The sequence below is a fragment of the Lontra canadensis genome, unplaced genomic scaffold, assembly GCF_010015895.1.
Source record: "Lontra canadensis isolate GAN:19392208 unplaced genomic scaffold, GSC_riverotter_1.0 scaffold53, whole genome shotgun sequence".
Classification (NCBI taxonomy): Eukaryota; Metazoa; Chordata; class Mammalia; order Carnivora; family Mustelidae; genus Lontra; species Lontra canadensis.
Window position 1 is genome coordinate 1,425,660 of NW_022631047.1, and position 118,787 is coordinate 1,544,446.

Below are 118,787 nucleotides of genomic sequence, written 5' to 3' on the forward strand. Positions count from 1 at the left end.
AAAAAAAAAAAAAAAAAAAAAAAAAAAAAAATTAAAATTGTTCTTTGTAATCTTTAGACAAAATCCTCATACACATAGAAATTCCTAGAATTCACACACATACACGCCCCAATAGGACTTGTTGCTACAGAATAACCAGAAAGAGAATGAGGGAAAGGAAGCAGAACCACAACATTCTCAATGGGTTCACTTATTTTCTAAAAATAAGCAAGTTCTGCTCTGATAATGTAAAAATTGAAATTATTGGCTAAACAGGAATTTTTGTCTTTTTTGAACTTGTTCTGTAAACCTAGAAATTAAAAACACGATTATCGTTATGTTCCAGCACTACTCAAAAACAAACTCAAATGGCAGGAATTGTTTCCAAGCTCTGAAATTCCCAACCCTAAAGAGTAGCAGTTTCAAGTCCCTCCTATAAAAAGTTGCAGCCAACTGCTCATCAGCATTTTTACACAACTGTTAAACTTGACTAGTCATATTTCACTCTGGGATATTGGTATCAGATCCAAAGTAGGTTAACAGTTACGGATGGCAGTTTTCAAAGTCTAAATACCAGCAAATAACCAAGAGTAAAAGTTACTTCTCTAGGCATCTATCAACAGATCAAGACAAAACCAAAAACACCAGAAAACCAGATTTTTACATGCCTCTGAAGACAAGTCTACCCAAACTTCTGCTGGACTAATGAATCATTTATAATGTCAGTATGGTAATATGGCTAACAAACAAGTTATTATGAATACATCACACAATTATTTCTAGCTCATTTTCTTACCAAAATGGTGTTCTCAATGTGGTTAACATATTGGGTCTTTAACTGAAAATATTTGTTAACAGATAATTAAAACCTTAAACAGTTTTGGGGCACCTGGGTGGCTCAGTGGGTTAAAGCCTCTGCCTTCAGCTCAGATCATGATTCTAGGGTCCTGTGAGTGAGCCCTGCATCTGGCCCTCCGCTCAGCAGGGAGTCTTGCTTCCCTTCCTCTTTCTCTGCCTGCCTCTCTGAATGCTTGTGATCTCTGTCAAATAAATAAAATCTTAAAACAAACAAACAAACAAACAAACAAAAAAACCTTTAGTTTTAGCTTCATACATTTTCCAATTGAAGTGACCATATAGTCCTATGTTTAAAAAGTGCTCATAATAACCATCTGAACAATGAATACCAAAATACTATTTCCAACTAAGGGAACCAAGTTTCCTACAAAGAAATGGCTGACCTCAGTCTTGAGGTGGGAAATACAGATAAGGTTGGGACATCTTGTGCAAATGAAGCTATTAAAAACCACGAGGTCAGTCAAAACCACAGGAACAATAAGGGTGTCCCCCTGCTGGCCAATGATAATTCTAGCCCACCCTAAGGTGCTAGGGCGCCAATTCTCTACAAATTAGCAAGTTAAAGAATTACGCATTTTTCCCTCTTTTCATTTAATGAACCTTCATTCATGGTAACTGAAATAGGACCAGTTCATGAAGGAAACTTCTTTACAGAATTGCTTTCAGCTTTGGAGTGGAATAAAATGGAGGATGGGGGGGGTCACCATTTTGCAACCCTTAAATGGATTTGGCAGTGATCAACAATGGATGAAACCATAAAACATGATTAGACCACCAACTGATAAAGAACTTAGGATCCATCTGGGGCGCCTGGGTGGCTCAGTGGGTTAAAGCCTCTGCCTTCGGCTCAGGTCATGATCCCAGGGTCCTGGGATCAAGCCCCTTATCGGGCTCTCGGCTCTGCAGGGAGCCTGCTTCCTCCTCTCTCTCTCTGCCTGCTTGTGATCTCCGTCTGTCAAATAAAAAAATAAAATCTTAAAAAGAAAAAAAAAAAAAAAAAGAACTTAGGATCCATCTTAGAAAAGTGGGACAACCAGACATAAGCCTCCCAATCTGATGCAACATGATACACTCCAGAGTAAACTTAATGCCAGTCTACAAGGAACGGGAGAAAAAGAAACCACTTAAATGATACCACGAGGAAGTGAGAAATCCAGAATACTGTTAAATCAAGGCTATAAAGAGGAGGAGGAACTGCTCTAGATTAAAAGAAACCTGAAGAGAGGTGCCTGGGTGCCACAGTCGGTTAAGTGTCCAACTCTTGGCTTCAGCTCAGGTGGTGATCTCAGGGTTGGGAGATCCAGCCCAAGTTGGGCTCCCCACTCAGAAGGAGTCTGCTTAAGACCCTCTCTCAGTCTCCAACCCCCACCCTGCCCACTCTCTCAAATAAATAAAGCTTAGAAAAAGAAGAAAGAAATTTAAGTTATCAAATATGTACAGCTGGTAAACCTAGGCTATATCTCTATACCAACCTAAACATAATAAAGAGATTATTGAAACTGTGAAGATCTGAATATGGACAGGGTATTAGATAATATGAAAATCATTATTTTGTTAAGCATGAAAGGAATTGTTTTTATGGAAAAAAAAAAGTCCATTCAAGATGAAAACTTAAGTATATGGGGTTTACTTTAAGACTTCAGGGGAGGGATACCTGGGTAGCTCAGCAGGTTAAGTGCCTGCCTTCAGCTCAGGTCATAATCACAGGGTCCAGGGATGAAGCCCCGAACCCGGATCCCTGCTCAGTGGAGAGTCTGCTTCTCCCTCTGCTTGTGCTCTCTCAATGTCAAAGAAATAAAATATTTAAAACAATTAAATAAATGAGGGGCTCCTGGGTGGCTCAATGGGTTAAAGCCTCTGCCTTTAGCTCAGGTCATGATCTCAGGGTCCTGGGACCAAGCCCTGCATCAGCTCTCTGCTCAGCAGGAAGCCTGCTTCCCCCGCCCCCCCCCCCCCCGCCTGCTTGTGATCTGTCTGTCAAATAAATAAAATCTTTAAAAATAATAAAAAAAAATAATAATAAAATAAATGAGATTTGGGGGGGTACACTTGGGTAGCTCACTTGGTTAAGCCTCTTCCTTCAGCTCAGGTCGTGATCACCGGGATCCCAAGACCGAGCCCCGCTTCAGGCACTCTTGCTTCTCCTTCTCCCTCTGCCCCACCCCCACACCATGCTCGCTAATTTAAAAACAAAAAGTCTTGGGCGCCTGGGTGGCTCAGTGGGTTAAGCCTCTGCCTTCAGCTCAGGTCATGATCTCAGGGTCCTGGGATCGAGGCCCGCATCGGGCTCTCTGCTCAGCGGGGAGCCTGCTTTCTCCTCTCTCTATGCCTGCCTCTCTGCATACTTGTGATCTCTCTCTCTCTGTTTCAAATAAATAAATAAAATCTTAAAAAAAAAAAAAAGTCTTTTTAAGTAAATAAATAAATAAATGGCTTCAGCAGGGGGGTACCTGCTTGGCTCAGTCTGTTGAGTGTCTGACTTCAGGTCATGATCTTGGGATCCTGGATTGAGCCCTGTGTCAGGCTCTGCACTTCCTCTATCCTTTCCCCTGCTCGCCCCCCCATAGGTGAACTCTTTTAAATAAATAAATAAAAATAAAAGAATTCAAGAAAGGGAAAAGAGGGTAGACAAAGCAATGTGACAAAGGCCTGCTAAGCACTGAATCCAGATGACATGTAGATGGGGAATTATGTTCACCGTACTTTCTATTTTATTAAGTTTTTTTTTTTTTAAGATTGTATTTATTTATTTGACAGAGAGAGAGAGAGATCTTAACCCACTGAGCCACCCAGGCGTCCTTCACTGTACTTTTTAGAAAAGTTATTACATGATTCTGGCAGGGAATACTTTCTTCCTCTGGTGTAACTCAGTCCAATTTTTTGAAACTGTGTTATACTTGGTTAATGAAAAGATTTTATTCCTAATACATTTTACAAGTGGTATTTCGATAAACTCTGGTAAATGCTTATAGCCAAACTTAACATAATCTGAAGACTATGTTTACCTTGTAAAAGTTGCACATTAGGGGTCTATAGTAACAGAGAAGGAGCACACTAATAGTAACATGGTTATTACAATAGTTATATAAAAAAAAAAACACTAGCGTATTACCTCTTCGGTTTGTTCATATTGAGAACATTGGAACCACAGAATTTTTTCCCCTTTCTTCAAATCACATTATGTTATCTAGAGTCAGATCACTGTTATGGGCTGAACTGTATTCCCCACAAATTCATATTGAACTCCTAAACCTCCCAGACTTCAGAATGAGGCTGTATTTGAAGAGAGGATTTTTTTTTTTTTTTAAGATTTTGTTTATTGGGGGCACCTGTGTGGCTCAGTGGGTTAAGCCTCTGCTTTTGGCTCGGGTCATGATCTCAGGGTCCTGGGATGGAGCCCCACCATCAGGCTCTCTGCTCAGCAGGGAGCCTGCTTCCCTCTCTCTGCCTGTTGCTTGGCCTACTTGTGATTTCTCTCACTCTCGCTCTCTCTCTCTCTGTCAAATAAATAAATAAATAAATAAATAATCTTTTTAGAGAAAGATTTTATTTATTTATCTGACAGAGATCACAAATAGGCAGAGAGGCAGGCAGAGGGGAGAGGGGAAGCAGGCTCTCTGCTGAGCAGAGAGCCCGACGCAGGGCTCTATCCCAGGACCCTGGGATCGTGACCCAAAGCCGAAGTCAGAGGCTGTAACCCACTGAGCCACCCAGTCGCCCCTGAACAGAGGATCTTTAAAATTAAGTCATTTATTTTTTTAAAAAAGATTTTATTTATTTATTTGACAGGGAAAGAGAGAGATCACAAGTAAGCAGAGGCAGGTAGAGAGAGGGGGAAGCAGGCTCCCTGCTGAGGAGATAGCACAATGTGGGGCTCAGTCGTAGGACCCTGAGATCATGACCTGAGCCCAAGGTAGAGGCTTAACCCACTGAGCCACCCAGGCGCCCTAAATTAAAACAAAGTCTTAGGAAATGCCTGGGTGGCTTAGACAGTTAAACGTCTGCCTTTGGCTCAGGTCATGATCCCAGGATCCTGCGATCGGGTTCCACGTCAGGCTCCCTGCTCAGTGCAGAGTCTGCTTCTTCCTCTCTCTCTCTCTCCCCCCCGCTTGTGCTCTCCCTCTCAAATGAATAAATAAAATCTTAAAAAACAAAAAACACTAAGTCTTAGGGTGGGCCATAATTCAACATGACTGGTGTCCTTACAAAAGACTAGGACACGGAAGGAAGACCCTGTGAACACACAGGAGAGCACCACCTACAAGCCAAGGAGAAAGGCCTCAGAAGAAACCAACCCTACTGACAGCTTAATCTCAGAATACACCCTCCAGAATTGTGAGGAAATAAATTTCTACCGTTCAAGTCACCCCATCTCTGGTACTTTGTTATGGCAGCTCTAGCAACTGAATACAACCATTTTCCAAATAACAATATTAAATGATCCAAAACAGGGGTTGGTGGAGGAACCAAAAAATGGTTTTTATATTTTTAAAGAGTTCTAAAGGCAAGCATGTGGGGGCAGAGATATCTCTGACTTGCAAAGCTCAACGTTTATTAGGCAATCCTCATCTAAACCATCAAAAATACAAGAGATGACACTATACTTAACCCTAAACCAGTAATAAACTCATATATTCAGTCCTCTGGAAGACAAGTCAATTGTTTGGAATCCCACTTGTCTTCTATGAGGATCACAACATTTCTTTTTTCAATTAACCAAAAGAGGAGCGGGTTTAGCTTTAACTCTAGCTCTTAAATTTTTTCTTTTTTAATATTTTTGTTTATTTGACAGAGAGAGATCACAAGTAGGCAGAGAAGCAGGCAGAGAGAGAGAGGGAAGCAGGCTCCCCGCTGAGCAGAGCCCCAGTCACCCAGGCGCACCTCTAGCTCTTAATTATATTGGATTTATTTCTAGCCTTATACTAACATTGGCAAAATTCATAACCACTGTGCAAATCAGTTCACATCAACAGTAAATACCTAGAGATGTAAATGAATACTTCTCTTTTACCTCTACACAGGCTATGCCAATAATCCATTACTTAAAACAAGACAAAACAGAAAATCTGCCCCCCCCACCCCCGCAGTGGGACATTCTGTGCTCTTCCAACAAGCGCTTCCAAGCTCAACATTAGGGCCAGGGCAGTTCAAGAAACTGAATTTTGCAGAACCTAAAATTTTCTATAGTTTTGACTAAAACTTCTTAGTTTGTCTTGGGACACCTGGGTAGCTCAGTCGTTGAGCATCTGCCTTCGCCACTCGTCGTAATCCTGGGGTTCTGGGATGAGCTCCACATTGGGCTCCCTGCTTAGCGGGAAGCTTGCTTCTCCCTCTCTCATTCCCCCTGCTTGTGTTCCCTCTCTCGCTGTGTCTCTATCAAATAAATGAATGAACAAACAAATAAGTAGGGGCACCTGGGTGGCTCAATCACTGGGCATCTGCCTTCGGCTCAGGTCATGATCTCGGAGTCCTGGGATCGAGCCCCACATTAGGCTCTCTGCTTGGCGGGAAGCCTGCTTCTCCCTCTCCCACCCCCGCCACTTGTGTTCACTCTCTCACGGTCTATCAAATGAATAAAAAAAATCTTTAAAATAAATAAATAAATAAACTTCTTAGTTGTCTTAAAAAGACAAAATGGAAACCATTATTTGTTCCCAAATACCATTTTTAATAATCTAGAATCTGTCTTTTTTTTTTTTTTTAAGACTTTATTTACTTTAGAGAGACAACAGCAAGAGAGGGAACACCAGCAGGGAGAGCCGGAGAGGGAGAAACAGGCTTCCACCAAGCAGAAAGCCTGATGTGGGGCTTGATCCCAGGATTAGGACCTGAGCCGAAGGCAGACGCTTTATGACAGAGCCACCCAGGCACCCAAATCTGGTGAGTTTTTGGTTTTTGTTTTGTTTTTAATTTATTTGACAGAGATCACAAGTAGGCAGAGAGGCAGGCAGAGAGAGAGGAAGGAAAGCAGGCTCCCCGCTGAGCAGAGAGCCCTATTCGAGGCTCAATCCCAGGACCCTGGGATCATGACCTGAGCTGAAAGCAGAGGCTTTAACCCACTGAGCCACCCAGGGGCCCCAATCTGGTGAGTTTTAATTTCGATATGCAGAAAACTACAAACACCCTTCACTTTTAAAAAATGGATGTACAGGAGAAACCTGGGCGGCTCAGCTAGTTAATCATCTGGCTCAGGTCATGATCCCAGGGTCCTGGGAGCAGGGAGCCTCTCTCTCCCTGCTGCTCCCCCTCCTTGTGCTCTCTGTCAAACAAATAAAATGTCAAAAAAGAAAAGGAAAAAAAAGAAAGAAGAGAAGAAGCTCTTTGACATAGAAAAATGTACTGGAGAAAATAGCAGTAATGGTCATTTAAAAGAAAAATGCCCTACTTCTGTAGAAGTATTAAAGGCATTGAAAAGTGTTGACACATCAATATTAACAATAATCTTTATGATAAAATAGGCAAACATTTAAAAATATGTTTTATCTCTAACTCATGGCCTCATTCAAAAAATAATCAAACAGGAAAAAAGCAAAAGTAAGTGTTAATTTTGACTGAAAAAAACTAACTTCCTTAAAATTTTATAAGTTCTATTATTTTTTAAAAGTAATCTCTACACCGAACGTGGGGCTCAAACTCCTGGACCCTGAGATCAAGAGTCACACCCTTTTCCGACTACATCCCCAATTTCTTATAAGGACAGGATCAGTCTATCTAAAACATAACCAACAAAACTATTCCCAAAATAAAGGACTCACGAACAAGTCAAATGTACTCTGAAGATATATATGGATCTGGCAGTACTTCTTTTTCTGATTTCCCAAAATACAGCAAAACCTCAAATTAACAAAATATAAGATCAGGTTAATTTGTAAGATGGCTTTCATCAACTATCTTTCAACTACTGACCACTGATCTACTTTCTACAGGAGATATAGTAGAATTTGGCTGAAATGTGATACAGCAGAATATGGGACTCATAGTAAAAAACTCCTCTTAGGCCCAATTTTTACTATCAAGCACCTCATGTAGCCAAGCCTAGCAACTAAACATTAGAGTCTGAATGTTATTCAATAAACAGTATTTATTAAACATAGGGCTAGGAATTGTTCTGGGGATAGAGCAGTCAACGAAACAGACAAAGCTTCCATTCCAGTTAGATAAAATTTAGTCCAAAAATCTTCTAGGAAATATGGGGTAAAGGGATCAGATCCATTACTAACTACAGTTTATCTTTCTTAATGTGTAAATCAGTAATACAAACCAAGGTAACATTCTCAAGAGAAAAAACAAAAAAGGTAACATGCTATGGTTATCAGTACAGCTGAACTTTGAACAACATGTGAGTTAGGGGCGCCAACCCCCTACAAAGTTGAAAATCCAAGTGTAATTTATGACTCCCCTGAAACTTTAATAGCCTACTGTTGACCAGAGCCTCATTGATAATGTAAACAGTAGACTAACACACACTTCGTATATTATATGTTATACATTGTATTCTTATAATAAAACAAAAGAGAAGACAATGATACCAGAGTCCTAAGAAAAAAAAATACATTATGGGTTGCCTGGGTGGCTCAGAAAGTTAAGCATTAGACTCTATTTTAGCTCAGATCTTGATCTCAGGGCTCTGAGTTCAAGCCCCACACTGTGCTCCATGATGGACATGGAGCCTACTTAAAATAAAGGGAGGGGGCGGGTGGGTGGCTCAGTTGGTTGTCTGCCTTTGGTTCAGGTCATAATCCCAGGGTGCTGGGATTGAACCCTGCACTGGGCTCCCTGCTCAGCAGGGAGTCTGCTTATCCCACTCCCTCTGCCCTTCCCCTCCTACCTGCTTGTGCGCTCTAAAATAAATAAAATCTTAAGAAAAAATACATATACAGTACTGTATTTACTGGAAAAAATTCTGCCCAAGTGGACCCACACAGTTCAAACCAGTGTTATTCAAGGGTCAACTGTACTTAATGACCGTTTCCTTGTAAGTTTGTTCTTAATATAGCATGATTACTTGTCTGAATTAAAGGATCATTTTGAATTCTAAGATAAAACAATAGAAATGAGAAGACTAGCTTTTTATTAAAGCTTAATAATGGAGTAAATCTATTCTAGGTTTAGGAACAAACACATTTCTATTTAGTAGGAAGCTTCTTAAAGACTAGATTCACTAATCTTTTATACATCTCCCAATACCTTTAAACATCAAGAATGATTATAGAAGAAAACTCATTAAAACCAAGAAAAAATCAGGGCGCCTGGGTGGCTCAGTGGGTTGGGCCTCTGCCTTCCACTCGGGTCGTGGTCTCGGGGTCCTGGGATCGAGCCCCATGTCGGGCTCTCTGCTCAGCAGGGAGTCTGCTTCCCCCTCTTTTGCCGCCTGCCTCTCTCCCTACTTGTGCTCTGTGTCAAATAAATAAAAATCTTTAAAAAAAAAAATAGAAAAAATCAGCAGTAAGAGGCTATAAAATTCCGAATTACTGATTTTTTAGAAGTTTGTCAAATAGTCTATCATTTGTAGAAGAGAATCAAGACACAGGTAAATCTTTTTAAGTTTGTACTAAGTGAGGAATGATATGGAAACATGAAATTCTCGTATAAAAAGGGAAAAAGTAGTTCCACGTTCATAGACTGAGTAGTTTTTCCTTCATCAAAAGCCCGGTCTACAAATGTCTAAAACCACTCTCTTATATACACATATTCTTTCCTCAAACAAATCCCAAGATACGCTTCTCATACTTTCAGATCACTGCAGCTCAGTTGTGCTACCATGTAAAACTTTCTGGAAAGGTGATCTGAATACACATGCTAGTCCAGTGGTTTCCAAATTATGTGCTAAGGTGCATCAGGGAACCACGAGAAACTTAGAGGGTTACTGCAGGTATTTTAGATTTGAGAAAAATTTAGTGGTACTCAACCTCAGTCCAGACACCAGGTGGTGGGGTGCCTGGGTGGCTCAGTTCATTAAGCATTTGCCTTCAGCTCAGGTTATGATCCTAGGGTCCTTGTACTGAGACCTGCAGCATCTGACTCCCTGCTCAGCAGGGAGTCTGCTTTTCCCTCTCACCCTCCCTCCTGCTTGTGCTCTCAAGTAAAAAAAAAAAAATACTAAAAAAAAAAAAAAAAAAAAAAGATTGCAGGTAGTTCAGTTTCAAAGTAGACTATACCACATCCCTCTCCATTTACCTTCATTTTTGTGAGGATAGATTTTTGGTGGCTGTTTTGATTTTTTAAAAAAGTGTGGGGGAGCCATTAAAAAAAAATCAGTGGGGAAGAGAAATTGAGATAGATGTACCCAATCTGAATTAAAGATGTTAGAAGTTACAATGCCCAAAGGGTATACATAGTCCATCAGTAACTGTGGTTATAAAAGAAATGACATTTTTCTTTCAACTTTTGTGAATTAACTTTTCAAAGGCTGAAGGCTGTCTGGACAAATTTAAGTTTTTGGACCCAACTACATAATATACAGAGCTGCTACGTTACTCCTTTTGGCCAACATCACCACAAAAACAAAAACACAACCTACTAAGACCAAAAGGGGCAAGCCAAGAACATTCGTGAACCTGTGTGTCAGTTTCTTTATTTGGTAATTCCTACTCTAAAACATCTAAGTGAAAGCTGTTCTTAAAGATAGTATTCCTCCCAAAACTTAAGAGCCTTTCTTTCAACCTTCCTGTATTCCACCTTTGGCATATATCCTTGTAAATATCTCCAAAACAGATACAGTAACCTTTCTTCATACAAACAAGACTCAAACGAGGTCAATGTCTCACTGCCTCCATTACAAACAAATTTCAGCCTCTGGGCTCCATTACCGTATGTCAAGAAGAGGCACAGATTTTAACAGGAAAAAGCTTGATTAGATAATAAAACAGAACTACAGAAACATATTTATTTCTTTGGAAATAAGAGGATCACCTCAATTATGCTTCCTTTTTGTAAAGTGGAAAAAATAAGCCCTCTGTCAGAAATCCTGAGTTCTAATCCTATAGGACAGTTCCTTATACTAACTAGCGTTGTGTGAAAGAACTAGATCTTGGAACATAAATACATACAAAAAATTTTCAAAACACCTCTCTGTAACTTAGATCCTTCCAGTACACAAAGATAATTAAAATGCTGAGCTGGAAAGGGCCGTGACAAACACTTTTTAGCAATACAGAATGACAACCTGTAAAGATCAACTACTGTACAGAAAATGTACAACAGCACATTATGGCTTTGGAATACAATATACGGAAGGACAAACTGCTGCTCAAGGTTAAAGTAATTGGTATATTCCTAAAAAACCAGAAGTTCAAAGGTGACCTAGGGAAGCAAAGTAGTGAGCCTCAAATTTAAGATCATTGCCAATCTACACAGTAGATAATAAAAAGTTTACTACAACACATACTGTACTTCTGCAGCAAAATACACTAGGTTCAATAATTTCCAATTTAGCAACTCAGATATTTTAAGAATTTAAGAGCTATACTGATTCTAAACAGTCCACATTGCAAGGGTATTTTTTTCCTGAAAAGCGACAATCACTACTACCCAAGACCCCCTTTTGAAACAAAACACAATTAAACATGGGTATATTATTTAACAGTATATACTTGCTTGCACTGAACTGATTTGTCACTTCCAGTTTCAACTGCTTTCTAGTTAAAGCCTAACTAAACACAGAAAAAGAAGAAAATCCAGTTGCCAGGTTACACTGGTTAAGAAAGCAACAATGAACAAAGCCATCAGCAGTTATTCTTCCTTAACCTACAAAAATCAACCATACGCCATATGATCACTATTAGAATTTCCTTTTGGAGACTAAAGACCAATTTTATTTTGGGGACTCAATTCTACAAAACCGAGTGATAGCAAAAAGATTTCAACCACTACTAGAGATAGAGTACGTTTCTGGAGAGTTTATTAACTCAAGTACAACCCAACCCAAAGAATGACTTCAAATAGCTTAAAACTAAATAAAACAGGGGCTCCTGGATGGCTCAGTCAGAAGAGAATGGGACTCTTGATCTCCAGGTCATGAGTTCAAGCCCCACATTGGGTGTAGAGATTACTAAAAACAAAAAGCCAACAGAAACTTAAAAATAAAAGTACAAACAAAAAAGAAAACTTTTCCTTAAAAAACAAAATAGAACTTTTCCGTTTGTATCTATTGTCAATGAGTCTAAATCAGAATCAGAACTAACTACAATAGATTAAAAAAACAATAAACAAACAAGGCAAACTAGCACCCTCCCCCCACAAGGAGAGGTCCTAAAATCCTACCCTTCTCCAAAAAGGGTGAGAGATGGAGTTTTTATGCAAACTATTAGACAAAACTTTAAAAACCTCATTCAAAGAAACATATCTAGAACACCTCTACTGAAGAACATCCAAATGAGAAAAAACACACTGTAAAACCCTTAAAATATCCGAATATGAGTATCTCTCTCCTCCTTAAAATAAGTTTTATGGCAGGCTCAGTTGAAGAGCATGCAACTCTTCATCTCCAGCTTATGAGTCGAAGCCCCATGCTGGGGACAGAGATTACTTAAACATAAATTTAAATTAATAGCATGAGGTGCCTGGGTGGCTCAGTGGGTTAAAGCCTCTGCTTTCGGCTCAGGTCATGATCCCAGAGTTCTGGGATCGAGCCCCGCATCGGGCTCTCTGCTCAGCGGGGAGCCTACTTCCTCCTCTCTCTCTGCCTGCTTCTCTGCCTACTTGTGATCTGTGTCAAATAAATAAATAAAATCTTAAAAAAAAATTAATAGCAAACATCCACAAAATGAACCCTATTTTGCCAGATTCTTCCGGGGACTGGATGACCCACTCAAGATTTTTTTCAATTCAAATAACCGCTTCATAATATTTATCTTGTAAACTTGAATTCAAGTCATTAGTTCAAGAAGATCCCCTAAATAATTTGCAAGATGGCATTTATTTGTAAGAAGGGATTTATCTGGCCTCTTCAAAACACACACACTTCATAGCATTCTTGTAAGTTTAGAATTGATTTTTGGAATATTATTATGCTTTTCATCTGAGTTTTTAATCTATTTATCTAAGGTCTCTTATCTCTTTATTTCATGTGACCTCCCAAAAGTGTTTTTCAAGTCAAGCTTGGTAATTCTTACAGAAAAGATTATTTTGTTTGGCTACATTAGTCTATTAACAGTTGGTAGCTTCTCAGAGAATTTATTTTCTCCTCATGGAGTTTCAAAGTACAAAAGGCATTTTAAAACTGACAATTCTGCTACATTATTTGGAACAGAGATTTCAAAGGGAAAAGAGAAAGCTACCTTATATAAAGTGTTTTGTTAGATACCACGGGGGTGTGGGATCCTTCCAAAATTCTAATATATCCCTTTTATACAGTATTCCTGGGTTCTTGAGGCCTGCTCTCCATCACCAACTAGCTGTATTGTATCCAAAACTTATCCATTTAGACGTCTAACCCAATATACTCACCAACAGTATCATTATTTTATTAAGCGAACCTTTGAGAGTAGGTTACTTTTCAGAGGAATTGAAATTGTTACCCTTCATTTAGTCTCCCTATGTAACTTTGAGGAAGCAGTTAGTATCCAAAAAAACTATAAAACCAACAGTTCTCCTATCTAGAAGAACAGAACTTTTCCTGAGAAGAATATAATGGAGGTGGGAATGCCAGACTTCTATTCGTTTAAAAAAATCACGTTTTTTAGTTTACCATGATCAACTAAAATTGTTAAAACAAACAAAAACCCCAAAAACCTGTCACCTCAGTGTAAACAAATTTAAGCTCTCAAAGACAAGGCAACTACGTACCTATTTCACCCTTCATTAAAAAAGGGTAATGAAACCTCACCTTAAGTTTAATGTAAAGCACAGAAAATGCCCCGAGTATCTTTCGACTCGACACGTGCTACCTGCTCAATACTAACTCCTCGCGGCCAGGGACATGGTTCAGTTTGGGTAACCTTCGCTCCCATCAAAAGATTGGCGTTAGGAGGAGGCCTGGAAAGACCCATACCCAAGAAATCACGACCCCGTAGAGATGGTGACGGTACGACCTCCCTGCAGTTGCCTAGCAGTACCTGTCGCTCACGGCACAAGGCCGCGTGGTCCTCTACGAGGAGAACTACCAGCCTTTGGGAGCACCCACCACAGGTGAATTTGGCCCAGGGCCTGGTCCCAACACCACGGAGGGGTAGAATCAGACCACCCAAAAAGCCAAGTGGCTATCCAAGAGGGTCCACGCCTCCAGGGCGCCCGCTTGGCAAAAAAAAAAAAACAAAAACACAAAAAAACCCAAAAACCTCACAGGAGAGGAAGGCCTAAGGCTAAGTTACGGAGTTGGGAGTAACCCAGTCTGGGAAATGAGGAAAAGTAGGATTTCTGCCTCGGGGAAGCCGAGGGACGGTTCCAAGGTGGGGAAAGAAGACATCTGGAGGAAAAATGTCCTCCACCCGCCAACGGTAACCGGAACAAGGATACTGAACCTCCCACAAGAAAAGAACGACTGCCGCCACCGGAGAGAGAAAGCCGAAGGGGCCGCAAGCGGGGGAGGGGAGAGGGCAGCTTCCCGGCAGCCCCCTGCGCGGCCTCGGCCTCTCTCCGGGACGACCTTCCCTCGGCCGGGTGTCGCACTCACATCGTGAACGGGGCAGGGGGACGGGCGAGCGGGTGGGCGGGCCTCTCCGGCGGCAGCTGCTGGGCTGTCGGCTCTTCTCCGGTGGCGACTCGGCGTTTTCTTCCCGGTCGCGGCCTCTTCTCGCTTCCCTCAGGCGACGGCGGGTTCGACCTGGGTCCCCAGAATGCACTGCGCGGAAAGAGCGGCTCCTCCGGTCGGAGAGAAGAGGAAAGTGTAGGAAAAGGGGCGCGAGGACGGAGAATGAACGTGCGTGCGTGCGAGCGAGCGAGGGGTGGTGAGGCCGGGCGGCGGCTGGTGACGCAGCAAAATGCCCGGGCCCTGCCGCCGCGCGTGCGCACTCTTTGTTTTCGGGCTCCAGCGCGGTTTTCTAGAGATATCTACGGAAAGGGCGGGGCCTCCCAGCTCCTTCGCGATCCTTCCCGGGCGCTAGCCCCGCCCTGCGTCGGCTCCCTCGGGTCTGACTCGTTCCCGCCTCTCCTCCCGCGCTCCCCCCTCGCGTTAGAAAATCGTTGGCCGTCTAACCGTCTGGCCACGCGCGTCGGGCCATCTCCCGGAGAAACGGCTGTGTTGACCCAGGAAGAAGGCTGAGGCAGAGGGACGCAGAGTCGGGAGGCTTGAAAAGTGAAACGGCTTGGTTGCTCTTGAGGGAGTAAACCAGTCTACTGAGGAAACATTCTCCCGCAAAAACATGAGAAAAGCCTGTGCTGGTGATAAGTTTGCGGAAAAAGGCTAACTTCAGAATCAAGGGCCTGGGTGCACCCGGCCATTGTTCTGAAGGTTGGAGACCCTCTCCACAAGCAGCGGAAATTTGAGGTCTTTGGTTGAGGAGGAATGTTTGCCATTTGGGACGGGCGTTTGGTCCTGCTTTGAGATAATTACTGCTGTAGGTGAGACAGGGAGGTTATTTAAGTGGAGAGTCCAGGTTTTTGAGGATGGAGAGACCAGGACACGCATCTGTTGGAGAAGTTTCCTCAGCTGTTTTCAACCATTATCTCTGGAACTGCCGCTTTGTCCCTTGGACTTGGTTGGGCTCTAATGAGGAATAGTAACCAAGAGAATGAAAACAGTACTGACTACCCTAGAAGGCCGCTTAACAGCGGAGGGAGGGACACATACACCAGGGCGCCGCTAGTTGGAACACAAAGGAAGCTGAAGTGTTCTCATTTTGCAAAGTGTTGGCTAAATATTAACATTAAGGACTTAGTGGTCTATGCTGACCAAGGCAGGTATTAGGAACTACAGACACTGGATACTGAGCTCAAATCTTCGTTTGAAAGGGGTGTTAAATCCCACCTTTCAAATACTATGATTTTAAGGAGCCCACTGCCTGTTGGAGAACACAAAATACACAAGTCAAGGTAGAGTGCTATAACGGAAATACAGAAAGCAATAGGAGCATAAAACGAGAGGTCGATATTGACTGGATAAGGACAGGCCCTGTTAAGAAAAATTAAACATGGAAATAAAGCAAGGAGTGGAGGGATGACCTTTCAGTTCATACTGGGACATGGTTTAACCTGCCTCCCCAAGGATTGTTCTTTAGGAAAAGGTACCTATCTTTGACTTTGCTGTTTGTAATATGTTTAGAGCTCAAGATCTCTGAGTGATAAAAAAGCTAACCCCAAAGTCACCGTTTTATTGCTCTGTAGAACGCTAACCAGTTTTGTTAACCTGCAACCTTATCCTAACTTTATTTTTGGTCTCTCTAAATACTTAGATCTTTAAATGCTCCTGAAACCAGCTTTACCATCTTACCAGTTCCATCAGTGAGTTAAATGTTTGGCTCATGTTAATTTTATATTTGTAGGAAAATTACGTTTTAAATTTTTTTTTAAAGATTTTTTTTTATTTGACAGAGAAAGATCACAAGTAGGCAGAGAGGCAGGCAGAGAGAGAGGGGGAAGCAGGCTCCCTCCTGAGCAGAGAGCCTGATGCAGGGCTCGATCCCAGGACCCTGAGATCATGCCCTGAGCTGAAGGCAGCAGCCTAACCCACTGAGCCACCCAGGTGCCCCTGTTTTTAAATTTTTTGAAAACTCTTCTTTGACAGCCTTCTAAAGGTGACAGCAAGAATGTGTGGGAGGACAGGAATCTCAATAGGTGAAAAGATAGAGAATATCTAGGTCAGGGGCTGGCGGACTTTCTGCAAAGAGATAAGTTACAAGGTCTCTGTTGCACCTCTTGAACTGCTATTGTTGCATGAAAGCAACCACAGAAAATATGTAAATAAATGAATGGCTGTGTTAAAAACAAACAAAAAACAAAACAACAACAACAAAAAAAACGGAAACTAAGAATACCGAAATTTGAATTTTTTATATTCACATGACACAAGATACTCTTTTTTCTAACCTTTTGAAAATGTAAAAGTTGAAGCATTTGGGTGGCTCAGTTGGTTAAGTGCCTGATTCTTGATTTTGCCTCAGATCATGATCTCAGGAATCTCTAGCCCTGTCTCAGCTCCAGGCTCAGCAGGGAGTCTGCTTGAGTTTCTCTCTCCCTCTGCCCCTCCCCTAGCTTGTGGACTCCCTCCCTAAATGAATAAAATAATCCTAAAAAAAAAAAAAAAATTAGGGGTGCCTCCTTCTCCTCCTCCTCCCTGCTCATGCTCTCTCTCAAATAAATACAATCTTTAAAAAAAAAAAAAAGAATGGAAAAATCTTTTTTACCCTGAAGGCCATCCAGGAATTGGTAGCCTGCTGGATTTAGTCTGCAGGCTAGAGTTTGCCAACCCCTGGCTTGGGTTAGCCCAGAGTACAGGAAAATAATTTAAGATAAGGTTTAGAAAGTAGGTTACAACCAAAAAATGGTGGTACTGAATATCAGGTTAACTGTTTTCAACATATTTCTCTGACAATGGAAAGGTGTTAGAGTTTTCTTGGAGGTTAATAACACTCTTGTGTTCTAGATAAATTTGGTAACATATAAGATGAAGTGAAAATAGAAGAACTGAAGATAGCATTTAGAAGACCAACCTCTAATAACTGGCAATTTCCCTTATCAAAAGAAGTGCTATGAGAAAAACTGCCTTTCACACAAAAAAATTTTGAAAATTAAGGCACACTGTATCCTACCTAATTCATAGTTTTGTTTTGTTTTTTTACTATCCTCACTGGATATATTTCAAGGGGTTTAATGTTAGTGTAGGTCTGGAAATGGCTTCCTCAACCTTTGTAATAAGGTTTATCCATGCTTTTACATGTTATATCAACTATTAGCTGGTAGTGATCTAATCACTAATTGGCTAATCAACTATTAGCCAAATAGTACCAGGCTTCTTTTTCAAACTCCCTAACAAGTTCTGTTTCTAGTAGGGGGCAAAATCTAGATTCAAATATGTATAATTATACTGTCACGGATTTTGGGAGAGAAATCTGGAACCCAAAATGACAGAAACTAAAAAATACTTTTCAAGTTTAGATCCCATTTCACAGGTTTAATCTTAACAATCCCCTGGAGAAAAGAAAATCCCAGACCAATTTTTAAAAATTAGTAAAAGCAACACGGAAATAATTTGTCAATTTTAATTGTACAATAAATCTTGTCTCTGGCATTTTTTTTTAAGATTTTATTTTTAAGTTATCTCCACACTCAGTGTGGGGCTTAATCTCACAACCCTGAGACAGAGTCAGGTTCTCTACCAACTGAGGCCACCAGGCCCCCATCCCTGATATTTGTCAGAGGACTGAGTTTAAATGTGGGTGCATTGACAGTAATAGCAAAAGAGAACTTTACAGATTGACATGAGCACTTAAAATAATTACAACAGGGACGCCTGGGTGGCTCAGTTGGTTGGACGACTGCCTTCAGCTCAGGTCATGATCCCGGAATCCCGGGATCGAGTCCCACATCGGGCTCCCAGCTCCATGGGGAGTCTGCTTCTCCCTCTGACCTTCTCCTCGCTCATGCTCTCTCTCACTGTCTCGCTCTCAAATAAATAAATAAAATCTTTAAAAAAAAAAAAAATAATTACAACAGGTGAGAACAGTTTTATGAGGGGATTTTTTTTTTTTTTTTTAAAGATTGTAGTTATTTGACTCTTAGAGAGAAAGCACAAGCAGGAGGAGCAGGAGAGGGAGAAGTAGACTCCCTGCTGAGCAGGGAGCCTGACTCGAGGCTCAATCCCTGGACCCTGGCATCATGACCAGAAATGAATGCTGATGCTTAACTGAGTCACCCAGGCACCCCAGGGATTTTTCTAATAAGAACTTAGGTTGTTAACTTTGTATTTGTAAGGCAAATAAAGGGAAGCAGGCAAAGTAGTAATCTGTTCTAGGTATACGGAATAAGAAGTTGAGTCATAAAGTTTAAGAGAGACATCATCACCTAGCTAAATATCACATATAGCAACTTCATTTACTTTATATTCTCTGATGTCATCATCTTCCCACAGTTTGGAATCACCCTATCTGTCTGGTTTGGCAGTAATGGGAAGGGTTAAAAACAACTGTGTCTCATGTTGAGATTTTTCCTATTCTGAGTTTTGCTACCAGTCTAACTGTGGGCTGACAAAAGCATGAACAGCTCTAGGAGAAGGAAGAGGCTTTAAAAAGCTAATCTACATTTTGAAATGAAATGTATTTGAAGGTGCCTGGTTGGTTCAATTGGTGAAGCATGTGACTCTTGATCTCAGGGTCAAAAGTTCAAGCCCCACATTGGTCAAGGAGCCTATTTAATTAAAAATAAGTAAAAAATGGGACACCTGGGTGGCTCGGTTGGACGACTGCCTTTGGCTCAGGTCATGATCCCGGAGTCCTAGGATCGAGTCCCGCATCGGGCTCCCAGCTCCACGGGGAGTCTGCTTCTCTCTCTGACCTTCTCCTCGCTCATGCTCTCTCTCACTGTCTCTCTCTCTCAAATAAATAAATAAAATCTTTAAAAAAAATAAGTAAAAAATAAAGTGAAATATATTTAAATTCTCTAACAATAATATTTTATCCCAAATATCACCTTACAGTATATACATACCTTGAGTTCATCGTATAGAAAATGAGACTATAGGGGCACCTGCGTGGCTCAGTCGGTTAAGGTACTGCCTTTAGATCGAGTGATGATCCTGGAGTTCCGGAATCGAGTCCCACCTCTGGCTCCCTGCTCGGCCGCGAGTCTGCTTCTCCTTTTGACCTTCCCCCTTCTCATGCTCTCTCTTGCAAATAAATAAATATAATCTTTAAAAAAAAGAAAATGAGACTATAAAACAAGTGATATGAGTGATATATACTTATTAATATGTAAATTAACAATATTCTCTGGGATCAGAAGAAATCAGGTAAAGTTTTCTTTTAATTTCATGGTCTTTAGGAAAGGGAAGGGAGTATATATAGTTCTTGGGTAACTCTGTTTTCCACAACACTTCATTGTGCTCTTTCCATTGTATATGGTAGGAAGTGACCAGAAGAAGGTTACATATACGTATACTCCTATATTAGACATTAGATTTGGAGAAATATTAACACCATTTTGTTCAGCATCTTGCAGGAATATGGGATAATGGAGAAATAGGATCAGTTTCAAAATTAATGGGAACTTTTTTCTGATTTTTTAGTTGTTCACCTGAAATTCTTTTAAATGCTCTCTTTTCTAGGAAATAAGGGCTATAAAATACCATTTGGGTGCACCTGGGTGGCACAGTTAGTTAAGCATCTGACTCTTGGTTTCAGCTCCATCGATGCTCTCACGGTCGTGAGATTGAACCCCATGTCAGGCTCCACGTTTAGCGTGGCATCTGCTTAAGACTCTCTCTCTTCCACCCCCCTCCCCCATGCTCTCTCTAAAATAAATTTTAAAATCTTTTTAAAAATACCATTTTGGGGTGCCTGGGTAGCTCAGTTGGTTAAGCCTCTGCCTTTGGGTCAGGTCATGATCTCAGGGCCCTGGGATTGAACCCCTTGTCAGACTCCCTGCTCAGTGGAAAGCCTGCTTGTCCCTCTCCCTCTGCCCCTCCTCCCTGCTTGTGCTCTCTCTGACTCAAAATCTTTACCAAAAAATACCATTTGGGGCACCTGGGTGGCTCAGTCGGTTAAGCGTCTGCCTTCATGATCTTGGCTCCATGCTTATCATGCAGTCTGCTTGAGGTTCTCTCCTTCCTCTTCTGCCTCTGTGCCTAGTTGCACATGCATGCATGCTCTCTCTTAAATAAAATAAATATAAAATATTTTTAAAATTAAAAAAATTAAAATAAATATCTTTTTTTTTTTTAAAGAGCATATTCTTGACAGAAAATATAGTATATTTGAAGTAGGGGCAATGGAATTTGAGAGATCTGTGCAGTTTATTGTGGCTATAGCTTAGGAGAGACTGTAGGTAAAGTAGAATGGTGAGATTTAAGGCTGGTGAGGTAGATTCAGGCCAAATCGGGAAGGGCCCAATATGGCTCTTTAAGGAGTCTGAACCTGATTCCGTTGGCAACAAAGAAATTTTTAATAGTACTGATGCTATACTGTGGGTGCATGAGTTTCATGAGTGTCATATTTGTCTTTTGTGTTTCCCTCTCCTCTGTCCCCGCCCCCCACTTATGTTCTTTCTCACTCTTTCTCTCTCTCAAAATAAATAAAATCTTAAAAGTTTTTACCTCAAAGGACCTCAGATCACTTGAGTTCTGTGTTTCCAGGTTTGTTAGGTACTGCAACATGGAAATAAGCTAATATCTAACTCCCACATAATATCTAACATATATTTTTATATAGGTGACTTTAAGGGCTTTTAAATCCTCAGGAAAATCCTCAAGAAGTCTAAAGAAGTTTTTAAGTCCTCTGTTTAGCATGTATAGCTTATTGCTTGATGTTCATGAAAAAGAAAAGTGATTAAGTATTAACAGAGACAGATGTTTATTAACTTTCATCAATATGAGGAAAGGACAGGGATAAATGTGATAGTTGGTAAATTATTTCTATATCTAGATTTGCTGTCTGTCATAACTTCATACTAGCTATATTCCCATACATGCTTCATCTGTTTGACTTCACACATTTGAGAAATGATCCTGAAGTAATATTTAATTCCCATTTATTTCTTTTTTTTTTTTTTTAAGCACAATAGCTTAAGATGAGCATACAAATACTGCACTGAACTTTAGTTCTCTAGAACAACCCAAAGTTTACAAAATGTGAGGCTGCAGAAAGAAATTTTTGAATGCAGGAATAGTCCAGAGTTACCTTTCTGTTCACTGAAATTGAAGACATTCCTAAGTGCCACTTAAAAATTATGAAAAATAAAAATGAAGTACACACACATACACCCATACACACAGTCTGGAAATGGTATGGAGAGTCTAACATTATCAGGAATTCAGGCTCTTTAAAGTTTTCCCCTCCTCTACCCCTATGACTCTTCTTGTCTTTATTCACTAAGATAGATGTGGAGTTCCAATCATCACATTCATGTCTCAGTCAGCAGGCTGGAGGATTGAAAGAAAAGAGTAAAAGAAGAGATGCCAGCACTCTTTGTTGTTTTGTTGCTTTGTTTTGCCAGCACTCTTAAAACAGTCTGCCAAAAGCTCTATTACAACCTTTCTACTTGTACCTCGTTGACAACTCATGTGGCTACATCCATCTGAAGTCACTCTGGGAGAATGGGAGGGTTTGATCCACGGGATTATGTGCCAGGCTAAAATCAGAGATGGCATGACTTAGGAAGATGAAAAGATGTTGATATAGGTGGCTAATAGTCTCTACCTCAGACATATTTACATATATTTTTTAAAGATTTTATTTATTGACAGAGATCACAAGTAGGCAGAGAGGCAGGCAGAGAGAGAGGGGGAAGCAGGCTCCCCGCTGAGCAGAGTCCTATGCGGGACTCGATCCCAGGATCCCGAGATCATGACCTGAGCCGAAGACAGAGGCCCAACCCACTGAGCCACCCAGGCGCCCCATAGACATTTTACATGTTATACCATTTGTAAAAAGATGGGGAGCAGGTGTCTGGGTGGTCCAGTTGGCTAAGTGTCAGACTCCTGGTTTCAGCTCAGGTCATGGTCTCAATCATGATATCAAGCTCCCCCTCAGGCTCTGCCCTCAGTGCAGAGTCTGCCTGAGATTCCCTCTTCCTCTCCCCGCCTGGTTCAGTCAGTACAGCTTGAGACTCTTGATCTCAGGGTGGTGAGTTCCAGCCCCACATTTGGCACAGAGTTTAACGTTTTAAAAAAAGGTCAATCAGTTGCCATATTCAAAGACTTTTACTAAGTCCCCACTCTGGATCTATTGAAGCATTTGACATAGTCTTACCTGCCATTCCTTTTTCTTGAAATGGTTCTCTTCTAGTTCTTATCACTCTCTATGACTGACTGGTCTTTCTCTGCTCTCTTCTAAATTATAGTGATTTCCCAAGTTCTATTCTTTTTTTTTTTTTTTTTAAAGATTTTATTTATTTATTTGTCAGAGAGAGAGAGAGCGAGCACAGGCAGACAGAATGGCAGGCAGAGGCAGAGGGAGAAGCAGGCTCCCCGCCAAGCAAGGAGCCCGATGTGGGACTCGATCCTGGGACCCTGGGATCATGACCTGAGCCGAAGGCAGCTGCTTAACCAACTGAGCCACCCAGGCGTCCCCCAAGTTCTATTCTTGAAGCTCCCCTTCATCGCTAGTGGTTGCCTAACTTTCTTAATCACAATACCTTATTGGTTTATACACACACACACACACACACACACACAGTGGATTCTCATTATAGTAGTTATGTTCTGTAAAGTCACCATGAACACTGGTTTAGTGAAAACTGAACCATTGCTCCTAGGAGAAATACAGGTTAGGTTTCTAAAAGCTTCTAGTCACATTTTGTCATTGATTCATATATAACCTTGTTTTATATGTATTTCTGCTTAAAGATACCTTATTTAATATATTTTGTTGGTACATTAACATTGAATTCACAGCCAGCAACTGGCTAGCCGATTCACCGGAGCTGTTATCCTCACCCACTCTGGTGGCCACTTCATTCCAGCAGCTGTGGCCCAGCGTCAGGCCTACCTCAAGTCCTTGGACCTGTTTGCAGTGTAAAAGATGAACAAATGACTCTGTCCCTACATTCCCCACCCCCACATGTCCTTGGGATACCCTCTGTATCCCCCCCTCTTATCCCCCGGGAGCTCTGCTGCTATCAGTGTTCCTCATCATCACCAATTAAGAGACAAGTATCAATTCTGAGACTCAGATTATTATAAGCCCAGCTTTACACTTAAGAAAAAAGAGATCAGGGGCACCTGGGTGGCTCAGTGGGTAAAGCCTCTGCCTTCAGCTCAGGTCATGGTCCCAGGGTCCTGGGATTGAGCCCCGCAGTGGGCTCTCTGCTCCACAGGGAGCCTGATTCCTCCCCTCTCTCTCTGCCTGCCTCTCTGCTTACTTGTGATCTCTCTCTCTGTCAAATAAATAAATAAAATCTTAAAAAAAAAAAAAAAGAAAAAAGAGATCAGAAGGCCTTAGCAGAACTTGGCATCTGATACTCAAACATGAAAAAGACCAGTGGACCCCTGGATAAGTGGAAGGTGACATGGGGACTGTCGCTGATGCTGTTATGACTGCTGCATAATAAAGTGCTGGTGGCAGGGGGGGAAAAAGCCTGAACACAGCTTACCTACCACATGTATTTTCTCCATGAGGCATGTCACAACCTTCTTGCACCTAGGAAACCTACACAGCACTTCAGTACACATGAGGGCTACTTTAAACAGTGAAATAAAGAAAATGCAAAAAAATGTGTAACTAGACAATAAAAACATGTTAACAGTTTGAAAGCTGAAAGAAGACAATTGTACCGCAGCTGGATATGTGCCCATCAGGCATCAGGTTTTTCACTGCTCTCTGCATGTCTGTGGATGATCAGGAATTTACAGATGTGGAATCTGTGAATGGGGACTGAGTGTATATGTGTATGTGTATTTACAAGTAAAAAACTTGTACTACCGGGGCACCTGGGTGGCTCAGTGGGTTAAAGCCTTTGCCTTCGGCTCAAGTCATGATCCCAGGGTCCTGGGATCGAGCCCTGCATTGGGCTCTCTGCTCAGCGGGGAGCCTGTTTCCCCCTCTCTCTGTCTCTGCCTTCCTCTCTGCCCACTTGTGTTCTCCGTCTATCAAATAAATCTTAAAAAAACCCAAAAACCTTGTACTACTAGTTAGTAATGTTATTAATGTACTTGTCTTTTATACCTGCCTCCAAACAAAACAAAACAAAAGCCCTTGAATTCCTTGAGGCAGGGATCCAAACTTTCTATCTCCATCATGGCAGCACCCTCTTGAGGTTTGAGGGGGCTCTCATCTATTGCTGTTGTATATAATCCAAAGGTTCCTGAGAAGATGTAACAGCAGGGACCTGCCAGTCAAATAAAAGTACAATATTGTTGAAAGAGTAAATCTTTATTTCCTTTCCTACCCCAGTGAGTTTTCTATATAGAAAACTTTAGTGATCTTTACCTCATTGCTTAAATCCTACAGAAAATCCTAAGGAGTCAGGTCCCTATTCCCTCTTCTCTGGACCCTACCCAGAGTTCTCCATAGTAGCCTGGAAGCCTCCAAGAAACTTGAAGATCCAAACTCCATTGTTAGCCCTACTCTAGTAGTCTTATTTCCTCATAGTTTCTTTTCTTTTCTTTCTTCCTTTTTTTTTTTTTTTTAAAAAGAGAGCTTCAGGTGTGCTATGTTCAGGGTGGGGGGAGAGCAGAGGGAGAGAATCTTAACCAGGCTCCTGGGCTGACTTAATGACCCTGAGATCAGGACCTGAGTCAAAATCAAAAGTTGAACTAGCCCCCCAGACGCCCCTCCTCATAGTTTTTTTTTTTTTTTTTAAAGATTTTGTTTATTTATTTGACAGAAATCACAAGTAGGCAGAGAGGCAGGCCGAGAGGGGTGGGGAAGCAGGCTCCCCACCGAGCAGGAAGCCCAATGTGGGGCTCGATCCCAGGACCCTGGGATCATGACCTGAGCTGAAGGCAGAGGCTTTAACCCACTGAGCCACCCAGGAGGCCCCCCTCTTCATAGTTTTTTAAAGGTAAAATTATTCTCCTCTGTTTGCCTAGGCAAGAGAATATGCTGTGTATGGAAGGGTTAGAGGATGGGAAGTATTGTTTTATGTCCCATTGTAAATTAGATCCTATCAATAGTTTTCTGCATTTCTGTAGTAGGTTTTTTTTTTTAAAGGTTTTATTTTTATTTATTTGTCAGAGAGAGCACACAGGCAGGCAGAGTGGCAGGCAGAGGCAGAGGGAGAAGCAAGGACTCGATCCCAGGAGACTGGGATCATGACCCGAACTGAATGCGGCCACTTAACTGACAGCTGCCCAGGCATCCCTCTGTGGTAGCTTTAATATAGAATATATTGTAATTCTTGGGAGGTTACCATGTCCTTCTCTGAGATGGAAGTTGGGAAAGCTACTTCACAACTTCAAAATTTGTAGTTTTCATTTTCAAGGGGGAAGAGAAAGCATAGCAGAAGAGCTTTGGGGTAATTAGGGGCAGAGGCTTGTGTAAATCCCAGCTACTCCATTTCTAGGTCCTCTTTTTATGGCTTTTTCAAGGTCCCGTATCCTCCTGCAAATACATAGGTACTGTCATAGGACAGTAGGAGGTTTCACGTGTCTGCCTAGGTGTTCCGTATTTGATGTTCTTCACACTTCCTGGGACAAGAGTAGGAGCAAAGAAAGACTTTTTTTTTTTTAATTTACTATTTTACCCATTTAAAAAAATGATTTTGTTTATTTATTTATTTGACAGAGAGAGAGATCACAAGTAGGCAGAGAGGCAGGCAAAGAGAGAGGGGGAAACAGGTTCCCTGCTAAGCAGGGAGCCCAATGCTAGGCTCAATCCCAGCACCCTGAGACCATGACCTGAACCGAAGGCAGAGGCTTAACCCACTGAGCCACCCAGGCGCCCCCCACCTTTTTAAAAAATAAGATAGAGTTAAAAATGACTGCCCAGTCTTAGCATCTGGCTACGGTATCCCCTGGGTAAAGAAACCGAAGTTGTACCCAATTAAAGTAATCCCCATTTTAATGGAACTGTTCATTTCCCAGCATTGTGGTTTCTCCCTGCAATTTTTGTGGAGGCTTTCCTGAGCTATTTGGGCAATATAAAAATAACCAGAAATGCTCAGTGGGGAGGAAGTCAAGAGTTTTTATTGTTAGGTCCCAAGTGACTCTTACTGCTGGAGATGTGAATTGCTCACCACCATCCTTGTCCTTATTTTATTTTATTTTTTAATTTTTTTAAAGATTTTATTTATTTATTTGACAGACTTTGACCTCTTGTCCCAAGAGGTACCTGTGTAGTCCCACCTATTAATCGATCCAGTTCTTAGAAATCATCAAGTCAGATCTTCTCTGCCTTTCCATTTTGGTATAATTTGGCGTTAAAGAGGCAGCCACCGCCTAGATCCAACTGGCGAGCTTGGCTGGGAAAGTGGCAGCTCCTAAATGATACAAATTAAGGATGAAAGTTGCTAACTGCTCTTGGCCAACTGTATGTTGGAGAGTTGAGTCAGGGAGCAAATAAATTTCATATTTTGTTGTTTAAAATAAAGACAAGGGGGCACCTGGGTGGCTCAGTGGGTTAAGGCCTCTGCCTTTGGCCCACGTCGTGATCCCAGAGTCCTGGGATCGAGCCCTGCATGGGGCGTGGGGGAGCGGTCTCTGCTCAGCGGGGAGCCTGCTTTCTCCTCTCTCTCTGCCTGCCTCTCTGCCTACTTGTGATCTCTGTCTGTCAAATAAATAAATAAAATCTTAAAAAAAAAAAAAGAAAAAGAATGTATATGTATACAAAACAATTCTTTTTTTTTAAAGACTATTTTTTTAAAGTTTTTTTTTTTTCCTTTTTAAGATTTTATTTATTTATTTGACAGAGAGAGATCACAAGTAAGCAGAGAGGCAGGCAGAGAGAGAGGAGGAAGCAGGCTCCCTGCTGAGCAGAGAGCCCGATGCGGGACTCGATCCCAGGACCCTGAGATCATGACCTGAGCCGAAGGCAGCGGCTTAACCCACTGAGCCACCCAGGCGCCCTAAAGACTATTTTTTTAAAATATTATTTATTTATTTGACAGAGATCACAAGTAGGCAGAAAGGCAGGCGGGGGCGGGGGGAGCAGGCCCCCCGCTGAGCAGAGAGCCCAACATGGGGCTCCATCCCAGGGCCCTGAGATCATGACCTGAGCCGAAGGCAGAGGCTTTAACCCACTGAGCCACCCAGGTGTCCCTACCAAACAATTCTTACACATGAAGAAATCAAGTAAGTAATCTCACGTTTTCCTATGCCTACTGTAACTCCCTCACAGAAGTGAGAATCCATTTTTTGAAAAGAACCATTTGAATCTACCTACTTCCATCACCATATTTCCTCTTCACATTCTGTCTTTGGAAACAAAGTCGATGCTTCTCCTTTGTATTTAAAGATTAGTATTTAAAGATCACCTTTAGGTTTTTCTTTCCTTCAGCCTCCTTTCCTCTACTTCATGAGAAGCAACTCTCAATTTCTTACATTCCTGGGTAGGGGAGAGGAGAAAGAGAGAAATTTTGTACCTTGATTTTGTCACATTCTAAATCACGAGATAACTCGTAGAGTTGCCACTGTCTACTCAGTGCTTAAATTTTATTGTTGAAACAATTTTATTTTTATTTATTTATTTTTTAAAGATTTTATTTTATTTATTTGACAGAGAGAGAGATCACAAGTAGGCAGAGAGGCAGGCAGAGAGGTGGGGGAAGCAGGTCCCCACTGAGCAGAGAGCTTGATGCGGGGCTCGATCCCAGGACCCTGAGATCATGACCTGAGCCAAAGGCAGAGGCTTTAACCCACTGAGCCACCCAGGTGCCCCTGTTGAGACAATTTTAATTCAATTTTTTTGTTGTTGGCCATGCCTGGGTGGCTCAGTTGGTTAAGCGTCTGATTGTTGGTCTCAGTTCAGGTTTTCATCTGAGGGTCATGAGTTCAGGCCCTGTGTTGGGCTCCACATTGGGGATGGAACTTACTTAAAATAAAGTAAAATAAAATAAAACAACAAACATGTTTGTTTCCCTAATAGTTTAGGGCCTTCTTTCCCTATTGGGCTTGGTGGGGAATGAGATGTCAAATTTATTAACAGGCCATGGGTAAAATATAATGAGAAAAGTGAACCTCAGTATATTCCCAAATAAAATGTTTTCTGCAGATAAGTTTTAAACTATATTTTATTGGCTTTAACTTCCATTACATGGACAGTTGCGAATTGACTACAGTTCTCTGTACAACTCCTAAGAAGCTGATATTTTGGTATATTCTCCATCCTGTCAGTGTAGGCTTCTTTGCACCTTAAAGACAAATTCAAGGAGGAAGATGTTTATGTCAGAGAACCTGTTTTCCTATTTGGCTCAAGTCCAAAACATGTAATAATGGACGAAATGAGACACACTCATGTTTTCTTACTGTGGTCAGAAAAAACAATGAAAGATCTTAGTATCTAGTTTTCTTTAAGCTAGTTGATCTAGAATTGGATAAGACAAACTCAAATCTGCCACATACTTCTGCTTCCAGCTCTTTTGCAGATACCACAAAAACAGTCCTTTCTTTAAGTGAAGACATCTCTGAAGGATATGACTAGCTATTCTATCTAAATGTTTCTGACCCATCATATTGCAAATAAATAGCCTTTGCTGCATAACAAACCACCACAGTGTGGCTTTACAATTTTTTATTATTATTTTGTGTGTTGGCTGGCCACAGATGTGTGGCTTTTCTGCTCCATGTGGTATCAGCTGGGGTCACTCATGTGACTGGCATCTAGAGGCTTGACTAAGTCTGAATGATCCAATATGGCCTCCCACATTGGTCAGTAGGTGTCTGCTGTTGGCTGGCACTTTCCTCTCCACATAATCTCTCCAGCAGGATAGCTGGACTTTGCTACAAAGCTCCAATAAAGTGAAAAGTAAAAACTACCAAGTGTCTTTTGAGTCCCGACTCTCAAATTGTCACAGTTTTGTTTCCACTATATTCTCATGGTTAAAGCAAGTAACAAGGGCAGTCCAGATTCAAGGGGTGGGGAAATAAATGCCACCTCTTGATGAGAAAAGCAGCAGGCATATGTAGGAATGGGAGGAGTTCTGCTGGTCATCATCTTTGCAGATAATCTATTACACGTGAGGAAAGAGAAAACTAAAAAGAGGGAAAAGAATTTGAAGTTGAGAAAAGAGGAGAAACGAGATGAAAGAGGGAAAAAACAGTATAGGTATTCTTCTACAATGCTTTTCTGGTTAATACTCTTGAATTTCCCCTGAAAAGCTAGCTGAATGTATAAATGAATGAATGTGAATATATGTTTGTTTTTAGTAAAGGATGGCAGCATCATGCATTTTGTCCGCCCCCTTGTTCTTAAGCCCAGGATGTGAGGGAAAATTCATATATATGTTGTACAGAATATATAGATATACATATAGATACAGTATTTATATATGAACTGTTCTATTTAGAATATAGGTTAAGAAAAACTGCTCGAGGGGTGCCTGGGTGGCTCAGTCAGTAAAACGTCTGCCTTTGGCTCAGGTCATGATTCCAGGGTCCTGGGATCGAGCACCGCATCAGGTTCCCTGCCCAGCAGAGAGCCTGCTTCCTCCCTCTCTCTCTGCCGGCCTCTCTGCCTACTTGTGAACTCTGTCAAATAAAAAAATAAAATCTTTTAAAAAAATACCTACTTTATTGGGTTATTATTGGGATTAAATAAGATAATATATTTAGCCTGGAATCTAATAAACACTGGATAAATATTATTCTTATTAAATCTAGTAAGTCTGCCCTCATATGATAGAGAATCTTCCACTAGGATACTGTCGGGGAGGGTTATGGCCCCAGTGCCAGTCTAAGGTAATTATTTTGGCCTTCTGGGTTGAGGACCTCATAACTTACTTATTTTGCTTTTCTCCCTGTCTTTGTAGACAAGCAAAGAGATTATCAAAACTGTGATATTTTCAGTAGGTGAACATTAGAGATTACCTAACCTTGCATATCATGAACAAATCCTCAGAGGAACTCAACAGAACCTAACTTATATTTGAGGTGCTATTATCGAATAATAATACCTAAAATTTGTAGACTGTTTCAGAGTTTATATTGCCCTTTCATATCCATTATATAATTCTCACCATTCTGCCAGGTATTATCCCTAATTTACATGTAAGAAACTGAGTTTCAAGGGGATCAAATTAAATTCATACCCAATACCACATAGCTATTAAGTGGCAGAATTGGTATTTGAATCTGGTGTTACAATATCTATAATTTAGTTTAAAATATTTCAGTAGAGAGAGTAAAATATTATGGTTATGTTAGGTTAAAAATTATACTCTAGGTGCAACTAGCATTCTAATTGGGATTCACATGCCAGAGGGATTGCTAGAAGCCCTTCAGTCCTCTTAATTCTAATCACCATTAGATATTTTGCTTATTAAACCAATGAATGACAGAAACTAATTTATTTTTTTAAATTTTTTAAAAAAGATTTTATTTATTTATTTATTTGACAGACAGAGATCACAAGCAGGCAGAGAAGCAGGCAGAAAGAGAGGAGGAAGCAGGCTCCCTGCTGAGCAGAGCGCCCGATGTGGGGCTCGATCCCAGGACTCCGGGATCATGACCCGAGCCGAAGGCAGAGGCTTTAACCCACTGAGCCACCCAGGCGCCCCTGGAAACTAATTTATATTGGAGACATTAATGGATTGTTAATTGGAATAATGGATGTTAGGGATGGGCTCTCATTGCTGAAAATAGTGATGTTGTGGGTGAGCTGAAATAATCAAAATGCTTTTCATGCTTTTAAGAAATGGTAATAGTACATGAAATCATAAAACACAAAAGATTTCCAGTTAAAATCTATCAAGATCTATGGCCTATGTCCTTAGGGATGGAACTTAACACTTCATTTACCTAAAAGCTTCAGTGTCGGGCGCCTGCGTGGCTCAGTTGGTTAAGGTCCTGCCTTCAGCTCGGGTCATGATCCCAAGGTCCTGGGATCAAGTCCTGCATCCCGCTCCCTGTTCAGCAGGAAGCCTGCTTTTCCCTCTCCCTCTGCCACTTCCCCTGCTTGTGCTCAAGCTCTTTCTGTCAAATAAATAAACAAAATCTTTAAAAAGTAGTTTTTAACATCCTGCTTTCAATAATTGATAGAATAAGGAGACTAAAAATTAGTACAGATACAAAAGACTTGAACAACATTACCAGTTGACTTAACCTAATTCACATTTATAGAACACTCCACCTAACCACACCAGAATACACACTCTTTTCAGATACACACCGAACTTTTACCGAGGTAGACCTCGGTATTAAATAAATATTAAATAATAAATATAAATAATAAATATTAAAAAAAATATTTGGGCCCTATTATGGGACATGTATTAGGAATACAAAAACCAATGAACTCCATTTTCACAAGGAGTTCTCACTGGAGTATGGACCCCAATCTTCAGGAGCCAGGCATGCATGTATGTGTGCGTAGCTACCAGGCAAGAAAATATAAAGCCTAAAGCACTCTAGAAAGGCCAAATGTAAAAGCAGTAAAATCCAAATACTATATTTAAATATCTTCATACTAATTAAACATTTTTGTGGGCTGATCGTTTTATCACTCCTGGTATAGATGATTAAGGGCAAAAGTATGCCAGGGACAAGGTATGAGAATATTTTAGGAAAGAACATAGGCGGAGGATTGCAAAATAAAACAGCTTGTTTTATTTATTTATTTTTTTTTTTAAAAGATTTATTTATTTATTTGACAGAGAGAGATCACAAGTAGATGGAGAGGCAGGCAGAGAGAGGGGGGCGGGAAGCAGGCTCCCTGCTGAGCAGGGAGCCCGACGCGGGACTCGATCCCAGGACCCTGAGATCATGACCTGAGCTGAAGGCAGCGGCTTAACCCACCGAGCCACCCAGGCGCCCCTAAAACAGCTTGTTTTAATTAAACAGTTTTATGTATTTGGGAACTGGAACATAAAGTGTAAGTGAGAGGCCAATACCTGTTCCTTTATAATAAATATTTAAAGTTTCAACAATTTGTGTAATATTTGCTTAGTTCTATCACCAGACTGGATGACAGCAGTGGAGGAGGGGTCTTAGAAGTTCACAGCTGATGGGGTGCCTGGGTGGCTCAGTGGGTTAAGGCCTCTGCCTTGGGCTTGGATCGAGCTCTGCATCATGCTCTCTGCTCGGCAGGGAGCCTGCTTTCCTTCCTGTCTCTGCCTGCCTCTCTGCCTACTTGTGGTCTCTGTCAAATAAATAAATAAAATCTTAAAAAAAAAAAAAAGGTTCACAGCTGAGTTGTTTTACCTATAGAAATAGCATGTGAATACTAATTTCATCAGAAGATGTCTTACACTCATGAGCCATTCCTTCCCTAGGCCTGAAAATGGAAGCCATTCTTGGATGATTAAATCAAACAACCCTGATATCTACATGACCAGGACTATACTATGGACAATGCTCAGAAATTATATGTCATATCATAATTGTTTTCAATTGTTCTTGAATTAGTTCCACTAAAATATTTTTTTTAAAGATTGTATTTATCTATTTGAGAGAGAGAGAGAGAGAGAGAGAGACAATGAGAGAGGGAACACAAGCAGTGGGAGTGGGGAAGGGAGAAGCAGGCTTCCCGCAGACTAGGGAGCCCAATGTAGGGCTTGATCCCAGGACCCTGGGATCATGACCTGAGCTGAAGGCAGACACTTAGTGACTGAGCCACCCATGTGCTCCAGTTCCACTAAAATAGATACATTAAAAAGGGTCTGCATCTATATGTAGTGTCATCAAGAAACTATAAAGCATTAATCTTTTTTTTTTTAAAATTCTAGGTAGTTAATGTACAGTGCAATAGTGGTTTCTGGAGTAGAATTCAGTGATTCATTACTTACATATTAACACCCAGTGCTCATCACAAGTGCCCCCCTTAATACTCATTACCCATTTAGCCCACCCCCCCACTTCCCTCCAACAACTCAGTTTGCTCTCCATCATTAAGAGCCTCTTATGCCTTTTGTCCCTCTCTCCTTTTTTCTTTTCCCCCTTCCCATATGTTGATCTGTTTTCTTTCTTAAATTCCACATATAAGTGAGATCATATTGTCTTTTCTGACTTATTTCACTTAACATAATACAGTCTAGCCCCATCCATATTGTCGCAAATGGCAAGATTTCATTCTTTTTGATGGCTGAGTAAAATTCCGTTATATAATATTCACATATATGAATGTGCTGTGTGTGTGTGTGTGTACCACATCTTCTTTATCCATTCAACAGTCGAAGGACATATGGGCTCGCTCCACAGTTTGGTTATTGTTGATAATGCTTCTATAGACATTGGGTGCATGTATTCTTTTGAATCCGTATTTTATGTCCTTTGGGTAAATACCCTGTATGCAATTGATGGACAGTAGAGTAGTTGTATTTTAAACAATCGGAGGAGCCTCCATAGTGTTCTCCAGGGCAGCTGCACCAGTTTGCATTCCAAAAACATTAACCTTTTAAGTTAAAGATTGAGTCTAAATATCCTTCCTTAATGTTATGCTATAACCAGATACATCAACTTGATTTATTACCATATCAATAATTATAGTATTATATTTCAGCTAAAATTCTCAAACCACACTTATCCATGAAACCCTGAAAAGAAATCAACAAAATGAAATAAACAAAAATGCTGAAATACCTTACTCCTTGAGATAAAAAAAATGAATGAAAATCTATAGGCTGCTCCAATGCTGAATAAATACTCCCTAAATGAATAGGTTTAGAGATGTGTAGAGAAATACATGGAGACCAAGTTAAGGAATTTAGAATGTTATTTGCCTTTCCCATCAGACTAATTTCTGGGAGGGCAGATCCATGTCTTATTCTCTGTTGGATTCTTAATGTGTAGCTAATGGTAGGAATTGAAGGATTTATTGAACAAATATGGATTCCCATTTGTTTTCTTTTTTCTTTTTTTTTAAGATTTTATTTATTTGACAGAGATCATAAGTAGGCATAGAGGCAGAGAGGCAGGAAGGGAACCAGGCTCCCCACTGAGCAGAGAACCCGAATGTGGGGCTCGATCTCAGGACCCTGAGATCATGACCTGAGCAGAAGGCAGAGGCTTACCCCACTGAGCCACCGAGGTGCCCCAAGAATTTTAATTAAGACATATTGAACAAAGGATTTCATGACTAAAGTTTTTTTTTTTTTTTTTAAGATTTTATTTATTTATTTGACAGACAGAGATCACAAGTAGACAGAGAGGCAGGCAGAGAGAGAGAGGGAAGCAGGCTCCCTGATGAGCAGAGAGCCTGATGCGGGACTCGATCCCAGGACCCCGAGATCATGACCTGAGCAGAAGGCAGAGGCTTAACCCACTGAGCCACCCAGGCGCCCCATGACCAAAGTTTTAAAGTTGCTGCTTTATTCAACAGAGCTTTAAGTGGGAGAGGATTTTACTTTCTAAGTTTTATTTATTTAGATACTGAGAACGTAAGCAGGGGGAGAGGGAGACAGAGAATCCCAAGCAGACTCCAACTCAGTGTGGAGCCCAACTTGGGACTTGATCCCAGGATTCTGAGATCATGACCCTCCTCAAAATCAAGATTCAGGAGCTTAACTGACTGACTCACCCAGGCACCTTGGGAGAAGCCACTTTATGGAGGCAAGAGGCAAGCGCAAGTGTAGAGGGATTCTTAGTGCAGTGTAGAAGAACAATTAGGGAACTATGCTCAGGTTTTTTTTTTGTTTCTTTCCTTTCTTCCTTCTTTCCTTCCTTTTTCTTCCCCCCTCTCTCCCTCCCTTCCTTAAGATTTACTTATTTATTTGAGAGGGCGAGAGCGAGTGAGCAAGCGGGGGACAGAGAGAGGGAATCTCAATCTCTCCCGCTGCGCAGAGAGCCCAATGCAGGGCTTGATCCCACGACCCTGAGATCATGACCTGAGCTGACATCAAGCTTCGGTCACTTAACTGACCGAACCACCCAGGTGCCCACCCCTCAGGTGGTTTTCTTTTATTTATTTATTTTTAAAGATTTTATTTATTTATTTGACAGACAGAGATCACAAGCAGGCAGAAAGAGAGGAAGGGAAGCAGGCTCCCCACCAAGCAGAGAGCCGGATGTGGGGCTTGATCCCAGGACCCTGGGATCATGACCTGAACCGAAAGCAGAGGCTTTAACCCACTGAGCCACCCAGGCGCCCACCCCTCACGTGGTTTTCGATTAAGGCAGTTGCTTTAGGAATGAAGAGGGGGAATAGACACAGAATATTTAGAAAGTAAAAATTGTAGGAACAGCTGTGAAGGGAGCCTGTGACAGGATTAGTTTGACATGGAGGTTTCTTTTCTTCCCTTAAAATAATTTTTTAAAAATACACTTAACATAGAGGCACCTGGCTGGCCCAGTCAGTAGAGTGTGCGACTCTTGATCTTAGGGTCGTTAAGTTCAATCTCCATGTTGTGTGTACAGATTACCCAAAAATAAAAAAATCTAAAAAAAAAAACCCCAACTAGGCATTTATCATAAATGGTTACCATCTTAACCATTTTTTAAGTCTATAGTTTGGTGAGATTAAGTATATCCACATTGTTGTGTAACCCTCACCATCTATCTTCAGAACTTTTTCATCTTCCCCAACTGAAATTCTGTCCCCATTAAACATTAATTCTTCCTCTCCTTCCTCCGACCCCTCGCAAACACCATTCTATTTCTGTCTCTTATGAATTTGACTCTAATCTAGGTACCTTATATAAGTGGAATCATACAATCCTTATCTTTTTGTGACTGGCTTATTTTTATTTTATTTTATTTATTTATTTATTTATTTATTTTTAAAATTTTATTTATTTATTTGACGGACAGAGACCACAAGTATGCAGAGAGGCAGGCAGAGAGAGAGAGAGCAGGAAGCAGGCTCCCTGCTGAGCAGAGAGCCCGATGCGGGGCTCGATCCCAGGACCCTGAGATCATGACCTGAGCCGAAGGCAGAGGCTTAACCCACTGAGCCACCCAGGTGCCCCCTGGCTTATTTTTATATAGCTTACTTTATATAGCTTAATGTCCTTATTTTGTTGTTGATCTATAGTTTTTTTTTAAGGATTTTATTTATTTGACATAGAAAGAGGGAACACAAGCAAGGGGAGTGTTAAGAGTTGTGGAGAAGCAGGCTCCCCGCTGAGTGGGGAGCCCGATGTGGGGCTGGATCCCAGGACCCCGGGATCACAACCTGAGCCGAAGGCAGACGCTTAACAGCTGAGCCACCCAGGCACCCCTATAGGTTCTTTATATATTCTGGATACTATCCCCTCACCAAGATAGGTCCTTTACAAATATTTCCTCACAATCTGTAGGTTGTCCTTTTCTTTTTTAGTAAGATTTTACTTATTTGTGAAAGAAAGGGAGAGGTCATTTGCCGAGCAAGAAGCACAACGTGGGGCTCAATCCCAGGACTCCCAGGATCATGACCTGAGCCAAAGGCAGACTAAGCTTAACCGACTGAGCCACACTACCTTTTTTTTTTTTTTTTTTTTTTTTTTTTTCAAGTAATCTCTATACATAACATGAGGCTTGAACTTACCACCCTTAGATCAAGAGTCATATGCTCTTCTGACTGAGCTGGCCAGGCACTCCTACATACTTTGTTGCCTATGCTTCTGGTATCACATAAAATCATTGGCAAATCAAAAGCATGAAGCTTTCCTCCTGTTTTCTTCTTAGAGTTTTATGATTTTAGGTCTTACATCTTTTGTAGTTAGTTTCTGTATTTGGTATCAAGAATCCAACTTCATTCTTTTCCATGTGCTTTTCCAACACCATCTGTTGGAAAGACTAGGTTTCTTTTTTATACAACCAAATGGACAACTGTGTCATTCATGAGCTGTGTTAACTGGGAAAACACAAAGGAAAATTTTGACAAGGCAGACAGATAATGGAAGTCATTTTGTGGATCTTGAAAAAAGATCAAACAAATTTATGAGAAACCAAAGGGATGTTAAGGAGACTAAAAGACAAATGTGACTATGCATAAATGCCCACTGGAATTATCAACTAGGTGAACCTGAAAGCCATTTCGTGGAAAGGTACAGATACAAGCCACACTACTGTGGTCTGGAAAGAGAATGAACAGAGCTACCTCTATCATAGATAAATCATGGGAACAAAGTTGAAGTGAAAAGAAATTTGCAGGATGATATATAATGTACAGTTTTGTTTAAAGTTTTAAAAGTCTGTAGATCACTAAATGCTTTGGGTACATAAAAACGTATTGAGAGAATATCAACTTACATACAGAAATTATAAAACACTAGTTCATGACAGTGGTATCTCTGAGGGAGGGAAATCGGTCTGAGGAAGGATATAAAGGGGTCTCTGTACCTATCTGTATGGTTTAATTTCTAAAAAAATAAAACAGCTGAATGACAGGTACACATACAGTTCTTACCTGCATGTCTGAAGTTTATTTCCCAAATAAAAAGAAAATCTGCTAAAGTAGAAACATGGAGAGACAGAGAGGCTAACTAAATTGGCCTACTGTTTTCTTTCCCCTTTAGAAATCAGAATGGTCATTCAGTAAATAACCAGTGCCAGTTTCACAGATTCTTAGCAAAATGCTTCTAACAGTCCTGTATGTTTTGGGGTTATCAGGTGTTTTTTTTTTTTTTTTTTTTTAAGATTTTATTTATTTATTTGATAGATCACAAGTAGGCAGAGAGGCAGGCAGAGAGGGGGAAGCAGGCTCCCTGCTGAGCAGAGAGCTGGATGTGGGGCTTGATCCCAGGACCCTGGGATCACAGCCTGAGCTTAAGGCAGAGGCTTTAGCCCACTGAGCCACCCAGGTGCCCCCCCCTTTTTTGACAGATGAGGTCAGAGGTTACTTAAAATATCATTGTTAAATAGTCTATTTAGGGGTACCTGGGTGGCTCAGTTGGTTTAGCATGTGCCTACGGCTCAGGTCATGATCTTGGGGCTCCTGGGATCAAGGGTCCCTGCTCAGCACCAAGTCTGCTTCTCCCTCTCCCTCTGACCCTACCCTCCACTGGTCCTCTCTTTGCCTCTGCTCTCAAATAAATAAAATCTTTCAAAAAAAAAAAAAAGTCTATTGAGTATTTGAATGAAGACTTAATCATTTTAAGAACGAGGAAAGTAATTAAAAAAATTTGCTCATCCTATACATTCCCTAATTTGAGAACCAAAAATTTTATCATTCTGTGATAGAGAAAGTTAGTTGTACATTCCTTTTAAAAAAAAAAACTTTTAAAGTATTTTGTCAGAGAAATCGAGCGAGCGAGAGAGCATGCACAAGCAGGGGGAGCAGCAGGCAGAGAAGCAAGTTCCCTGCTGAGCAAGGAGCCTGACATGTAAGTTGATCCCACGACCCTGGGATCTTGACCCGTGAAGGCAGATACCTAACCAACCGAGCCACCCAGGAATCCCAGCCTTGAGAAGTTCTGTTCAGCAACTGTACTGTTCTACCCTGGTAAAATGGAAGCAGGTCATCAATCTCAGCCAGATGTCAACTTGTGGTTCTCCAGATAGTCTACCACTTCTTACTAATACAGCCTACCACAATGAAAAGACCCTACTTAGAGAGTAGCTGTCCTTGGAGGAAGTCATTTAACTTTTTTGGTCCTCAACTTTCACTCACATCTGTTAAAACACTATTCAAGGGCACCTGGCTGGCTCAGTCGGAGCAGCGTATCACTGTTGACCTCGGGGTTTTGAGTTTGAGGCTCATGGTGAAGAGATTAAATAAACCTAAAAAAACTCAGGAACAGAAATGGCTAAACTTCTTTAGTCTCCAATGCCTTCTACCATGTTAGTCTGATCCATTCCCATCTTAACATTCCTTGCAGGTGTATTATCACTTATTTAAGATTCTTACCTCTATGTTTACTTTTAGCCTTCCCATTTCCAAATTTTAGTCTTCTGCTTTTCCCCCAAACCATTTTCTAACAACCCAAACTCAGACGCTTTACTCTTCTCCTAGGACTTCTATGGAGTTATGTGTATTTTTCATTCACTGGCTAATCATTGTTTATTAGTTTGCCTCATTTTCCACTTATTGTCCTAGCATAATTATGGCTACCCTAATCATAATTTATTTTGTACATTAAAATGTTTCTATAGTGTATGCCTGACAGCAGAGAGTTTATACTGTATACAACAGTCAAAAACTCCTTTCATGACATACCTCTGCATTTTGTACAAAGTGCAGTCTTTTCATCCATATTAATTATGCACCCTACCCTCTCCAACCCTGTACCAAGCTCCTACATATCAAGATGTAACCATTGTGAACTGCTTTCCAGAGGCCAGATGAGGTCCCATATATATATATTCAAGGACTGTAGGCCAGAAAAGAGGCTGATGATTATTAAATATAGAAGACGATTTGCTAACAGTTAACATGTGGGAAAGAATATGGAAAGGAAAAACCTTACATTTAAGTTTTAAACTCTTAACACAAGGAAGTTCTAACAGACAGCCTAGTATAGTATCTTTAATGAGATGAAAAAATTAAAAAAAAAAAAAAAAAAAAAAGAAATAAAACCTAAACCCCCCCCCCACACACACAGAAATAAAACCTAAACCACACATACACACACAAAAAGAGATGAAAAGACTGACATCTTAAGTGAGGAATCTGCAGCACTAAACCTTCTCAAACTCAAGCTGAGGCCTTAAGGTAAATTACATGTTTTCATTTCTAGAGACTTCAAGTTTGTTTTTCTTTTTTTTTGGGGGGGGCAGGTGGGTGGAAGGAGGGAAAAGAGACCAAGCACCCACTGAGTTCATCCAACAAGAAGCCATAACTTTATTAATGATAGAAACAGTACAAATTTCAAACCAAGCTGCAGTTATTCTTTTGAAACACCAAAAAAAGTCCTCGTTTTCAGACGGTTACATTGTTAATTCCTGTAAGAAAAGAGATCATTAGAAGTAGTTAGAGGCAAATTAGGAATTCAGGCCCCTAAATATGAGGTAATTCGGAATAGGCTTTGGAATGAAGCTTCCTAAACTGGCTGATCTTAAGTACAGAAAATAAAGTCACCCCGAACTGGTCAGGGCTGAAGAAGGAATAAAGGCTTTGACACTTACCATAATAGCATTTACAATGTCATTACTGTTGTTCTTCAGGGCTCGGACTGCCTTTGCTCTTGACACATTTGCTTGTGACATGACCAATTCTATGTCCTTAACCTCTACACCGGTTTCATCAACCTAAGAGAAGGAAGAAAAACACAATAACCCAAAGAAAAATTCTGGTAGTTCTTTGGAGAAAGGAGTCTCTTAAATCTGGTTCTTTAATATAACTCAGAAACTATTTAAGTCAATTGAGTTCGAGAGCCTAGAGCAATGTAGAACGCACCCATCAATACGAGATAATACTGGGTGCCTGGGTGGCTCAGTCGGTTAAGCGTCTGCCTTTGGCTCAGGTCACGATCCTGGGGTCCTAGGACTGAACCCCAAGCAGCCCCAAGCTGCTTCTCCCTCTGCCTCTCTCTCATGGATAAATAACAAATTTGTATTACAAATAATAATATATTACATGTAATATTATAAATAAAATCTTAAACACAAAATACTATCTGGAGAGGATTAAAAGTATAAAAGATTTCCCTATATACCTCTTCCTCTTCACTCTCCTCTTGTACAGTTGGAGTCTGTGTGTTTTCTTGAATGTTTGAGACAGCTTCACCTTGAACTTTGAATTTCTCAGCAGCTGCCAGTTGTGCTTGCTGAGATAAATCCTCGATCTGCAGGGCAGAAAATACAGATGTGACAAGATCAATCTGCAGTAAGTGAAATAAATCATTTATATCTTTTCCAAACTCTTACTTTAAAGCTATTTCAGGTTAACTTACTATATAGCTTTAAATTATTTGCCCTAAGATTATGTTATCATTGTAGAGAGAGAACTAGTTTAGGTCTAAAGCAGTGATTCTCAACTGGGAGGTAATTTTGTCATCCAGGGACATCTACCAAATGTCTGGAGATTTTTTTGGTTATCGCATCTGGGCAGGATGCTGCTAAACATCTCTAACACTCAGGAAGGCCCCTCCCACAACAAGGAATTAACTGACCTCAAATTTCACACCAAAGAATTATCTAACTCTTGAATATCAATAGTGCTGAGGTTGAGAAACCCTGGTCTAGAGTGAGTCCAAGAAAACTTTTACCTTGGCTTCCCCAAAAACTATGTAGGTATCTGAAGCTGGGCTCTTGTAGACATCTGGTTTTGTGATGACAAAGAGGATATTCTTAGATTTCCGGATAGTGACTCTTGTAACCCCTGTTACCTGTCGAAGACCCAGTTTGGACATAGCCTAAGGAATAGAAAAGAACATCAGGTTTTCAACTTCTCCAGAAGCAGCTTCACAGGGGAACCTAGGTGGCTCAGTCGGTTGAATGTCCAACTCTTGATTTCAGCTCTTATCTCAGGGTTGTAAGATCAAGCCCTACACATCAGGCTCTGCACTTAGCAGGGATTCTGCTTCTCCCTTTACCTCTTCCCCTGCTCCTGCACACATTCTCTCACCCCAATAAATAATATCTTAAAAAAAGAAATAGCTTTAGGAGGTAAAGAACATAGTAATAACTATATCCAAAGTAAAGCCTTAACTGAGGGTTGCTGGAATGGAAGGGGGGTAGGGAGACGGGGTAACTGGGTTGACATTAAGGAGGGTACATGATGTAATGAGCACTGGGTATTACAGAAGACTGATGAATTGGGGCGCATGGGTGGCTTAGTCGGTTGGACGTCTGCCTTTGGCTCAGGTTGCGATCCTAGGACAGGATCGGGCCCCATATCGGGCTCCCTGAGTCTGCTTTTCCCTCTCCCTCTGACCCTCCTCCTGGCTTGTGCGGTCTCAAATAGATAAAATAAAATCTTAAAAAAAAAAAAAAACAAAAAAAAAAAACGACGAATCACTGACCTCTACTTCTGACACCAGTAATACATTAAATGTTAATTAAATGAAAAAAGGTAACAAAACAAATGAAAACAAAGCAAAGCCTTTTCCTAGGCTAACTTGATAATACAGAATTGGCTTCCAGGACTCCTGATTTTTTTTTTTGCCATAGTAATTTCTATCACTATAAATATGATTCTACCATTACAGTTCCCCCTCTCTAAAGCTGCTTCATCAGAACCTTTAATCCTTGTTCATAACTTAAAAACTTACCTTCCGTGCCTTCTTTTCACTCCGGCTCTGTTTTGCTTTACTGACTGGTTCTTCGTCAATTTCAGCGGCTGCTGCCAGCTGAAGAAAGAAAACAGCTATGAGTAAACTGGGACATAAGGCCTAGATATCACAATCCCCATGAGGTTTTCCCTTTATGAAGGTTCACCGTTCCAAATACTGAAGTCAGCTTCTCTGATCAACCCTTGTTCTTCAATGCTTCTTTGACTCAAGTACTCTGACCAACAAGTAGGAGAACACCCACCTGGGCTTGCTGTGTGGTTGCCTGTGTGGAATCCTGTTCCTCAAGCTCTGGTACTGATTCATCACTGTCAGATTCTGTTCCAGACCCTGAGATGACAAATTTAACTTTTACTATTTTACAGTAGATTATAAGGAAAAGACACCTCACCACAGCCTATGTGGACTAGAGGTCACTGGCTTATACTAGACCTCACAAAGTTAAATGTAAACCAACCGACTTGTATGAAGTCAGCTTGACAGCCTCCAACTCAGCCATAAACTAGTGTGTACACATCCATTAAAGACCCAGCCCCAGAAATAAGAGGTAATTACTAGTTATAGCCAAGCAATTTATAAAGAGTAACTGTTTCCTTTCTCTTAAGGTCTTCACTTGGCACAGGCCAATACCAAGGACCTATGTAACTCCAAATTCTACCCGATAGCCCAACCATCTCCAAAAGGTTATGGCAGACAAAGTTATCTCCAGATACATTTAAATGAAAAAACAGTAAGATCACACTGTGGAGGCAGACCAGGGAGGACACTTTCCCCTCATCCTTACACTGAGCTGGGGAAGGCCAGAAGCAGTTGTGTACACACATTTAGCCTTGTTTTCAAACCACTTACCCTAGCAATTTGGTTTCATCAACATAGCCTGAAGATTCTCAAAGACTGCCAACCTACAGTTCTAACAGTCACCTCTGTTAGAGCCTGTCCTGTGACCTCTCCCCTTTCTTCCAAATATAATTCACATATTTTAAGTTTATCTCAGTCAAAATGCCAAGCATCAATAAAGAGAGAAATACTGAGAGAAAAAAGCAGACACCTGCACCATTCTCAGGCTAGGAAAAAAGTCTTGAAAAGGGAGTCCCCTGGGCACTGGTCATCACTGAATCTAAATCATGAAAAGAAATTCAAATAGTTCTGTATTTCCCAACATTTTAGCAAATCCCAGGCCCAGGGACAAGGTTAGTTATGTGGTAGAGATTAGAGCAAATTAAAAGGTCTAATAGGTCTTGGTTTTCAATGTCAGATCATTCAGGGAAAAAGATGGCAGATCCAGGGTTAGCTTGGACCATATTATACAAGATGATACAAAACAGACTATCTGAGGTGATGAAAACCAAGATTGATTCACATTCCTAGAGCTTTTGCATTTAAAACTATCGTTCTATGTTCTACGTCCAAACACAAGCAGATACACTGGAGAAAGCGGCGCATCCTAGGGTTAGTACGGTGGGTAGCCCCAGGAGGGGTGTGGGCGACACACCATGCACACAGCAAACCAAGGCAAATACCCTTGTTGTTCTTCAGAACAGGCTGCTTGGCAGAGGGGGTTGGGGCAGGGATCCCAGCAGGTTTGGGGGTGGGCATGTTGACGAGGACCGACTGGAAAGGCAGTCCCCCCGAGATTGGTTCCGGGGGAATCAGAGGCGGCAGCTCATCCTCATCAGCAGGGGCTGAGGGCTTACAGGGTGATTCCAGCACCAGCCCAGGTGAGGACGGCAGAAATTGCTGTTTAGGAAGCAGAGGGGGAACTGGGGAGGGAGCGAGAGGCAGAGAGACTGATGGGGTGGGTGCTGGAGGGATAGATGCTGATCCAGCTTTAGGAAGGACCTTCTCAGAGGAAACTGTTGCTAGAGGAGTAGATGTCACAGACTCAAGAGGAAGAGTCAAAGGGCTCTTTGGGGAATGGGCAGAATCTTTGCTTTTTAATGGAGAAACAGGAAGGGTTTTGGGAGCCTTTGAAGAGGCTTTCTGAGCAGAGACTGTCAGGGGGGCTGGAGCCATTGTAGGAAGGGGTCCTTTAGTACCATTCTTAGCTGAAGGATCTGGGCACACAGGAGGTGAAGTAGCAGAACTCTTCTTGGCCAGTGGAGCTTTCTCAGAGGGAGCTGTGACAGCTGGTATACTTTTTGGAGCTGGGGCAACAAGTCCTGCTTTGAGAGCTGTGGAGCCTTTCTTTACTGGTAGGCCTTTAGAAGCCAGAGGGGCAATGGACCCCAGGGAACATGTGACTGAAACTGGAGAGGTAGGGGCCTCTTTGGGTGAGGGAGGACTCTCAGATGAGGGAGTGGGGGTACCTTTGGATGGGGTAGCTGGGGCTCTCTTGGGGGATGGAGTTCCTCCTGGGATTCTTTTGGAGGATGGAGTTGCTGAGGTCCCTTTCGGGGCTGGGGCTGCCGGAGACTCTCTGGAGGAAGGAGTCACAGCTGGGGGAGTGGATGGCCCCTTGGGAGATGGGATTCCTGGAGCCCCTTTGGGGGTTGGAGTTTCCAGAGACTCTTTAGGGGAAGGAGTCACAGCTGAGGGAGTAAGGGACCCTTTGAGAGATGGGGCACCTGGGGCTTTTTTTGAGGAAGGAGCAACAGCTGGGGGAGTGGAAGTCTCTTTAGGGGAAAGGGTTGCTGGGCCCCCTTTGGGGGAGGGAGGAGCCACAGGTGGAGCAGTGGGGGGCCCTTTGGGAGGTGGAGTAGCTGGGGCTCTTTTGGGGGCTGGAGTTGCTTGAGACTCTTTGGGGGAGGGATGAGCTACAGTGAGGCTCCCTTTTGGAGGCTGGGTAGCTGGGGACTCTCTGGGGGAGGAAGGAGCCCCGGGTGGGGGAGTGGAAGTCTCTTTAGGGGATGGGGTTGCTTGGCCCCCTTTAGGAGATGGAGTTGCTGGAGCTCTTTTGGGGCCTGGAGCTGCCTGGGACCTTTTGGGAGAGGGAGGAGCCACAGCTGGGGGAGTGGAGGCCCCTCTGGGAGGTGGGGTAGCTGGAACTCTTTTGGACACTGAAGTTGCTTGAGACTCTTTGGGGGAGGGAGGAGCCACAACTGGGGGAGTGGAAGTCTCTTTAGGGGATAGGGTTGCTTGGGACTCTTTGGAAGAGGAAGGAGCCATAACTTGGGGGGTGGAGGCCCCTCTGGGAGGTTGAGTAGCTGGGGACTCTTTGGGGGAGGAAGGAGTCATAGCTGGGGGAATGGAGGTCTCTTTAGCAGATGGGGTTGCTGGACCCCCTTTGGGGGAGGTAGGAGCCATAGATGGGGCAGTGGGGGGCCCTTTGGGAGAGGAAGGAGTCACAACTGCGGGAATGGTCTCTTTAGCAGATGGGGTTGCTGGGCCCCCTTTGGGAGATGGAGTAGTTGGGGCTCTTTTGGGAGATTGGGTAGCTGGGCACACTTTGGGGGAGGAAGGAGCCACAGCTGGGGGAGTGGAGTTTTTAGGAGATGGGGTTCCTGGGCCCCCCTTGGGAGATGGAGTAGTTGGGGCTCTTTTGGGAGATTGGGTAGGTGGGCACTCTTTGGGGGAGGAAGGAGCCACAGCTGGGGGAGTGTTCTCTTTAGGGGATGGAGCAGTTGAGGCTCTTTTGGGAGACTGGGTAGCTGGGCACTCTATGGGAGTTGACTGAGACCCTTTGGGGGAGGAAGGAGCCACAGCTGGGGGAGTGGAGGTCTCTTTAGGGGATGGGGTTGCTGGGCTCCCTTTGGGGGAAGGAGGAGCCACAGGTGGGGCAGTGGGGGCCCCTTTGGGAGATGGAGTAGTTGGGGCTCTTTTGGGAGACTGGGTAGCTGGGCACTCTTTTTGGGAGGAAGGAGCCACACCTGGGGGAGTGGAGGTCTCTTTAGGGGATGGGGTTGCTGGGCCCCCTTTGGGAGAGGGAGGAGTCACAGCTGAGGGAGCAGAGGTCTCCTTAGGGGATGGAGTTGCTGGGCCCCCTTTGGGAGTGGGAGGAGCCACAGCTGGGGCAGTGGGGGTCCCTTTGGGAGATGGAGTAGCTGGGACTCTTTTGGGGGGAGTTGCTTGAGACTCCTTGGGAGAGGGAGGAGGCACAGCTTGGGAGGTGGGGGCCTCTCTGGGAGGTTGGGTAGGTGGGGACTTTTTGGGAGAGGAAGAAGTCATAGCTGGGGGAGTGGAGGCCTCTTCAAGGGATGGGGTTGCTGTGACCCCTTTGGGAGATGGAGTCATTGGGGTTCTTTTGGGGGCTGGAGTTGCCTGAGACCCTTTGGGGGAGGGAGGAGTCACAGCTGGGGGAGTGGAGGTCTCTTCAGGGAATGGGGTTGCTTGGCCCCCTTTGGGGGAGGGAGGAGCCACAGGTGGGGCAGTGGGGGGCCCTTTGGGAGATGGAGTAGTTGGGGCTCTTCTGGGGGCTGGAGTTGCTTGGGACTCTTTGGGAGAGGGAGGGGCCACAGCTTGGGGGCTGGGGGTCCCTCTGGGGGAGGAAGGAGTCACTGCTGGGTCCCCTTTGGGGGATGAAGGAGCCACAGCTGAGGCAGTGGGGGTCCCTTTGGGAGATGGAGTAGCTGGGGCTCTTTTGGGGGCTGGAGCTGCTTGTGACTTTTTGGAGGATGAAGTTGCTGGGGATCCTTTGGGGGAGGAAGGAACTATAGCTGGGGGAGTGAAGGCCTCTTTGGGAGGTGGGGAATCTGGGGTCTCTTTGGGGGAAAGTATGGGGGAATACTTCTTGGCCAGTGACCCTTTAGGGACTTGAAAAGAAAGACTGGCCTCTGGAAGAAAGGACGCTTCAACTGAAGAAATAGGGGAGGAGTGATTTCCAGCAGGAGTATCAGGGATAGCAGGAACACTTTTCGAAAGAGGAGAAAGAGTTAAGGTAGTAGAAGGAGCTGAACCCTTCTTGGTTGGACGTCTTTTAGTTTGAGGAGACACACTAGTCCCTAAAGGAGATGGAGAGTCAGCTAAGTAAGTTCCTTTTGAAGATGCATTAACAGAAGCACAAGCACCAGAGTCCTTGGTTGGGTGCCCTTCAGGAGAGGAAGCCACAGGTGCCAATGCTGAGGTATGAGAAATACCGTGAACTTTCTTTGCACCTTGAGGATGAAGAGAGGGAAAGGGCTCAGACTTGGGAATTTCTGGGGCTAGTGCTATGGCAGCTGGAAAAACAGAAACATTCTGGGGGGATAAAGTCACAGCTGGAGCCACAGGACAACTTTCAGAGACTGGAAGAACCACAGGTAAAGTAGGAGTGGAACTACCCTTCTTACCTGGATGGCTTTTATGAGATAGAGAGACATCTAGAAAGGGACTGGCTGTAGTGGAGGTACCTTTAGTAACTGCAGGAGCCACTTCCGCAGTAGCGACACGTTCCAGAGGAAATGTAGCTATGCTTGGGGTGGTGAGAGAACTTTTGAGAGGCAGACTACTGGGGTCTGTCTTGATTATAGAGGCTGGGGAGTTAACACCCAGAGGAGAGGGAGCAGTACTTGCTGACATAACTACAGGGAGAGGCTCTACAAGGCTTTTCTTTGCTAAGGAGGCTTCAGGAGAAAGAGCTATCTCCAGAGATGATGATATACTTTGGGGAGAGGGGGGATTTTTGGGGGTTGCCAGTACTAATGGTATTAGAGTCGAGTCTTTCTTGGTAGGGAGTCCTGCCTGTTCTGGTGACACAGGGGCTCCAAGAGGAGAGGGAAGTTCAGTTTGGCTATTTCCTTGTTTTGGTAACTTTACCAATGCTGATGTAGGGAGACCTTTGGGGTTCTCAGAGAATGAGAAAGGAGGGGGGACTGGTATTCCCAGAGGGGTTACTTGAGGAGTAGAAAGCTCTTTGGGAGCCCCAGGAGCCATAACCGAGGCAGTGAGGGAAGCTGAGTCCTTATTACTTATGGGATCTGATGAAACTGGAGACGACATGCAAGTAGCTACCTCAAGGGTAGTAGGTGTCGCAGAAATTGTGGAGGGGTTAGTCATAACGAATGGGATAGTTCCAACAGAAGAAACAGGAGCTTCTTTCAAGCTCGGACTCCCTGGAGGAGGAGGAATTTGGGTCACCAAAGGCTGACGAGGAGTGGCATTAGGAGAGCCTTTCAGAATGAGACAGGCTGTAGGAGATAATGGAGAAGAGGTGGCTATGTTTGATGAGCCAGAAGGACTGAAGGAAGCTATACCAGTGACAGCAGGGGGATCTTTCTCAATAGAAAGAGCCAGAGGGGAAGCTGGAGCCCCCGAAGTAGAAGCCACCTCATTTCTGGAAGGAAGTGGAGGAATTACGGATCTCTGAGAAGGGTAAGAGGCCCCAGTGGGAGAATGAGCTGCAGAAATGGCATCCACTTTAGGATTTGACAGAACATTAGGACCTGTTTGACCTAAGGGTCGAACAGGAGAATCAAGAGAACCCTGATGTAAAGGTGCTAGATGAGAGCCCAGAGAAGTGAGGAAAACTGGAGTGACACTGGGAGCCACAGATATAGACTGGGTTGAAAGAGGTAATGTAGCAGGTGAATTAAGGGGTCCCTTTACACTGAGGCTTTCAGGGTTTTGTGGAGAAGTCAGAGCTGAGGAAACAGGGATGCCTTTGAACTGAGGGGGAGTGATGGCTGCGGGAGTGGTAGGTGGCATTTGAGGACATGCGGCTGCTCCAGACTGAACAGAGGCCAAGGGAGTTCCAAGATGGGAAGGAACAGCACTGACTATACCTGGAGGGATAGGTGTGCCTTTTAGATTAGGGCCTACTTGCATGGGAATTTGAATAGAAGAGGTCTTTGGTTCTGAGCAAACAATGGGAGTTGACAGAGATGTTACTGACCCTGACTCAGCCCCAGCAATCAAAGGAGGTGAATTAAGAGGGTTCAGTGGATAAGCAGAGCTCTTTTGAACTGAGTGGGGAGCCAAGGCCACCAGAGCCAAGGGAGCTGAAGAGGAATGGGCATCTTTCACAGCTGGAGTTATCATGGGAGAGGCCAGAGCTAAGGCAGCTGGGGAGATGGGAGGCCCTATTAGGTTTGGTAGGAAAACTGGGGTGTCAGTGGGGGAGGGGGCAACTCCCAAAGGAAGGATTGTTCCAGAGGATGATTGTGGAAAAGGAGATTCAAAAGGGGTTGAGACAACACTAGAGGGAGGAAGGAATGGGGAAGCCTGGTTAGGGGTTGCCAGAGGGCATTGTTGGGGGGCCAGGGAGCAAGGAGGGGGTAGGGTAGATTCAGGCTGCCTTAAGGCAGCAGTGACACTCAAGGCTGAAGACACAGGAAGCACAGCTGGAGGAGAAAAGCAAAAAAGGGGATAAAGAAGGAAAGGGAAGGAAAAAAACAAAGGTGAGTTATGCAGCCCAAGTTGGTACAACATGCCTCACAGGAAACACGGAATTTTTAATCCGAGGATGAAAGTCACCGCACAGGATTAGACAAAGGTGACAGGCAACAGCAACCTTCCCCAAATATACTTCAGTGGTTGATTAAGAATACATCCCTCTCCCCATCTCCCACACTTCCCAAGTTCTACACCCCCCCACAAGCAAACTATTTTAAGGTGGAGATAACAGTCTAAGCAGCCTATTAGTCTCTAAATGGGGAGCACAGGCTTAGGAGTGGGTTGGGAACAGCATGCTTTCCACCCTTTCCCAGATGTGCCCTCCTTTCCCTCCTTGAATGAACCCAAAGTCTTTCTTACAGGCCATAGAATACCAGTAGAATAGACGTTCTACTGTCAAGGATCACGAACTAACTGAAACAGATCCCGAAAATTGGAACAAGGCAGGCAGTGAGTGCTGATAATGATGGGGAGCCGGAACTGAATGAAAAACAAAAACAAAAAAACAACCCTCCCCTCACCCCTGCAACAAACCAAGTCTTTATATTATGCTCAGGCTTTCACTAGGTCAAGAAAAACTTGACTCTTAGAATAAAGTTTTAGGGGGTACCTGGGTGGCTCAGTGGGTTAAAGCCTCTGCCTTCAGCTCAGGTCATGATCCCAGAGTCCTGGGATTGAGCCCCACATTGGGCTCTCTGCTCAGCAGGGAGCCTGTTTCCCCAGCTCGCTCTCTGCCTGCCTCTCTGCCTACTTGTGATCTCTGTCAAATAAATAAATAAAATCTTAAAAAGAAAAAAAAAAAGAATAAAGTTTTAGGAAGGTGGTGTTGACATACAATTCTGTGTAAGTATTAAATACTAAGTCACTTTGCCTCCCTATGCCTCAGTTTACCTACTGACCCCCCAAAAAAAACCAACCACAAATGGGTTGTATTTCATAATGTCTACACACTTTCCTAGGTATTGTTAGCTCTTCAGACATCAATTTAAGATGAATTAGACTGCTAGAGAGAAAGCTTAGTCACAAGGGTAAGGGCTGTATTATGAAACTGTAGGCCAACTTGTTAAACCAGACTGTGGTTCTATTTTGGAAGTAGGGAATTGGAGTGGAGAATACACTGGCTCTCCACCCCTTAATCTGGATAAGTATGTCATTCTGCCAAAATAGACCAATGTTCAGCACTACAGTAAAGCTCAGTAGATTTCCTGAATGATAAAAACTCACAATTTATTCAACCACTAATTCTAGTTAGAGTATCCAACTCCAGAAAGGACAGGTGGCTCAACCAGATTTTCCTGGAGAGTTGGTAGGTAAAAATCTCACGATTAAAGGGCAAATGCCTCCAAACATATGAATCAGAATTTGAAACTTAGAATGTTTTCCTCTAACTGGACTTCCAAGATGGTTAGTTAAAGCCCAATTTACTTGCTTTAGACACCATAACCAACTCCTTGGGCTTGTTTTCACATTCGTTATAACAACTACCTAATTAAGAAAAAATTCAGCGTTTTACCACTGGCCCTCCCTTAATATTACTAAACCTACTGTGCAAGCTCTAACTATTCAGAAATAAGCTTAACAGCACTAAGGATGACTTCAGAAGCAAATGGCATGAGGCTTGAAACAAATTCATCTAAATTTCAGTTTCCACATTTGTAAAATCAAGTTGTTCAATAAGGTTTTGATTAGTATTGAATTATAGGATCTTTTAGAGATTAGTCCTTTATTTTCTCTTTCCATTAAGTCCCCTGTACCTCAAGGATTTCATATAGCTTGTTCACTAGCTTAGAGGCCCATTCCTTTTTCTTTTCTAGCAGCTGTATTAATCCCCTCAGCTGCTAAAATCAGACAGGTGGGGAGAGAGAACCTCAATGCTTTCAACTATAAGCAACTCTATTTTAAGTCCAGAAGGGGAAAGGAATTGCTTAAGTGACAGGTGGGGTTGGGAAAAAAAAAAAAAAAGTTTATAGTAAGAAAAAGTGAGGATGGAAGTTACGGCCTGAAGATTCTCTTCATTTATTTCAGCACAACTGACACAGCAAGAACATCATTAAATATTTTTTCACTACACCCTCTCAAGTTTTCTAGAGAAGTATTTTAACGAGAATTTGAAACCTGCCTTTATACTATGTTTATATCCATTAATTTCAAAGCTGAAGAGCAGTCAAAGGAAAACTTTATTTCAATCTTGGGTTCCAGGCAAGCTGTTGATTCCAGCACACTATAAACATCTTAGTACCAACTGGTAAAATAAGTGAACCAACCCAGCAGGGCCCTGCGGCCCAGTAAGACACATTTACCACCAGCACACATCTCATCCAGACATGTGACGAAGGCACAATGCCAAGCTCTGCCATCTAAAACCTTGATGCAACTTGCTGGCTGCATCTTCACAAAGCTCAGGTCTCCTTGGCCTGCAAGTGTGTCATCCAGTTCCAATAGGTAAGAATCACTGAGCCCCCTCCCTGCTCAGTTTTACTGTGAGTTGAGGGCTCCCCAGTACGACCTATGAGGTAGTTGCCATAATCTACAATGCAGGCCTGGGAGCCTTTTATGCTCTCAGATCTTAAATATCTCTTTATAGTCCATTCCTTAATGAAGTCCCTCCAGGACGGCAGTTAGCATCACCGATTCTCCTCCCTGGTAAAGCTACAGCCATCTTTAATGAGTTAACTCTGAAAAAACCAAGGGTATTCCATTTGCCATTTTACCCACCAAATGGTCTTAGGGTCAGTCTTAAAATTTTAATGAACAGTAAGGGGACTAGGGGAACCTACCTGTCTCAGCCTGGGGCTGTGGCAACTCCTGCTCTGTAGCAGGGACGGTTTCTGTGGCTTCACCAGGCATTTCTGAAGGGAATAAAAAGGAGGCCTGAATTGACTGGGATCCGTTCTGCTGCCCAACCCAGAGTCAAATATTCTTAAAAACTCTGCGAAGGGCTGTTAAGGAGGAAAAAAAAAAAAATTACGAGGATGTTTCAGGACAATCCTCCCCAAAGCTGCTGGGAATAGGTAAGAAATAAGACGTGACTCTCAGATCTCGGATCAAGCTAATCACCTTCTACCTCTGTTTACTCCGCAGAGAACGAACCTTCAATGGCCAAGGGGTTCCTTTTATTCTACACTCCAAACCCCACAGAGGCAACACTCAGCACTGCGTTCTCAACCCCAGGGAGAGGATCCCGGTCTGGCTCGCGACCGCGGGTGACTTCAGACGCTAGCCTGCACCACCTCCTACACTCACGCCGCCTGGGCTGGGACCACCAGGTCTCCTGTTTGCCGGACTTTCGGGAACCAGGAGGGGAAAGAGAGTGCCTAAAGTCCCAACACTCACTTGTCACAATTAAGAACGGCGTGTGTGTGTGTGCGCGCGCGCGGGGGTGGGGTGTTCCAAGGCTGTGACCCCCTTAACCTCTTTTGGGTTCTCGTGAAGCCGTTCCCAACACCACACACACTCCGCTTCCGCCCCCACATCGCAACGGCTCTATGTCGCCAGCCCTGTCCTCCAGGCGCGGCAGGCGGCCCTTCTACCCTGCTTTTGCCAGGACATCAACCGCAGACCCCATTTTGTCCGGAGGCCCCAAGGCCACACTTCCCAGGGCCAAGTAGGAACCCAGCAGCCCCATAAAGCCTCCAACTCCCCTTAGCTCCTAGTCTCTGGGGCGGCTTAGTCCGCAAGAAAGGAGGATGGCTGCGGATAGAGAGTTTCGGCAAAGACAGGACTTACTGTGCGGGGGACGCGGAACCAAGATGGCGGCAGAAAGAGAGCGAGCGAGAGCGTGACCCACGCCTGTTGCAGAAGGAAGCCTGGCGGAGGGGGCGGGACCAGGATCCGATTCCGGGTCAGGAGCTGCCCGCAGTCACTTCCTTTGAGTGACCCGTCCTACTGTTCCCGGACGGGGGTGGTGACGAGGTCTAAATAAGGGTAAGAATTCGGAACAGGGCGCGCTGGATTGGCAGGAACCTCAACCTCGAGCCGTGCACTCCTTAGATAGCCGACTCCTTCCCGTCCCCTGAGTCGAGGCATTTTTGATACCCGAAAGGAAAGTGTAGTCAGAGAAGCAACCTCTGCCCTTTGGTCAGTAAAGTAGCCACAGCGGTATTATAGTGACTTTTTGATTTCCCTTTTTCAACTAATGCAGGGAAATAGGAGATACTAAATAATATCGAACGCCACAGATTGTAGTCACATCATTGTAAGATAGCAGTGACTGAGGTTAACCCTCAATTATTTTATTTTTGGAATACACAATTTAGATCGATGTTGAAACTATTAGATTACACTCCTCAGAGAAAAGCGCATAGGCATATATACAATTCTTTTTGCCTGCTGTTTTGGGAAAATAGATATCCCGAAACTCATCCATGCTAGTAGTCCCAGACCCCAAGTTAAGAACTCTTGCTTTACACTGTAAATATTCCTGAGAGTAGAATGTAAATTAAGTGGTTTGTTAATGAAAAGGCCAGGGGTCCTGATCCCCTAGCCCCAATCTCAGCCCTACAAAAAGACTCAACAAATACATTACCTAAACCAGCAAAACTATTTGAACTAAAGGCTTTAGGACAATTGTGGCTGCCTTTTAAGGGAAGCAGTGACGTTATGCTCTAAAAACTATTTTGAAGTGAGGATTAGTGAATTAGGATTAAATGAAATAGTGGAGTTTACCAGGAATGAGAAATTCTGAAATTTTTTTCAGATAGGGGAGGCAATATTGTGGAATGATTAAGAACATGAACTCTGTAAGGGTGCCTGGCTTGCTCAGTTGGAAGTGCATGCAACTCTTGATCTCAGGTTCATGAGTTCAAGCCCTATGCTGGGTGTAGAGATCAATTAAATAAACTTAAAACACACACACACATACACAGAACATGGACTCTAGCTATACTTGTCTGAATCACAGCTTTGTCACCTCATAGTGACCTTGGGCAATTTAATTAACCAGTTTGTGCCTCAGTTTCCCCATCTAAAAATGGGGATATAGTAGCTACTTGATAGGATTGTTAGGAAGATTAGGTAATATATGTACATTGCTTGGAAAGTGCTTACTATTATTTTTTCTAAGTAAGTGTGTGATCTGGAAGATTTGTCAGTGCAGTCCATTTAACTTCAGAAGAAAGAGCCAGCAATAGTCAATCATCTTCATAGACAAGTAAAGCTATTTTGACCATTTCACTTTCTTTTCCATCAAGCCCACTGACTCTTCTCTCTGTTGTTAATGACTAAGGAAGGATGTATTTTCTTTCTTTGGATTTTTTGGGCAAGTCTGGAGATGGAAGTCAGTTCTGTGACCTTTGTTTCTACAATTCTCACAAATGGATGAGTTGCTAAAATCAGAGAATAGGGAAGTCAGTGGTCTTTGAGCATGTTTCTGCTGTCTTCAAGAATCAAATATTTATTTTGAAAAAAAAAAAAAAGGACTTGATTTAAAAATTAAGTTTTTATTTAAATTCCAGTTAGCATACAGTGTAAAAACATTTATTTATTTATTTATATTTAAAAAATATTTATTTATTTGACAGAGAAGACAAGCAGGCAGAGAGGCAGGCGGGAGGGGGGCGGTTCGGGAAGCAGGCTCCCTGCTGAGCAGAGAGCCTGATGTGGGGCTCTACCCCAGGACCCCGGGATCATGACCTGAGCCGAAGGCAGAGGCTTTAACCCACTGAGCCACCCAGGTGCCCCTATTTATTTATTTTTTTTAAAATATTTTTTTGAGAGAGAGAGAGAGAGACAGCAAGAGAGGGAACATGAGCAGGCGTAGTGGGAGAGGGAGAAGCAGGCTTCCCGCTGAGCAAGGAGCCCGACTTGGAGCTCAATCCCAGAACCCTGGGATCATGACCAGAGCTGAAGGCAGAAACTCAATGACTGAGCCACCCAGGTGCCCCAAAACATTTATACTTTTATATGAGTACAATATGTTACGCTTTACCCAAGAGCTTTAATATTAAAGCATTAAAATACTTTAATGGTAGGCATATTGGAAGCTTGAAACATCTCTTTTTGAAAGCATAATACCAGTCTTTATACTCTGGTTCTGAGTTCTTAAGGTAGACTGAGTCTTTAGTAATTTTGTATTCAGGAATTTTAACTGACCCACTGTTTTCCAAACCTAAAAACTGAACAATACATAGTAAATAGAGACTCAAATGAGGAATTTTGCACAATGGTCTTTAATATTTTTTCTTAAAAAAAATTAGAAAAGAGAAGGAAATGCAAGGCATTGCCGTGTGTTGACTGCATTGTAAAGTGTTTTATATATATAAACCAAAAGATTAAAAAAAAAAAGAAAAGACTGTATGGCTAAAGAGAAAACAATGTTAAAGGAAACGCAAAGGAAAGAAAATAAAATCATAGAAAACACCAACCTGATAGCTTGACTTCTCAGTGTTTCTCAGAAGATGGACTATATTCCAGAATGACTGTTTTGTTTAGACTGGTTCTAAAACCAGGCAAAAGAAATCTGACACTTTCAGAAAAAAACAAAAACAAAAACCAACCTATGGAAGAAACAAAACCTTTAAAATTAAGTATCTGGATATGTAGAAAGGGAAGTGTTTTGACAAATAAAATAGGTTTTCTGTTGGTGAAATTGGTTATTCTAAGCTGCTGCTTTATGGTGCAGACTAACCCAATTGTTCTCTGAGGAAAAAAGTCAGGAGCTACAAATGCAACAGTTGTTAAAAAGTACTCTACTGGGGCGCCTGGGTGGCTCAGTGGGTTAAAGCCTCTGCCTTCAGCTCAGGTCATGATCCCAGGGTCCTGGGATACTGCCCCACATCCGGCTCTCTGCTCTGCAGCGAGGCTGCTTCCCCCTCTCTCTCTGCCTGGCTCTCTGCCTACTTGTGATTTCTGTCTGTCAAATAAATAAATAAAATCTTAAAAAAAAAAAAAAAGTTAAAACACCATTAAAAAAAAAAAGTACTCTACTATCCCCTATTGTAATCTAGTAACTCATATGTTTTGAATTGAAGTTTGGTATGTTTAGATGCCCAGTTTAAAATGATTTTTAAGGGGCGCCTGGGTGGGTGGCTCAGTGGGTTAAGCCTCTGCCTTGGCTCAGGTCATGCATGATCCCAAGGTCCTGGGATCGAGCATCACATTGGGCTCTCTGCTAAGCAGGGAGCCTGTTTCCCGCCCCCCCTCCCCCCACCTTCTCTCTGCCTGGTTGCGATCTCTCTCTCTCTGTTAAATGAATAAATAAAATATTTAAAAAAAATGATTTTTAAGGGGTGCTTGGGTGGCTCAGTGGGTTAAAGCCTCTGCCTTCAGCTCAGGTCATGATCCCAGGGTCTTGGGATTGAGCCCCGCATTGGGCTCTCTACTCAGTGGGGAGCCTTTTTCCTTCCCCCCACCCCTCCAGCCCCCCTGCCTCTTTGCCTACTTGTGAACTCTGTAAAAAAAAAACCAAAAAAAAAACTTAAAAATAAATGATTTTTAAAAGACAGGCAGTGGGGTGTGGCCTGACCAATAAAAATATCAATAAGTAAAATTAGAAGTGACAGCCTACACACTCCAGGTATAAATGTCTAAGACTTAAGGACAAAGCTCTCATGTACCTACAATATTCAGTCCAGAAATAAGAAGGCTATATCCAGTGAGCTGAGATTAAAGTTTTGAGCATATTATTGCTCACTTGCCTCTACATATGGCAACTGGTAGAAGTATATCAAAATATATATGGCAATTGGTAAAAGGTATATCAAAAAATCTTAAATTATCTTTGTATAATTAGTTTTTTAAATTTTTTCATTATTTTTAATTTTTTTTTTAAGATTTTATTTATTTATTTGACAGAGAGAGAGAGATCACAACCAGGCAGAGAGGTAGGCAGAGAAAGAGGGGGAAGCAGGTTCCCTGCTGGACAGAGAGTCCGATGTGGGGCTCGATCCTAGGACCCTGAGATCATGACCTGAGCTGAAAGCAGAGGCTTAACCCACTGAGCCACCCAGGCGCCCCTACAATTTTTTTTTTTTTTTTTTTAAGATTTTACTTATTTTTGACAGAGAGCACCCACAAGTAGGGGAGCAGCAGGCAGAGAGCGAGAAACAGGCTTTCCACTGAGCAGGGAACCCAGGACCCTGGGATTATGACCTGAACTGATGGCAGCCGCTTAACTGACTGAGCCACCCAGGAGCCCATATAATATTAACTTTTACAAAATATATCTGCAATTCACTTATTCCTTCCATTATTGTTGCTTCCAGAAACCTGGACGTTCTCCTTTGGTGGCCTCAGGAATCTTTTCAACATAATAATTTTTCAAGAAAAGGAAATTTTGGGGGCGCCTGGGTAGCTCAGTCTGTTGAGCGTCAGCCTTTGGCTCAGGTCATGATCCCAGAGTCCTGGGATTGAGCCCCTCATGGGGCTTCCTGCTCAGCGAGGAGCCTGCTTCTCCCTCTCCCTCTGCCTGCTGCTCTGGCTACTTGTGCTCTCTCTGTCAAGTAAAAAAAAAAAGAAAAGGAAAGTAAAGGAAATTTTGCTTTGAGCATTAAGACACATTATGGTTCTGTAATATTTATTGAATTGCTCTTGATGTATTTGGTTTTTTAAAGATTTTATTTTTATTTATTTATTTGAAAGAGAGAGAGAGAGAGAGACAGCATGAGTTGGGGGGAGGGGCAGAGGGAGAGGGAGATGCAGACTCCCCACTGAGCAGGGAGCCTGACCTGGGACTTGATCTCAGGACCCCGGGATCATGACCCTAGCCAAACGCAGACACCCAGCCGACTAAGTGACCCAAGTGCCTGAAGTATTTGATTCTTGAAGCTAGAAGATATCTACATTGGTTTGAGGAGAATTATCTTCAGAAGTCTTTCTGTAAATCTGGAATAGAATAGATTGTTATCAAAGGGATAGTAAAGGAAGACAAGACAAATCCCATTTATTTTCACATTCTGATTTGCTTAATGCTTCTATTAAATTCGCATCATGCATAAAGATTTGCTTTCACTTTTGCTGAAGCCCACATTATAGGGTGAGCTAGTAGAGAACAAGAGTACAAAGGACTTAATATAGCCAGTTGGAATGGCAGGTTCATTGAGGCTTTCCAAGTTCAGAGTCATCATTGTTCATTCAATAAGCACATATTTAAGTGTCTACTATGAGTTCAGCATTATCTTGGGCACTACTGTTTAACCATCATGCGTATTATTAAAAAATAAAGTGGAAAGGAAGTTTGTATTTCTATAACACTACTACAGTTTTCTATGGTATTGATCCATCTCCTGAGTAATATTCACTGCTGATTTCTTTCATTTTGGCTTATACATATGTTTGGGTCTCTCTTATTCAAAGACACTGCTGTCCTCTAAGTATCTCCCTTTAGTCCCAATATGCAACATGATTTTATCAGTTCTCTACTGCATTTGACACTTGATAATCTCCTTGAACATTTCCTTTCCCCGGCTTCTGTGACACTTTTAATTTCCTTTTTCATCTCTCCACTTCCAAATCATTACCAACTCTCAAGGATGGCTCTAGTATTTGCTCCTTTTGGAGATATCCAGTACCAGTGTCCTAATGGTAATAGGCCAACTGGCCTCTTGGTCTATTTTATCCCTAACCTCTCCCCAGACACATTGTTGCTAGTTTTATTTTGCTAGATAAAACTTTAAATCATGGTACTCCATTCCTCAAAAACCTTTACTAGATTACCTGTCCCTACTGAATTAAGCCCAGGCTCTCAAGACTGGACTTCAAAGGTCACCTATACCCTGGATTCAGTCTGCTTCTTCAGATTTCTATCCCATCAATTCCTGCCACATCTTTTTTTTTTTTTAAATAATTTTTATATATTTTTATTAACATATAATGTATTATTAGCCCTAGGGGTACAGATCTGTGAATCGCCAGGTTTACAACCTCATAGCACTCACCATAGCACATACCCTCCGCTATGTCCATAACCCTACCACCCTCTCCCTACCCCCTACCCCCGGGGCAACCCTCAGTTTGTTTTGTGAGATTAAGAGTCTCTTATGGTTTGTCTCCCTCCTGATCCCATCTTGTTTCGTTTATTCTTTTCCTACCCCCTTAACCCACCATGTTGCATCTCCACTTCCTCATAACAGGGAGATCATATGATAGTTGTCTTTCTCTGATTGACTTATTTTGCTAAGCATAATACCCTCTAGTTCCATCCACGCCTGACACATCTTTTTCCAGATTAGCTGTATTACTTGATGGCCTCTGGAGTGACCTGATGCTTTCCTATCTAATGCCTTTGCCATTCCTTCAAGAATGAAGAACCTATCCCCTTTTCCCATTCCTGTACCCTTATCAAATCTCTGCTTGTCGAAATCCTATGCATACCTCAAGGCATGGTATATTGGCATTGGGAATTAGAATCTGTATAGCACCTCATTGTAAAGAGTTCAAATACCACTCTTTTCATATGAAATCTTCTCAGGTTCTCTCAGTCAGATGAGATCTCTTTCTTAGCATTTTATACTTCTTTGTTTTGTATCAGTAGTACTTCCTAAGGGCAGGGGGGCATGGTGTGGAATTCATCTTTGTATAATTAATCTTTGTTTCCCTCATAGTACCTGATACACAGAAGGTGTCTAATGAGTATCTGCTGAATGGAATTAAGGTAGCTCAATTTTTAAAACACTAAGGATAGTAAGCTAAATCAATAACTTGTTTTAGGAGGGCAAAAGCTAGAGCTCTAAAATTTCTCATGTACTAGATGATTAAACTTCCTACACTAAGATCTAAATAGCTAAAAAGGAAAGGTATAGAGTCTTACCACTCTTCTTGAGAAGTTCTCCTTTTCGGGATTTATCCAGGTTTTCAAGAAATTGTTCAAAAACTTTTATATAAGGAGCTAGACTGGTCTTCTTATAATCTAAATTATGAAGGCCATGCATTATAATTAGCATTTTGGAAGCAGAATAACATCAGAGTATAACTTTAAGTTTAAAAAAAAAAATTCTCTAGAACAACAATAAGAAAAAGAATTCTCTAGAACAGTACTGTCCAATATAATGAGAAATATGTAGTTTAAATACTCTACTAGTGGGGTGCCTGTGTGGCTTAGTTGGTTAAGCATCTGCCCTCCACTTAGGTCATGATCCCAAAGTCCTGGGATGGAGCCCCACATTGGACTCCCCACTGTGCAGGAAGCCTGCTTTTTCTTCTCCCTCTGCCTGCCACTTCCTCTGCTTGTGTGCTCTCTCTCTCTCTGTCAAATAAATAAATAAAAATCTTAAAATAAATAAATACTCTAGTAGCTACATTAAAAAGGTAAGACTACTTTTAATATTTTATTTAATCCAGTGTATCTAAAATATTAATACATAATAAAAATTGAAATATTTTATTCTCTTTCATACTGTTTGAAATCTAGCATTTTGTACTTAAAATACATCTCAATTTAGATGATACATTATGAGAAATACTTGATCTATATTTAGATTTGAATTATAGACAGTGTAAAAGTAGGCTCACAAGGGCGCCTGGGTGGCTCAGTGGGTTAAAGCCTCTGCCTTTGGCTCAGGTCATGATCCCAGGGTTCTGGGATCGGGCCCTATGTCGGGCTCTCTGCTCAGCGGGGAGCCTGCTTCCTCCTCTCTCTCTGCCTGCCTCTCTGCCTACTTGTGATCTCTGTCAAATGAATAAATAAAATCCTTAAAAAAAAAAAAAAGGCTCACATATCCAAATTTCCTAAACATACTTAAATGTTTTCTAATAATTGAATCAAATATCAGTTTTAAAATTTATCTATTGGGGCGCCTGGGTGGCTCAGTGGGTTGAGCCTCTGCCTTTGGCTTGGGTCATGATCTCAGGGTCTGGAATCGAGTCCTACATTGGACTCTCTGCTCAGCAGGGAGCCTGCTTCCCCCTCTCTGCCCACTTGTGATCTCTCTCTCTCTGTCAAATAAATAAAAATCTTAAAAAAAACCCCCAAACATTAAAAAATTATTTATTTAAAAATATTTTAAAAATTTTTAAAAATATTTATTTTAAAGAGACATCCCTTAAGATTTTATTTTTAAGTAATCACTGTACCCAACGTGGGACTTGAGCTCATAACCCTGAGGTCAAGAGTTGCATGTTCTACTGACTGAGCCAGGCACCCCAATCAGTTTTAAAATTTAAATTAATTAAAATTAATTCCTTGTTTATACTAGCCACATTCCAAGTGCTTAACAGCCATATGTGGCTGCTGTATTAAGACAGTGTTGCCTGAAAATATCCAAACCACATGTACATATCTACTTCAGTAGTCAGGCTTTCTGGTATTAGACCAGCAAAATCTATTGCTCTACGTTAAATCCCATACAATATTCTTTTTTTTTTTTTTTTTTTTAACAAATTGTGGCTTCATTAATAAATAGTTTTACCAACAGAGCAAACATTAATAATGTCAGGGGCCTTCTACCTGGAGACAACCAGAAGTTTATAGTCATAGTGCCTTAAGTATAGGTATTTTTTTATTTATATAAAATTTTAAAAAATGTACACAACAAAAAATTTTTAAGATGTTCCCCCAAGATTTTATTTATTTATTTATTTGAGAGCGAAAGAGAGAGAGAGCGCACAAGCAGGGGGAGAGGCAGAGGGAGGAACAGACTCCCCACTGAGCAGGGAGCCTGATACGGGGCTTAATCCCAGGACCCTGAGATCATGACTTGAGCCTAAGGCAGATGCTTAATGACTGAGCCACCCAGGCACCCCCACAACAAAATTTTGAATACAGAATCTTAATAGTCTATTTAATTACACAATCTATAATACCCAATAGGGGAGAAAATCTGAGAACAAGATGAGATTTGGATTTCAGTAGTGTGCTGTATCTGGATGGAATAGTCCTTATAATAGTTCATTCAAAAGAGTAAAAAAAGAGGGGCGCCTGGGTGGCTCAGTGGGTTAAGCCTCTGCCTTTGGCTCAGGTCATGATCTCAGGGTCCTGGGATCGAGCCCCGCATCGGGCTCTCTGCTCAGTGGAGAGCCTGCTTCCCCCTCTCTCTCCGCCTGCCTCTCTGCCTCCTTGTGATCTCTGTCTGTCAAATAAATAAATAAAATCTTAAAAAAAAAAAAAGAGTAAAAAAAGAAACTATACTTAAAAAAATTTTTAAGGGGCATCGGGGTGGCTTAGTCAGTTTAGTGTCTGCTTTTGGCTCAGGTCATGATCCTGGGATCCTAGGATGGAGCTCTGTGTCATGTTGGGCTCCCTGCTCAGTGGGAAGTCTGCTTCTCCTTCTCCCTCTGCCATTCCCCCCCTGTTCATGTTCTCTCTCTCTCAAATAAATAAATAAATAAATAAAATCTTTAATAAACATTATCTGATGTACTTGGGACTAGAAAAGGAATTTTGACGAGGATATTCAGGATGAATATCTGAACTGTGCCAATCATGAAAGTACCATGTATTTTGTCCTAAACTTTTATATATGAATTTTCTTATAATAATATAAAATATACACCAAGGAAACTGTTTAGTTTGGGATCAGCCCCATAGTACTTAGAACCTTTTATTCAAGATTCTAAGCTCCTTGCTTGTCTTTTTTTTTTTTTTTTTAAGATTTTATTTATTTATTTATTTGACAGACAGAGATCACAAGTAGGCAGAGAGGCAGGCAGAGAGAGAGAGATAGGGGGAAGCAGGCTCCCCGCTAAGCAGAGAGCCCGATGCGGGGCTCAATCCCAGGACCCTGGGATCATGACCCGAGCCGAAGGCAGAGGCTTTAACCCACTGAGCTACCCAGGTGCCCCTCCTTGTTTGTAAGTCTATATGTTTATTTCACCATTGTGGAATATGTAACAGGCATTCAATAATCACTTAAATATTTACTAACTATATATTAAGTACTCTGCTAAATTCTTTTTTTTTTTTTTTTTAAAGATTTTATTTATTTATTTGACAGACAGAGATCACAAGTAGGTAGAGAGGCAGGCAGAGAGAGAGGAGGAAGCAAGCTCCCCGCTGAGCAGAGAGCCCGATGCGGGGCTCGATCCCAGGACCCTGGGATCATGACCTGAGCCGAAAGCAGAGGCTTTAACCCACTGAGCCACCCAGGCGCCCCATTACTCTGCTAAATTCTAAAAAAAAATATAACCCAAACTCTTTGGTTTTAAGAAGTTTTTAAATGAACTGGTAAAACAAGTCCTATATGTAGTAATAGAAAACAATATATAATTAAAAGACCAAAGAGGCACATGGATAATTACAAGGCCAAAGAATCCACCTGTCAGTGTTGAGTGAGGTGGCTGTGAGGTGGGTCTTAGAAAAAAGATATAATTAGGGGTGTCTGGGTGGCTCAGTCAGTTAAACATCTGACTCTTGGTTTCCACTCAGGTCATGACCTCAGGGTGGTGAGACTGAGCCCTGCACTGGGCTCCATGCTCTGTGTGGAGTCTGCTTGAGATTCTCTGCCTTTCCCTCTTCTGCCCCTCTCCCTGCTCATGCTTGCACTCTCTCTCTCAAATAAGTAAATAAAATCTTTAAAAAAGAAAAAGAAAAAAGACATTAATAGATAGAACATTCCAGGATTTGTGAAGAAGGGTGGGAACAGGGGCGCCTGGGTGGCTTAGTGGTAAAGCCTCTGCCTTCGGCTCGGGTTGTGATCTCAGTGTCCTGGGATCAAGCCCCACATCGGGGTCTCTGCTCATCGGGGAGCCTGCTTCCCTACCCCCACTCTCTTTGCCTGCCTCTCTGCCTACTTGTGATCTCTGTCAAATAAATAAATAAAATCTTAAAAAAAAAAAAAGAAGGGTGGGAACAAATGGTACTAGTGTGATAAAGGACAAAAGGCTTAAAATTACAGAAACTAAAGTGATAGTAGGGAACTTACACATCACTCATTCCAACCCCCCACCATCTCTAAAGCACCCGAGACTGATGGTTATTAGGCTATTCATGAATACTTGAAATGACAGGCAGTTTAGTTTATTTTTGAATAGTTATATTAGAAAATTTCTCTTTAAAATCTTTGAACAGGGGCAACTGGGTGGTTCAGTTGTTTAAGTGACTGCCTTTGGCTCAGGTCCTGGGATGGAGCCCTGCTCAGTGGGGAGCCTGCTTCTCCCTCTCCTGCTCCCCCTGCTTGTGCTTTCTCTATCAAATAAATAAAATCTTTAAAAAATAAAAAAAAATCCCTGAACAAAAGAAAAAGATGTTCATCAAGAGAAAATATTTTTAAAAAATTGTGAAGTAAGGTATACATGTTGTTAAAAAGAATAAAATAGTACTAGCAGGTTGGAAAAAATAGCTTTCTGCCTTAATTCTGACCTCTCCATCCTCTTGAATGGCAACCACTTTTTCTTTCTAGCACCTACTTTTAACAGATGAACACTTCCAATGTTTAGAAATCCAAAGCCATTCTTCCTAGGACTGTGGCTTTTTTGCGGGGAGGAGAAGTAGGAAAGGGTCAGAAGGCCAAGATTTTTCCTTAATTCTCAATGTGTTGAAATTTCAAAATGATGTGCCTTGGTGCCAGTCTGTTTTCCTATTAGGCTGAGCCTTTTTTTTTTTTTTTTTTTTAAAGATTTTATTTATTTACTTGACAGACAGAGATCACAAGTAGGCAGAGAGGCAGGCAGAGAGAGAGAGAGGAGGAAGCAGGCTCCCTGCAGATAAGAGAGCCTGATGTGGGGCTCGATCCCAGGATACTGGGATCATGACCTGAACTGACGGCAGAGGCTTTAACCCACTGAGCCACCCAGGCGCCCCAGGCTGAGCCTTTTCAATAAAGGGCTCATTTCTGTGATGGCTTCCTATATAATTTTGATATATATATTTTTTACCTCTCTGTTGTTTTTCTGAAACTCCCATAGTTAGGTATTAGACCTCCTGAACCATTCTTTTTTTTTAAAAATTTGTCAGAGACAGAGAGAGTGAGCACAAACTGGGGGAATGGGAGGCAGAGGGAGAATCAGGTTCCTGGCTGAGCAAGGAGCCAATGTAGACTCGATCCCAGGACCCTGGGATCATGACCTGAGCCAAAAGCAGGTGCTTAACTGACTGAGCCACCCAGGCATTCCCTGAACCATTCTTCTGATTTTCTTTATCTTTTTCCTCCTTAAAATAAAAACAAAAAAAATTATCTTTTTTTGTAGTACTTTCTGGAAAATCTTAACTTTACTTTTCTAGCCCTTCCACTGAATTTTGTATTCTAATGATTATGTTTCTGATTTCTAAGACCTCTTTCTTATTCTCTGAATGTTTCTTTTCATAGCATTCTGCTATTGCTTCATGGATACACTATCTTCTCATATTCTCTGAGGATAATAATTTTTTTTTTTTTTTTTTTTAAAGATTTTATTTATTTATTTGACAGAGAGAGATCACAAGTAGACAGAGAGGCAGGCAGAGAGAGAGAGAGAGAGAGGGAAGCAGGCTCCCCGCCAAGCAGAGAGCCCGACTCGGGACTCGATCCCAGGACCCTGAGATCATGACCTGAGCCGAAGGCAGAGGCTTAACCCACTGAGCCACCCAGGCGCCCCGGATAATAATTTTTTAAAAAAAGGTCTTCAGGGTGCCTGGCTGGCTCGGTTAGTAGAACATGTGACTTTACTTCTCTGGTATGTGAATTTGAGTCCCATGTTGGGCAGAGATTACTTAAGAAAAAAAGAGGGAAAAAAAGGGTTTTCTTTGTTCCTTGCATTATCTGTTTTCTCTGAGTTCCTTTTTCCAGTTTATTCTGATTTTTCATGTTGGAGATGTTCTTCAAATTATTTATTTATTTATTTTAGATTTTATTTATTTATTTGACAGAGAGAGAGGGGGGGATCACGAGTAGGCAGAGAGGCAGGCAGAGAGAGAGGGAGAAGCAGGCTCCCCGCTGAGCAGAGAGCCTGATGCAGGGTTTGATCCCAGGACCGTGAGATCATTACCTGAGCCGAGGGCAGAGGCTTAACTCACTGAGCCATGCAGGTACCCCCCAATACTTTATTTATTTATTTATTTATTAATTAAGATTTTATTTATTTATTTGACAGATAGAGAGATCACAAGTAGGCAGAGAGGCAGGCAGAGAGAGAGGAGGAAGCAGGCTCCCTGCTGAGCAGAGAGCCCGATGCGGGGCTCGATCCCAGCACCCTGGGATCATGACCTGAGCCGAAGGCAGAGGCTTAACCCACTGAGCCACACAGGCGCCCCTCAATACTTTATTCTTAAAAAATATTTTATTTACTTATTTATTTGAGAGAGATGGGGGGGAGGGACAGAGGGAGAGGGACAAACAGACACCATGCTGAGCACAGAGCCAGATGGAGGGCTCAATCCCATGACTCTGAGATCATGACCTTAGCCAAAACCAAGAATCAGATGCCCAACTGACTGAGTGACCCAGAAGCCCCTCAAATACCTTAGGCAGAGTGCTTGTAATCACTATAAACATTAATAGTGGAATATACTATGGTTAGGTATTATGTTAGAGCTGGAACAGATGAAGTGATTTTGTTTGTTTTGTTTTTGTCTTATGGAGTGATATTTGAACTTGGGTTTTGAAAGAGGGTGGCAACATTTGACCGAGAAAGGTCAGTTAGATAACACAGATCAGCACTGTGTTACAAAAGTCACTAGACACATGTGGCTACTTAAAACTAAATGAAATTGAAAATCAGGTTTCTCACAATTCAAGTGGAATGTGCCGCATGTGGCTAGGGAGTACCACACTGGGCAGTGCCTTACATTTCTACCACACAAGAAGTTCTGTTGGTTCTGTAGAGTGTCTTTTGGGTGTTGGTATATGAAGATTTGGCTTCTATTAGCAGGAAGATTTATAAGTTTCCCAGCTTCATCAAATTCTTGAATATACAATTCAACCACAGTTTAGATATATATTTATCATAACATTCTCTGGATACATCAAGAGCAAAGAACAAAAGCATGCATATATAGTAGTTGTTAAATAAGTAGTCGTTGAATCTAAAATTGTGAGAGTCAAACAACTATCAACACAAAATGACAATTTAATCTTATAGTATAAATCCTAGCATTTATTTATTTATTTAAAAAGATAGATTTATTTATTTATTTATTTATTTATTTATTTGACAGAGATCACAGGTAGGCAGAGAGGCAGGCAGAGAGAGGGAGAGGAGGAAGCAGGCTTCCCACCAAGCAGAGAGCCCGATGTGGGGCTCGATCCCAGGACCCCGGGATCATGACCCGAGCCGAAGGCAGAGGCTTTAACCCACTGAGCTACCCAGGTGCCCCATAAATCCTAGCATTTAGATGTTGCTTAGTAAATATCTGTTGACTCAGATTGGATTCAACAGCACCATTTGGGGAATTGATGAAGAAAGGACAGAAGCATTGCTATGATACTATTTGTTACTGAGCTGGTTTCATGATAAACATTGATCCATTCTGGGCTGAATCCAAGGAGAATTAATTATTGGACTGACAGGATGTCTTGTAAGAAACTTATATTAAAGTGAGACTTCAACATATTAACATACCTCTGGTTCTACGTTTGATATCAGATTCGGCTTCATTTCCTTCCTTTCCCTCATCATTAATGGAAATGGCATCCAATTCATGGCAGAGAGAGCTACAAATAATAGAATAAGAGAATTTTTTTTTTAAATTTTTTAACTCTGTACTTGATTTAGGGCTCAAACTCATGACCCCAAAATCAAGAGTCACATGCCCTACCAACTGAACCAGCCATGTGCTCCAGAATAAGAGAATTTTCTTCTGTTTTTTTTTTTTTTTTTTTTTTTTAAAGATTTTATTTATTTGACACAGAGAGATCACAGTGGACAGAGAGGCAAGCAGAGAGAGAGGAGGAAACAGGCTCCCCGCGGAGCAGAGAGCCCCATGCGGGACTCGATCCCAGGACCCTGAGATCATGACCCGAGCCGAAAGCAGCGGCTTAACCCACTGAGCCACCCAGGCGCCCTTTCTTCTGTTTTTTAAAAGTAGTCTCTATGCCCAGTGTGGAGCCTAATTCAGGGCATAAACTTATGGCCCACAGATCAAGACCTGAGCTGAGATCAAGAGTTGGACGCTTAACCAACTGAGTCACCCAAGCCCCACAGAATAAGAATTTTAAGATTTTATTTATTTGATAGAGGGAGAGATCACAAGTAGGCAGAGAGGCAGGCAGAGAGAGAGGGGGAAGCAGGCTCCCTGCTGAGCAGAGAGCCTGATGTGGGGCTTGATCCCAGGACCCTGAGATCATGACCTGAGCTGAAGGCAGAGGCTTAACCCACTGAGCCACCCAGGCACCCCCAGAATAAGAATTTTAAAGTTGGTTCTTGGTCAACATTACCCAGTGTATGATAGCACAAGAATCCCACAAAATTTTCTGTGAAAACAGTGTGTGACCAACTAAATTTGGGATATTCTAAAAATCACAATTGTATCTTGGGAGTTTTCCATGCATAAGAGCATAATAAAAACTGGGAAATCTTGCAGTAAATAACATTTTATCTGTTAAAATCGTTATTTCTCAAACTTATTTGAACTTACAGTCTTTTTATAAGAGAATAGCAGCTTGTGTTCTGTGGAACTCACTAGGAAATGTTGCTTTACAAAGGCACTGTCATATAGCCTCAGAGCACCTGCCTCTCTGAAAGGGATCTAATTCAACCTACTTCAAATTCAGAGTAAAAATCACAAACAAAAAATGAATGATCAATGATGTGGAACATACCTTATGGTTGGAACAGTAAATGGATCAAACTGTTCCACTTTCTGTACATCAATAGGCACAGAAATACGACCTGTAAGAACCAAAAGTTATAAACTGATGATTGTAAAATACAATCCTATGTGTTATTTTGGCCAAATTTTAATCTAAGGCTTAGAAAAAGGGTTAGACTTACCTTTTTTTTTTTTTTTTTAAATTTTATTTATTCATTTGACAGAGATCACAAGTAGGCAGAGAGGCAGGCAGAGAGAGTGAGAGGGAAGCAGGCTCCCTGCCGAGCAGAGAGCCCAATGTGGGACTCGATCTCAGGATCCTGAGATCATGACCCGAGCTGAAGGCAGCGGCTTAACCCACTGAGCCACCCAGGCGCCCCTTATCTGTTAAAAACAATAGCTAGAAATTACTTCCACATTAGCTGTTTTTAATTTCTCCTAAAAACAAAAAAAATAGATATGAAAGAATGTTGAGCTATAATCTAGTGTTCTTATTTCCACTTTTATTTCTATCTCCTTCTTCCTACTATCCTTATATGTAAGGACAGAATGATATCAAATTTAGTGAGTCCTGAAAAAGAAGATATCACTTCATTAACTTGGTTTATTTGCTGAGATCAGAACAGACACCTATATGCTGGGCATCTTTAGAAAGCATTCTGGAAATAAAATAGACAGCATTATACTTTCCCTTTCACAATATCCACACCTGGGATACCTCATAAAATTCATTACATTTCAAAAATGAGATAATCAATCTAAAGGATGCCAGGTAAATAACAAGTAAAATAATCAAGAGAATTGGGAGTTGTTGTTTGAAAACAGAGTAAAAAGACTACAGCTACTTATAGGAAAAGAATATAATCAAATGTGTATACTTATGAACATAATTATTTACCCAAACTCTGAGTATTAGAATAAGGGATACCCACTATAGCTTTAGAATTAGGTTTAAAAAATAATAAGAAATATATAATGAACACTGCATCAAAAATTAATGATGTGGGGCAACTGGGTGGCTCAGTGGGTTAAGCCTCTGCCTTCGGCTCAGGTTATGATCTCAGGGTCCTGGGATCGAGCCCTGAATCAGGCTCTCAGCTCTGCAAGGAGACTGCTTCCCCCTCTCTCTCTGCCTGCCTCTCTGCCTACTTGTGATCTCTCTCTCTGTCAAATAAATAAATAAAATCTTAAAAAACAACAACAAAAAAAACAACTAATGATGTATTTTATGGTGATAAATAAATAAAATAAATAAATAAACAAACCCAAAACTTTTCAGCCACTGGCTACCAAACATAATTTAAAAAAAAAATTTTTTTTTAAAGATTTTATTTATTTATTTGAGAGAGAGGCAGTGAGAGAGAGCATGAGCGAGGAGAAGGTCAGAGGGAGAAGTGGACTCCCCACGGAGCTGGGAGCCCGATGCGGGACTCGATCCCGGGACTCTGGGATCATGACCTGAGCCGAAGGCAGTCGTCCAACTAACTGAGCCACCCAGGTGTCCCCTAAACATAATTTTAAAATAATAAATCAAATTAAAAAATTAAAAATTAATTCAAAAACTTAAAAAAATATATAATGAGCACTGGGTATGATATGGAACTGATGAATCACTGAACTCTACTTCTGAAACTAATAAGACAAATTAAAAAAAGAAATACTAAGCTTATTATCAAAAGAAGCTAAAAACACATAGTTGATAGGTTTAGAAAGGGGCTATTCAAATATATGCACTAGAGAATCATCACAGATTATTAAAGGAAACTAGGCAACTTGGGAGAATTGAATGTGTGACAGATCCTTTTCTAAGTACTTTACATCTTACTATTATTTTTTATTTATTTTTTTAAAGATTTTTTCATTTGAGAGAGACAGAGACAGAGAGAGCACAAGCAGGGGGTGAAGCAGAGGAAGACGGAGAAGCAGACTCCCTGCAGAGCCCGGAGCCCGACTTGGGGCTTGATCCCAGGATCTAGAGACCACGACCTGAGCCAAACACAGACACCCAAACATCTGAGCCACCAAGGCGCCCCAGCACTTTACATTTTAGATCTTCATAATAACCCTGTGAGTTAAGTACTATATCATTTCCATTTACAGATGAGGAAACCAAGACACAGAGAATAATTAGCCTAACATCCCACAGTGAGTGGTAGAGTTAGACGAAAAAGGACAACTACATACAACTGTATATGTCTCCTGGTTGGATGAACCAAAGTTTATGTCAATATAGCAACCATTATATTTATTTTAAAGTCAGTTTCAGTCCATCAAAACATAGCTAAGAGAAATGTGAAGGAGGAAAGCTAAAACTATGGAAAAAGAACTGAGGGAGGAGGCATAGTGGGAAAAGCACAGAACTTTCAAGTTTTAAGAACTGAATTCTGTTCCTAGCTCTGACACAATTTGTTTTAAGACTGTGAACAAGTCACATCAACCTCTTGGACCACGGTTTTCTCATCTCTACAATGAGAGCTGTTGTCCTCGGATTTCTAAGTTCCTCTATAGTTCCAACACTAAACCTCAGAAACCTAGAGGAAAATTATTTATGTAGTGGAAACTGATCTGGTAGCTACTAGTCGACAATTAAAAAATAACTTAGTTATCATATGTATTCATACCCAGTGACATGCTTACTCAAACAAAAAATAACTAATTTTTCTTCTAGTTTTCTTTGCTTTCTTTACGTTGTACCTGTTTTAGGATGAACACTAAAGGGGCTCTTCAGTAAATGATTGATTCCTTTGCTAACATTGATGTCCAGCCGCGGGAAACAGTACTGGAGCATGATCTCCCATTCCAGCCAGGGTCCACATTTGTCATTTTTGGTACTATCCTAAAAGCAGATGAAACTCTAGCATGAGGATCAGTAGGAACTTTTGAGGATTTCTTTAAGAGGTTAAAAAATGGCTTTCAGTGATCTTTAACTTACTAAGCAAAAAAATTAGAATTTAACTAAGAATTACATTATATTTATAATAGAGATTTCAATGGAATATACCTGCAAGCGGATGGCTTTTGTCAAATATTCCCAACGCTGAAGTGAATTGTGATACTTCGGGAAGTTTTGCTGAAGTGTCTCATGAATTGGTGATGAGTCATTAAGGAACACAGTCATTTAGAGCCATTGATGAACAATTTATTTTTAGTATGTATTACTCACAAAGATATCAAAAGTTTACTAGAAAGTAATTATTGTTTTCAAAAATGCAAATATTAATTAAATACATTTCCTTAAAAAAGTCCCCTGTAAAAATATATACTGATATGACAGAAAGAATGCCAAAATAACCATATAGTTTTTTTTTTTTTTTTTTAAATTTTACTTATTTATTTGGGAGGGAGAGAATGAGAGAGAGAAAGCACAAGAGTGGGGAGGGTCAGAGGGGGAAGCAGACTCCCTAGCTGAGCAGGGAGCCTGAGGTGGGACTCATCCTGAAACTCCAAGATCATAACCTGAGCCAAAGGCAGTCACTTAACCAACTGAGCCACCCAGGCGTCCCTTCTATATGTTTAATGTAAAACCTTTCCCTGGTCTATACATATTTTGACAAAATGATTCAGCATTCTTTAAGTATCCATTAATTCTATGAGGATCAACTTCCAAAATGAGGAAATTTATTTCCAAAATGGTCTCATTTCTTACTGTATTCCAGACTAGATATACTAAAATGCAGAAAAATAGGAGACGTTTTTGTAAAAAAGATTAAACTTATAAGAGTAAGTATATGAGGGGCGCCTGGGTGGCTCAGTGGGTTAAAGCCTCTGCCTTCAGCTCAGGTCATGATCCCAGGGTGCTGGGATCGAGCCCCACATCGGGCTCTCTGCTCAGCAGGGAGCCTGCTTCCTCCTCTCTCTCTGCCTGCCTCTCCACCTACTTGTGATTTCTGTCTGTCAAGTAAATAAATAAAATCTTAAAAAAAAAAAAGAGTAAGTATATGAGAATATGTAGGCAGAACACATTTATAATATAGATCAATACATCATATAGCTCACATAGAAGTGGTCTTGGGAAAGGATATTTTCAGGAACAAGGGCTAAAATCTTATCCCAGCTTTCTTTATTTTCAAGAATATCTTGATCAACTAAGGCATATTCTTGGAAGTATTTTTTTATTATGTTTATAGATTTGCTGTAGGAACAATAGCACAGTCCTAATACTATTAGCGACACATACACTGCATAGTTTTTCATGCCAAGAAGGGAGGTTAGTGCTTGCTTCTATTGAATCTTTTCTTTTTTAGTGAGCATACATTAGTCTAATAAGACAAACAGAATTAGCTAACAAACAAATTAGCTATGTAAAATGGGAATAATATGCCTTCACAGGGTTATGAGAATTAACTAAGACATTCTAAGGGGGAAGAACCTAGTACAGCCCCTGGCTTAAAATAGCTATTCAAGAAATGTTTACTTCTTAAATTCCACAACTTACAGATGAATAGCATCATAAATATGTAACAAGGGTAGAAACAGGCCAGGACAACATAATAATACATCAGTAGTAGTGTGGGATAGAGTCTACAGTTTCTACTCCAAAGTACTTGCATTAATGTCTCAACAATTACATAGTGCTTAGCAATTTGCAAACAGACTTCACATCTATCGTTTTATTTAATCTTTGCCACAACTCTGAGATAGATGGAGCAGATGTTGTTTTCCCCATCATATACTTATAAGGAGATAGAGGCTCTAATATTTTATCAGGGTTTTAGAAAGCCACAGAATAGAAACTCTTACTCTTAATGCAATGCTCTTTACATCTAGAGAAGTAGTGAATTTAGTGGAAAGAGTCTGAGTTTTGAAATTAGGCAGACTATGACATGCTTCCTATATTTAACAATTACTTTTGTGGTACCAAAGAAATTATACTATCTAAGTTCTACTTCAACTATAAATGGAGATACCATCATGTCCCTCATGAAGTTACTATTAAGACCAATAAGAACATCTGTAAAGCACCTATCATGAATACTGCAGCATAAGACAGTCATTCAATTAACTCTAGCCTTATTATCAGTAAAATGGTACCCCAATAGAGAAATTGGTAACAATGTAATTCTAAAAGCACATGTAGGTAAATCAGACACAGCTTAAACCGCATGGACTCTTTCCCAACAGACCTGACAAAAGGGTGAATTTTTTCACTTAGATGGACTTTCTTTTTAACATCTTGACCACCCTGAAAAATAAACCATCAAAAAAGAACTTCATGTATATGACACAAGTGAAATAATTAAAAAATTTTTTAATGTATTCTAAATATAGATTAAATTCTGTCAAAATATAAAATTTAATTCTTTTAATTATGTCAATATTAATTGACATAATTGAACCAGAAAAGTCATTTTCCTCTTGCTACAAGGAGGATACTTAACAGCAAAATATGAAAGATCTTAAAAAATGTAGCTGCTGTGATTATTTGATCTGATAGTAAGGTCATCTACTCTGGAATATGGATGCTATAAAAGATAGTTTCATTTTTTTCACTAAACATTTCAGGCTTGGTAACATCTAGCAAACAAAGAAATGTAAAGTATCACTCAGATCTTACCTTTACAAGACTCAAATACTCAACTATCCCAGAACGTACTGCAGAGGACAATTTTCTAACCGATTCATCACAGACCCAACAATGAACACCTCTCCTTCCAGAATATACCCAGAGACGATGCTTAAATCCAAAGTCCTCTGAGGAGGGGAGAAATAATATGTTTTAAAATCTATAAATAAATTTATAAACTCCTGGTTCTTGCTTACTTTCCTTGGCTTCATTTTTACCTCTTATCCACATGTACTCACCTTAACTATACTAAATTATGTGTAGTTTCCTGTCTCCCATGGTCTTACCTTCATGTCTATACCTATCCTGTTCTCTCTGCCAAGAATTTCTTCATGCCCTTTTTTTTCCTCTCAAGCTTCCCCCCGCCCCAAGATTTTATTTGTTTATTTGTCAGAGAGAGAGCACAAGCAAGGAGAGCAGCAGGCAGAGGGAGAAGCAGATTCCCAGCTGAGCAGGGAGCCTGATGTGGAACTTGATCCCAGGACCCTGGGATCATGACCTGAGCTAAAGGCTGATGTTTAACTGTCTGAGCCACCCAAGCATCCCCAAAAAAGAGCTCTTTTTAGTACATGCATTGCTGAAGCGAGGACAAGAGTTAGCTTTTTTTTTTTTTTTTTTTGAGAGAATGAGCGAGCGTGCATGCATTGGGGCAAGGAGTGGCAGAAGGTGGCAGAAGGAGAGAGAATCCCAACCAGGCTCCTCACCCAGGAGCCCGATGTGGGCCTGTATCCCAGGACCCTGAGGTCATGAGCTGAGCTGAAATCAAGAGTTAGAGGCTTAACCAAATGAGCTACCCAGGCATCCCAAGAGTTAGCTATTTTTTTTTTAAGGTAGAAGCCTTTTATTTATTTACTTATTTGAGAGGAGAGAGAGAGAGAGAGCACAAGGCATGGGGAAAGTCAGAGACAGAGGGAGAAGCAGGCTCCCCACTGAGCAGGGAGCCCGATGTGGGGCTCGATCCCAAGACCCCTGGGATAATGACCTGAGCTGAAGGCAGACAATCAAGTGACTGAGCCACCCAGGTGCCCCTCTTTTTAATATCATTGTCATCCTTATCATCACCTTTTCTGATCTAATTTCTTTCTATTCCAGTATGTACTCCTGCTGTTCTCTATCCCCATGGTACCTTGTGTATATTACTAAACTAAATGTAATCCTCAATTTTATTTGTCACTTAGACTATATAACCTACTTGAGGCAATCATTATCTTTCATATTTCCCTCATCTAGGACAGTTTTTAGCACACAGAGGTGCTCTGGGTAGCACACAGACTGAATTGGATAAAAACTCACTGGTTTGATCAACAGCTTTATTAGCGTTTCAACTACAACTTTATTCTAGTCTCCTTTTATTTTCCAGATATATGTTTCAAGGAAACATGTTAGAAATCTATGAGATTTGATTATAAAATGGTATAAATAGACAAATATTCAGAGGAAAACAGATTCTTGCATTTGACCCCACTCAGACACTGCCAATACTTGCCCTTCAGTGCTCGGTCGATTATGCGTATGGCCATCGTCATGAGGGTCCAGCACTTAGAACATATGTCTGCAGAACTGGAGTAGAGGCATCATTACTCACTGTCAGTGATACCATCCACCCTACCAGCAAGGCATGCAGTGCTTACCTACAACATCTCCTCACATCGTCATAGTCTGTCATATCAATGTCAAACACCAGTTCTTTTTCTTGAGCCTGGAAAGCTCCCAGCTTCACTGTATTGTGCTGATTGGGCTACAATGAGAAAATATCAATCAGTTTCTGTAAGAGCTGTCATGCTGTCAATTATGCTATTTTCTAACCACACAAAGAAAGTGGCCAAAGATAAATGAAACAAAACAAAACAAAACAGAAAACCCATAATATAATGCCAACTCTACTCAGTTAAAGTTCACTAGTTTGGATTTTATACATCCAGAATGGATGACAATATAAAGTTCATCTACTTAAAACAGGTTTTGGTAAATACGTATTACCATAGATATTTGTTTTTTACCAGTTCTACTGAGATATAATTGATATGTAACATTGAATAATAAATATTTGTTAATTGGGGCACTCGGGTGGCTCAGTTGGTTAAGCATCTGCCTTTGGTTCAGGTCATGATCCCAGGGTCCTAGGATTCAGCCCCACATTGGGCTTCTTGCTCTGCCTGTTTCCCCCTCTCTCACTACCCCTGCTTGTGCTCCCTCTCTCACTGTGTCTCTCTGTCAAATAAATAAAGAAAATCTTTAAAAAAATTTGTTAATCAATAGAAATCCCAATAAGGCTTTTTTAGGTTTCTCATAAAGAATAGTACATACAAATACTTAATGCCCTATTGCAAGCTGTTTTAAAGACTTTTAATTATTACTGGACATATAAGTAACAAAAAGGTATTTAAAATTTTTCAATAATTCAAAATATCTCAATTTAGTTTGAACTGAGCCTTTGGCTCAAGCTGTAAGTAGCCTCTTCTTTTTTTTAAAGATTTTACTTATTTATTTATTTGACAGACAGAGATCACAAGTAGGCAGAGAGGCCGGCAGAGAGAGAGAGAGGAAGGGAAGCAGGCTCCCCGCTGAGCAGAGAGCCCGATGTGGGGCTCGATCCCAGGACCCTGGGATCATGACCTGAGCTGAAGGCAGAGGCTTTAACCCACTGAGCCACCCAGATGCCCCTGTAAGTAGCCTCTTTTGAGGCTATGGGCCACCAGAGGAAAAAAAAGCAGACTGAATACAGATACTTATCTTGCTCTTTCCAAACCTGCACAAAAATGATAGTAAAGGTTTTCTTAAGAAAGGCATAAATCTTTAAAAAAGGACCAGAGTGGGGGAAAAATTAAAAAGTACCAGAGAGGAGAAAATACCACTAAAATTTTTATAAGGATAACCATAAGGGCTGAATTTTAAACTCTCAGTAAGGAAAGATAAGCAATCCAATTTACACCTCAGCATCTCCCAAACTCAGGTGATAATGGGTATCCCTAGAGTGAGAGAGAGAGTGTGTGTGGCAGTGGTGAAGCTAAGATTAAAAATAGGAGAATCAGTTAAAAATCTATTTATGAAGCAGTTAATTTCCCAGATTCTTCCATTTACTCTGCAGAGCTAGGTGACTGCACTTTCATTTCCCTGGCAAAGACACCTGAATTATTATCTGGAGAACCTCAAATAGTGGGTCTCTCTGGACTGGGGTGCGGGGCAAGAACAATAGGCACAGTTGAAGAAAGTGTATTGTACTGATATATAGTGAATTAAGTGGACAAACATTTACATGTGGAAAGTTGAGACCCAGCCCTCTCCCCAACTTTTATACCCTATTACTGCCATCCTACGCAGGAAACCAGAAGATTCCTCACTAAAGAATCTGATCAGGAGTGCAGGCACTATTACAGGCTCTAGGAATAGAAGATTTGTGATCAAAACAAAGATCCCTGTGCAAGTGAAGTTTTCATTCAAGCAAAGATCTAGAGAAACTGACATCAGAGCTTCCTCCCCAAAAAATGGCCTAGCCAGATCACCCTGTAATAGAGAAAGCTCAGCCATGTATACACAATGTCCAATCAGCTTTTTTAGTGCTTTATTTTTAAATATAAACAACATGCAAGAAATTATCAGACTTATGAGGAAAGCCTCTAATATGAAAGAGGAGAAAAAAACAGGGAAAAAAAAAGCGACTTTGAGAAAACAGATTGTATAACAGAAAACATAAACTATCACTGATACTCTCAGAAAGATAAGACATATCAATGAAAAAAGTACAGGATACTCTAAAAAAAAATTCTTGTAAATTATAATAGCAGAAATGAAAACCTCTGAGGAAATTCCCCAGAAAGTAGAGCAAAATAAAAATAAGGGAAAAAAAATTAGTGGGCCAGTCCAAGACACATAACATCTGACTTTAGGATTTGTAGAGAGACCAGAGAAAAATTATAGATAGAAAAAATTATATTTAAGAAAAAAAAAGGGGTGCCTGGCTGGTTCAGTCAGTAGAGCATGAGATTCTTGATTTCTGGGTTTTAAGTTCAAGCCCCATGTTGGGGATAGAGATTACTTAAATATAAAATTTTTTTTTTTTAAACTTCAAAATAAAATCTTAAAAAATAAAAGGAAAATTTTCCAGAATTGAAGGACATGAGTTCATGATCATAAGAGCCCATCAAGTATCTAGCATAATAGATGCAAAAAAGATGGACACCAAGGCACATCATTGTGAAATTTTAGTACATTAGGGACAGAGGGGCCAGGTAGAAAATCCTAAGAGCTTTCAGTTCCAACACAGTGAAATAAGAATCAGAATGGCATTAAGTCTTCTTAACAGCAACACTGGAAGCTAGCAGATAATGCAAAATTCTAAGGGAAACTGATTTACAAACAACCACTAGTTAAGTACAAAGGTAGAATGAAGTCATTTTCCAGATACAGAAAGTGTCCAATATTTTCTTTTCCATGCACCTTTTCTCAGGAAGCTCCTGGAGGACGTGCTCTACATAAAGAAAAGTAAACCAAAAAGAGAACAAAGGATTCAGGGAACACAGGATCCAAAATAGGAGGTGAAAGGAAATCAGGGTGATTACAAGATTATATTTATCCATGAGGCTTAGAGAGAGCAATTAGTCCAGCTTGGAGGTCAGGAAGCTGCAAGTGAAATTTCTTCAGGATGAAACTGACCAGATAAATAAATTAAAAAAAAATTTTTTTTTGAGATTTTATTTACTTATTTGACAGAGAGGGAGAGAGAGATCACAAGTAGGCAGAGCAGCAGCAGGCATAGAGAGGGAGGGGGAAACAGGCTCCCTGCTGAGCAGAGAGCCCGATGTAGGGCTCCATCCCAGGACCCTGAGATCATGACCTGAGTCAAAGGCAGAGGCTTAACCCACTGAGCCACCGAGGCACCCCAATAAATAAAATCTTAAAAAAAAAAACCACCAAAAAAAAAAAAAACAAACTTGGGCACCTGGGTGGTTCAGTCAGTTAAGTGTCTGACTTCTGATTGTGGTTTAGGTCATGATCTCAGGGTTACAGGATTGAGCCTGGCCTTGGGCTCCATGCTCTGCAGAGTCTGCTTGAGATTCTTTCCCTCTGCCTCTTGCCCTGCTGGGCGCTTGCTCTCTCTCTAAAATAAATATATAAATGTTGGGAAAAAAAAAAAAGAAAAAGAAATAGTTCCATATAAAAGCTATCATCCCATGAGTGTGTTTCTCCCCCCCATGTATTTATTTTTCTGTAAGTTTTTTTTTTTTTTTTTCTTTTTAAAAGAGAGCACGAGCAGGGGAGAAGGGCAGAGGGAGAGAGAGAAGCAGACTCAAGCATGGAGCCTGACACCAGGCCTGATCTCAGGACCCTGGGACCATGACCCACGCTGAAGGAAGAAGGCAGATGCTTAATTGACTAGCCACCCAGGTGCCCCTCCCCATGTGTGTATTTTTAAGGAAAGAAAGGTAATTTTGGTATGTTCATTCATTCAACAAATACGATATACTCTCTCAGGCAGGCACTAATCTAGACATTTAGACTGTATCAGTGGCAATGGGTAGGAGGAGTGGCAGGTTGCAGAAGGCCTCAAAGTGAAGACTTGAGGAGGTGAGGGAAGGAACCAAGGAGATATCTGGGGAAATGGGTTCTGGGCAGTGGAAACTGCTTGAGCAGGAGCATTGTGGCAGGAGTGGAATGAGTGAGGGGGAGAGAGGGGCTTTTACTCTGAGCAAAATGGGGAGCCACTAGAGAATGGTTTTGAGCAGAGGAATCACAGAATCTAACTTGTTTTAAAAGGATTGCTCTGGCAACTGTTTTGAGAATAGACTCTAGAGTCTATAGGAGCAAATTGTTGGGAAGTTTTTACAGTAATTCAGATGAAAGATGATAAGGATGGTAGTAGTACTGGTACCAGTGGTTGGATTTCAGATAATATTCTGGTAGAGCTGAAGAGATTTCCTAATGGAATAGATATAGGAGTGTGAGAGAAATAGAGGAATCAAGCATATCTCCAAGGGGTCCTGGTCTGGCTCAGTCCGTAGAGCATGTGACTCTAAATATTGGGGTCACATTGGATATAGAGATTACTTAAAAACAAACAAAACACCTCCAATGCTGGAAGACAATGTAATTCTTTTAAAATACCCTCCTTTAAACCACGCTGGCTTCCTCGTTTACTCTTTTGGCCAGATACTCAATTTTTCTGTCCTAGTGAGAATACAACCAATTCACTTCCAAATGATTTCCAGTCAGTAATGTGGAGTATGAAAGAACAACAAAATATTATAATCTACTTAAAAAAAGTTAAAGTGGGACTCAGCTAGAATCAATTCTAAAAATTTAACCTCAAAACAATGAGAACACCAATCCATTCTTGGTTTAAAAAACAAAACTACAAAATACATTAAAAAACCGATTTCTTACTCTGTGGGAATATACCGCGCCTATATCAATCTTGTATGGATTCATTTTCTGCATCTCCTTTTCCAGCTCACTCTGGTTGTTGAAGGATTGGTAGCGAATGTAAATATCATCTTTCAATGTGAATGAAAATTCACGGTGTTGAAAGTAATTCTTTATTACTGCAAAATAAATATACCATTTTAAAGTTAATTTGGCACTTGATTCGGCTCAGGGCATTAAAACATTAACCAATGATAAGATATTTTTAATGAGCCCTCTGTGCTCAACGCTGTGCTACATGTTTAAAAAAAAAAACCCCAAAACAAGCTAATTCCTACTCTGAAGGTGCATACCATCCTGCATCTGATAGGAAAAAGTAAAAATGAGGAAAAAGATGCAGACATATTCTAAAGATGTGATGTCAGCTGTCTCTCCTCGGCGAGCACTACTAAGTTCAGCTACTAAGAGATCAGTACCTCTCATCTTCCGGGAGATGCCCCGCTGTCCCCGATACAGAACACGCCTCTGCAGCTTCCGACTATGACCCAGTAATCTCCTGGGCTCAGGCGCCGCGCCAGGTAAACGAGGAGCTGAATGGGGAGTCCCACCACGTAATGGTAGGAGCAGCGGCTCTTTCTTCCTCAGTGTGCCTGCTTACCGTAACCTCTCTCGGCCCCTTTACATCTCTGAGGTGGTGGGGAGGGCTCGAGATAATACGCGAAGGCGCTGGCACAATGCCTGACGCACAGGAGGTATTTCATATTGTCGTTCCGAGGAACGCTCCCAGTACCTCCTCACCCTCCCCACCGAACCACTACCCGCTCCTCTCCCAGCTTCCATCACCTCCGCCATAGTTGAGCCAACGGTAGTACTGGGCGTAGGGAAAAAGCCTCCGGTAATAAAGCGTAAGCAGTTCGGGCAGCTCCGCAGAGTCAAACGTCTCCATGGATGGCGCGACTCACTGTCGGTCGTAGTACCGCAAAAATTGGCGGGAATCACACAGCAGGATCCCCGGACACTGCGCAGGCGCGCTGTGGCCGCAACCGGACGTCTCTACGGGCCGCTGGGAATTGTAGTTCCCACTTAGGGGTTGGCCTGGGCGCTGCTTGGTCTCGGCCTATCAGCGTTCTCACTAGGTCCTCTGCTCTGGTGGGTAGAAGAAAGCCGCTCCTGTTTCAGGAAGGAAGGTGTCGTACTGAAAGGTGAGCCCTTGAGCGTGCTGACTTAGGTTAAGATGACGTAAAAAATGATGTTCCCCGTTAACTTTATGAATGTTTTGGAAACGCATTTAAACAATCTAAGCCATTAAAAAAAGATTTTATTTCAGAGAGATTGAGAGCGCGAGCACAAGCAGGCAGAGCTGCAGGCGGAGGGAAAGGGAGAGGGAGAGGGAGAAGGAGGCTCCCCGCTGGGCAGGGAGCCTGATGCTGTGCTCTATTCTAGGACACTGGGATCATGACCCAAGCCCGAGGCACTTAACAGAGTGAGCCACCCAAGCGCCAGTGTCTTTTTAAGAGGGTCGGAAAATTAATTCTTCATAGAATTACCAGGTCCACTATGTGGAAATGAAGACCAACCAAATAAGGTCAAAGGCTTTTTATTCAGAGCTTGCTATATAGCAAGGGGGTCAGCTGCAGACACGGGTTCTGGCAGAGAGTCAAAGGCAGGCAGAGGAATTGGGAAGCTTTATATACTGGGTGAAGAGGAGGTTTCAGGTGTACTTAGATTCAAGGCTGTTTACATGGGAAAGCTGTAGCTGGGCTAACTGGTGTAGGGGCATTCTGTGTCATTGGTTAGGAGCGCTAATTTGGCTTTCTCTGATTGGTCCTAAATTGGAAGTAACCACAAAATCTAGGGAAGCTGATATTTATTAATCAAGTCCTGGCCATTTGGGGTTATGGTCTGGCTTCCTGAAGTATCACTAGAGACAACCGTCTGACTTTTGCAAGTCTGACCTATAGTAAGCTGGCTTCCTGAGCTGTTTATTATGGATAAGGGGATTGGTTTCCTGCGTTGGCTTCTTCAGGTTGTAGGTTGGAGTTCTGTTTTGTTTTTGTTTGTAAGTAAACTCTACACCCAACACTGGGCTGAACTCACAACCCTGAGTTGCATGCTCTGTGAGCTGAGCCTGCCGGCAGCCCTCAGAGTTCTGTTTTTATATATGGTCTGGCCACGGTTTGTACATTCAGTCTCTCAAGTAGAACACCCAGGAATGCTAAAATCTGAATTATAGGAATCTTGCAGAATCACGGAGAGATTTACGAGTATAAAAGGAGGCTGTTTGCTGCTAATGTGCAGATCTGCCCATCACTCTAACCTGGTAAAGATAAACCTCATTGCAAATGTGGACTGGGGTGGACAGTCTATAATCACAAAGATATCATGTCACTCGAAAACCATCATTTTCATGAATTTTATGTTTGCAATAACAGTAAGAGAGCAGGGAGAGAACGGAGTCTCTAGGAAGTTATTATTAGCTTAATCTCAAAAACGATCAGGGTCTCTCAGCTCCTCTGGGCAAACTGGTCAAAATTGGGCTCTGGGCAGATCATGCTTATTTGAATATTCCTTTAAATCTGGTTTCCTGCACAGATCTTAGTTGATTTTCACAATCCATAGGCATCTTGTGTTGGGTAGCATGAATTTCATAACTGGGAATGTCTTCACTCTAATAATGATGACAAGAGTGCCCTGGAGAGTGCTTTTTTGCAGAACCATATCCCTCTGGACTGTTTAATGGAGGTTTCTCAGTTTTCTCATTGCTGCCTTTAGGAACTGCCTTTTTTTTTTTTTTTTAAGATTTTATTTATTTCAGACAGAGAGAGAGAGTGAGAGAGAGCATGAGCGTGGGTGGGGAGGGGCAGAAGGAGAGGGAGAAGCAGACTTCCTGATGAGCAGGGAGTCCAACATGGGGCTTGATTCCAGGACTGTGGGATCATGACCTGAGCTGATGAAGTCAGATGCTCAACTGACTGAGGTACCCAGATGCCCCAGAACTGACTTCTTTGGGATATTTGGGAATCCATTTTGAATTTCAGGACCACTAAGGAGGGCAGCTCCTGAAGGAGTGAAGATGAAAGGGGAGAAAGCAAAGGAAGTTATATTTTTTGAGTTCCTACTGTATGCTCGATTTATTTAACATTAGTTTTTTCATCAGGAAAAAAGGAATAATAATAGCTAATGTTTATATAGCATTTGCTGTGCTGTCAGGTACCCTTTTGAGAATTTATTCTTCCACCTTCTGCCTGTCAGAATGGCTAAAATAAAACAAAACAATACAAAACAAGAAATAACAGGTATTGGTGAGGATGTAGAGAAAAAAGAACCCTCATGGAGGGAAATGTAAATTGGTGCAGCCACTGTGGAAAATAGTATGGAGTTTCCTCAAAAAATTAAAAATAGAAATATCATATGATTCAGTAATTCCACTACTGGCTGTTTACCCAAAGAAGATGAAAGCACTGGGGTGCCTAGGTGACTCAGTTGGTTAGGTATTTGCCTTTGGCTTGGGTCATGATCTCAGGGTCCTGGGATCAAGCCCCACATCGGGCACCCTGCTCAGTGGGGCGTCTGCTTTTCCCTCTCCTTATGTGCTCTCTCCCTCTGTGTTCTCTCTCTCTCAAATAAATAAAATCTTTATAAAAGTTTAAAAAAAAAGAAAATGGAAGCACTAATTAAAAAAGATATGTGCACCCTTATGTTTATTGTAGCATTATTTACAGTAGCAAAGATATGTAGGCAACCCAAATATCCACTAATCGATGAATGAGCAAAGACGTGATGTATAAATATATATATTTATATATGTGTATATAAATTTATATACACATATATTTATATATGTGTATATAAATAAAAACACACAATGGAATATTACTTAGCCATAAAAGAGAATGAGATCTTGCCATTTGCAACAACATGAATGGACCTAGAGAGTATTATGCTAAGTGAAATAAGACAGGGAAAAACAGATAGATACCTTATGATTTCACTCATATGTGGAATCTAAGAAACAAAACAAAGACAAACAAAAAACCCAAACTCTTAAATACAGAGAACAAAATTGTGGTTGTTGGAGGTGACATGAAACGTAAATGAAAAATAAATGAAAAAAAAAAGTAAGTGAAAAGTACAGCATAGGGAATATACTCAATAAGATTGTAATAACACTGGTGACATGGTGACAAGACTTACCATGGTAAACACTGAGTAATGCATAGAATTGTTAAAAAAAAAAAAAAAGAATTTTTTGGGATACATGAGTGGCTCAGTCCATTGAGCGTCTGACTGTTGATCTCAGCTCGGGTCTTGATCTCAGGGTCGTGAGTTCAGGCCCCATGTTGGGCTCTGTGGTAGGCGTGGAGCCTACTTAAAAAAAATTTATCCCTCATAAGAACCCTATATGGTAGATACTAATATTATCCTATTTTATAGATGGGGAAATATGTGGAGAATTTAAATACTTTGTCCAAGGTCACACCAGCTAGTGACTCTCTACAGTTAACCTCTAAGCTACATGCTGTGTCTCTCCAAGCGTTTGTCACGAGAATTAAATGAGGTAAAGTGAGAGGTCCCTAACACAGTTCACAGGCCACAAGCACACGGTGGCAGTAAGCTATAGAATTCTGTACAAATCCTCTGGTATGGAGGCTGTTATCTTACGTGCCACTGGGAGGCAGTATTGCCATTCAGCTTTCAGCCACATGGGTGCAAAACGCCTTTGTCCCTCAAGCCTTATACTATATGCCATCCTCTTTACATTTCCTATATATATATATACTGTCATCCTCTTTGGTAAGGTAAGAAAGAGAAGATTATAGAATGTGTTCTGATGAATCGAGAAGCATCACAAGGATGCTTCTTCTAGCCACAAAGCAAATAAATGAATGCCACAAAGCCAATAAAACAAGTGTTATAGGGCATTGCAATTGTTTTTTAATCTCTACGCTGGATTTCATATACAAAATTGAATTTTTTCACCTAAACTATAAGTTAACCCACCAGTTTTTTTTTTTTTTTTTTTTTTGTTAAGTAACCAGCTGGTATACATACCGTATGGATTTTCATATAAGTCATGAAGCTGCATACTCTTTGGGGCTAACTTTCTCTTTGCAGACTGTATAAAATAAAGGATACAGAATCAAATGGGAGCACATTTGGAAATTGCTCTGTTCTTCCACAGGAATTTGGATTGGTTGGAAGACAGTGGGGAGCTTTGGAAGGCTTTTAAGCAGCAGAGAGGCATAATCAAAGTTGCATTTTATTTATTTATTTATTTTTAAAGAAGATTTCATGTATTTATTTGAGAGAGACAAAGAGTGTGAGAGAGAGCATGAATGGGGAGGGAAGGGTAGAGGGAGAGGAAGCAACAGGTTCCCCACTGAGCAGGAAGCCCGATGCAGAGCCGGATCCCAGGACCCCAGGACCATGACCCAAGCCAAAGGAAGACACTCATTGAACCATCCAGGTACCCCAAAGTTGTGTATTATAAATAAATTCTGGAGCCCTGAGGAGGGCAGATAGGAGGGGAGAGAGCAGCCAGAGGCAGAGCAGTCTCTGGAAACTGTTGCTGAAATCCAGGTGACAAATACTTGTGGCCTGAAGTAGGGCAGTAAAGTGGAGATGGAGGGGATTGGGTGGACATAGCTGATGTAAGGAGGTAGAGTTAATATTGATTGGATGTGGGGAATGAGGAAGTGGTCTAGGGTGATTTCTCAGGTTTCAGGCTTGGGCAACTGGAGAGAAGGGGGTAGTCTGGCACCTAGTGGGCACTCATTACATTTGTTGAATGTTGAATGGGTTTAGGAATAGGAAATAATATGAAAATGAGGAGGATCAGATAGCAATGAAGTGTGATTATACAGTTTTGGAAAGTTTAATTTGAGTTACTGCTGTGATACACCCTAAGCACCCTATGTATTTCTTTCATAGTTCCCATCAATATGTAATGATGTATTTATTTGTGGGAATATATATTTAATGTCTATCTTTCCTGCTAAGATGAAGATTTCAAATATCATGTCTACTTTACTCACCTCTACTGTGTCCAGTAACTTGATAGGACCTAGCACATAGTTGGGGCTCTGTTTATGGAAGATATGGGTGAAACCAGGTGGGAGATGTCTGGCAGGTACTTGGATCTGAGGAGCTGGATCTCAGGAATGATCTGGACTAAAGACAGAGATTTGCAAGTCGTTAGCACTCAGATCAGGGTTGAAGCTGGTGATGACTGAGGATATAGACAGTCAGAAGAGAAGAAAGACTAGGATAGAACTCTTAAGAGATACTGACTTTAAAAACTGGGGAGAGAAAGGGGAGCCAGCAAAGGACAGTGTAAATGAAAAGGAGTATAAACGGAAGAAGAGCTGGGAAGGGTCATTTCATAAGTGCCAAGGGGGGAGAGTTGTGAAAGGATGCTGATACCAGTTCCAGTGTGGGTGGAGAGTGTTTCCCACACATCCAAACCAATTCTTCAAACACTAGCTGGGTGTCCTATAATTCAACTTGATTCTGACATTAGCTACCTGGAGACAGCCTCAGATTCCATAGGTTAAGGGTTCAACCACACAAGACTGCCCTACTTCAGATGGTGATCGCAAGCCCAGCTTGTCACTTGTGCTTCTGACCAACTGCTACAAATCAGAGGATCCCACACATTGCTCCTTGGGTTGGATTACTTTTCTAGAACTGCTCACAGACCTCAGGAAGCCCATTTACTGACTAGATTACCAATTTTTACAAAGGAAATGAAACAACCGCCAGATGAGGAGATAGAAAAGGCAAAGTGGGTGGGAAAGGTCTTGGAGCTTCCAAGCTCTCTCCAGATTCTTCCTGAATCTAATCTACATGTGTTCACCAACCTGGAAGCTCTCTTAACCTTGCCCTTTTGGGTTTTATGGTGGCTTTATTACATAAGCACAATAGAATAAATTGGCCCTTGGTGATTAAACTATCTCTAGCCCCTCTCTCTCCCTGAGGTCTGGGATGGGACTGAAAATTCCAACTTCTGTTCCTGGTTGGTTTCCCTGGCAGCCAATGAAGTGCTTTCCAAAAATCACCTCATTAACACAAGCCCAGTTGTGGTAGAAAGGGGCTCGTTAGGAATAACAGTACATCATTTTACCTTCATGGGTCTGAAGTGATTTTAGGGACGGAGGACAAAAGGCCAAACATTATAAGGAAAGATGCTCCCGTTGCTTTTTTTTCTTTTTTTTTTAAGATTTTATTTATTTATTTTTCAGAGAGAGAGCGAGTGTATAAGCAGGGGGAACAGCGGGCAGAGGGAGAAGCAGGTTCCCCGCTGAGCGAGAAGCCTGATGCTGGACTCAATCCCAGGACCCTGGGATCATGACCTAAGCTGAAGGCAGATGCTTAACCAACTGAGCCACCTAGGCATCCTTTCCATTGCTCTTTATCCCTCAGGCAGTTCCAAGGGCTTTGGGAGCTGTGAGCCAGAAACATGGACAAAGACCAAACATAAATGAAAAATAAATATTCGGTCATCTGAAAGACCAAATATATATTCCTTAGAATTCACAATATTGCATGCTCATATATGCTACATTATGGATGAACCTTGAAAACGTTATGCTAAACAAAAGGAATCAGTCTTAAAAGGCCTCATATTGTGGGATTCCATGTATGTGAAATGTCCAGAAGAAGCAAATCCATAGACATGGAAAGTAGATAAGAGGTTGCCTAGGGCTAGAGAAGGGAAGAGCAGTGACTGCTAAGGAGTACAGGGTTTCTTTTTGGGGTGAAGAAAGTGTTCTGAAACGAGATACCCTGTGAATATACTAAAATGCAGTGAACTGTATACTTTGAAAGGATTGATTGTCTGGTATGTGAACTGTGTCAGTAAAGGTGTCTGACTCCACGAAGGCTGAGATCCCAGGTTTGTGCAGCTGATCTCAGATTGGCAGTCTGGGTGGGCTCTGCTTAAATTAGCTGACCTCCTTACTCCATACTCCAACAGGGGTTTCATATTTTAGTATTCCAACTTAAATCAGAGGATGGGGGCCGAAGGTGTGGAAATGGCTCTGGTTGGCCAGGGCAGCTCTTTTCTTTCTGCTTTTTATTTTATTATAACAGGTCCGGTTCTCCAGCTGAGCAAGGATGACTTGGGTGAGGATTGTGAACTTGTTCCAAGGGCGTGAGTGCCCCCCCTTACCACAAGAGGGAGATGTTGTACAAGCAGGGCAGAAGGTGCTGCGCCACACCCCCCAGCATCCCCCTCTCTGACCCCGGTCCCCGGATTCACGAAGTCCTTTCAAGCCTCTAGGACTGGACTTTGCCTGAGCCGGTAGTGTGTGTGTGTGTGTGTTGGGTTGAGGACAGGGAGGAGATAAGGTCTGTGTGGAGAGAGGTCTTGATAATGAATTTTTTTATTTTCTCAAAACATCTTTCAACTTTGAATCCTGAAAGAAATTTCATCATCATTGTTTCTTCTGCTTTTTAAATCTGCACTCCTTTGGAGTTTGGGAAAGTATGATTTAAAGGTTGGGAGTGATTTTATCCTTGCAGATAAGATCCCCTGGGTATGCCTATAAATTGAGATTCTTGACATAGGGGAAAATCAGCTTTCTGTAGTTCATGCTGATAGCTGTGGGGTAAGTTCGTGAAACTGTGGGTAAGCAAAAGGAGCCTTCTCTAATTAAGTTATGAGAATTGTGTTGCTGAAGCTTGGTAGTCTCATTTGGGTCTTGCCCTAAACCGACCCCCACCAACACCAACCCCCTCCTGTGGCTGACCAAGCTCTTTGCAGTGGCAGTGGTGAAAATTTTTTTTTCTTTTTCTTTTTGACTCACTTGGCCACAAAACACAGTTTAATAGTCCCATTATTCCTTCCCACTTGTTAAATTTCTAATTCTGTGGCGAACAAAGAAGTAAAATTCCAAAGGCGGTTAAACAAGAAATGTTTGAAATCCGACATAGAGTCAGTCCCACACAGGAATTCCTCAGGTAACATTTTTCCTTTCTCTTTGTGGAATCTTATATGCTGATAGGAGATGAAGTGTGATATAACCAAAAACTGCCCACACAAGGCAGCAGTTGCTGGAGCATTTGCTTATTTTTTCCCACTTGGCAGAGGTGAAGTCAGCTGTTGGAATGAGGCTGAGATTGGAGAATCTGTTAAGTTTTATTCTTGGACAGATGCAGCATCTTCAAAAAGAGTTTGAGGTAACCTAAAGTAAGACACATAGACATTAAGGATAATAAAATGCAAATTGAGTGCTTGCTTTGGAAGCACATATACTAAAATTGGAATGATAGAGAAGATTAGCTTGGCCTCTGTGCAAGGATGGCATGCAAATTCATGAAGTGTTCCATATTTAAAAAAATAAATAAAATGCAAATGGAGTACAAAAAGAAAAAGAAAAAAGAAAATCAAAGTGATAGAAGAGCAAAGAAAAATGCTGTCTATAAAGCCTAAGAGAATTACTCTGATTGAACATTAAATTTGGCTTTGAATTTGTAAGATAATATGAAGAACTTTTTAAAAGTGTTTTTTAAAAACATTTTATTTATTTATTTGACAGAGAGATAGTGAGAGAGGGAACACAAGCTGGGGAGGTGGCAGAGGGAGAAGCAGGCTTCCTGCTGAGCAGGGAGCCAGATACGCGGCTCCATTCCAGGACCCTGAGATCATGACCTGAGCCGAAGGCTGGTGCAAACGACTGGGCCACCCAGGCCCAGAACTAGGTAATTTAAAAATAATCAGTAGCAGAGCGCCGGGGTGGCTCAGTCAGTTAAGCATCTGCTTTTGGTAGGTTATGATTCCAGAGTCCTGTGCTTGAGCCCCACGTCCAGCTCCCTGCTCACTGGGGAGCCTGCTTCTCCCTCTCTCTCTACTTCCCTGCTCCTGCTCTCTCACTTGCTCTATCTGAAATAAATAGATAAAATCTTTAAAAAAAAAAATCAGTAGCATACTATTTACTTAGACGAAGTCTCAAAAAAGAAAAAAAAAAGAAAGAAAAGATAAAACCTCTCCTGGTGCTGAATGAATGACAGGATTTATTTATTTATTTAAAAAGATTTCCTTTATTCATTTGAGACAGATGCAGAGAGAGAGCATGAGCAGGGGGAGAGGCAGAGAGAGAGGGAGAAGTAGACTCCCCGTTGAGCATGGAGCCTGATGTGGGACTCAATCCCAGAACCCGGAGATCATGACCTGAGCTGAAGGCAGACATTTAACCATCTGAGCCACACAGGAACCCCATGACAGATTTATTGTGTGGAGTCTTGCACAGTGTTTGGATTCATACTGTTCTTGATAAGAATTTCATAAGCAAATGCAGAGTTTTTCAGACTTTTTTTCTTTTCTTTTTTATCAAATATATATTTTTCTTTTTCTTTTTTTTCTTCTTTTTCTAATTTGAGTCAAACACATATAAATCATAAGTGGACAGTTCAGTGAATTTTCACAAAATTAATACTTACATTACAATCACACAGGTTAAGAAATAGAACATTACCAGTACCACAGACAACCTCCTAATACCTCCCTGCGTCTTTGACCCCGCCTACCTCCCCAAGGGTAACCACCAATCTGATTTGTAGTGACATAGATCAGTTTTGCCTCTTTGTAACTTTGTGTAGGTGGAATCTACACAAAGTTCTTTTGTGTCACAATATTATGTTTGTGAGATTCATACATCCAGTTGTGTGTAGGTGTAGTTCATTTTTGTCACTGTATAGCATTACATTGTGTGCACACATTTCAACTTCTTTATTTATTCAACTGTTGTTGCGTATTTGGGCTGTTTTCAGCTTTTTGGTGCTGCTACAGACACATCTTATGATGCACATGTGCACATATTTTGTCGTTGTTATATATCTAAAAGTTGAATCAATTATTTTAAGGAAGGTGGATTTTTATCTTTGGTAGATAAGGACAAACCATTTTTCAAATTGATTGACTCAATTAACTCTTTCAGTGTACATGCTAGATTGTTCCATATTCTTGCCAGCACTTGACATTGTCAACTTTTTTTCAGTTAAAACATAATGGTGGGTGCCTAGTGGCATCTGATTATGATGAATGATTATTGACTTGAGTACCACCTGTATGTCCAATATGGGAACAAAGAATATTGTGGTGGATTGGTCCATGAATTGTGCTGATTTTATATATATATATATAATTTTATTTATTTGAGAGAGAGAGCATGTGAGCATAGTGGGGAGGGGCAGAGGGAGAGAGGGTCTTTTTTTTTTTAAGATTATTTATTTATTAGAGAAAGAGAGAGAGAGAGAGAGAGAGTGCGCGCATGAGAAGAGGGAGGGGCGGAGGGAGAGGGAGAAGGAGGTTTCTGTTGAGCAAGGAGCCTGATGTGGGGCTTGATCCCAGGACCCAGGATCATGACCTGAGCCAAAGGCAGATGCTTAACTGACTGAGTCACCCAGGTCCTCCCCCTACCCATGTGTTGATCATAGACTAGCTCTTAGGATCAGTGATGAGACTGATAGGAGTCTATAGACAAACTCAGGTCTGAAGATTTGAAAAGAGGGAATAAAGGCTATTCCTTATTTTGCAATGCACTATATTGCAGAGAGATGGGTCCTTTGCTTGAGACTGAAGAAAGTCAGGGTGAATTAGCGTTGTCCAGTATGGTGACAAAGAGCTGGTAGAAGTGATGAAGGATGTTGCCATACATGGAGTTTGACTTCTGAATGCGTCAGATGGTTTGAGTTCTCATGATGAAATTTCCTTCTGTTATAGCCTGCAGGAAGAGGTAGTAGGGCTCATAGAGAAAGGCCTAGAATGGCACTGATAAAACAATGACCACCAAAATATTGCTAATAATATCTAATAAATTTATAGTGTTTTATGTATGTTAACTCATTTAACTTTCTTAACAAATCACCAAGGTGTTCTTTTCCCATTTAAAGATAAGCTCCCAGGTACAGAGAGGTTAATTCACTTACCCAAGGCCACACTACAAGTAAGTGATAAAGTCTGAATTTGAACCCAGGTAATCTGGCCTCAGAATCCAGGCTCAGGACTTTATGCTATCCACAGAATTAGGGTTGGGGGCAGGGGAACTCATGCAGACAGATTCTTGGAAAGGAAGAAAAGGAAAAGTAGGCAGGAATTAGCCAGGTAGTCTCACTGGTATCAACTAACAGGCTCCCAAAAACGTGTTCTGACAAACGGAATACATTTGCACTGTTGATGAAGGGGAAGACCGTGGAAGCCTGAAACATCTCCAGGTTTGGATAGGAGAGTCTTCAGCACACAGCAAGCACAATGGCAGAGTAGGGAAACCCAGTTTAGCAGAGAGAGCCTAACATTGAGGATTGCCAGTCTTCCCTCCTTCTCACACCTGTGTCAGGTGTTTATGATTGCTCTACTGAGGGATAGATGATGAGTATCATAACTAGTTTCTTTTGGGTTTCTTGGTTGTAGAGAAACCAGTCAGGTACAGTAGTTCATATATTACGATACTAAATCATATTATATATGATTTATATTTCTAATACCCATGCCAGTGGCTAGGGACCCTGTATTTGCCCCAGATTCCGAGACAACCAGAGAGGTCAATTCCTGGGGCTCCAAAGGGGCCCTGTCACTGAGACCTGGGCTGGAGGGTGGGATCTGGAGACTGATAATGGGGAGGCAGGAACAAAGGAGGGACACCCTAGTGGGTGCTTAGGTGGAGATTAAACCATCTTCACTTCCTCTTGGAGCCCCTAGATGTGTTCCACTTCCCTAAACCCCTTTATACCTTTGTTTCCTATTCCCCTAGCTTCTCCTTTTCCCCTTGTACTTATATTGCCCCATCTACAAATATAAATAACCTTCCCTTGGAAAAGAGCTCACTCTAAATGGGGAAAGGAGGAAGGAAATCTCAGGCTGGGAAATGGCCAGATGACCTGTGTAGTTAGTTCATGGAGATAATCTCAGGACCAAGTCTCCAAGGCAGAATGGGCCAATGACTGCGCTGTTGGTAAAGAAAAGGCTCTGTAGGTGTTTCCTACAGAGTCATGTTTGGACTCAAGTATCTCCTGCCCAAGGAGGTAGCTCAGTGAAGATACTTCCTAAGCAGAACCCAGCCCTCAGTACTGCTTATCTCCCTGAAACTTCTCCCAGGCTTTCCCTTTTCTCCTTCCAGTCTCCTTCAGGTTGTTCCCCATCCTTGCCAGCATTTATTATTTCTTGTCTTTTCTGGCTCCTATATGTATGTTGACTGTATATGTGGGTTTGTTTGTAGGCTCTTGATTCTGTTCCCTTGGGTGTGTGTGTGTGTGTGTGTGTGTGTGTGTTTATGCCAGTAACATACTTCTTTAATTACTATAGCTGTGTAGTATAGTTTGAAATCAGAAAGTGTGATGCCTCCAGCTTTGTTCTTCTTTCTTGGTATTAAATTGGCTATTTAGGGTCTCTTGTGCTTCCCTAAGAATGTTAGGGTTGTTTTTTCTACTTCATGAAAAATGCCATTGGAATTTTGATAGGATTGCATTTGAGCTGCAGGTGGCTCTGGGTAGTATGGACATTTAACATATGAGTCCTTTTTTAAAAACATTTTTTGATTTAAGTAATCTCTGCACCCAGTGTGGGGCTTGCACTCCTGACCCAGAGACCAAGAGTTGCATGCTCTTCCAACTGAGCCCCGACAGTATTAATTCTTCTGATCCATAAACATGGGATATCTTTCCATTTATTTGTGTATTCTACTATTTTTTTCATCAAAGTCTTACAGTTTTCATTGTACAGATCTTTCACCTCTTTGGTTAAATTTATTTATTCCCAAGTATTTTGTTATTTTTGATACTATTGTAAGTGGGTTTGCTTTCTTTATTTCCTTTTCAGGTAGTTCATTATTATTATATTGAAATGCAACTGATTTTTGTAGGTTGTTTTTTTATGCTGCAGTTTTACTGAATTTGTTTATTAGTTCCAAGGGTTTCTTGGTTAATCTAGGATTTTCTTTCTTTCTTTTTTTCCCCTTAGCTCCAAACCCACCTCTAGAATTTTCTATATATGTTGAACCATCCTTGCATTTCAGGGATTTGAAACTGGAAATCATCCTAGGACCCCCCCACCCCATCCAATCACTAGGTCCTAGGGCATCTGCCTCTTGTATATTTCTAATTGCTCCCTTCTTCCTCATACCCACTGCATGATCAACTCTTTCACCTCCTGCATGTCTTTGTTCAGATATTTCTTTCTCAGTGAGGCCTACTCTGACAACCATATTTAATGCTGTAAACCGTCCTCCCTCCAGCCCTCTTGATCCCCCTTATTCTGCTCTTTTTCTTTTTAACAAAGTACATATCCTCTTCTAACGTATTTATTATATCTATTGTTTATTTTACTTTTTAAAAAGTTTTCTTGAAATATAATTCACATATACAATTCATACATTTAAAGTTTACAATTCAGTAACTCTTAATATATTCACAAGTTGTGGGATCATCACCAAAATCAATTTTAGAATATTTTTATTACCCTAAAAAGACTTCTCTTACTCTTTAGCCATCACCTCCCATTTTCCCTCAACTCCTTGAACCCAACCCTAGGCAACTACTCACCTACTCTTTGTTTCTATAGATTTGCCTATTCTGGAAATTTCTTATAAATTGAATCATACACTATGTGGTCTTTTGCAACTGACTTCTTTCACTGAGCATAATGTTTTCAAGGTGCCAAAGCTACTGTACCATTTTACATTTTCACCAGCAGTGAATGAGGGGCGATCACCTAATGCAGTGGATGACACTGCATTAATTAAACAAATGTTTAATTAGTTTATGTTTAGGTTAATAAGCTAAATGTTTATTAAATGTATGGATGAGAAACTGTAGGGCATAATCTACATTGTTTAGCATGCCATCCAAGGACTTTCCTGATCAGGTCCTTACCTATTTTCCCAGCATCATCTGTGGCTACTCCATGGCCTCTAGCCTTACAGACCTCTCTGCCTTCTCCCATCCTATTCTGGCGGCCTGAGGTATATTTCTTGTCCTTCTGCTTAGTGTGCTGAACTTCTGTTCACCTCGAATACTACTCTCCCCTTAAACCTTTGGCGTGAAAGGTGCTTTCTCTTGCTGTTCTCTCCACATTTTCTTTTTTTTTTTAATTAATTAATTAATTAATTAGTTTGAGAGAGAGAGAACATGAGAAGCAGACTCCCTGCCAAGCAGGGAGCCTGATGTGGGACTCGATCCCAGGACTCAAAGATCATGACCTGAGCCAAAGGCAGTCCCTTAACCAACTGAGCCACACAGGCACCCTCTCCACATTTTCTTAATAATTTTATTTCTATTTCTATTTCCCCTCCTAGTTCTGTGAGCTTCTTAAGGACTGTCACTGTTCTATTCATCTTTTTTTTTTTTTTTTTAGATTTTATTTATTTATTTGACAGACAAGTAGGCAGAGAGGCAGGCAGAGACAGAGAGAGGAGGAAGCAGGATCCCCGCTGAGCAGAGAGCCCGATGCGGGGCTCGATCCCAGGACCCTAGGATCATGACCTGAGCCAAAGGCAGAGGCTTTAACCCACTGAGCCACCCAGATGCCCCTCTATTCATCTTTGTATCCTCTGCACTTAGCCGGGGCTTGGCACATGGTTACTATTTAATAAATGTCTGTTTCAGGGGCGCCTGGGTGGCTCAGTGGGTTGGGCCGCTGCCTTCGGCTCAGGTCATGATCTCAGGGTCCTGGGATCGAGTCCCGCGTCGGGCTCTCTGCTCAGCAGGAAGCCTGCTTGCTTCCCTCTCTCTCTCTGCCTGACTCTCCGTCTACTTGTTATCTATATATAAAAAAAAAAAAAAAAAAAAAATAAAAAAAAAAAAAAAAATGTCTGTTTCAGTGAACAAGTAGAGGAAATCGCAAGAGCAAAACCCCAGAGCAAGAAATCCACTGGCAGGTTTGAGAAAACAGTGAGTTTTCCAACTTGATTGTGTTAAAAAACAAAACTCAACTGAGTAAATCTGAGGATCTAATTGACTCTGTTAAATGATTCATGGATCGGGCAGTATCCCATCTAGCAAGGAGAGGGGAGCTGCACTAAGCTTGGAAAAAGAAAGGTTTTTAAACGCACAAGGAGGGCGTTAAAAAAACAAAAGAAGAAGAAATTTGTTAACAAGGAATGCATTCTTTAGGCAAGGTTGCCCTCCTAAGGGAGAAAGAATCTATGGAGGATTATCTCTTAGTGATGACCAGGAAATTCCATTTTGGCTGCTGAAAGGTTACATTCCTGGAGAAGTTGAAATTGTAGTTAGCTTAGGTATTAAATCATGGTTTACTGACATGGGGCCTTAACATAAGTGACTCCATTCGGGGCCTGTGGTTTTCTTTTTAACATTCCCCCCTTCCGATCAGACCCTCAGTTTAAGTGAGAGATGTGATAAAAAAAGTTTTGTTTTTGTTTTTTTTTGAGATGTCATAAAAATTAAGGCATTAGCGCCACTCAGCTACTATTCTGTAGTTTTGCAGCTGTTAACAAACAAAATTCGATAAATAAATTTAAAGATCTAATTGGCTTTATTAAATGATTCATGAATCAGGCATCATCCCATCTAGCAAGTAGAGGAGAGCTCAGAAGAGCTGTGCAAAATGGAAGGTTTTTATAGGAAGGAGGGTGGGGCAAGAAAGTTATTAGCAAAAGAAAAGGATTATTCTAGGCAAGGGTTGCTTTCCCTTACGGGGAAAGCTGGGGGGTCTTACCATGAAGATCATCCTGTCTTCTTTGGAGGATGCAGAGGGCCCATGTGGCCGACTCATAGGTGCCCATCAACAAATTCCTGATTAAGACTATATTTATGGGGCGCCTGGGTGGCTCAGTGGGTTAAGGCCTCTGCCTTCGGCTCAGGTCATGATCCCAGGGTCTTGGGATTGAGCCCCACATCGGGTTCCCTGTTCAGCAGCGAGCTTGCTTCCTCCTTTCTCTTTCTGCCTGCCTCTCTGCCTACTTGTGGTCTCTGTCTCTCAAATAAATAAAATCTTAAAAAAAAAAAAAGACTATATTTATGGGCTATGTTGAAACTGTAGTTAAATTAGGTATTAAGCCCTGGTGTGGGGCCTTAACTAAATGCACAATTCTGGGTCTGTGGTTTCATAGCTTTTGTTGATCCTTTGTTTGGTATTCACAGGTCATGACTTTTTTTGCTTAATCTCTGAGAGATCCACAGGTTACAATCTAAGGTTCACGATTTTTGAGTTAGTCATCCTCTTTGTGCTTTTTTTGATGTTCTAGTCTTAGGGAGGTCATTTGCTTGGTGGTTAGTGGCTGTGAACGTGCATGTAAAACTTTTGAGAGAATATGACACTAGGAATAATGGAGGGCCTTGTACACCCAACTGAAGTTTTAGATTATTTTTAGTAGGTTGAATGCTTTTCAGGTAGTAACATCAGCAGAGCTGTGCTTTGGGAAAATTAAGCAGACAGCACCATGTAGATGAGAGGGGAAGGGACTGATCCTGTTGGGATAGTGAGAAGGCTTATATGGTAGGCCAGGCAACAGGCACTGAGTGTTGAAGGCTTGATTAAACTATGGATGTGGCCGTAGGTATGAAGAGGAGGGGACAGGTGCTCTGGACACAACCGAGCCTGACTCTACAGCCTCATTTCCTCAAAGAATGCATTGGGCTGGGAAGAGGAAGTGTCAGAGTGTTAAGACTAAAATGTAATACAAATAGACATTGGGAATACTAGAGGAGAAGCACTTTTAGGAGATAAGATGATGAGTCTGCTGTGGGTATACTGAGTGTCTAGCTAAATGTCTGGCTGGAGAGTACTTCAGGAAATTAAAACTATAGGACAAAGCCTCAGGAAATGGTCAGGTTGGGGATACAGATCTGGGCAACTGTGTGGAGGTGTGAGTTGGAACCTTAAGAGGAGACGAGATGGCCAAGGAGAGAGTGAGGAACAGTCAGGGAGGGATTCTGGGACAGACCACTGGGGAATCTTTATACTTAGGGTGTAGGAAGGAGAGGAGGAACAGACTAGGTGGAAGTGTTGGGTCCCCCCAAAATTGGGTACCCCAATAATGGGTCCGTGATTAAAGGAGCGAGACTGATACAAAGCGAAAGTCAAGCAAAGCTTTATTTCGCGCCAAGCATCAGGAATCAAACCGACCGTCAAACAGACTGGTTGGGGCAGCCCCTACAGAGAGGACGAACCCTCCCTGCTTTCCAGACTAACTTTTATAGAGCAAAGGCCATGTGGTTGGGCCTGGCCACACACAGGTGGCCAATGAGATTGTAACACACACAGGAAACTCCACAGTGATGCTAGGCGACCAACTGAATTACAATTTACCCTAGTAGACATTTGAACCAGCCTATCACCTAGGTCAGAATTGGCCCAAAAGGTGCCCAAAGGGCAGGGCCCATACTCCTTGGTAGCTAGGAGACCGTATGCGCCCCCACTGATTGAATACCTCCACCTGGCCTGACCCACCTTTGTACTGGTTTCCCGGACTTGCTTTTAAGTAAGTTCCCCTGGGAGGGCAGGTGAGGGGGGAAGTCAATTTAATTTTTACAACAAAATGGCAGTTCAACCAGGGTGGGGCCGCTTGGCTGAATAGGCCCTTACAGAAGGGAAGGGGCGCTGTGATGGAAGCAGGAGAACCAGGAGAGTGGAGTATCTCAGAAGTCAAGGGAGGAACGTGTTCCCAGAATTGGGTGGTCAAAATGGAGCAGGTGATGGCTTCCGACTGTGAGAGCAAGGAGCTTAGGTGGAAAAAGTAGGCCAGAGCCGGACCATGGGAAGTCTTCTAGGGGAGAGATAGTATGGTGTGGTGATTTGATCCTGTCTATACTACTCACTATCTGTTTGACTTTGGGCATTTCATTTCATTTTTGCCTTAATTTGTGCCTCAGTGTCCTCATCTGAAAAGTAGGCATAATGCTTGCATGTACGTTGTGAGGTTATATGTTTGTGTATGTTGTTTTGAACAGTGCCTGGTACAAGGAAAGTTCTAAATTACTGTTCACTATTATGATTATGTTCCAAGCTGAGGAGTTTTGACTTTATCTGTGAGTGATGGGGTCATGGATAGGCTCCAGCAAGGGCATGGCATGGTCAGAAAGCAATCTCCTCCTTCATCCAAGATCCAGTTGGAATTTGAGAACCAGATACAATTACTAGAAAAAAGAAAGTGCTAGCTATTGTGGTGATATCTGAGGAGGAGAGATAAAAGGCCTTAAGGATTGTCTCCTTGGTCGTTGGTGAGCCCTGAGTTTCCGGAGAGGGATGGGGATGGGAGGTGGAGTACAAGGGGTTGGGAACGCATGGGCAGAGAGACAGTAGGGGACCTGTGCATATGTTCTTTGAATATTTTGACCATATGGGGTAAGAGAGGTTGTCATTTGGAGGGTAGCAGGGCAGGATGGTCTTAGGGAGAAGGAAAGACAAAAGAGGCAGCCCAGAGAACAGACAATATAGAGACATTTAAAGCAAGGATGTCCTCACTGGACATGGCAGCTCCTGAAATGAGAGACAAAATGTGGGTATGAATTAGACTGTGCAGGCTGTTGGTTTAGAAATGAGGATGATAAGGTAGTGTAAGGGCCTATTCAGCCAGAGCGGCCCCACCCCGGTTGAACTGCCATTTTGTTGTTTATGCAGTAAAACTTAAATTGACCCTGCCCCCCCCCCGCCCCGCCCCGGGAACTTACTTAAAAACAAGTCCCGGAAACCAGTCCCAGGTAACAAAGTCCAGGTACAAGGGTGGGTCAGGCCAGGTGGAGGTGTTCAATCAGTGGGGGGCGCATACTGTCTCCTAGATGGGCCCCACCCTTTGGGCACCTTTTGGGCGCCAATTCTGACCAAGGTGATAGGCTGGTTCAACTGTCTACTAGGGTAAATTGTAATTCTAGCATGACCGTGCAGCTTTCTCTGTGTGTTACAATTTCACTGGCCACCTGTGTGTGGCCCGGCCCAACCACATGGCCTTTGCTCTGTAAAAGTTAGTCTGTAAGGGAGAGAGGGGTCGCCCTCTCTTGTAAGATTCTTGATGCTTGGTGCGAAATAAAGCTTTGCTTGACCTTCGCTTTATATCAGTCTCGCTCCTTTAATCACGGACCCATTATTGGGGGACCCAACAATAGAGCTTAACTGGATTTTGGCAGGGAGGCAAGAGGTCAGCTCATCTGTGGAAGGAGAGCCCGATGAACATGAGGCTGGGAAATTGAGAAGGTTGGAGATTTGGAATGGGTCTTATTGGGAACACACGAGGGGAGGGTCAGATGGAGGCAAACAGAAGGTCTGCCTTGTGTCAGCGAAGTCCAGCCGAGATGGGGTATTATTGATTTGCTGTGGAAATCGCTGGTTTGTTTTCTAGCCTTTCTCTAGTGCCACTTGGCAGCTGGCAATGAGGGAATGTGGATAGTAAAGGCTTTGGGACACCAGTAAAACACCCCTCAAGTGGCTGGCCCCAGGACCTACACTGAATAAGGAGGCAAATGAAGCCATAAGAGGACCGTAATAATATGAGACTGAGCAAAGGGAGGGCGCTGTAGGAGGAAGGAGACAGGGAGAGGTGAGGGAAGGATGGGGAGAGATACGAAGGGGCTGTAGTCAGAGAGGGCAGTTTCAGCTTTCAAGATCTTTGTGGGAGAGCAGTTTCAAACGATGATGAAGACCAAGGGTGGCGAGGGTCCGGCCTGAAGTAAAGAGTAGATCTTAATTTATGTATTACTACTATGAAGGTGTTTTCTGAGTTCAACTTCAAAACTCCTTAAAGAAAATTAACCAGGTGGTGTCCTGTGGATGAGAAGGAAAGAGACAATACGGTGTGAGAAAGCTAAGTTCAGTTGATGGACAGGAAGTCAGAAAATGTCTAGAGGTGCTAAATCAAGAAATAGTATAAACGTATAAATCTCCTGGGTCAAAGGCAGAAACATAAGTGATTGCATGGCTTTTGCAGATGAATGGTTATAAAAACAAGCAGGCCACTTGGGGTTTGCTCTTTGAAGTACTCAAGGCATATTTAGGGAATTTGATTCATGTTCAGGTTTGGCGCACGGAGAGTCTCTCTGACCTGGCATGTCTCTTCCATGAGTGCAGTCCTCTCGCTGCTGGGTATGCGGTTGAAGAGTAAGACCCTGGAAGGCTGTGTGGCCTGAGCTGCTCTGTGATGGGGGAAATGGATTTTCATCTTTGATTAACATCAGGAAGTGACTCTTAGTCAATAAACAGGCAGGAGGAAGCCCTGTTACAATAGCACACCAGAGAATGCAGAATGCGGGTGCGGAGGAGAGCCAGAAGCATCTGGCTAGAGAATGGAAAGCTCTCAGGTTGGAGAAAGAAAGTTGGGAATGGGAGAGAGATCATGGGGAGGGGGAGGGAGAGGGGAAAAAAGGAAGTGGGGAGAGGGAGGGAATACTAAAGTTGGGAAGGGGCTAGGGATAGCGTAAGTCTCTAAGGAATTTTGGAAGCAGGGTTTCCAGGAGCTTGAGGGGCAATAGCTATTGTTGGGAAAAGGTCATTTATTACTGTCTAGTAAAACCTTAATTATGAGACCTTTTAGATGTTTGTCAGTGGGTCATAGGCTTGGGGGATGATTGCCAACATGTATCTTGAGGAGCAGAGATAAGGGAAGTTTTTGAAAGAATTTTTTTTTAAAAATATTTTATTTATTTATTTATTTGAGAGAGAGAGAGGGAGAGAGAGCATGAGAGGGGAGGTCAGAGGGAGAAGCAGACTCCCTGTGGAGCTGGGAGCCCAATGCGGAACTTGATCCCACGACTCCAGGACTCCAGGACCATGACCCGTGCTGAAGGCAGTCGCCCAACCAACTGAGCCACCCAGACGCCCCAGAATTTTTATATGTTTAAGTAGACTTACAGGGTCCTGGGGGTCGGGCTGAAATTGCCTTTTGGCCTTAATGAACTGTCAACATCCAGGCAGCTGAGTTCCTAGAGGAATGTCACTCCGCCTGTCAATGGGCTGTAAGTAGTAAGAAAATTTAATAATTTTTCTTCTGCCTTTGTTTCCCACGTCAACACTATCTACTGGAGATAGCATCAGATCCCACAGGTGAAAGGTTCAATCCTGCAAGACTGCCCCCCTCCCCCACCCCCTACCCCATCCTCAGCCCCTACTACAGATGCCAGCCACCAGCCCAGCTTATCACCGGTACTTCTGACTGACAGGCTACACATTGGAAGTTCCAAGATCATTGGAAGTTCCAATGATTCAATTTTTGGGTTCTATTAATTTGCTAAAGGCCCTCACAGAACTCACAGAAATGCTTAACTCTACAGAACAAACTGGAGGTCTCCAGGGGAGGGAGGTGGGTGGGGGGGGCGGAAGGAGTGAAGGGGGCTAAGAGCACATTTATCATGATGAGCACTGAGTAATGTGTAGAATTGTCAAATCACTATATTGTACACCTGAAACTGATGTACCACAATATGTTAACTCTACTGGAATTAAAAAAAAATCAACTCACGGAAATATTTTTTGTGCTAGATTTCTGGTTTATTATAAAAGGATATAACTCAGGAACAGCCAGATGGAAGAGATGCGCAGGGCAAGATGTGGGGAAGGGACACAGAGTTGCAAGCCCCCTCCAAGCATGCAGCTCTCCCCAGTCTCCATGTGTTCACCAACCCAGAAGCTTTCTGAACCCCATTCTTTTTTGTTTTTGTGGAAGCTTTTTTTATGGAAGTTTTTATGGAAGCTAGGCATGATTGATTTAAATCATTGACCTTTAGTGATTGGACTCAATCTCCAGTCCCTCTCTCCTTCCACAGAGGTAGAGGGGTGGGTGGGACTCATTCCAATTCTCTGATCACATTGTTGGTTCCCTCATCCTTAGGAGTGGCCCCAAGGTAGCCTCATTAACATAATAAGACAGCTTTGTTCTCCTCACTTAGGCAATTCTAAGTGTTTTAAGCATTGTGCGGGAAATGGACGAATACCACATATATATTTGTATTTATAAATCACAGCATCACAACCCTTCATTCTCTTGTAGCTACTGCCTTCTTTCCTCTCCTTCCCAGACTCTTAAAAGGAGTCTCTACTTGGCTCTACTTCTGCCCTCTAATCCCGTTCATTTGCCCACTGCTGGCTGGTTTTTACTAATTCCCTAAGAGTCCTGTTTAAATCACCAGTAACCTGCCAGTATTCAGTGGAGCTCCGTGTGGAGAGCTGATCCTCATTAAGCCTCTCTTCCCTTAGCTTCCTTTGACTTTCTTTCTACTACTTCTCTGGCTAATTCGTCCTGTTATTCTTTTCTCCCTTTGCCCCACCCCTCCGGCCAGGATATTTTTGTTTCATTTATCTATCTAACAGCATTTATCCAACTACACAGCCCCGGCTGTATACCCTTCACTGTGCCAGCTGCAGAGGAATCCATAGCCTGGGCTCGCAAGGGCTTCATAGTCTACAAGTCAGAGGAAGCAGTGTGACGTCATGATACGCTCAAGTACAGGCTGCAGCTGGGATATGGGTAGGGGGTTGGGGGGGGAGTGGTCCCTTTTGTTAGATCAGGGGTCGGGTTAAGAGGGGTCCAAAAGTCTTCTGCCTGGACCCCTCTCCCCCTGCTTTGCCCTGAGCTATACTTCATCTCTCAGTGCTCATCTATAAAATAATGCAGCGGTTGTGGAGGTGTATTGCTCAGATGTCTTTTCAAGAGAATCTGCTTTGAGGAGTGAAGTTGACTTACAGCCCCCAGCTATTGTTTTTGGATCTGCGATGGCCTGTATACTGAGGCACGCTTCTCCTGGGCACCCCCAGCTAGTGACGGAGCGTGGTGGCAGCAATGGAACCCAGCCAGTTCTGCCCAGTGCAGGGTTCTACTTGACAGTCTCAGCTCAAAGGCACCCCCATTTGCCTGGCTGAGACTTTCTGAGGGTCCTATACGTTAAGGAGCCTCCTCTCAAATCCTCCCTCCTCTTTCTCCTTTCAGAGGCTATCAGACCTGCATCACCACCTACTCCTGCACTCTCCCCTTTATCCTTTCGTGGTATTTTCCCCACCAAATCACTCACATGCCTGAATGTTTTGGCATTTGAACCTGACACAGGGATACGACAGGACCTGCCTTAGAGTGCTGTTGTGAGAATTCAGTGAGTTCGTATATGGGAACTGCTTAGAAAAGAGCCTGGTACACAGCAAGTATTAGGCTATTGTTGTTGTTAGCTATTGTTATGATTATTTTATTATCCTTTAGATCTCAACTTCTATTTACTCTCTCTCCAGAAACCTCAGATCTCCTAGAGTGCTCCAGCAGCATCTTGTCCTTAATTCTGTTCCATTGCTTTGTTTTCTTGTTGGCCTTCACCCTTAGATGGTAAATTCAATGAATAATGGAACCTTGTTGGATTTACTGTTATTTATCCGTGCCTAACATTGTGTCTGACTCATAGTAGGTGTTGAATTGGTGTTTGTTGAATCAAAATGATCGTTCAGCTGAGTATTAATGGATGAGTGTTATTGGCCAAATGGATGAGGACTGGGAAAGAAGGGATTGTTGAGATCATTGTGTACTGGGCCACAAAAGGCCTGTACTGTGTGGGGTACTGGAAGCTGCTATGACTAAAGAGTGCGTGCAAGAGGGATGTGGCAAAAAAAGAAGCCTAAGGAGTAAGTCAAGGGCCAGAGCACCTCGATGGCCTGAATGCCAAGCCAAAGAGTGTGAATGGCATAGATTCACCTCACGCAGGTGTCATGTGCAGCCCTTATGATGTGCTGGTGGGCTCACACCCATCTGTGATGGTGTCTTACGTCCTTATGAATCATATGTTATTGCACCCAACACTATAGGTTGCCCCCAAATGGTGGCTGTTTCTCTAGAACTACATGACGAAAGGTAGGCCTCTCTGAACATTCATTTCAACAACGCATCTGATTGGTCTTTATTTACAAACTGCCTTGGCTGCAGTATCTCCCCCAAACAGTTGGGTCTCTTAACCCACGTCTTTGCCTTCCTCACAGCCCTGTTAAATATACCTTCCACTCGCGCTGTGGTACAGATCTCTCAAGCTAAATCTGCCCGTCCTACTCCTCAGTGTAATACCTCCCGATAACAGCACACTCTGGTTGCCTATAAGATAACGTCCAGATTCCTTAGTGTGGCCCAGAAGGAACGCCCTGGTCTGGGCATCTGTGTCCTCTGTATGCTCTGTGGCACACCATGCTGAAGTGCTTGTAGGCATCGGGAAGTCATGCTGCCCACCACTTCCTTCAAATACAGGCTGTGGCTGCCTGGAATGTTCTTCATCTGGGTCTGCTTCTTGAACTCTTAGCTATCTTACAGGAAGTAGTTGCCAAAACACTGCTCCCTGTGAAGCCATTTCTAACTTGTTAGGCCTCAAGTCCCACTCGTTTGCAGCCTCGTCACACTGTTTGTTGTTATGACACTGGCTACACTGCATGGCACTCGTCCTGTTACCTCTGATGCCCTCTCTGGACTATGGCTCCCGGAGTATTGGTGACTGTGGAGTCCCCAGCCCCAGGAGCAGTGTCTGGCACATAGCATATCCTCAGTAGATAACTGGTTAAAGAGACAATGACAGAAGGGAATGAAAGCTGGTCTCTTTCTTTTGAAGCAGAAGGGAGTCCCCTCACCATGTGGCTGTGCCTGGCGGCCCTCGTGGGCCTCTACTTCCTCCTGCGCTGGTACCGGGAGAGGCAGGTGGTGAGCCACCTCCAAGACAAGTACGTCTTCATCACGGGCTGTGACTCGGGCTTCGGGAACCTGCTGGCCCGGCAGCTGGACCTGCGAGGCTTGAGGGTGCTGGCCGCGTGTCTGACGGAGGAGGGGGCCCAGCAGCTGAGAGGCCAGACGTCAGACAGGCTGGAGACGGTGATCCTGGACGTCACCAAGACAGAGAGCATCTCGGCAGCCACCCAGTGGGTGAGGGAGCGTGTCAGGGACAGAGGTAAGAAGTAGTTTCTCCTTTCATTTACTTGGGCATGAAGTTGTTAAAGTTTTCTCTCTACATGTAATACCCCAAAGTAGGGCCTAAAAGGCTTTCTCATTTGAAGGATAGTTGTGATCTTCAGTGGTGTTTCATTTCCTTAACAATGTTTACCTTGAAAAATGAGCCAAATAGATTTGAAGCTATTATCTCACCTTGCCAGTGGAGTATTTATGACCATAGTTCTTTATGTTTATGTTTAAAGAATTTTCAAGATATTCTTAAGAAACTGATCTTCTTCCCTTGGCTACCGTTTAAAATAGAGTCATTCCTGGGCACCTGGGTGGCTCAGTTGGTTAAGCATCTGTCTTTGGCTCAGGTCCTGATCCCAGGGTCCTGGAATTGAGTCCTACATGGAGGCGCAGGGGAAGGAGGGTCCCTGCTCAGCGGGGAGTCTGCTTCTCCCTCTCCCCCTGCCAATTTCCCTGCTTTTGTGCCCTCTCTCTCTGACAAATAAATAAATAAATGAAATCTTTAAAAAAAAATTACGTTATATTTAGCATACATATTTTATATGATATGTCTTATACTTCTGATAGCTAATGTCTTTGTGAGTCTTTTTTTGCTTCTTTTGATTCTGTTGGTTCTTGCATTTGGTGTTTTGCTTCCTTCTGTATTTTGATTTATGACCATGAACTACAATTTTTCTTAGTAACTCTGGTGATTCCCTGACGCCTGATATAAAGATTTTTCCAGAGAGGATCCATGTTTGCTTCTATCATGTGCCAGGGGTGCTCGGAAGCCTTGACCACCTTGAACTTAATTCTTGGCTTGACATTTTTGGACCATCCAGATAGTGGGAACTGGGCTGCAAACTCTGGTGAGAAATGGCTTGTAGTAATGATTCCTCAGGGTTGGTAGGGATGATTCTTGCTCCCTCCCCACAACAGCAAAGTTCAAGGTGGACAGTGTTACTCTCAGTCCTTTGGAAGGACTTTCTGTCTCACCCTTATACGGATAGCATAGCCATTAAAGATCCCAGTTTAATGAAGAAAGTATTTTTTATTAGAATCCCTACCTTAGGTGGGTCCTGGACTTCATATCTTATTGTGTATTTTTTTGAGGCTATAAATATTGAAATTCAAGTTCACACTGGTTGGCAAATACCCTCAAATCAAAAGTCGGCACCAATGTTCTCTTTATTGTCTCTGGATTACTGCCTTTTCTTAGTTTTTGTCCTGACCTTCCTCTACTTTCTTGTTAACTGATGGATTTAAGAACATTAAAAAAAATAGGGGTGCTGGATTTAAGAACATTAAAATATATAGGGGCGCCTGGGTGGCTCAGTCATTAAGTGTCGGCTTCGGCTCAGGTCATGATCCCAGGCTCTTGGGATTGAGCTGCGCATCGAGTTCCCTGCTCGGCAGGAAGCCTGCTTCTCCCTCTCCCTCTGCTGCTCCCCTGCTTGTGTTCCCTCTCTCTGTCAAATAAATAAATAAGTAAATAATCTTTAAAAAAAAAAGAACATTAAAAAATATATTTTGTCTAACATTTTTAGTTGCTGTCCGCTGGAAGACAGATTAAGGTAAATTGTCGGTTTTGTCTGAAACTGATCTTCTGCTTTGACTGTTTTAGGACTCTGGGGCCTGGTCAACAATGCAGGCATCTTCCACCCACACTGCTACATCGAGTGGCTGAAGATGGAAACCTATATGGATGTCTTCAAAGTGAACCTCATTGGCTTGATTGAGTTGACCTTGAGCATGCTTCCCTTGGTGAGGAGAGCACGTGGGAGGATTGTTAATGTCTCCAGCATTCTGGGAAGAATTGCTTCCTTTGGAGGAATCTACTGTAGCTCCAAGTATGGAGTAGAAGCCTTTTCAGATATTCTGAGGTAACGCTCTTAAGTTAAAACAAAAGCAACAAATATGTCATAGGCACTGTGCTAATTGCTTTTGCCTACATTATTTTATTTCATTACTCCAAAAATCTTGATTTATAGATATTATTACTAGTTTGTTTTATATAGGAAATTGAGGCTCCAATTTAAGTCTCTTTCCCAAAGTTCACCTGCCGCAACTCAGATTTGGCAGAACTGTGTTTTGACTGTAGGTCTTTGTTTCCTTCCACCACATCACACTTTAATTCTCAAGATTTAGCCTTGATAAAATTTCATTTCTCAGGGCACCTGGGTAACTCACACGGTTAAGCGTCTTATCCCAGGGTCCTGGGATCAAGCCCCATATCGGCCCCCCTGCTCAGTGGGGAGTCTGCTTCTCTCTCTGCCTGCTGCTCCCCCTGCTTGTACTCTCTGTGTCAAGTAAATACATAAAATCTTTTTAAAAATTTCATTTCTGAAGAGAAGATGACTGTCTTCTTTACTCCTTACAGTGAGCTTGTCCTTGTCTCTCCATGGTGACTCTTTGTCTCTGGGCACTCATCTGCTTTACTCTGTATCTCTTTTCTTTATCTAAGCACTTCTTTTTTAGACCTTCCCTTCGCCCTCCATGGCCCATTATGGCGCTGGGCCTACCTCCTGGCTTTTTTTCAGGCACTGTTTCAGGCTTGTGTCGCTCTGTCAGCTGCTTCCTTTTTATATTTCCCTTTACCTTTTCATTCCTAAGAGGGAGGACTCTGTTAGCTTTGTTTATTTTCTGTGTGTGCCAGGTGACCTATTCTGTGACATTTTCATGTGCTTTATTACGTGCCGGGCACTGTTGTGAGTACTTCACATCTAACAAGTCATTTAATTTTCATAGCAACCCAATGAGGAAGGTCTTATTTTTATCCTTAGTGTGTGTGTGAGGAAATAGGGGCAGAGATTAGTAGGTTGCTATGGTCATAACACAGGTAGTAATAGACAGAGCCACTCTCCAAGGCTAAGCAGGGCTCTCTCCTCCCAGCAGGTACCCTCCCTGGTCCAGTTAGCTGGGGACACGATGGGATAGTCACATGGCACAAAATATTGCCACACAGACTCCCCGTTAAGCAGGAACTGACTTTAGGGCAGTTTCATTCTTGGAAATGAGCTGTACTATTTTAGGCACCATGTATTAACTTCCTATGGCTGCTGTAATTCTTTTTTTTTAAATAAAAAAAATTTTTTTTTAAGATTTTATTTATTTATTTGACACAGAGAGATCACAAGTAGGCAGAGAGGCAGGCAGAGAGAGAGGAAGGGAAGCAGGCTCCCCACTGAGCAGAGAGCCTGGCGCTGGGCTCGATCCCATGACCCTGGGATCATGACCTGAGCTGAAGGCAGAGGCTTTAACCCATTGAGCTACCCAGGTGCCCCTCTTTTTTCTTTTTTAAGATTTTATTTTTTTAAGTAATTTCCACACCCAACGTGGGGCTTGAACTCACAGCCCCAAGATCAAGAGTCACATGCTCTGCCGACTGAGCCAGCCAGGTGTCCTGTGGCTGCTATAATTTGGAGTGTCTGAAAACAACACATATTTATTCCCTCACAGTTCTGGAGGCCAAAGTCTGAAATCAGTGTTACTGGGCCCAAATCAAGTTGTTGACAGGGCCAGGTTCCTTCTGAAGGCTCTAGGGGAGAATCTGTTCCATGCCTCTTCCAGCTTCTATGGGCTGCCATCATTCCTTGGCTTGTTGCTACATCACTCCAGTCTCCGCCTCCGAGGTCACATTGCCTTCTCTTCCTCTGTGGGCCTTCAAATCTGCCTCTGTCTCTCTTATAAAGATAGTTGTGATTGCGGGCACCTGGGTGGCTCAGTCGGTTAAGCGTCTGCCTTTGGCTCAGGTCATGATTGCAGGGTCCTGGGGCAGAATCCACATCGGTCTCCCTGCTCAGCAGGGAGTCTGCTTCTCCCTTTCCTCCTTGCTTATGCTCTCTCTTGCTATCTCTCTCTCTCTCGAATAAGTAAATAAAATCTTTAAAAAAAAGGTAGTTGTGGTTGCACACCCAGATTATCTAGCATAATCTCCCTGTCTCAAGATCCTTAATTTAATCACAACTGCAGGGTGCCACATGGGTTCCAGGGATTAGGACCCGGTATCTTTGGGGGCCATTATTTAGCTTATCATGTGCCATGACCGGTAGGTATCTCTTATAATACACATACTGTATTATCTGCCTAGGAAGGGAATAGGGAAATAATTAAAGTCATGTGAGTTATCACCATGGGACAGGCACCTTGCTTGGCTTCCAGCCTAACTTACCGTCTGTCCACCTCCATGGGGCTGCTGCGTGTATTTCACTGGTGTCTCAGACCCCTTGACTCATTCTCAGACCAAGAGCAAAGAATGGCCTTCCAATGTTCAAATCATGAATTCTTTTAGAAAAAATTCCAGTGTGCTCTAATTGTGCTAAGGCTGAACAGGGAAAGGAAGTTCTGGCCCACACATGAGCTGGACTTTCAGAGGGAACGCAGATCTCATGGTGTGATGGGAATCACAGTGGGGAAGCCGCAAGGGGAAGTGAAATTCTAGGGCAGAGGCACCATGGGCTTACACAGCCCTCTTTCTTTTCCAGCACACACAGCCACCAGGACAGTCTTTCTCTGAGGCTCTACCATGGAAAGTTTTAGATTTTGCTTTGATAAGGGAGGCTTTTCCTTTAGAAAAGTAGTTTTTAACCTCTAGGTTGCCTCAGAGCCTGGATGGCTTATGCACACAGATTGTCAGGTCTCACCCCCAGACTTCCTGACTTAATAAATCTGGACTAGAGCCCAATAATTTGTATTTTTAACAGGCTCCCAGATGCTGATGTTGCCATTTATCCGGGGACCACACTTTGAGAACCACTCAGAGCTTTAGGGGGTCATGATGCTATGTGTTTTACCTTCTTATGGACCAATTATTTCAAACATTTCTCCTTGAAATCAGCTTGGGCTTCACCTTTTTCAGTGAGGCCACTTCAACCTCCAGATTAGGGAATACCCCTCATCACTGTCCCCAAACACCTAGACTATACTTCTCCCATGGTACGCAATGCCATCTTATTTCACTTGGTGAAGGCAGTACTTAGCACAGTGCTTGGTACATACCCAGCCCCCGGTAAGGATTCTGGCACTCTTTGTTGAACTAACCTGAATATTCTGGAATGACCAATGACTTGTAATTTTCATGTCCACCTCAGATTCCATTAATGGTCTTTTGTAGTCTTTGAATATGTGGTAATTCTTCACAGGTCCATGCTTCTGCAGGTCCAGTTGTATTCTGTTCTTCCCCTTTCATCACTCAGAAATTTCTTCTTTATCCTTCAAGGCTCAAGTGAAACAGTCTCTCCTCATTGAAGCCTTCCTTGACTCCCTCAGAAACTCTCTGCCTCCTCCTCTCTACTTATGTAGCCCCTTGAATATCTCTCCTTTATAATTACTTTTTTTTAAAGGTTATTTGTTTATTGATTTGACAGAGAGAGAGAGAGAGAAGAGAGCACAAGCAGGGGTAGCAGCAGAGGGAGAGGGAGATGCAGGCTCCCTGCTCCGCTGGGATCACGACTTGAGCCGAAGGCAGATGCTCAACCCTCTGAATCACCCAGGCGCCCCTATAATTCTTTTGAGTTGTGTTAACAATGATTTGCTTACTTGTCACACTCACTCATTGTGAGCTTTTTTTTTTTAAGATTTTTTAAAAATTTATTTATTTGACAGGCAGAGATCACAAGTAGGTAGAGAGGCAGGCAGAGAGGGAGAGGGGAGGAAGCAGGCTCCCTGCCGAGCAGAAAGCCCAATAAGAGGCTTGATCCCAGGACCCTGGGATCATAACCTGAGCCTAAGGCAGAGGCTTTAACCCACTGAGCCACCCAGGTGCCCCTCATTGTGAGCTTTTGAGGCAAACAACTGAGTCTTAATTTTCTGAGATTGTGCATGTAAGATGCTTAGCATAGTAGCTGCTGTAAAAATGCTAACTTTCTCTGTTCTTCTTTGTGTCCTTCATGGCTCCCCTGTCTAAAACAGGGTAGGGACTTCATGACTCTGTGGAAAGAGTGGATGTAGAATTGAGCGGTTCTGGTAGTTTGTATAATCATGTCCCCATTGTTGGACCTAGGAAATTAAAAACATTTTTTTTCCTTTTCCTCTCCGTTTCTTTATCCTTCAAAATATTCAGTAGAGATGTTTTTAAAAACTTGTTTGGTTTTGTTTTCCTCCATGAGAGCACTGAAATCGTGTCTTTCAATCAAAAGAGTTAACTCCTGGGGCGCCTGGGTGGCTCAGTGGTTTAAGCCTCTGCCTTCAGCTCAGGTCATGATCTCGGGGTCCTGGGATCGAGCCCCACATCGGGCTCTCTGCTCAGCGGGGAGCCTGCTTCTCCCTCTCTCTCTGCCTGCCTCTCTGCCTACTTGTGATCTGTCTCTCTCTGTGTCAAAGAAATAAATAAAATCTTAAAAAAAAAAAAGAATTAACTCCAGGGTTTGTATTTTCAGGCGTGAGCTTCAACATTTTGGGGTGAAAATTAGCATAGTTGAGCCTGGCTACTTCAGAACCGGAATGACAGAGTTACAGCTGTGCCTGGAGAAACTCAAGCAAGCCTGGGAAGAAGTCCCTGAACATGTTAAAGAAGCCTATGGACAGAAGTTTTTTGATGCCCGTGAGCTTTTCTTTGCCTAAGATAATGGCTAACCTTGCCTGAGAAGGGGAAAAGAGGGTTGGTGAAGAATGGTGAAGATGGGCAGGTCCTCTGAGAACAAAACTCCTTAAACAAAGCCTTCGCAGGATAGGAGGTGTTGGGTAAGGTCCCATGGCCCTCATGGTTGGCTTGGTGATGGCTTTCATGGCTGAGGAAGAGGTTGTATGGACAGCCTAGGGCCAATGCTCGTTCTGCCCTGTTACGTATGGGTTGGGCCATCTATGTACTAGGGAGGCATTATGTGGCTAGAGGCCCAGAACCTCTGGGTCTTGAGAGGGGTGTGCCCTTCTGTAGTCTGGCAGGACTGGTGTGCACAACTGAAGTACAGCCTTCAGTATCGTCTGCCCCTTTAGTAACAAAGGGCCCAGGCACAAACTCCATGCCTTATTGTTGGGGGAGGGAAGATGTGTGTGGGTAGAGAGGACTAGATGAAGGCCAGCTTTGCAAGGCTTTATTGGCCAAGCCCAGAGTCTGGACCCCAACTGCAGCCTTCAGGAGCCTTCTGGGAGTGAGATGGTTCAATGTCTGTAAGAATGGCACTCTTATGACCTGGAAGAGGAGGCAGTTTGGGGGTAGAGGTAAAGCAGCCTTCTTCATAGGAGTTAGTCATTCACCTTGGTGTGGGGTTCCATCTTCCTGGGGGAAGCAATGGTTTTTTTTCACACAAAGGAGTCAGCAGCTTGCGAAGGCCAAAGGGAGCAGCTCACCTTTCACAAAGGGACCCTGTGATGGGTGGGTCCCAGCAGCCTGGGCACTGGCTTTGAGTGATACTGTAGTCCAGAGAAAAGAAGGCAGACAGAGGTGCAGACAGAAGACTCCTGACGTCCAGCACTGTCTTCTGGGTGCATCAGGCCTAAGAGGGTCACGATTAGCAGAGGGGAGAAAAATTGAATCAAGAAAAAAGCTGGCACAAAACAGTGCCTGAGCCTCTCAGAACTCATAGCAAGCTAGGGAAATATCGTTCCCAACATGGCAGAGGGCCAGCTGTAGTTATAAACTCTTCCCTGTCTAAGGTTTTAAACTGTATTAGGGAATTTTTTTCCCATCTGGATACATAGAGTTTAACAATAGAAATTAAGAGGAAAATAGAATTTATTATAGTGACTATACATAAAAGTACATATAGATATAAAAGGATATATATATATATATATATGTCATGATATATATCATGTCATATATATATGTCTGTCATGATTTAAAAGTAGTTAAAGGAGGGGTGCCTGGGTGGCTCAGTGGGTTAAGCCTCTGCCTTCGGCTCAGGTCATGATCCCAGGGTCCTGGGATCGAGCCCCCGCATCGGGCTCTCTCCTCTTCCTTTCCTCCCTTTGCCTGCCTCTCTGCCTATTTATGATCTCTGTCTGTCAAATAAATAAAAATAAAATCTTTAAAAAAAAAAAAAGTAGTTAAGGGATGCCTGGGTGGCGCATCGGTAAGTGTCTGCCTTCAGCTCAGGTCATGATCCCAGGGTCCTGGGATTGAGTCCTGAGTTGGCCTGCCGCTCCTACTGCTTGTGGTCATGCTCTGTCATGCTCTCTCTCTGACAAATAAATAAAATCTTTAAAGAAAAGAATATAAAAGGAATTGGAATTGTTCAAAGAGTTGTTATCAATATAAAGTTGTTAATAAGGTATTTTTTATTCTTTTTCTTATTGGTCCTTTAAAATTGGTGTATATTTTATACTTATAGCGTATCTTAACTTGGATGCAAAATTTTCCTAGGAAATACTTCATCTGTAGATTAAGAAAATTTAGAGTTGCTGGAGCATTATTTATAAGAATATAGATTACCTTATTAACAATTTCACAATGATAATAAATAGTGAAATGGTAGTATTTTGGATATGGAGGATTAAATAACTATTTTTTTTTAAGATTTTATTTATTTATTTGGCAGACAGAGATTACAAGTAGGCAGAGAGTCAGGCAGAGAGAGGGGAGGAAGCAGGTTCCCCGCTGAGTAGAGAGCCCGATGCGGGGCTCCATCCCAGGATCCTGAGGCCATGACCGGAGCTGAAGGCAGAGGCTTTAACCCAATGAGCCACCCAGGCGCCCCAAATAACTGTATTATTAAAATTAATTAATTTCATGTGTTTCCTTTTTTTTTTTTTTTTGAAGATTTTATTTAATTATTTGACAGACGGAGTCCATAAGTAGGCAGAGAGGCAGGCAGAGAGAGAGGGGGAAGCAGGCTTGCCGAGGAGCAGAGAGCCAGATGCGGGACTCGATCCCAGGACCCTGGGATTATGACCCAAACTGAAGGCAGCTGCCCAACCATCTGAACCACCCAGGTGCCCCCTGTTTTCTTTTTTTTTTAAGTGGCAACTAGAAAATTTAAGATTACATATGTGGGTCTCATTATTATTTCTATTGGATAACACTGTAAATTATTCTGATCCATGGACAACTCCAAAAATACTAAAATGTTTTCCAGAAATAGATTTGAGTTTTAAAATAAAAATTAATTAAAATTTAAAAATTCAGTTTTTAGTCATACTAGCTATATTTTAGGTCTTCAATAGCTACATTTGGCTAATGGCTGTCACTGGGAAGCATAGATCTACAGCCTAATCCTTGTAGAAATCAAATGTCATTAGATTTCTGTGGCTGTATAGCAGGGTCTTAACCTTAAAATATAAGGAATAAAGATTTTATTTTTTTATTTGACAGAGATCACAAGTAGGCAGAGAAGCAGGCAGAGAGAGACTGAGGGAAGCAGGCTCCCTGCTGAGCAGAGAACCCAATGCAGGTCTCGATCCCAGGACCCTGCTGGGATCATGACCTGAGCTAAAGGCAGAGGCTTTAACCCATTGAGCCATCTAGGCACCCCTAAAATACAAGGAATAAGATTGGGGCACCTGGGTGGCTCAGTTGGTGAAGTATCTGCCTTTGGCTCAGGGCATGATCTCAGGGTCTTGGGATGGAGCCCTTGTGTCAGGCTCCCTGCTCAGTGGGGAGCCTGATTCTCCATCTCTCTCTGCCCCTCTTCCCTGCTCATGCTCTCTCTCTCTCTCAAATAAATAAATAAGATCTTTTTTAAAAAAACGCAAGGAATAAGATGGCTGACCACCATTTCTCTGTTTGTATACAGATTACAATGGCGTCAAACAAGAGCTGTTGAAATGTAGCACAAACCTGAACCTGGTCACTGACTGCATGGAACATGCTTTGACGTCTGTGTATCCCCGCACTCGATACTCGGCTGGTTGGGATTCTCAGTTTTTTTTCATTCCTCTCTCCTATTTACCTACATCACTGTCAGACTACATACTGACTAGGTCTTGGCCCAAACCAGCCCAGGCCGTCTAAAGAAAACTGGTTTGATTGCTCTCGAAATGAAGAAGACGAAAGTCCGAAATTGATAATTAGTGTCTCAGTAATCCTTATTAGGAACTAACATGTTTATAGTCCAGATATCCAAAGCTTATTCCTTGAGGAATTTTTACTATTTTAAGATTTTTTTGATGAGAATATTTCCAAAATACATCATTCTTCTTTGCCTATTAAGCAGAGTAAACAGAAAATAATTCAACTTGTTTTGATATTATTTCTTTACGTAAATGAATAGTTCTGGGCTATGATAACACTATTGCTTGAGGACTATTTAGAAATATATGGACTTCTTTATCCTTATTTGTACTATGGTACTTTTTTTTTTCTACTCTGGTACTTTTAATAAATATTTCATTTTGCTTTCTTCTCTGTTTGCCAGCTATTTTTGATGATGTTTCTTCCTTGTTTAAAAATAAATGATTTTTAATTTTGTAAATGAAAATAATACACACACACACACACACACACACACACAGTTAAATGTTCCATTAATACTCAAAAGCTTAAAAATAAAAAACAGCAGTTCCCCACGCTTCATTGCTGCTCCTCAGAGGTAAATGCTTTCAACTTTTACCTATTTCTTCTGATATCAACCTCTATATTTCTAACTAATATACTGTTATTTCTTGATTTATTAAGTTTAGACATTCTCAATTGATTTCCCACTAAGAAAAATCCTGTTGATTTTCCTATTAGTTTATTTATACCACTTTCCTGACCATTTCCTGTATCCCAATGTTTTAAATAAAATTTTATCGTATTTTCAGTAATTAATAGTGTTTGCATTGTTAAGTATGTGAATATTGCTTACTGTTCAGTCAAGTATTTTTCCTTTATAATACCATCTTTTTGTTTTTCTTAGAGTTAATTATTGCCTTGCTTTTTTACTTGCAGTATTTTAAATTTACTTTAATTTTTTTTGGTTCTTGCAGATGTCAGAACACTATCAGTAGTATTTTTAGATAGCTAAACTTTATCATTCCATTTCAACTGATCCAATAAAGGATCACACTTTGATTTAGTTGTTATGTCCCTGTTCTCTGATTTAACCTATAATAATTTCTTCCCTTCAAAAAAGAATCTTTTATAATATGGACATTTTTTTTTTTAAAGATTTTATTTATTTATTTGTCAGAGACAGAGGGAGAGAGAGTGAGCAAGCACAGGCAGACAGAGAGGCAGGCAGAGGCAGAGGGAGAAGCAGGCTCCCCGCCGAGCAAGGAGCCCGATGTGGGACTCGATCCCAGGACGCTGGGATCATGACCTGAGCCGAAGGCAGCCGCTTAACCAACTGAGCCACCCAGGCGTCCCTAATACGGACATTTTTGAAGAGTATTAGTTATTTTGTAAAGCATGTCCTCATGATCAGATCTGGGTTATGCATTTTGGCAGAAATGCCACAGAAGTAATATTGAGTCCCTCTCAATGCATCATATCAGTGGGCATAGATGTCAGTTTATCTCATTATTGGTGATGTTTTTAAGTTTGAACCCTTGGTTAAAATAGAGTCTGCCAAGGGACACCTGGGTGGCTCAGTTGATTGTCTGCCTTCAGCTTAGTTCGTGCTCCTAGCATCCTGAGATCGAGCTCCACATTGGGCTCTCAGCTCAGCGGGGCATCTACTTCTCCCTCTCCTCTGGCTCGTGCTATATCTCTCTCTCTCAAATAAATAAAAATCTTTAA

The 118,787-nt window shown here is 42.1% G+C and overlaps 4 protein-coding genes and 1 non-coding gene across 12 annotated transcripts in view; 2 read left to right on the top strand and 3 right to left on the bottom strand.

The window, feature by feature from the left end:
- The window catches only part of PTGES3 (prostaglandin E synthase 3), a 23,570-nt gene extending 8,279 nt beyond the window's left edge, over positions 1 to 15,291 (bottom strand). The window contains 6 exon segments of the mRNA XM_032874501.1: positions 14,450 to 14,713; positions 14,715 to 14,872; positions 14,874 to 14,954; positions 14,956 to 15,056; positions 15,059 to 15,269; positions 15,271 to 15,291. Coding sequence (XP_032730392.1) covers positions 14,450 to 14,713; positions 14,715 to 14,872; positions 14,874 to 14,954; positions 14,956 to 15,056; positions 15,059 to 15,269; positions 15,271 to 15,291 — 836 coding nt within the window.
- Positions 15,292 to 40,187: 24,896 nt separating this feature from the next.
- NACA (nascent polypeptide associated complex subunit alpha) lies at positions 40,188 to 53,701 on the bottom strand. Of its 4 annotated transcripts, none has more exons than XM_032874502.1 (11): positions 53,572 to 53,701; positions 52,623 to 52,694; positions 47,034 to 49,793; positions 46,636 to 46,985; positions 44,121 to 45,342; positions 42,845 to 42,930; positions 42,583 to 42,660; positions 41,578 to 41,724; positions 41,026 to 41,154; positions 40,496 to 40,618; positions 40,188 to 40,312 (listed from the first exon to the last, which is right to left on the bottom strand). In XM_032874502.1, exons 2-11 carry the CDS (start codon positions 52,690 to 52,692, stop codon positions 40,298 to 40,300), a joined length of 4,980 nt encoding a protein of 1,659 aa, XP_032730393.1. In that variant the 5' UTR covers positions 52,693 to 52,694; positions 53,572 to 53,701; the 3' UTR covers positions 40,188 to 40,297. The 4 variants fall into 4 exon arrangements, with proteins under 4 accessions (XP_032730393.1, XP_032730394.1, XP_032730395.1 ...); XM_032874503.1 differs by having other exon boundaries at positions 52,623 to 52,784; positions 53,572 to 53,691; XM_032874504.1 differs by lacking the exons at positions 44,121 to 45,342; positions 46,636 to 46,985; positions 47,034 to 49,793 and having other exon boundaries at positions 53,572 to 53,691.
- Positions 53,702 to 58,475: 4,774 nt separating this feature from the next.
- Positions 58,476 to 82,359, bottom strand: PRIM1 (DNA primase subunit 1). 4 transcript variants are annotated; one of them, XM_032874506.1, is made up of 13 exons: positions 82,206 to 82,353; positions 81,384 to 81,541; positions 76,634 to 76,740; positions 76,489 to 76,562; positions 74,994 to 75,130; positions 74,563 to 74,621; positions 73,462 to 73,571; positions 72,441 to 72,529; positions 72,134 to 72,275; positions 69,450 to 69,519; positions 68,251 to 68,342; positions 60,590 to 60,688; positions 58,476 to 58,665 (listed from the first exon to the last, which is right to left on the bottom strand). In XM_032874506.1, exons 1-13 carry the CDS (start codon positions 82,306 to 82,308, stop codon positions 58,646 to 58,648), a joined length of 1,260 nt encoding a protein of 419 aa, XP_032730397.1. In that variant the 5' UTR covers positions 82,309 to 82,353; the 3' UTR covers positions 58,476 to 58,645. The 4 variants fall into 4 exon arrangements, with proteins under 4 accessions (XP_032730397.1, XP_032730400.1, XP_032730399.1 ...); XM_032874507.1 differs by lacking the exons at positions 58,476 to 58,665; positions 60,590 to 60,688 and adding an exon at positions 60,745 to 60,776 and having other exon boundaries at positions 82,206 to 82,355; XM_032874509.1 differs by lacking the exons at positions 58,476 to 58,665; positions 69,450 to 69,519 and having other exon boundaries at positions 60,617 to 60,688; positions 82,206 to 82,355.
- Positions 82,360 to 82,448: 89 nt separating this feature from the next.
- On the top strand, positions 82,449 to 117,555 carry HSD17B6 (hydroxysteroid 17-beta dehydrogenase 6). 2 transcript variants are annotated; one of them, XM_032874511.1, is made up of 5 exons: positions 82,449 to 82,564; positions 106,869 to 107,201; positions 108,816 to 109,074; positions 113,569 to 113,732; positions 116,863 to 117,555. In XM_032874511.1, the coding sequence occupies exons 2-5, from the start codon at positions 106,889 to 106,891 to the stop codon at positions 117,078 to 117,080; spliced, it is 954 nt and encodes a 317-aa protein (XP_032730402.1). In that variant the 5' UTR covers positions 82,449 to 82,564; positions 106,869 to 106,888; the 3' UTR covers positions 117,081 to 117,555. The 2 variants fall into 2 exon arrangements, with proteins under 2 accessions (XP_032730402.1, XP_032730403.1); XM_032874512.1 differs by having other exon boundaries at positions 106,872 to 107,201.
- On the top strand, positions 90,594 to 90,698 carry LOC116877849. The gene has a single exon (XR_004384723.1). It is a non-coding gene; the product is annotated as a U6 spliceosomal RNA (small nuclear RNA).
- Positions 117,556 to 118,787: the final 1,232 nt, after the last annotated feature.

Coding starts and splice junctions, on each gene's coding strand:
- NACA (XM_032874502.1), bottom strand. CDS start 52,692: ATGCCTGGTGAAGCCACAGAAACCGTCCCTGCTACAGAGCAGGAGTTG. Junction 41,155..41,577: donor TAGTTTTTGGGGAAGCCAAG/GTAAAAGTTTTC, acceptor TCTGCCCTGCAG/ATCGAGGATTTATCTCAGCA. Junction 40,619..41,025: donor AGGAGAGTGAAGAGGAAGAG/GTATATAGGGAA, acceptor TCCTTCTCTTAG/GTTGATGAAACCGGTGTAGA.
- PRIM1 (XM_032874506.1), bottom strand. CDS start 82,308: ATGGAGACGTTTGACTCTGCGGAGCTGCCCGAACTGCTTACGCTTTAT. Junction 76,741..81,383: donor GCGCGGTATATTCCCACAGA/GTAAGAAATCGG, acceptor TTCTCATTGTAG/CCCAATCAGCACAATACAGT. Junction 72,530..73,461: donor TTTAGCCCTTGTTCCTGAAA/ATATCCTTTCCC, acceptor ATGACTCATCAC/CAATTCATGAGACACTTCAG.
- HSD17B6 (XM_032874511.1), top strand. CDS start 106,889: ATGTGGCTGTGCCTGGCGGCCCTCGTGGGCCTCTACTTCCTCCTGCGC. Junction 107,202..108,815: donor GGAGCGTGTCAGGGACAGAG/GTAAGAAGTAGT, acceptor TGACTGTTTTAG/GACTCTGGGGCCTGGTCAAC. Junction 113,733..116,862: donor ACAGAAGTTTTTTGATGCCC/GTGAGCTTTTCT, acceptor GTTTGTATACAG/ATTACAATGGCGTCAAACAA.